Source organism: Callorhinchus milii, unplaced genomic scaffold, assembly GCF_018977255.1.
Source record: "Callorhinchus milii isolate IMCB2004 unplaced genomic scaffold, IMCB_Cmil_1.0 Scaffold17, whole genome shotgun sequence".
NCBI lineage: Eukaryota > Metazoa > Chordata > Chondrichthyes > Chimaeriformes > Callorhinchidae > Callorhinchus > Callorhinchus milii.
In genome coordinates, this window is record NW_024704758.1 from 3,195,822 (window position 1) to 3,339,059 (window position 143,238).

The 143,238-nt window shown below is 46.3% G+C and overlaps 5 protein-coding genes across 8 annotated transcripts in view; 1 reads left to right on the forward strand and 4 right to left on the reverse strand.

Annotated features, from left to right (window-relative positions):
- Positions 1–2,191: 2,191 nt before the first annotated feature.
- Positions 2,192–25,202, reverse strand: LOC103190173 (hexokinase-1-like). 2 transcript variants are annotated; one of them, XM_042341658.1, is made up of 18 exons: positions 25,065–25,202; positions 24,530–24,629; positions 22,896–23,058; positions 22,246–22,391; positions 21,233–21,352; positions 20,834–20,929; positions 20,434–20,533; positions 18,610–18,793; positions 16,894–17,049; positions 15,289–15,522; positions 14,106–14,410; positions 12,567–12,712; positions 11,861–11,977; positions 7,882–8,131; positions 6,549–6,732; positions 4,300–4,455; positions 3,902–4,135; positions 2,192–2,845 (listed from the first exon to the last, which is right to left on the reverse strand). In XM_042341658.1, exons 2-18 carry the CDS (start codon positions 24,566–24,568, stop codon positions 2,707–2,709), a joined length of 2,769 nt encoding a protein of 922 aa, XP_042197592.1. In that variant the 5' UTR covers positions 24,569–24,629; positions 25,065–25,202; the 3' UTR covers positions 2,192–2,706. The 2 variants fall into 2 exon arrangements, with proteins under 2 accessions (XP_042197592.1, XP_042197593.1); XM_042341659.1 differs by lacking the exon at positions 16,894–17,049.
- A 2,360-nt stretch (positions 25,203–27,562) lies between these two features.
- Positions 27,563–56,061, forward strand: LOC103190178 (hexokinase-2-like). 2 transcript variants are annotated; one of them, XM_042341656.1, is made up of 18 exons: positions 27,563–27,705; positions 28,539–28,645; positions 29,791–29,962; positions 30,228–30,373; positions 32,262–32,381; positions 32,769–32,864; positions 34,152–34,251; positions 34,832–35,015; positions 36,278–36,433; positions 36,867–37,100; positions 39,427–39,731; positions 42,344–42,492; positions 44,909–45,025; positions 47,942–48,191; positions 50,443–50,626; positions 51,511–51,666; positions 52,913–53,146; positions 54,892–56,061. In XM_042341656.1, the coding sequence occupies exons 2-18, from the start codon at positions 28,619–28,621 to the stop codon at positions 55,028–55,030; spliced, it is 2,769 nt and encodes a 922-aa protein (XP_042197590.1). In that variant the 5' UTR covers positions 27,563–27,705; positions 28,539–28,618; the 3' UTR covers positions 55,031–56,061. The 2 variants fall into 2 exon arrangements, with proteins under 2 accessions (XP_042197590.1, XP_042197591.1); XM_042341657.1 differs by having other exon boundaries at positions 27,565–27,627.
- Positions 56,062–61,220: 5,159 nt separating this feature from the next.
- LOC103190172 (hexokinase-2-like) lies at positions 61,221–94,823 on the reverse strand. The gene is made up of 18 exons (XM_042341660.1): positions 94,684–94,823; positions 91,935–92,041; positions 90,619–90,775; positions 90,220–90,365; positions 88,954–89,073; positions 88,472–88,567; positions 87,085–87,184; positions 86,313–86,496; positions 84,089–84,244; positions 82,242–82,475; positions 78,467–78,771; positions 74,034–74,182; positions 71,377–71,493; positions 69,451–69,691; positions 66,937–67,120; positions 65,073–65,228; positions 63,636–63,869; positions 61,221–61,742 (listed from the first exon to the last, which is right to left on the reverse strand). The coding sequence occupies exons 2-18, from the start codon at positions 91,959–91,961 to the stop codon at positions 61,604–61,606; spliced, it is 2,745 nt and encodes a 914-aa protein (XP_042197594.1). The 5' UTR covers positions 91,962–92,041; positions 94,684–94,823; the 3' UTR covers positions 61,221–61,603.
- A 2,964-nt stretch (positions 94,824–97,787) lies between these two features.
- LOC103190177 (hexokinase-2-like) lies at positions 97,788–125,414 on the reverse strand. 2 transcript variants are annotated; one of them, XM_007910872.2, is made up of 16 exons: positions 125,273–125,414; positions 124,885–125,030; positions 123,735–123,854; positions 123,303–123,398; positions 121,910–122,009; positions 121,112–121,295; positions 119,243–119,398; positions 118,567–118,800; positions 116,756–117,060; positions 113,347–113,495; positions 111,064–111,180; positions 109,316–109,556; positions 105,858–106,041; positions 104,337–104,492; positions 100,741–100,974; positions 97,788–97,977 (listed from the first exon to the last, which is right to left on the reverse strand). In XM_007910872.2, exons 1-16 carry the CDS (start codon positions 125,358–125,360, stop codon positions 97,839–97,841), a joined length of 2,649 nt encoding a protein of 882 aa, XP_007909063.2. In that variant the 5' UTR covers positions 125,361–125,414; the 3' UTR covers positions 97,788–97,838. The 2 variants fall into 2 exon arrangements, with proteins under 2 accessions (XP_007909063.2, XP_042197595.1); XM_042341661.1 differs by having other exon boundaries at positions 105,858–106,044.
- A 13,194-nt stretch (positions 125,415–138,608) lies between these two features.
- LOC103191378 (immunoglobulin superfamily member 22) overlaps positions 138,609–143,238 on the reverse strand; it is a 22,785-nt gene continuing 18,155 nt past the window's right edge. Inside the window, exons 22-28 of the mRNA XM_042341559.1 lie at positions 143,022–143,140; positions 142,506–142,665; positions 141,666–141,807; positions 141,328–141,399; positions 140,843–140,931; positions 139,921–140,069; positions 138,609–139,040 (exon numbers count right to left, since the gene is read on the reverse strand). Of these exons, the coding sequence (XP_042197493.1) occupies positions 138,679–139,040; positions 139,921–140,069; positions 140,843–140,931; positions 141,328–141,399; positions 141,666–141,807; positions 142,506–142,665; positions 143,022–143,140 (1,093 nt within the window). The 3' untranslated portion in view covers positions 138,609–138,678. The remainder of the gene's footprint in view (positions 139,041–139,920; positions 140,070–140,842; positions 140,932–141,327; positions 141,400–141,665; positions 141,808–142,505; positions 142,666–143,021; positions 143,141–143,238) is intronic.

The following is a 143,238-nucleotide window of genomic DNA, read 5'->3' on the forward strand; positions in this document are numbered from 1 at the left end:
TTATTATACTGTAAAGTGTAGTGACTGCATTTTATTGGCAAGACGCGGCAGCCAATTGCGCACAACAGTGTCCCACAAACAGTCGTAAATTGAGTGACTAAATTATTATTATTTTTGGAGGGATTATTACCCCCAGAAAGCGATTCACCAATTGACTAACAAGCGGGTTACTGCTTACTGCTAGGTAAACAGGTGTTCACTTTACAGTATACACTTTCAATACACTTTATTGTGAAGTGACTTGAGACGTCCTATTGACGTGATAAAGAGCTAACTGTATATCAAATGTGAGGATTATTATCACTTGGTCCAATTTTTTCCTGTCAGTGTTTGCTGCTTCTCTGGAACTAATACCCTGCTCTTTCCCCATCCTTCTAATACCCTCTCTCTGAAGGCACTCATCCAATTCTTTTAAGTGTCCCCAATATACCTTCTCCAAACAATTGGGAGAAGTATTTCAAAACTTCTCCTTCTGCTCTCAGTCCTTTCACTTCCAACAACAGCACAGAATAGCACAGGTCCTGTGGCTTAATGGTTAGACCACTCGCCTCGCAAGAGAGACCTGGGTTTGATTCCCGGCAGTGCGAAACCTTAGGCAAGTTTCCTTGCTCCACATGCCTGATAATAATCTCTCAGAAAATAAAAATAATAATTTGGTCACCCAATCCACAACTGATATGCGACACTGCTGTGCACAATTGGCTGCTGCGTTTTGCTCACAAATATACAGTCAAATCACGTTACAGTATATTCTGTGAAGCGCTTTAAGACGTCTAGAAGATGTGAAAAGCACTATATCAAATGCAAGGATTATTATTATTATTATTGTTATTATTTTTTACAAGAATTCCAAGAGACACGCTCAAGCAGTCTCAGTCTCAAACAGTTGCATCCCAACTCACCACCACGTGGCCAGCTTCCACCACCACAACAACAACAACATTTGTAAAGCGCCTTTCACGTCGGGAGGACGTCCCAAGGTGCTGGACAGTCAGTGTTTTGGACCCGAGCTGGGAGTCGGGATTGGGAAGGGTGAAGGCCAGCGGGGGAAGCAAGGTGAAACTGTTCCAGACTGGTGATGGGTCTTGAAGGAGGCAAAGGAGGGGGTGAGGCGGTGGGACTGCAGGATGAATTGACTGTATAAGTGAAGTGAATTGACTGTATAAATCCCAGATTAGTCCCGATGCAAGTGAGATCACAGAAATTCAAGTAAAGCACAAAGATTCCGGCCGTGTTTGATAGTAACTGAACTACTTTTATTTGCAACATTAATTCATAAACAACAGCAAATTTAAACTCGTAACACATCCGAGAACCACGGCTAACATCTAAACATGACATTAGTGTTATGCCAAGGCTATATAAATATAAGACCATTTTGTTTTAAGATTGAAGGTGATGCAGAATTGTTGAAGATTCTTAAATTAAGTTTTAAACTGGAATCCAGTTTTCTGTAGCTCTTAAAAAGAAACCATCTTCCATATTAAGACTGAAGTTTAAGACTTTTCTGCAGTGTTGAATGCACAGGAGGAACATAAAGCACAGGAATACATTATTATTTTCCTTACTCCACACGCCTGTTTAGCTAGCAGTAAGTAGGAACTCAGTTATTAGTTGATTGGCAGATCACTTTCCTGGGGCAATAATCCCTTAAAAAAAAGTAATTTAAAAAAAAATCTGGTCACTCAATCCACGATTGTTTGTGAGACACTATTGTGCAAAATTTGCTACCGTGTTCCACTCACAAAATATAGTCAATTCCCTTTACAGTATATTCTGTAAAGCGTTTTGAGACATCTCAAAGACGTAAAAAGTGCTGTATAATAATAATAATCCTTGCATTTGATATAACACCTTATCACTTGTTTGGGACATTTCAAAGCACTTCACAGATTATACTGCAAAGTGAATTGACTACATTTTGTGGGTGAAACACGGCAACCAATTGCACACAGCAGTGTACCCAAACAGTCGTGGATTGAGTGACCAATTTATTATACATTTTTTGAAGGAATTATTATCCCTGGAAAAGTGATCCACCTATTGATTAACAACCAGGTTCCTATTGCTAGATAAACAGACATGTGGAGTAAGGAAACTTGCCCAATTTGCCCAACTTGCCCAGGGTTTCACCCTGCCGGGAATCGAACCCAGGTCCTCTCACTTGCGAGACGAGTACTCTAACTACGGGCTATAGGACTTCACACTGTCAAATGCAAGGATTATTATTATTATCTTCAGGGAGCAAATGTCTTGCTAAATAATCATTCATATTTGATGCGGTGCTATTTTGTAATATTTAGAAGTGTTTCATAGGGAATTGCTGTCAAATGTAGTTACTGTGTATCTGGAAGCAAATGTGCCAGCCATTTTATGCACAGCAATGTCCCAAACCGAGAAGAAATTCCCTTCTGCCTACGTCTGAGTAACAAATATCCAGAGAGCATATTTTGTAGGTCATTTATTTCGGAGGAGCCTATGACCAGGGAGCACATTTCAAGGAGCTCATCCATAAATCCATGAGGTCTAGACAGTCGTTTGTCCGTCTGGTCTCACATGAGGAAACAGTAAGGGTAGATTAACACCTCTTGTTGCAATCATCTTCTGCAGAGTCACTGAAGCTGACACCAATTATTCACAGTATTAGCCTGATTTTGCACTACAAATTCCTGCAGTGCCAATTTCAACTCAGACACATTCGGACTGTTATCCTAGCTCTCGTTGTTGCCACATAACTGCTGCAACAAGAGCTGCACCCAAGCATGATCCGTTTTCTATCATCGTGAATTTAACCACACACTTTGGGGCAAGTGTCTTCACTGTTTCCTCCACAACTCTGGAAAAACTGTGATGAGAAGCAGAATGAGATAAATGGCAGCATGACAATGATTTTCAAATTCCAGAAGAGTTACATTTAAGAGTCAAAAGTTTTTGTTATAAAAATAAATATGTTACTTCTCCAACCAGGAAGGAAATCATAAGTTAACCTGCTGTTGGGGAATGAAGTGGAGCAAGTTGGAGCTGAAACTTAGTGGGATTTGGGTAATGGTGACCACAATATGGCTAGATTCACTGTGAACATGTAGAAGGAAAATAGTATTACAAATATTATTATATGGAAGGAAAAGTTGAAGATCCAGGCAATTTGACTGGAAAAAAAAGATTATGGTGAGCTAAAAATAGGATTCCCGATTAACTAGATTTGATTGTGACATTTAAGAAAGAATTGACAAGCACAGGCAGAGGAAGAGTATAATAATAATAATAATAATCCTTGTATTTGATATAGCGCTTTTCACGTCGGGAGGACGTCCCAAAGCGCTTCACAGAACACACTGTAAAGTGAATTGACTGTATATTTGTGGGCGAACGCTGCAGCCAATTGCGCACAGCAATGTCCCACAAACAGTCGTAGATTGAAAATGATCAATTTATTATTGTTTTGGTTTTGGAGGGATTATTATTAGGCTCTGTGTGGAGTAAGGAAACTTGCCCAAGGTTTCGCCCTCTGCCTGGAATTGAACTCAGGTCTCTCGCTTGCAAAGCGAGTGCTCTAACCACTGAGCTACAGGACAGCAATTAGAGGATATGGAAAAGAGCAAGGAATAAGAATGGTTGGCTTCTTGAAGGAGCAAACTCTGACATGGAAAAATGGGCAGTATAGTCTCCTACTATGTGGTATGTTTTAACAATGAAAGGAAATACACATACACATGAGAATTAAAACCATTTCCAGAATTTTTGAGAAGTTACTTACTGTGGGTCCACATTGTACAAAGAGCCAGTCACTGCAACAGTGATTGTCAGATGGTCCAGTCCTAACCCTAACCCTGGTTTCAGTCCCCGAAAATAACTAAAGGTAGCGACATCCCAAGTGGGAATTAAACTTATAGCTGCTTACTGTGGGTGTAACTTGTACAAAGTGCCATCCACTCCGACAGTGATTTTTAGTTCTTCCAGTCCTCGGTTTTCTCTTATTTTCTCCACGACATTAGCAATGCCAACGCCACAGAGATTAGCTGCTCGTTTAGACGTGGTCAGACACACCTCCTTCACAATCATGCTGTCATCACACGTGCTTTCCAATCCAAGGTTTTGAAGGATTGAACGTATTTGCAACAGTCCGATGTCATCTCTGTTAATACAGAGAAGAGCAGACATCAGACAACAATTTTCATTTATATAGAGTCTTTCATGTTAGGAAAATGTTTCAAAGCAATTTATACAAACTGAATGGGGAATGTGAGCTGGGAGGGAGACTGGGGAGCGCGACCTGGGTGTGATCAATGATTTAGTCACCTTTCAAGCTGTGCGAGAATGACTTCGTTAAATATGTTTTCTGTATTTAGCTGTTCTGAGATTTTGCCATGGAAGAGGATTCCTTTTTCAGTCAAATCGATGAGAATAGTCCGGGTAATTTCACCCAGGTACATAGAACTGATCAGCTTTTCATACCTGTGGAGAGGACAGAGCGGTCAGATACAGCAGCCTCGCTAACAAGCTACTTTGCCAGTGTAGTGCAGTTTTCTGTTCGTGTTCAGAGGTGCACAAAAGGGTTAACAACAAGAAAATTATATTTATAGATCGCCTTTCACTTCGGGAGGATGTCCCAAGGCGCTGGACAGTCAGGGGTCAGGGCCGAGCATGGGGGAGGGGTGGTGTAGGGGTGAGGGAAGGCAGAGAGGTTGGAGGGAGACCAAAGGCATGATCGAAGAGGAAGGTCTTGAGACCAGCCTTGAAGGAGGCAAGAAAGGAAGCGAGGTGAAGGGACTGTGGGATGGAGTTCCAGAGTGTCGGGACAGAGAGGCTGAAAGCCCGGCCACCGATTGTAGGGCGGGTCGGGCGGGAGACATGGAGCAGGCCGGAGCCCGCTGAACGGAGGAAGGGGGCAGGTTGGTAGGGAGTCAACAGGTCAGAGAGGTAGGAGGGGGCAAGGCCATGGATGGCCTTGAAAGTGAGGACGAGGATCTTGAATTCAATCCTCTGAGAGATGGGGAGTCAGAGTGGGGCGAGGGTGGGAGTGATGGGGACCCGGAGCCTGGCGTGTGAGAGTATACAAGCTGCAGAGTTTTGGATGATCCGCAGCTTGTGAAGGGAAGAGTTGGGAAGGCCAATGAGGAGGGAATTTCCATAATTGAGCCTTGAAATTAAATTACTAAATAGAAGTGTTGAGGACTGAGAATGTGATTTGGGAGGAGATTTTAATTGTTTCTTAAACAAAAGGGTGAGTGGATGTGACTGGGAGGATGTTAGAAGAATTGGTGGAGGATGCAAGGTTAGTGGAGTGAGGGAAGAGGAAAGGGAGGAAGGATGTCAAATTTACATGGACGAATAAAGACATCAGCAGAACCTCAAGGATCATTTTGTTGTTTGTAGAAAGTGTTCTGCTCACTGTTCTTCCTTGCTCCACCATTCAGAAGGTACAATCATCCCAAACTCCACCATATGCATCCTCACTTGCACCTCACATCTATCACCCCCTCCTTGCCAGTCTTCACTGTGTTCCTGTTTCCGGTGGATTCATTTCAAGGAAACGGCAGGTAAATTGGACCGAAGGGATTGCTCTCAAAAGAGTCACAAAATTTCTAAGGTTCTCTTTAAGGACTTGGAACTCATGTAGTCTAAACTCCAATACCTAATATTCATACTCCAAAACCAGCACTGTATTGTCAAAAGTGCCGTTCTTCAGATGAAACATTAAACCAAGATCCTGTCTGCTTGTTCAGGTGGACATTAAGATCCCACGGCACAATTTGAAAAGAGAAGGGAGTTTCTCCTGGTATGCTGGCCAACAATCCCCCAGATAAAACTGGTCATTCATTTAATGTGGGACATTGCTGTGTGCGAATTGGATGTTGCGTTCATCTGCAAAATACACACTGTCACTGTACTTCCTGTGAAGCCTTTAGACTTCTCAACAACATGATAAGATGCTGTATCAAGTGCAAGGATTATTTTATTTAACTCCTACCTCTTTGAACAAGTCTATGTCACCCTCACCTATTTAGCATCCAACCCTGTCCTTTTAAAACACTCTGAAACATTACTTTACATGAAGGATGCTAAATAAATGCAAGCTGATGTTATTCTTGCAGAGTGGAAGCAAATGAGATGTAATAATGGACCCACTGCAGACATGATCCTGAATGTTTGCCGCAAGATGGGAAGATATTCACAATATTTAGTATCTACACCCTCTGTTTTTACTCATCTAACCATTTTACTTGATCATTCTCTTAATATACACAATCAATTCACTTTACAGTCTATTCTGTGAAGCACTTTGAGACATCTAGAAGACGTGAAAGCACTATATGAAATACAAGGATTATTATATTTAGTTAACTGTGATAGAACCAAAGAGGGAAGAATCAAATGATCACTTGCATGATTTCCCTCAGGAAAGAACCTCGTGAAGTGACAGGAGCAGAGAATCCAGTAGCGTGTGATGTTACCCAATTAAGACAAAGCATGTCTTTTCTCAATATAAGAAGCACCTTACAGATTGGAACTTTAATCAGGGAGCAGGTTGGGGCAGAATTTCTTACGTTTGTTGTCCTGGGTTCTGAGAATAATTATCCAGTTGTTTGTCATATGATGTGACAATGTCTTCCAGACAACCATTGTCCCCAAATGCTCCCCACTCCGTATTGATGCACATTCGTCCTTCATCGCCAAGCACCATCTCAATGTTCCTCATCTCCTCCATGTAACATGCGTTGGTGCCGGTTCCTGCAGACACAGTGTGAGATTGTCATACAGTAAGCAGTCATAGCCTTGAGACATGAGAGAGAGAGAGAAACTCTAGAATCAGTAATTGTGTGACTGAAGCTGATACATGGAATTGGGTGAAATGTTTGAAACAAGATGAGGCCAGTTCATCTCATGTCAACGCTGAAAAAAAATAGCTAAGCATCTGGAGAAAAATCTTTCTCGGGAACAGTCAGTACAGATTCCTGAATAGAATTGGTCAAACGACCAATCTTTTTTTTAAGTAATAAAAGAGCATAATATAATAATAATCCTTGTATTTTATATAACACCTTATCACATCTTCGAGACATCTCAAAGTGTAGATGAGGATACATTAGAATATACAGAGACAGGCTATTTGACCCAACTGTCCGGTGTTTATGCTTCACATGAGCCTCCTCCTACCCAGGATAATGCAATGCAGGATAACAGAATAATGCAGTGATTATTGTTTCAGATTGTCTTTGATAAGGTTCCATGTAAGAGATCAATATCAAAGTGTAAAGAGTGCTGGTAGAACAAATTAGATAGTGTTCTGTTAGGAAATAATAACTTGGTATAGTTTGAGACACGACATGTCATGCGACTGCCAGTTTGGTGGAAGGAGAAGTGGATGAACCTTGGTCTTCTTGAACCTAGCAAATTCTTATGTTCTTATGTCTTCTCGCTTGTGAGGCGAGTGCTCTAATCAATACACTACAGGTCTCTTACATAAGTCATATATGATACAGCTTATGCAAGTTTGTGGGACATTGCTGTGCGCAATTGGCTGCCGCATTTTGCCCACAAAATATACATCAATTCACTTTACAGTAAATTCTGTGAAGCGCTTTGAGATGTCTCGAAGAAGTGATAAGGAGCTGTATCAAATACAAGGATTATTGTTTGTAGATCTCTTTTGGTTTGATTTACTGACTATTTATCACTCAAGAATGAGGCCTAAATTGTGAAATTAATAAAGTGGGTTTGATGCGCAAATTACAATAATTAAAAAATGACTCATTGCAATTGTAGAAATCCGGCAAAGTGTAAAAATTGTCTAGTGGAAAAAAGGCCACGATTGAAGATCCCTCAGTATTACCCATCAGTAGCTCTTCAAATTAATAATCTGTGCAATGGGGTACTCACCCACAACAAGGCCAATTTCACACTTTGGGTCTTTAAAAGCACCAGCCATCATTGTTCCAACCGTGTCATTTACAAAAGCAACAATTTCCAAATCAATATCCTGGGAAAATGTAGGAGGTAGTTTGTGTGTTGCTTTCAGTTTACGAGTAAGTTCTTTTTTGCGAGAAATGGCCTCTCGCAACAGAAGCACCACATTCTTCCCTTCACAGCCTGTTATCTTCAGTCCCTTGGTCCATTTTATGAGAAAGCCCTGCACAGCAGAACAACAATAACTGAAAAACTGATCAAAATCTCTTACGGAGAGACCCAAGTGAAGGGCCAATGCCCACCGTACAGGTTAGCTCCAGGAAGATCAATGGTTTGAATGGGCTACTCTTTCCAAGCAACTTCTATGATTAAGTAATGACCAGGTGATACTTAAGCTTGGCCTTTAAATACCCATTGATTTTAGGAGGAAAAGGAGATTCCGAGGGGGAATAAATTCCTTAGTTCTGTGAAAGAATTAATTATTGTAAGGGTGTAATGAATCTTTATTGAAACCGCGTATTGACAGAGGGAGGTGGAAGAATTCACAGGACAATGAATTGCGAGGAACAAGACAGAAAAGATCACAGCTGCATAGAACAACATTTCCCAAATGCGGACATTGTGGTCAAATCACCCGCAGAATTTTGTGTGGCCAAAGAAGCATTTCCCAGTTTGGGGGAGGGAGGATGAGTGTATATGTCGCACAGTGCCCGGCAGTTGGGCTCAGTGCTGCTGAAGGCTGGACGACAGTTCACAGGGAGCGCCGCAGGGCATGTGTGTGCACCCTCTCCCCGAGCACCACTGGCTGAAGAAGGGATAAAAAAACGTGGCGACTCAATCCATGATTGTTTGTGGGACACTGCTGTGTGCAATTGGCTGCCGCATTTCGTTAACAAACTATATAGTCAATTCACTTTACAGTATATTCTGTGAAGCGCTTTAAGATGTCTCAACAAAATGCTAAGGCCCTACATCAAATGCAAGGATTATAAATATTATTTAATAGTTTGAGATCCACGGGTCGAGATCAGGATCAACAAAACAGATCACAAGAGAAAGAGAGATGGTTGGAGGTGAGAGAAAGATCACCCAACAGAATATCTTTTTGTTGCATTCTGCCCAAGATTGTGAGAAGGAATAGTGAGGCCAAGAATATTACTGGATGGAGAATGATTACGAGGGAGCCATCAAATGCAAGAGGTGTGGCTTTACTCAAGAGGCATTAAACAATGGTACATCTTCAAAGAAATTGACAAAAGCAAGATTTTCTTTGACAAATGAAAAATCATTAAGGCGAGTGTGGGTCAGAAATTCAGGCTGGCACTGGAAGAAAAAAGCAAGATTACGTCTTCATTCTTCAAATGTGATAACATATTCACACACCAAAGGATTAGGTCTACCTGGATTCACAAAATGTTGGGGATTTTACAGTCAGAAAAAAAGCCCTTAAGCATTTCTAGTTCGCTATGTCACACCCATGAATACCACCATCAGCCTGGCACAGTTGGCAGCACTATTGCCTCTGAGTCAGAAGTTTGTGGATTCAAGCCCAATGACCAGACTTGGAACCAATGCAATGCTGGGGTGTACCTCTTTGTTGGATATGCTATGCTTCAGATGAGACATTAAACCGACGTTCCGTCTGCCTGTTCAGGTGGATGTTAAAGATCCAATGGCACAAATATAAAGAGAAGGGAGTTTCTCCCAGGGTCCTGGCCAACAATCTCCCAGGTAAAATCAGTCACGCACTCTGTGGGTATTTGTGGGATACTGCTGTGCACAAATTGGCTGTTGCATACACCCATAAAATATACAGTCACACCGCTTTACAGTGTATCCTGTGAAGCGCTTTGGGACATCTCAATGACATGAGCTATACCAAATGCAACAATTATTATCATGCTATAAAAAGAATTTTTCTGCACAAAAGTAGCCAATTGGCCCATCGTGCCTTTGCCACAAGATGTATCATTTCTGGCATCCTCACTTAATTTTGACCAATTATAAATAATAATTTGTAAGATTGTGCCCAAAGGCTGAGAGAAAGGAGAAAGCGTGTGTGGGAGTTCATTATATTCAAAGAAAGAAGACCTTATTGGTAAGTAAAGAGAGATCACCTACTTTGAAGGGTCTTCCTCATTCTTTGAATGTAGGCATCATCCACACACTGCTGTGTTAAACCTTAGAATAAGGAAAAATCAAAAAGGGGTGTCGCTAATCAGTTTGTTTTTGACAAATAAAAACAAAACTGAACAAGGAAATACCACTAAGGACCTGAGGGATGGCAGGGCAAGATTTTTGGTCAGCTGGCTGTCTGACACATGCAGAAACCCATCACCATGCTTAAGAGTCTCTAAAGCAAGCTGAGATGTCCATGCATTCCACCTAAACATGGAAATCCCAGAATAGATTGTTGGAATGGAGTCCGCACTCTTTCCCTGGAGGGACGCATCCTGCTTACCTAATTCCCCAAAGTATTATGTGCAGGTTGGCAAGAGCCAAGGCTTGGAACTCCAGAGTGTGGGGTAACTGCTGGACTGCATAGCTTGTCATTGATATCGCTGTTCGGAAGCTTTCCCAGTATTTGTCCAGCTAGGACCCACCTACCCATTAGGGCTTTGGTTTACAGGGTTAACAAGAGCTGAGTGGGATGACTCCCTCCCCCCAGTGACTGGTCTACCCTTCCAGGTCTTGCTGATGAACCAGGAGTGCCCTGGAATACTGCAGACCCGTTTGGCTCAAGAACTGGACTACCAAGCAGGCAGGCTCGATTCCAACATTCTATTGCCAGGCATGTCACCTTGGACCAGTTCAGCTTCAAGAAGATCTCCCCCTCCACCCCACAGTCACTAATTTGTTGTTTGACATCCGACAAGCACAGGTTTGAGCCCTCACTAGGTGGATGGCAGGTTCAAGGAACTTCCTAGTGGGCAACACATCTCAGCATAAAATGCGTAAGAGTATTGCCACCCTCTGCCTGTCCCAGCTCAGGCACACATTCCTTCCCATTAAGCGATGGTTCCACCAATAGAAGGTGCAGAATTTAAGCAGCAGCTTCTGCCTCAATCAAGTGTGAAGGTCCCCGGCATTCAAATGACAAAGTGGTCCATTTTTCTCTTTTTTCCTTATTCAACAACCTCCTGCGTAGCATACATTAGAAGAATTAGTAGAAGAGAATCTGAAAGTGGCAAAATATCTGCTTTTCCACCTCTGCATCTTCCTTCTCTCCTGTGGTGAACAAACTTTGGTTAAAGTTTTGTTTTCTAGGCACCACTCTGACCCTCCTACACTATCCCAAGTGATTACAATGTGAAAAATGAGGAACTAGGGATTGATCAGGAAATATATCGATCTACAAATTGAATGCGGACATACGTGGCAATGTAAATCAAACCTAGTTCCAATAATCATCAGTGCAACTGGGACTGTCAATAAAACTATTCAAAAATGGTTTGACAAATTACCTGGGGAACAAAATATCAACTTCCTGCAAAAAGTAGCTATTTTAGGAAGCTCAAATAAATTAAGAAATGTAATATCCATTCATATGTAACATGGCGGTGTTATTGGTCTGGCTGACCATCACTGAAAACCACTTAGAATCTCTCTCTACACAGTGATTTAAACCGTAATAACAATAATAATAATCATTTGGAAGAGCGCCTTATTATGTCAGAAGGACGTGTCAAAGTACTTCACAGCAATTACTCTAAGATGGAGTGACTGTGTATTTGTAGGCAAATGCGCCAGCACAATTGTGTCTATCACTCTCACTCCAGCAGCACTTCTGGATACAACTCTCACACCAGTGTTATATCAACTCTCACTCCAACACCCCGCATTTTACTATTCTATCTCGAGCTTACCCTCTCATTATCCTCACATTGCTTGACATGATTCATTACTTCACCTATAAAGTACCATTCTATATAACGCATATGTCCAACCTCACCTCATCCAGTTTGGTCTGTTTACAGGGGAAGGAGAATGTGAATCCCAGCGGCAGAGTTCCCTCAATTTTATTCTTTCGCAGAAAGTCAGCGATGCACTCCACAACATGATCAAAAAGCTGGGAATAACAAATCATAGAATCTTACAGTACAGAAGGAGGCCATTCAGCCCATTGTGGCTGTGTCGGCTCTTTGAAAGAGCTACCAATTAGTTCCACTTCCCCGCTCTTACTCCATAACCCTGTAAATAGTTCCTTTGTAAGTACATATCTAATTCCCTCTTGAAAGCTATTATCAAATCTGCTTTCACCACTCTTTCAGGCAGTGCATTCCGGATAAAATCCAGGATTCAGTCATGGCTTCCAGTTTCATCATGACGGCCTCATGTTTTGTTTGTTTTAAACTTTGGTTCAGCTTTACAATTGTTAAGTCACATTTAAAAAACGGAAAATAACCGAGATAAATTAGCAATAGAGTGTTTGGCATTGCCATGGAGTTGGGTGGTGTTAAAACATTAAACGGAAGGAATGGGACATGCAAAGAGGGACCTCCAAACCTAAAATAGCCCTGAGCCCTCATCAAAGTTAATCCGGCTCTGGTCACAACATATCATAAACTGAAATAATTTCTGAGTCCAGAGCTCCAATGCTGTTTTGACTAGTCAGGTTTATACACAGGAGTTGAACTCTATCGGTTTATTTTCAATACCTGCACTCCAGTGCTCTCGAGCACATCGGTGGGAATGTTGTAGGACTGAGATATGGTGTCAGCTTCTCGTTCGTCTGGATTGGAAATCTTTATCAGTAAGAAGCGAATAAAATCTCCAATTTCCAGTGCCAGGAAGTTGCCCTGCTCTGAAAATGAATGTGCAAATAAGAAAACTCACTACGCAGCTCATGTTTTTACTCTCTGCCATTTGCCCAAGCGCTTTTGTTCCATTGTATAAATCCGTTGTGTTGTACCGAGATTCAACAGAAAAACCCCACTTTGTTCTGTTCCTAAGTTCACATGAAAGCTGTCGAGCTCACTCCGTCCACGGAGCACATAAATTCTACTTTTTTCACCTGTGGAATAAATGTCCTGCAAAAATCTAGAGCCAAAGAGTAAATTGAACAAAACTCCAGAATAGCCATGTAGTTTTGTTGGGAGTTTGAGATATCCCATCTCACTTGAGGCTTGAACCTTTGAACCTGTTTTGTTTAGGTCTTCCCTGTGTTCATTGTGTGGCCTCAGAGTTCTCATGTCAACATCGCCTGAGCCTCTGCTGTTTAAAAATCTGGATCATGTCCCATCAAGTTTCTTCTCCTTAATGCAAAATCCAACTCTGTGTGCCTCTGTTTAAAACTACAAATGTGGAGTCCCATAGCATGGTGCTGGCTGGCCTCACAAGCGAGAGGACGCAGGTTTGATTCCCGGGCAGGGCAAAACCTTAGGCAAGTTTTCTTACTCCGCAAGCTTCTGTTTACCTAGCAGTAAGTAGCAACCTGGTTGTCAGTCGATTGGTGGATTGCTTTCCGGGGGTAATCATGACTTCATTCACACACTTCCACATTAACTTCCATGTGGATGACATCCAACTCTATCTCTCTACCTCCACCTTTGACTGCAAGACCACTGCTGACCTGTCGGATTATTTGTAAGACTTCCTGAATGAGAGCTAACTTTCTTCAATTGAATGTCAACAAGACTGAGCGCTCTTGACTGGCTCCCACCATGCCCTCCTATACGCATTCGTAGATACACTCTATACCTCACTTAGCCAATATGGATCCTTTGTGTCTTGTTTCACCCTCAACTGTCCTTCAAACCCCACATCCATGCCATGAACCTGTTCTGCCCTCCCTCAGCTCTGCCACTGACTCTCACCTCAGGCTGCCGAGACCTTCATCCATACATTCATCACATCCATGCTCGATTACGTTAACTGCCTGCTTCTCGGTCTTCCAAACTCTTCCCTCCACAAGCTGTTTTCCCTCTCTGCCTCCCTGCAGCTTGTGGTCCTCTTCCACACCAGACTATATGAACCCATAAACCCAACCCTCATCTTCACTGCCCTCCACCCCTCCTGATCCCAACCCCCAGCTCGGGTGCATATCCTTGACTATCCGCGCTTTGGGACGTCCTTCCAATGTGAAAGACACTATACAAATGTAATTTATTGTGAGTAATAGTATTAACATCCATTCAATTTTTCACAAGTGTAAAGGAATTGCAGAATTTAGGAAAGAAAGTTCCACAATATCTCACCTGAACCGTTAGGTAAATGGTTTACAAATGTTGGCAACATAGCAATCGAGCTCTTATCGTGGGTTTCTGCCTTTAGACCCATTTCCATCTCCTTCCTTATCCTTTGCTTCAGATTGGTGAGCTTCTCATGGGTTAGTTTGAATGGATTGAGGATCTTGTTGATCTCATAACGCTGGGCAGCAAGTCGGGTGGCCACAGCTGTAAGCAATGCCGCACCTTTACTACTACCATCGTCAGAGAGAAGAAACTTGAATTCAACATCTGGAGTCAGCAATTTAATAGCAGCATTCAGGATTTTTTGGAACCTAACACAAAAACAGGGACAAATGGTTTAGGCTTTAAACATTTAGTTACAGACATACAGATCATTTCATAGTAGTAAGTCCAAGCTCAGATGTAAAACAAGAAACTAGAGGGTTATTTTCTCCTCTCATGCCAACTTATGATTTGACTCCATTTTAAGTTCTCTGAAATGCTACCCCACATGAAGGATGCAATATTCATGCAAATGTTCTTATTTTCCTTCTATTAATGGTGCTAGTTGTCTCCAGGAATTAATGAAAGGCATTCCAGAATCATGAATTAATCACAAAGTACACTTCTGATTCTCTCTGTACAGAGTGCTTACACTCATTTAACACAACTGCAAATCAATGTTGAAGGTGAAAACATGAATAACGGGAGGGGAATGTATCATATGGAATGATCACAAGAGAGATTCAGATGAAAAAGGTTCTTTCACTCATTCGATCTTATCCTTCTAGAATACCCATTCTATTCATCTTTTTATTGCATGTAATTCAGGAAAAGAAGGGTGTCAAGGATGACGCCTTGGGGTATGCCTCAGGTGACTGTGCAGAAAAAACTGCTTGCGGAGATGAAGTGATGGCAGTTGGTTAAGTAGGATTCGAACCAGGTGAGTGTGGTCCCACTGCGGTGGATGAGGGAGGAGAGGCGTTGGATGAAGATGGCAAGTCTCTCCCGAGACTGCCACAGACCATTGATCTGAAATACGTGAAAGCTTTTCCACCATCTTCCTATCCACCATCTTCCTATCCACATCTTGGCACACACATCACTGAGTGATGTTCCACTAGTTGGAGGTGTGAGGCTTGAGAAGCAGCTGCATATCTACATGTTTCGAAATACCTGCTGTGCGACAAAATCTCTCAACGTCACTTACTTGGGATGTTCTCTGTAAACAGTTCCACCCACCCCGATGCTGATCTTGAGACGAGAAAGATTCCTGTTTTTTTTTATCCTGGTCAAGATTGCAGCAAGACCAGCAGCGCAGATGTTAGTAGTGCGATTGAATACAGCACGGCAGATCTGCTGGACATTGGTACAATCCAACTCACTAGGATCCTGCACAAAATCCTTCAGGATGTTCTTTACTTTATCAAGTCCACTTTTTTCACTAGAATATAAGACAGAAAACTGAATAAATTAAAGGTACGGGAAAAGACAGGAAGGTTTCCAGGCATGCACAGATGTGAGAAGGCGGGTGTGCAGACGTGAGCAGCGATTGCAACGATGTGAGCAATCAGTGCTTCAGGAACCAGGAGGTTTATAGAAGAGGAGCATGACCGGCTGGCGTAAGCACTTGCGAGAGCTGATTCGAGGCCAGTGGGCAAGAGGTAAATAGGATCGGTGGGGGTGGCGGCAGTGAGCGAGTTGTTCCAATGCAGCTTGTAGCTGCTCTCTTTACACGAGATCAACGTGTTGTGGCAGGAGTGAGGCCAGCAGACACCGGAATGAGGTCTCAAGGAGCGAGGCCAGTGAGGACCGGGTACTGTTGGGTGAGCAGGAGTTGCAGCCAACAGTTTGATGTAGGCATTGGAGATCCATTTTCAAAATCTCCCGCCTGAACCAAGGCCAAGACTACGTGGCGTCATTTCCGTGTACCAATCCTGGGTTCAATTCCCAGCAGGGTGAAACGTTGGGTAAGTTTCCTTACTCCACACGCCTCTGTTTACCTAGCAGTAAGTAGGAACCCGGTTGTTAGTTGATTGGTGGATCGATTTTCTAAGGGTGAAAAAAAATTGGTCACTCAATCCACAACTGTTTGTGGGACACTATTGTGTGCAATTGGCTGCCACATTTCACCCAAAAATATAGTCAATTCACTTTACATTCTGTGAAGCATTTTGAGATGTGATAAGGCGCTATATCAAATGCAAGGATTATTATTGTATATATAAGAGAGTAACTGAAAAACAAAAGCAAGCATTCAATTATACATCTCACAACTATATGGCGAACTAAAGAGCTGCTAAATATGGAAATAATAAAAATAGGAATTAATAAGAGGCATGTAAATAAACAAATACTAAATAAAATTGATTAAATAATGAGTACTTCAACTTCTGGAAATATGGCAGGGCAGTTGAGCTACAAGTTGCAGCTTTCAATCTACTCCACCCCTTCCACCAGCTCTTCTACCCTCCATGCAGATGATCTCTGCTACGAATTAGAAAGCTCCCTCTCTCCCTTAATTCCTTTTAAATGTTGTAATTGATTCCACTTGAACACCGAGGACTGACTATCAGATTTTCCTGCCTCACTGATCCCCATGTTCCTCGCATATAGTTATTGTGTGAGGGAAATGCAGATGAAAATTCAAATCCTGCCAATATCAGCCTGCACTACATCACTTGAGAACACAATTTAAATTGCATTATTCCTGAAGGCTATCTGTCACATAAAATATCAGTCACAATGGATGCATCTACAATGCAAATATAAATTTCTATCTGTTTTAATGCAGCCACTGTGCTGAGAAATTTACCTTTCAATTTCAGAAACCAACTCGCTTTCAAATTTCCATCTGGTCACCAGTACTGGCTTTGCCTTTCCACTGAAAAGAACATTCTCATTCAACAGTTTCACCAGAATGAGGCGGACAATCTCACCCAAGTACATATGACTTATCATCTTCTCAAATCTGTGTCAATGAGATCAAAATAAAAGTATAACCATAACCAACAGAATTGAGTGTAAATCAACATCACACAGTTAGGCGCAAAGTGTTGATGTGCAGTAACAGTCGACAGTGCAGTATCAGCCTGGTAGCAGTCTTACCTCTGAATCAGAAAGTTGTGACTTCAAGCTCCATATTGGGACTTGAAACTTGCAGTCTAAGATAACACTCCATTGCAGAGCTTGGAATGTGCTACATAGTTGGAGATGCCATTCTTTGGATCAGATTTTAAATCGAGGCTCCGTCAGCCTGTTTGTGGGTTAAAGATCCCATGGTACTATTCGAAAAGCGAAGTGAGTTTCTCCCTGTGACCCGTTCAACAATCCCTCAAATAAAATCGGTCATTCACTTGGTCATGGCTGTTTACGGGACATTGCTGTGCACAAATTAGCTGTTGTGCTCGCCAACAAAACAGTCACTACACTTTACAGTATCCTGTGAACTGCTTTAGGATGTCTTCCTGACATGAAAGTCGCTAATATGAAATGTAAAGATTATTTTTATCAATGATATGTTGGTTTGAATGCATGTTGCATAGAAATTCCAGTTTCCACCTGATCTTCACACCTTCACTTCTGTTTTCTTACAGTAGTGAGTGCACTTGGCCTGTGCAAAAGAATGCAAAACGATTGCACTCTTCCAAAGTGTCGTCACTCTGACCAGTACAGAAAACACAACTCAGCACATTAAGTGACACACTCCCGGGGGATTTCTACCCTGTCTGTCTCGCCTTCCTACCATGCCGGGTGGTCACCCACTGAACTCTCCTCCTGAACTCTCTGTGGCTGCGGGGTGACCACCTTCTGAAACGTGTGATCCATAAAGACTTCATCTTCCCGTATGCACTGCAGTGACACCAGCCTCTCCTCCAGCTCAGAAACCCTGAGCTTCAGCTCCAGCAGCCGGAGGCACTTTCTGCACATGTGGCTATCCAGGGCACACAAAGCATCCTGGAGTTTCCACATGTAGCACAATGTGCATGCAACAGGTCTCAGCTGTTCTGCCATATTCCCTTTTCTTTAATATTAGCACCTCCTTCCCCTCTGCACCTAATTCCCACTCTCACCAAATTCCTTCACTAAGTCTTACTCTGTTCCCACATCACTCCGTTCACAGCTTACTCCGTTGGATTTGCTGTTCAACTGATGCTCTTGCAAGTCTCCCCTTTATATACGCCTCAGACAGAGCTAGTTTCAACTGGTCAGCTAACAATTAGCAACTGCCACCTGACTTGTTATTTCACACTTATTGTTCCTGACCTCCAATGTGGATCAAGCTCTTGGCTGGTTCCACTCCCTTTTCGGAAGGTTTTCCATCTAGTCTGTAATGTCCCATATCCTGGGACCTGGGATTCTATATGAGACTCACAGGCACCAATACAAGGTGAAACAATTACCTGGCGATATATATTGAGTAATCCCATTTGCCCTGCTGTGTGACTGGACTCGCACTGACCAAACCCTATCCTGATGATAACCAGAAATACGTAGTTAAATTGGGTGTCTGGAGACAGTGATCACTCACATCTGAGTTCCAGGTGCTAGAGATAAACTGTCCAGCTCCAAGTCAAACTCTGTCCGGATGTCATTCAAAGAGCCATCCGATCCGAACCCCCCCCACTCAACATTCACGCACATCCGTCCTTCGTCGCCTTCAATGAGTTCGACATTCCGCATCTCCTCCATGTAACAAGCACTTGTACCTGGCCCTGGAATTGAAGACACAAAAAATTTGAGGAACAATGTTGGGAAGGCAATGGGCAATTCTGCATGTACAGGAAAGCTTAGAGAAGAAGTCTCTCCCTGAAGAATCCACCCCACTTATTCAGTGCAGGCAAGTGAGAGCTGAAATTTGGTTGTATTGGGGTAACTGCTGGAGTTTACCCAGATAAAACCACACAAGTTGCCATTGCAAGTGCTGTCTGGTAAAACTTGGATGCATGGTTACCAAGAGCTGAGTGGGAAGAATCCTTTATCTCAGTGTCTGCCCTTCTAAATCTTGTTGACGAGCCAGGGTGGCTGGTGTGTCATCAGAGGTGCACTAGAATACTGTGAACCCACTTGGTTCCGGAATTGGACTAACTGAGACCGCCACAGAGGGTTGCCTTTATTTTGACTTCCGTCGCCAAGAACATCACCTTGGACTCAGCTCAATTCCGACGACGCGCCACATTGAGACGTCCTTCTAACGTGTAAGGTGCTATACAAATGTAATTTTGTTGTTGTTGTTATAGAACCTTTCATAGAATCATTGAAATTTACAGCACAGAAGGAGACCATTTGGCCCATTAAGTCTGCACTGGTTCTCAGAGCAAGCTGCAATTGCAATCCCATTGCCCTGCCATACCCCTCAAGCCTCTACCCTTCACATACTCGTCTACATTGCTCTTGAAACCCACAATGCGATGGGTGAAGAAGTGTATCAAGTGTCAATCTAGCCCAACTGGTAGCAATCCCACCTCTAGATCAGAAGGTTGTGGGTTAAATCAGGTCTCTGAACTTACAGTCTAGGCTAAAGTACCAATGGTTATTCACTTCTTCACAATTTGTGGGGACATAAACTGTCTGGCGCCTTTCCATACAAATACAGTCACTATGCTTAATGCACGTGATAAGCATGATACCCTCCTTCAACATCAAAAAACAAAATTACATTTGTAAAGCACCTTTCACTTTGTCCCAAGGTGCTGATATTGGCCTTCAGTACTGATATTCAACATGGTCAGCCTTCCAAGGCAGAACCAAGAGAACCAGGATCAGAAGCAGCTTCACTGTGCACTCAGGAAGCAGTGGAGAACATTCTTATAGAAACAACAACAACAACAAAACCTTGGTCACAGAAAGAAAGATAAACCAAAAATTATACCTTTAAAGATGTTCTACCAAATTTTAGAACAAGGAAGGTTATTCAGCCGATCAGTCTGTGCTGGTTCTTCAAAAGAGCAATTAATAATATAATAATAATAATCCTTACATTTGATATAACGCCTTATCACATCATTGAGACCACTCAAAGCGCTTCACAGAATATACTGTAAAGTGAACTAACTGTATATTATGTGGGCAAAATGGGGCAGCCAATTGCGCACAGCAGTGTTATACAAACAGATGTGGATTGAGTAACCAAATAATTATTAATCATTTGTACCTCAACTACAATTAGCTGGCCTTGCCCCATATCCCTTAATATACTTACACCTCAATCACCTCAGTCTTGAAAATTTGAACAGATCCAGCATCCACAGCCTTTTAGGGGAGGGAGTTCCAGATTTCCACTACACTTCGGATGAAAAACTGCTTCCTGATATCACAGCTTAGCTCTAATTTTAAAATTAATTCAGTGTCTCACCCACAATGAATCCAATCTCACAGTTCGGATCTTCATAGCCACAGCTAATCATAGTTCCGACAGTGTCATTGAGTACAGCCACTGCACCAATTTCGTAATCCTGTCACAGAGAAACAGAACCTTGGTCACAGAATCAGCTCATATCAGCAATATAAATGGCAAGCTGTGCAGTTTTAGCTGGTTCGACCCCAATGCACAGATACCCAAACCATGGCTCTTACAAACCTGCATTTAATACATTCCAGAATTAAGTAAGCAGGATGAGACCCTCCAGGGAAAGAGTATCATTCCATTCCAGCAATCTATCTCTGGGATCTCCATGTGTAGGTGGGATACATGGAAATCTCAGCTTGGTTTGGATACACAAAGGCAGGATTACACACAGCTCTCAGTCTCTTACCCCTCTACGTCGAATGGCATCTTGCAGGAATTGAACAACATCTTTGCCTTCAACTCCACTGACATGGAAATCTTTTGTCCAGTTGATCAGAATCCCCTGCAAATACAATTGAATCCACAGCAGCAAATCATGGTTCATTTCCACCCAGACAAGTCTCAATAGAGCAGAAGAGCAGCTCCCATGTTACAAGAGAACAACCCCAGCCTGACAGACTTCAGAGAGCCGTCCCACCCAGACAGGCCTACAGTAAAGAGATGGGCACTCAGTATTTACAAGATGAAACTACCCTCAACTACACAGCATCACCATAGGGATTTCAGTCTTAGAGGATGGAGAATATTTTACATATCATCTGTGCATGTGATTCAGCTAACTGAATTCATATTGAAGGCTGCTGACCTCATCAATTCTTGTCTGTCTGCAGGGAAAGGAGAAGATAAATCCCAGTGACAGGATCTGGTGCTTGATATTTTGATTGTCCATGAATATGGCGAGACAGTCAGCGATGTAGTCAAAGAACTATAATTGAAAATGGACATTGGGGTTAATAACCAACAACAATAAATTACATTTATATAGCGCCTTTCATGTTAAGCGGACTTTCCAAGGTGCTGGTCAATCAAGGGTTTGTACCCGAGCTAGGGGTTGGATACAAAGGGGACCCGAGGAGGTAATGTCAACGCGAGGGCAGAGAAGCAGGAGTTCAGATGAAATTAGGGCAGAAGAAAGGGGAGACGGAGATGGGGGGGGTGTGGGGGTTGGGGTCAGAAAGAGATGGAGGTGTGTTGGGTGGGAGACAGTGGGATGGAGGAGTTAAGGGAGATAATCCACAACCCCACAGCCCGAATCCTCTTATACACCAGGGCTCCATCCTTGACCCCCTCCTTTTCCTCATCTACATGCTCCCTCTTGGCAGTGTCATCCACAGACATGGGGTCAACCTCCACATGCATGCAGATGATACACAAATCTACGTCTCCTTCACCAGCTGCGACTTCAGGTCCACCGATGTTCTATCAGCTTCTCTGGCACACATCAGGGCCAGGAGGAGCGCAAACTTCTTGCATCTAATGCCAACAAGACGGAAGCCTAACTAGAAAAGCACCTGAGCATTACAATAAATGTTTAAGAGATATGGGGAGAGAGCTAGGATTAATAAAAAGAAGTCATCTGAGGTATTGAGAACTGGAACATAGGGACAGGAGTTCAGCTGTCGAGAAGGCATGTGTTAGAGAACAATTTTCTCCATGGGCAGAAAAGACGGATGGTTTGAGATTGACATGGTTAATGTAAGTTATTACTTGTGAAGCACTTTAAGATGTTTCAATGTGATAAATTCTTCCTTTACTTAATCCTCATATTATCTGTCTCAGAAACTTCCATTTGTGTAACTGGAATAGAAATGCTCATACCTCTTCTCCTGAGCTGTGCAGCATTTTCTTTGGTAGTGTAAATGCCTCCTCCTTCAAAAGTAGTTCCTTTTTGCTGGCATTCACGCTCACCCACAATGTACGGAAATTGACTCCAGACAATTGAATTACCAGGAAGTCTCCTTTTTCTGTCAGGAGATCAAGAAAACATGTCTCTGATTGAAGAGATCTACAGACACAATTAGCAATTTGGCAATAAAAGGTGAAACTGATTCTGTAAAAACAAGACAGGGGGCAGGGAACAGCCTAAGCCTGGGGAAAGATGGTGGAGAAGAGTTTGACTCCATAGAGCACCTATGGATAAAGCATAACCTTGCGAGACAGGGGTGGGGCGAGGGAAGAGCACAACCCAACAGGATAGGGGAAAGAGCAAGGGAGAGCAGCAGTCAGTAAAGGTGATGAACCTCATGGGACAAAGGTATAGAAGAGCTTGACACCATGAGACAAGGAAGGAAGAGCCTGATGGATGGGGGAAAATTTGGGGGAAGAGCCTAACCTTGAGCAATGGGAGAAGGGCCCCATCTTTGTGGGTTCAGCATCCCTGAGTGACACTGGGGTTAGATACACAGGGTCAGTGTCACTGAGCAACACAGGTGTTAGTACCACACCCACATGATAATCACATCACTGACCAGTGCCATCAGGTTTCGCCTTGACGAAGGCTGGCAGCATCTTTAGGGTAGCGTCATTGTGTGTTTCCTTTCTTAGTCCCTTCTCCATCTCCAACAGCAACCGCCTGGAGATATCCCGTAGCTTCTCTTTGGAAATATTGAAGCTGTTGAGGCAGTCCTGTGTCTAAAAGAGAATCGTCCAGAGTCAGTAACAACTGTATGTTTGTTTTAGTTTCGCCGATTGACACGTGCAAAAAAATCACCAAAGTGCTCAAAATTAGCCAAAGAAGGCTGAGCAATTCATGCATTTCACCCTACACATGGAAATTCCTGTGTATTGGGATAGAATGCATACTGTCTCCCTGGAGTGACACATCCTGTTTACCTAATTCCGGAGAGTATTAGGTACAAACTGGTTATAGCCAATAGTTGGGAACCCCAGAGTATGCGTTAGGTACTGATGGACCTCAACCACATAAACTAGCATTGATATCTCTGTTTGGCAAGCTTTCCGGTTGCTTGTCCCACTAGGAACACCTTACTAGTTATGGTTTTGGTTAACAGGAGCTGAGTGTGACGAATTCCTGCCACAAGTCTGCTTATGAGCCAGGCTGGATGGGCTGTCATCGGCAATGCCCTGGTGTACTGCAGACCCACCTGGTTCAGAAACGAGATAAACAAGTCCGCCACAAAAGATTGACTCTATCCTGACATTTTGTTGTCAAGCATCATGTTATCTTAGAGCCAGTTCAGCTTCAAGAGTACCCTCCGAGGATTGTCACTACTTTGTGATTTGACATCTGACAAGCATAGAGTTGAGCCCACAATATGTTGATAGCAGGTAACAAGAACTATCCTGTTGAGCAGCACAGCTCAGCATTAATATGTGTGAGAGCATTTGCCACCATCTCCTGCCCACAACTTCAACACACATTCCTACGTCAGGATTTGTTCCAGCAGTTGCAGGTGTGGTGCTTGAGAAGCATCTTCTTACCTCTCTGCAAAACAATCATGGTGGATGCTCATGATATATGAACCCATGTTCACAAACTGAGACTCCAGGTTGTCTTCCAGCAGGCTTTACCTTTCCAGCAAAAATTGGTGTTTCGCCAAACTCTCTTTCTCTCTCTCCCTCTCTGAATTACTCTCTCTCTATCACAACCCCCCCAACCTCCCTCCACTCCCCCCAACCACACTCTCTCTCTCCCCTCCGTCTTTGAATCACTCCCCCTTTCTTTCTCTCTCCCCTACCTCTCCCCCATCTCCATCTCTCAATCACCCTCTCTCTCTCTTAATCAGCCGTGCGACTCACTATGTTGCAGCGGCAGGAGCCCATGGTTGGGAACCCCAGCATATGCTTTGGGTTCTGTTGGACGTCAACCACGTTGGGGCTGGGAATGTGGCTGTCAGGAGACCCGCGCTCGGCTTCGACTCCTCTGGAAGGGACGACCTGACAAGACTGCAGCAGTGGCTGGTGTTTCCACTCCCGCAGCTCAACACGCCGAGGTCTGTCAGGAAGCCTCTCCTGAGCGCTCGGAGGGGGAGGCAAGCGGGTCTCCCCTGCCACCCGCTTGGCTTCCCCTGGACCTTGTGCTGTAAACCCTGTGGCCGTAACACTATGCAGCGTGAGTTACTGTGGGAATAGGTGAGCTCACGGTAGAAACATTTCCCTTCAGATTTGAGCTGGAACTCATGATCCTTGGACCGCGCTCTTCAAACGAACCACAAATTGAGGCCAAAGAATCCGCTCGTGGCCTGAATTAAAGGAAACGACACGTCAGCCACACAGGAAAGGTCAAACCTAAGAGACGTACGCGGGGGAGTGGGGGGGGGGGGGGAGGGGGAGTGTGGGGGGAAGGGGGGGAGGGAGTGTGGGGGGGGAGGGGGAGGGAGGGAGAGTGGGGGGAGTGGGCGGGGGGGTGGAGGGGGGCGTGGGGGAGCGGGGAGGAGTGGGGGGATTGGGGGGAGGGGGGGGTGGGGGGGAGTGGGTGGGGAGGGCGGGGGGGGGAGGGGGAGCATTTGGGGACGTTTCACCCCCGAATGTACAGTCACTACACTTTACAGTCTATTCCGTGAAGCGCTTTGAGACGGCGCAACGACGCGATACAGCGCTCTATCAAATGCGAGGAATACTATTATTATTATTGTTATTGTTATTGTTATTGTTATTATTATTATTATTATTATCACCTGACGCTCTCTCTGGAGAACTTTCTGGAAACAAACCGCCGCGCGTTCCGGGGTTCGAAACGCAACAATGACGGCTCACGTTTGACCAAAGATCCGCCGCCCACAGACAAGAGGGTCCCTCTGTGCCCCCCCACTGCCAGCCCCGCCCCCCCACTGCCAGCCCCGCCCCCCCACTGCCAGCCCCGCCCCCCACACTGACAGCCCCGCCCCACACTGCCAGCCCCGCCCCCACACTGCCAGCCCCGCCCCCACACTGCCAGCCCCGCCCCCACACTGCCAGCCCCGCCCCCACACTGCCAGCCCCGCCCCCACACTGCCAGCCCCGCCCCCACACTGCCAGCCCCGCCCCACACTGCCAGCCCCGCCCCCACACTGCCAGCCCCGCCCCCACACTGCCAGCCCCGCCCCACACTGCCAGCCCCGCCCCCAACTGCCAGCCCCGCCCCCACACTGCCAGCCCCGCCCCCACACTGCCAGCCCCGCCCCCACACTGCCAGCCCCGCCCCCCACTGCCAGCCCCGCCCCCCCACTGCCAGCCCCGCCCCCACACTGAGAGCCCCGCCCCCCACACTGCCAGCCCCGCCCCCACACTGCCAGCCCCGCCCCCCACACTGCCAGCCCCGCCCCCACACTGCCAGCCCCGCCCCCACACTGCCAGCCCCGCCCCCGCACTGCCAGCCCCGCCCCCCACACTGCCAGCCCCGTCCCCCACACTGCCAGCCCCGCCCCCACACTGCCAGCCCCGCCCCCACACTGCCAGCCCCGCCCCCCACACTGCCAGCCCCGCCCCCACACTGCCAGCCCCGCCCCCACACTGCTTTCCCACTGCTCGTCTAGCTAGGACTACCCTGCCTGTTACGGCTTTGGTTTGCAGGGTTAACAGGAGCTGAGTGGAAGGATAAGCTGTGCTGTACCCTGGAATACACATCAGCAGTGCCCTGGAATACTGCGGACCCTCCTGGCTCAGGAGCCGGACTATCAAGACCGCAACAGAGGGTGGACTCAATCTCTACATTCTGTGGCCAAACATGTCACCTTGGAGCCAGTTCAGCTCCAGAGTAACCTCCTGACCGAGGTGCCGCGCTTGTTTGCGCAAACTACTTTGAGTGCCTATGTAAAGGCGAGTCGTTGTTGCTACTTTTTAAATTGGCTGTTGTGGAATCGCACGGAGATAAAGAAATTAAAGAAATGTAGTGTGTGCAATGTCACTGCCCGAACTCTTTAACCATAGCTGACAAAAACGATCCTCTTGGGAGACAGTGCGCTCAGAGCTCTGGAACCGTTTGGTGATGTAAATTCAGTGACCCGCTCGTGATGTAAATATTATCTGGAAACTCCATGTAAGGGCTGCGATCGAGCTGCAGCTCAGGAGTCTGAAATCAGGAACCTTCTCTGGGGAAACGGAGAGCTGATAGGAAACCATATTTGGTCAATTCTCAACTGCCCCGAACACGTGAAAGTTTCCAACAATGATTGAACGTTCTCAGCTGCAGCAATAGGCCGACACTGGCACCTAGCGCCGGTGCAGCAAACAGCAAGGAAGGTCTGCTCTGGCACTCAGCACTCGCACTGCCTCGGGCTGCCTCAGTCGATAAGTTTAATGCTGTATTTCATAACTTGGGAGGAAATAAATCGGTGGCAGTCAGTACTGAGGCAATCAAAATGGAGGATGGGGTCCTCCGAGCAAAGGAACGGAGAGAGGGGGGACAGTCAATTCAGAGTGAAGGTCGGGGCAAAAGGAGAGGGATCTGCTGGAGAGAAGGACGGTCAGGGGCAAGTTGGAGAAGAAGGGTAGAGGGGAGGGAAGAGAGTGTCAGGAGGAGAGAATCAGATCCTGATCTGCCCCTCACTGCCTTCCTGCCGAGTCGCACATTGGGGTCTCTGTCGCCCCCTCCTCCCAACAGAAAAATCCAGGAGCCCCTCCCCAGGGGGCGAGGAGTGGGCGGGGTTGGCAGTGTAAGGACAAGCACTGGCATTGTAGGGGTGGGGCTGTCATTGTCAGGGTGGGGCAGGCGCTGTAGGGTGGGGCTGGCAGTGTAAGGGCAAGGCTGGCAGTGTAGGGGCAGGATTAGCAGGACAGGGGAAGGGCTGTCAGCATAGGGCGGGGCTGGCTGTTAGGGGCAGGATTGACAGTGTAAGGGCGGGGCTGGCAGTGTGGGGGCGGGGCTGGCAGTGTGGGGGCGGGGCTGGCAGTGTGGGGGCGGGGCTGGCAGTGGGGGGGCGGAGCTGGCAGTGTGGGGGCGGGGCTGGCAGTGTGGGGCGGGGCTGGCACTGTGGGGCGGGGCTGTCAGTAGGGGGCGGGGCTGGCAGTGTGGGGCGGGGCTGTCAGTGTGGGGGCGGGGCTGGCAGTGTGGGGGCGGGGCTGGCAGTGTGGGGGCGGGGCTGGCAGTGTGGGGGGCGGGGCTGTCCAGTGGGGGGCGGGGCTGGCAGTGTGGGGCGGGGCTGTCAGTGTGGGGGGCGGGGCTGGCAGTGGGGGGGCGGGGCTGGCAGTGGGGGGCGGGGCTGGCAGTGGGGGGGCACAGAGGGACCCTCTTGTCTGTGTGCGGCGGATCTTTGGTCAAACGTGAGCCGTCATTGTTGCGTTCGAACCCCGGAACGCGCGGCGGTTTGTTTCCAGAAAGTTCTCCAGAGAGAGCGTCAGGTGAGGGTCTCGGCCGCACGGCCCGAGCTCCACGGGCGTCGCTTCTCTCCCCCGGAGGCGCGCGATGGCGGAGGTGGACAAATGCGGTCTCGGGGGCAGGGACCGAACGTGGGGAAGACCCTGTGGGTCACTTCCCGGCCGGAATACTCCAGTGGCCTCCTGACCGGTCTCCTCGGCTCCACCGCACACGAAGTCCAACCGACTCGAGACCCCGCAGCCCGGACGCTCACCCCCACGACACTCCGTCCCCCGTCACACCAGTCCTCGCCGACCCCACCGCCTCCCGACCCCCCAACGGATCCACCTCGAGACCCTCTCACTCCTTCCCAAGTCCCCTCGTGCCCCTAATTAGACCCAATATACCTTACCTTTGACTCATCTTTTATTCTTTTGACTCCCCTGCGCAGAGGTGTCTGACCGGTATTCAGTGCGGAGATCCGGTTTGTGAGTGCATAGGTGATCACCCACTCACTCTCCTTCTGAACCCTCTGTGACTATGCAGTGACCACCTCCTGAAATGTTCAATCCATGAACTTTTCCGCCTCCCGTACGCTAAGTAGTGACACCACGAGCTCAAGCAGCCGGAGGCACTTTCTACATTGTGCATAGAGCTGTCCGGCCAAATTCCCACACATTTTATGTTATTTTAATATAAATGTTATATATTTTATAACTGTGCACCTCTTTCTCCCTCTGCACCGAATTCCCGCTCTCACCAAATTCCTTAACGGTATTCTCACTCTGTTCCACCTTACTCAATTCCCTCCTCACACTACTGGGCTTTCTGCTCTCTGTTTTTCTGTGTTACTAATGTGTGCTTTCCTTTAATTAAGGCCAAGAATATACTCTCTGCATATTGTCCTCAATTTGTGGAGCTTGTGAAGCGTGTGGTTGAAGGAGAATACATTTCAACATGAGTTTGAAGGGGAATTTTTCTTTGGTGAGCTCACCCATTAACATACAGCATAGAAACAAACCATCCAGGCCTTCAAATCTTTTTGTTTGCTTGCCACCTGATGTAATCCTTGGTATATGCCTGGGGATGGTAGCTCTCTTGCCTTTGAATCAGAAGGTTGTGAGTTCAAGCCCCACGTGTGGACTTGGGATCACATAGTCTGAGCTGAGACTCCAGTTTGGTGCTGGGGATGTCAAAGGTCCTGTCCTTTGGATGAAATGTTAAACCGAGGTCCCATCTGCCTGTTCAGATGGATGTTAAATAGCCCATAGAACTATTTGAAAAGAGCAGGGAGTTTCTTTCTTCTGGAACCATAGCTGTTTGTGAGGCATTGCTGTGTGCAAATTGGTTGCTGCATTCACCTACAAAATACACAGTTACTGCACTTTACAGTAAATCCTGGGAAGTGCTTTGAGAGGTCTTACCGATATAAATGTAGCAATATCAAATGTTATTATTATTAGAAAACAAAAGAACAGAAGTAGCTGGGAACACACAGCAGCTCAGGTTATTATTATAATATTCCTTTTTCTTATATTTTCTCTCCCCACATCAGTATTTACCTGTACCTCCCATTATGCTGCAGGTTCATAATTCCATTATTGCAAACATCAATACATCGCAAATAAATACAAGTACTCATTCTCATCCATATGAAACCTACCACCTGCTGCGTTGACCTCCTTCCCACACAGCTGCTGCCCCTTGCTCTACCGACAGACAAGTCAACCTGTTCTTTTCTGTGGGACTGTCCTGATCCCTCAAAACTGCTATCATCAATTCACTCCTTAAAAAACCCAACTTGATCTTTCAAATTTGATAAATTGCTCACATCTCATCTCAAACCTACCCTTCATCATGCTCACACTCCCCCCGATTTGAGCGTCTACAATCTGTCTCTGCCAGCCCACAGCCCCAACACCTGTCTGTCCACAGCCCCGAGGCAGTGCTTGTCAAAATCACAAATGACATCCTCTCTCTCTATGACCAGAGCTCTCTCTGCCTGCTTGTTTCCTGGCTCAGAGATTCCCTTAGTCTCCATCATTGTGCTATGGGTATGGGGTTGTTTGGGGAGGAGGATTCTCTGGTTAGAATGTGCACCTGTTACTGACTGAAACCCTTTCCTCCAGGTCCATTCGATTCAGCAATACCTTAAACCCTTCCATCTTTCCAAGGAGAAGCTCTTGGATATCTCCAGGCGATTGCTGCGGGAGATGAAGAAGGGACTAAGAAAGGAAACTCACAATGACTCTACCCTACTAATGCAGCCAACCTTCGTCAGGACGAGGCCAGATGGCACTGGTCAGTGTTTCTGTTTTAACATGTGGTGGGCGTGATACTATCACCTGACCCTGTGTAACTAACCCTGTGTGACACTGACCCCGTGTGACTAACCCCAGCATCACTCAGTGACACTCTGCTTGTCAACGTTTCCTGTTGGATCAAAATCTCCTGTCCCATTTTTCTGTGGCTGCTTTTGTCTCATCCTATCTGTTATTGAATTGCTTATTATGTCTGGGGAACTCTTCGATCAGAGTTGTGGTTTTCTGCTCTGTGTTTCTGACAGAAAAGGGAGTCTTCCTAGGGCTCCATCTGATTGAAGTGAATTTCAATATCTTATGGATAAAATTGAATGCCAATGAAAAAGAACTCGTTTTGAAGAAGGAGACGTTTACATTCCCAAAGGAACTCCTACATGGCTCAGGAGAACAGGTATGGCTGTTTAGTGTAGGAAAATTACACAGACGAGCACTTCTGAAAGAACCAGCAGAAAGTTTTTTTTTATCATGTTGAAACTACAAAAGACAACCCACAAATGGTGTGTTGCCTCCCTGGTGCCAGGGGAGAGGATGTCACAGAATGGATGCAGAACATTCTGCAGGGATGGGGAATAGCCAGAAGCTGTGGTCCATGTTGAAACCAATGATAGGAAGGAAAAGTTTCAGAATCTAGGGAGGAGATGAAAGAGCAGAACGTTTAAAGATGTTGACAAAATCTGGGATAAAATAAATTTTCACTTGGAAAAACATGACTTAAAGGACAGCCCACACTGATTTGTTAAAGGCAAATTATTTCTAACTAACAACAATAACAAGAACATTTGTACGGTGCCCTTCACATCAGGAGGACGTCCCAAGGCGCTAGACAATTAGTGTTTCGGACCTGAGCTGGGGAGTGGAGGGCAGGGGTGGAAGGAGGGTGATCAAAGGCCTGGTCGAAGAGTAGGGTCTTGAAGTTGGCAAGGGAGGGGGCGAGACGGAGGGATTGCGGGATGGAGTTCCAGAAGGTGGCTGAAGCTGCACCCGCCAATGGTGGGGTGGGTGAGGCGGGGAACGTGAAGCAGGCTGGAGCCCGCTGAGTGAAAGGAGCGGGCAGATTGGTAGGGCCTCAGGAGGTCGCAGAGGTGGGGGGGAGCAAGGCCATGGAGGACTTTGAAGGTGAGGACCAGGATCTTGAATTGTATCCTCTGTTTGATGGGAAGCCAGTGGAGTCGGGCAAAGATGGGAGTGATACGGTCGCAGAGCCTGGTGCAGGAGAGGACACGGGCTGCAGATTTCTGGATGACCTGCAGCCTATGGAGGGAGAAGTTGGGGAGGTAGACAAGCAATGAGTTTACATAGTCAAGCCTGGATGTTATGAATGCGTGTATGAGGGTTTCGGTGGCCTGCGGTGTGAGGCAGAGGCAGATCCTGGTGATGTTGCGGAGGTGGGGGAAGGCAGAGCGGGTCATGGCATGGATATGGGGTAGAAAGGATAGTTGAGGGTCAAACAGGACACCAAGGTTCTGGACTGGCTTAGTAAGGTGGAGTGTGCATCCTTGGATGGTGATGCTGAGGTGTCGACGTGCTGACAGGAGCTAATGAATTAACTTGAGTGCTTCAATGAAGTTGCAGAGAGGGTTGATGAACTAGTGCAATTGATGTTGTCTGTATGGACTTTCAAAATAACAACAAATTCCATTTGTATAGTGCCTTCCAAGTCGGGGGACATCCCAAGGCACTAGACAGTCAGGGATTTGGAACCGAGCAGGGGGTTGGGATCAGCAGAGGTGGAGGGTAAGGATGGTGGCCGAAGGCACAATCGAAGAGGAGGGTCTTGAGACGTGCCTTGAAGGAATAAAGGGTGGGAGCGAGATGCAGGGACTGTGGGATGGAGTTAGAAAGGGTGGGGTTAGAGAGGCTGAAGTAATACACATTCTGAATAAAATCCAGGATTCGGCCATGCACTCCCGTGGTTTCCAGTTTCATCATGACGGCCTCATGAGGCGATTGCGAGGTGAACGTGCTAACCACTACACTACAGGACTCAAAATGTAGATATCCAACACGCATTGCACCTCAACTCAGCCTTTCCAGTTGGTTTTGGTTTGGGATTTCCCCTCGTTCAGTTATGCTTCCAGTTGAGAAAGAATGATCAGCATGGCACCCTTACATGTGGTCACCTTTAGATAGATGGCCAGAACACATATCACATGATTGAGCTTGATTGATACCACCTCCCCCCGCGCCCCCATGTTCTAGCGCTTTATTGGCATTGTGTAACACTATGTGAAGAATCCTCAACAAGGCAGGTCATCATTCTTGTTCATTTCTGCTTGCAGTACTTTGACTACATCGCTGAATGTCTCGGCAATTTCCTGGAGAAATATGAAATGGAAAGTAAGATCATTCCACTGGGCTTCACTCTTCCCTTTCCCTTCAGACAGACGAGACTTGATGAGGTCAGAAGCTATCAATATGAACTCAATTAGCTGTGAATCACGTGGACAGAATATATTCTGCAATATTCTCCAATATTCTGAAATGCCTATGGAGATGCTGTGTAGTTGAGAGTAGTTTCATCATGTAAATACTGAGTGCCATCTTCTTACTGTAGACCTGTCTTGAGGGGCTGCTCTCTGATGTCTGTCTGGACGGGGCTGCTTTCTGGTGCTGTCTGGTGGGGGCTGCTTTCTAATGTGTGTCTGGGAGGGGCTGGTCTCTGATGTCTGTATGGGTGGGGTTATTCTTTTGAAACATGGGAGCTGCTCTCCCGAGACTTGTTTGAATGGAAATGAACCATGATTTTCTGTTGTGTCATAAACCAATGGATTAAATCGTATTTTCAGGGAATTCTGATCAGCTGGGTCAAAGATTTCAAAGTCAATGGAGTTGAAGGCAAGGACGTTGTTCAACTCCTGCAAGACGCCATTCAACGTAGAGGGGTAAGAAACAGAGCTGCGTGTGATCTGTGTGAAATTTCTCAACTGGGACTTCAGTCACCTCACATCTACTCTTTCCTATCTCCTGCCACGGTCAGTTTTCTACTCTGAAATTGTAAAGCACTTTGAACTTAATAATAATTATAAGCCTTGCATTTCATATAAGTGCCTTATCACGACTCTGAGATGTCTCAAAGCACTTCACAGAATATACTGTAAAGTGAATTGACTGTGTGTTTTGTGGGCGAAACGTGGCAGCCAATTGCATACAGTTGTGGATTGAGTGACTAAATTATTAATTTAAAAAAACTTTTTGAAGGATTGTTACATCCAGAAAAAAGTGGCTCGCTATTCAACTAAAAACCAAGTTACTACTTACTGCTAGGAAAACAGGAGTGTGGAGTAAGGAAACTTGCCCATGGTTTCGCCCTGCCCGGGAATTAAACCCAGATCCTTTCGCTTGCGAGGCGAGTGCTATAACCAATACGCTACATAACTCCACATTTTTCCTGCTTGAAAATGCATTAGTGCCATCTTAGTGATGTGAACAGGGTGGAAACCAGACTAGAAGGGCTTGAGAAGGGAGGGTGAGAAAAGGTGTGAACAAAGTTAGATGGCAGCAACACATTCCAACACTTTAGAAAGGAAGTGTAGGTTTGAGATGGACAGGTAGTTAATGAAATTTGGCAGATCAAGGGTGGGGTTTAGAGGAGAGGTGTGATGACAGCAGTTATCAGGGGGAGCAGGATGGTGCCGAGGGAAGGGGAGATGAGCGGCAGTTGGGAGGTCAGCAGCTGGGTGTGGATGTGGAAGGGGTGGAGGGAGCTGGTCGGTTTCATCTGGAGGATTTTGAAAGATGATGAAGAAAGGTGTGTAGAAAGTGAGCAGTGGCTGGAAGTGTATATAGGGGTTCCAAAGGACATGTGGGAAGGGATGGATGATGGGAGGGAGCAAGAGAAAGAGGCTAAGTGATGCTGTCTATTTTTATTGTGAAGAAGTCCATGACCTGTTAGAATTTGGAATTTGAAGTGAGGATGTAAATGTTTGAGAGCTGCACTGTGGAGATGATGTGTGAAGGAAAACAGGAGCTCGGGTTTGTTTTTTGGCCTCCAGTATAGCATGATATTGACTTTTTTGAGGGAGAGGTGGTAAAAAAGGATAGCTGCATTCCTTCCTGGATTATCCACACTCCAGTTGAAGTTTGTGTAGATGCTGCCAGAGCACACAGGCAATGTATGAGGAGTAAAGAGGAGCTGATTCTGTGACCAAGGTCCTGTTTCTCTGTGACAGGATTACGAAATTGGTCCAGTGGCTGTGCTCAATGACACTGTCGGAGCTATGATGAGCTGTTGCTATGAAGATTCGAACTGTGAGATTGCACTCATTTTGGGTAAGACACTGAACTCTGGGACTCATCAAATGCTGAAGAGAGGGAACAGTTGGTGTCATCCATCATCCAGAGCTGCTTGAAACTGGGAAGCCTTACTTGGCTGGTACATACCCGTCTCTTGTAGTTGCTTCTGTTACATGTGCCATCACATAGTGTATTAAGAAACTGTCCCTCACTCATACGTACAGTGGCAAGGACTGGGTCTTTCTCATCTGGCATCTTCAATAGATGGTTAAATGCTAAATGGTTAAACATGTCATAGCACGGATGTGGGGTTTAAATGATAGTTGAGCATCGAACGAGACACCAAGGTTCCGTACTGACTTATTAAGGTGTAGAGTGCATCCATAAATGCAGATATTGTCAGCGCCTGAGGTGAGGAGGCGATGATTGGAACCAACATTCAATTGGAGAAAGTTTTGTCCAGTTCCTGCTCCAGGGGCACATCATTGCTGCATTTGCTATTTGCGTCCTTGAGAGAGGTGCTGAGTATCTACTTCTCAAAGGCTTTCTGTACATGCAGAATTGCCCAGCTTTTTCCCAACATTGTTCCTCAAATTATTTGTGTCTTCAATTACAGGGACAGGCACAAACGCTTGTTACATGGAGGAGGTGCGTAATATCGAGCTCGTTGAAGGGGATGAAGGACAGATGTGCATGAATATGGAGTGGGGGTCGTTCGGATCAGATGGCTCTCTGAATGATATCCAGACAGAGTTTGACCTGGAGCTGGACAGATTATCCCTGTCACCTGGAGCTCAGATGTGAGTGATCACTGTCACCAGACAGCCAATTTAATTGTGCATTCCTGATTAACATCAGGAGAGCACAACATTCTTGGAGATTTTTTTTTGCCATTAATGTTTTGTGGTGAAAAATTGTATCATATTCACAAACAAAAGTCCATTGCTCCTGCTACTTCACAAGATCACAAAAACCCCTAACAAAGACCCCCCCACTTACTTCCCTTCAGACAATTCTGAATCCACTTCCACCCCTTGCTCGTGATATCCAGTGATCACAGAAGGAGTCTCTCATGTGGTACTTTGTCGAACATCTTTTGGAAATCTATATATGTACTACATCATACTAAATTGGCTGCCACATTCGCCCACAAATCAGTCTCTACTCCACTGGTTTGGGTACTCTTAAGCATGGTGATGGGTATCCTACATGTGTCAGATATCTGGTTGACCCCAAACAAAACAAGCTAGACTTCTCTGGAACTCTATTTCTTCATCTATATTGAACAACCTTGATGTTAGAAACATTCACTAACACTGGGGCCATAACCATTGTTGTTTGGAGAGCTTACTACTGTACTGCTCACAATCACCACATAGACATCCAGCTTCATTGTAAGCTAGTATACCATGGATAATCGTATAATTAGTAAGATTGACTACTTGGCATAGAGCAGGCAGCAAGGATCACAGCTTTTCATTTGCATCTCTTTCCATCAGTTCTATTGAATCTATGAAATGTCAAGATAAATACAACCCTTTCTCCATACATGGACTGTTGTGGTCTTGAAATAAATTGGTTAGTTTGGAGTGACTTTTGTTCAGAATGTGCAGAATTTCTTAATGGGCATTTTATCACCGAAAATTTCCATGAATCAATGGGCCTGTAGTTTGTTTGGCCCATAGATGGACTATTTTGCGCAGTATTCCTAGAGACCAGCACTGCAACTGAATTACATGGAAGCATGGAGATTGTTACAGCATGGAATGAGGACACTCGGCCTAACTGGTCCTTGTAGTTCCACATTAGCCTCACCCCTCCTCATCCATTCTTTATCCATCTATTCCCTTCTCCATCATGTGTGCAACAAGTATAATTTGTCTAAACCAGTTCCAATTATGAGTCTGTAAACTTGCACTGAGATTTGTTCACTTTTTAGAACAAATTGAATTGACGGAGTATTTCTACACATCTACTGTAAAAGTACTCCGCAAATTAGATTCTTGATGCTTGGAATAATGTGATGTGCTTCTGCCCTTTTATTTTGCTCTCGTTGACACAGATTTGAGAAGATGGTGAGTGGCCTGTACTTGGGTGAGCTTGTCCGCCTCATTCTGGTGAAACTGTTGAATGAGAATGTTCTTTTCAATCAAAAGGCAACACCACACCTGATGACCAGATGGAATTTTGAAACTAAGTTTGTTTATGAACTTGAAAGGTAAATTTCTCAGCACAGGCACTGCTTTAAAACTCATGGAAATTTATATTTGCATCAGCCTTTGTGACTGCTATTTTATGTGACAGATGATCTTCAGGAATGAAAAATAATCTCCTCTTGATAACAAAACACTCCCTTAACTAATCACTACCACTATCAATATCCCGGCTACTTCCCATTGCAGAATGTTAATAAGGTCCTCCACTTTATTTGTCGCTCCACTTAACAGATAACTACTCCAGTCACATTCTAGAAATTCATACAATGTAAAATTGATTGGATAACTAGCCAAACTCTGTATAACGATGTTAATGTCAAATGTTGTGTCAGACCTGCTCCTGGAAAGTTGGTATTGATGTGCAGTGTGGGTGTCAGTTCCCTGAGGAAACTTGTCCTTGTCTTTATTTATTCTATTCGCTGTCTTATATTCTAGTGAAAGAACTGGAATTGATAAAGTAAGGCACATCCTGAAGGAGTTTGTACAGGATCCCAGCGAGGAGGACTGTTTGGCTGTGCAGCACATCTGTCACATAGTCTCCCTACGCTCTGTCACCTTGTACGCTGCCAGTCTCACAGCAATCTTAACCAAGATAAAAAATAACAGAAAGCTGAGTCGCTTCAAGGTCGCAGTTGGTGTGGATGGAAACATCTACAAACATAGTCTCAAGTAAGTGACGTTGAGATTTCCTCACACAGTAGGAGTTTCTCCCAATGCCCTGGCCAACAGTCCCTCAGACAACACTGATTGTTCATGGCTGTCCGACACAGTAAAACCCTATGAAGCACTTTGAGACATCTCCTGACGTAAAAGATGTTACAACACAAGGATTATTCACAAAATTGGTCGAGATCAATGGTTTGAAAACTGCATCACTGTCTGAAGGTTTCAGTTTACTCACTCTCTCACTCACCCTCTCACTCTCTCAATCAATCTTTCGCTCTTTCAATGAATCACTCACTCACGCACTCTCTCAATCACTGTCTCACTCATCGTCTCATTCACTCATAAACACGGACACACGCGCAAGTGAGACAGACATACTCACTCTCAATTGCTCACTCAATCACACCCTCACTCACAGACACAGATGGACACACACTGACTCACATACTCATTCGCACGCACTCACTCAATCACCCATACGCACAAGTGAGAGGACCTGGGTTTGATTCCCGGGGCAGGAAAAACCTTAGGCAAGTTTCCTTACTCCACACACACTTTTGTTTACCTAGCAGCATCTAGAAAGCCGCTTGTTGAAAACAAAAACAGATTTCGCTGGGAACACTCAGCAGGTCAGGCAGCGTCTATGGAGAAAGGAAAGTGAGTCGGCGTTTCGGGTCCATGACCCTTCATCAAAACTGGTGAATGTTGGGAGGGAGAGGCCTTTAAGGGCTAACAGAGAGGGGGGAGGCAGGGCAAGGAAGACAAAGGAGAAAATGGGGTAGAGGACAGGGGATGATGGGTTAAAGAAGTGTTAATGATGCAGAACAAAGGGGGGATTGCAACAAAGCAGGAGAATAGAGGTGTTAATACTGCAGAACAAAAGGGGAAAAAGAACTTGGAACAAAACAGGCAGATCAGGGAGAGAAAAGGTGTGTCTGGGACCAAGATGTGGTAATGGTCACATAAGAGGGGGAGGGGAAGGTGAGCTGTTATGGTCTGAAATTGTTGAAATCAATATTGAGACCAGAGGGCTGTAAGGTCCCTAGCAGATAAATGAGGTGCTGTTCCTCAAGCTTGTGCTGTGGCTCATTGGAACAGTGTAGTGGACCATGGATGGAGAGGTCAGAGTGCGAGTGGGAGGGAGAGTTGAAGTGGCAAGAAACCAGAAGCTCAGGGTTGTGCTTGCGGATAGAATGGAGGCATTCGGCAAATCGGTCACCCAATCTGCGTTTCGTCTCCCCATTGTAGAGGAGACCACAGAGAGATCGCTATATATGCTGCTTGACCTGCTGAGTGTTCCCAGCGACTTCTGTTTTTATATTCAGATTTCCAGCATCTGCAGTATTTTGTGTTCCCGCTTGTCAGTTGATTGGCGGATTGCTTTTCGGGGGTAAGAATTGCTTCAAAATAATAATAATGTGGTCACTCAATCCACGACTGTTTGTGGGACACTGCTATGTGGAATTGGCTGCCACATTTCGCCCATATAACACACAGTCATTACACTTTATGGTATATCCTGTGAAGTGGTTTGAGACGTCTCATTGACGTGATAAGACTATATCAAATGCAAGGATTATTATTATAAGTTGCCTTTTATACTTCTTGCTCTATTGAATGGTACTACAGTTTAAATGGGTAGAAAATCCTATAATCAGAAAATGAAAAGGACCTGGAGGTCCTGATCGATAATAAATTGAAGCTATTCCAACTGTCCTTGGTAGCAGTGAGTATGGTAAACCAGATGCTGGGTTGTATTAAAAGGACAATATTGAGCTAAAGTAGTGGGGTAATCCTGCCACTTTATAAATCACTGGTGCAACCGCACTTGGAATATTGTGTGCAGTTCTGGTCACCGCAATATAAAAAGGACATTGCAGCGATTGAGAGGATACAGAGGAGGGCAACCAAAATGATAGAGCGGTTGGAGGAACTGAACTACGAGGAGTGATTAGGTAAACTGGGCATGTTCACACTGGAGAAGAGAAGGTTGAGGGGCGATATGATTACGGTTTTTAAGATTTTGAAGGGACAAGATAATGTATACCATTCAAAGAAATGAGGAAGACCTAAAGATAGGTATCTATCTGGCCCCTTCACACTATTTCCCTATGTTCAATTCCTCATATCTTATTTCTCCTTCACCTTTTGTTGTGATAATGGTCTCACGTAATTCATGCTGAGTTGTGCTACTCACCAAGAAACTCACAAGGGAATTCCTAATAGCTCTTGTTGGGTTTCTATCCCGAAAAACACAGACTCACTTTCTATCAAACAATCCTATGTCCAGCAATATATTCAGCTGTTTTGTCCCTTGTTTCTGTATCAGGTTTCAAATTACACTGAATGCTGCCATTAAATTGCTGTCTCCAAATGTTGAGGTCAATTTTCTTCTCTCTGACGATGGTGGTGGTAAAGGTGCAGCAATGCTTATAGCTGCGGACACCCGTTTCTCTGCCCAGCGTCTTGAGATCAACAAGATCCTCTATCAATTCAAACTAAGCCAAGAGCAGCTCAACGATATGAAGCAAAGGATGAGGAAGGAGATGGAAATGGGTCTAAAGGCAAAGACCCATGATATGAGCTCAATTGCTATGTTGCCATCATTCATACGCACTTTACCTGATGGCTCAGGTGAGCTCCTTTCAGATATTTTCTTTGCTGAAGTTTTCAAATCCTTTACAACTGTGGAAGGAAACCTTAAATGGGATAGAAAAAGTAAACTCAGAACAATACATTTGGGTGCACCAAGACAATAGAACAAAAGGACAAAGGTTTTGGGATGTAATGGGCAATTTCAGACAAACACCAATTTGTTCTATGGCTGAGCACAGACTCACTTCTATGAAATGATCCATAGAAGAAATGATTCATCTGTTTTTTGTACCTTGTTTTTGTGTTTATCTGTGATGGGAATACAGTAGAGTGGGTGTTGTGGAAGAATGCTATTAGATGGGCCAATTAATCTTGTGACAGCATCAATCTACACAGTTGCACACTTCACCTCACGAAGCAGTGTGGAATCTCGATGATTTGTTCTATTCTCAACTGCCCTTTGAAACCGGACATCCATACTCTGACCCATTCAGCCTTTTCCAACCTCCACAACATTGCCAGCCTCCCCCACTACCTCTAACCTTGGGCCCCCAAGACACTTGTCCATGTTTTCATCATGAACCTTATCAAATGCCTTCTGAGAGTCCTTATAGATGACATCCATAGACACTCTTATTCACCATGTTAGTGACCTCCACAGAAATTCTATCCGATTTGTCAGACATAATCTACCCTTCACAAATCCTGTGGAGTTCTGTACCCTAGTGGTTAGAGCACTTGCTCCGCAAGTGAAAGGACCTGGGTTTGATTCCCAGTCAGGGCGATACATTGTGCAAGTTTCCTTAGTCCACGCTCTTCTGTTTACCTAGCAGTAAGTAGGAACCTGATTGTTGCACAATTGGTGGATCGCTTTTCAGGGGGTAATAATTGCTTCAAAAAATAATTATAATAATAATTTGGTCACTCGATCCACGCCTGTTTGTGGGACACAACTATGCGCAATTGGGAATACCTTCGCCTCTGAATTAGAAGGTTATGGGTTCAAGACCCACTCAAGCAGAGAGCGCAGCAGAGCGAGGACATACCTGAGTGAGGACGGACCAGGGAATTCTGTGCAGGAATTTGGTGAGAGTGGGAATTCGGTACAGAGGGGGAAAGAGATGCATCATTGTAAAATATATGGTATTTATGTTAAAATAATATAAAACATGTCTGGGAATATGGCAGGGCAGCTGAGACCAGTTGGATGCACAATGTGTGATAAATCAGAACTTCCAGGATGCTTTGTGTGCTCTGGACAGACACGAGTGTAGGAAGTGCCTCCAGCTGCTCGAGCTTGAGCTCAGGGTTTCTGAGCTGGAAGAGAGGCTGGTGTCACTATACAGCATACGGGAGGCTGAAGAGTTAATGGATCGAACATTTCAGGAAGTGGTCACCCCATAGCCACAGAGGGTTCAGGAGAGTAAGTGGGTGACCACCTGGCATTCTAGGCAGAGGGGATGGGTAGTACAGAAATCGCCTGAGATTGTGGCACTCACAAAACCGGTTCTCTGTACTGAATACCGGTCAGGGTGATGACACCTGGGGAGAGGAGTCAAAAATAAATGGATGCACAGGAGCACACAGGGAAGAGTGTCAATGCAGTTGTCATTGGAAACACAACAGTGAAAGAAGTAGACAGGTATTTCTGCAACCAATGACATGACTCTTGCATGGTAAGTTGCCTCCAGGAGGAGAGTAGGACCTCAAGGTGGTGACTGCCGGATTACTCCCAGTACCTAGTGCAAGTGAATATCAAAACAGCAGGATCATGCATAGCTAGATAAATGGTACAGAAAGGAGGGCTTCAGGTTGCTGGAACATTGGGACGAGTTCTGGGGCAGGTGGGACCTGTACAAGGTGGATGGGTGACAGCTGAACAGCGCTGGGACCAATGTTCTCACAGGGAGGTTAACTAGTGCTGTGTGGATAGGTTTAAACTAATTTCAAGGGGGAAGGGAATCATGATGTAGCGTCAGAGAAGAGAAACAAGTTACAGAGAGGACTGGGAGAAACGAATAGCAATGCAATATGGAGTAATCCAGAAAAGGATAGATTAGATGGTGGAGAAATGCAAAGCTGACTCAGTTGGTCTTGGAGCGCATGCGTGTAAATGCACGGAGTGTGACAAATAAGGTTGGTGAGCTGCAGGCTCAAGTTGCCACATGGGGTTATGATGTAGTGGCAATAGCGGAGACCTGGCTCAAACAACGGCAGGAATGGGAGCTGGATATTCCTGTCTACAATGTATTCAGGAGGGATAGGGAAAGAAAATATGGAGGGAGGAATGGAAATATTGATTAAAGACATGGTTACGGCCCTGGAAAGGGACGAGGTGTTGGAGGGTCCAAAAACAGAATCTATTTGGTTAGAGTTAAGCAGCAGAAAAGGAGCTGTTACTCTGTTTGGTGTATGCTATAGGCCATCAAATAGTGGGAAGGAGATAGACGAGCAAATCTGCAAGCAGATTTCCAAAAGATGCAAAATTGATTAAAGACACAGTTACATTCCTGTACACAATTGGGCTGCCTCATTCGTCCACAAATGTACAGTAAATCTTGTGAAGCATTTTGGGGCGTCCTCCTGACGTCAAAGGAGCTACACCAAAAGCAATGTTTTCTTTTATTATTATTTCCACACTGATTTTGCAGAGCAAGGCACCTTCCTGGCACTACATCTGGAAGATTTTGATGTACGTATTCTACAGATGCATATTCCCAGTGACGATGAGGAAGAAATAGAAATGGTGACTACGACCTACAGTATTCCTCAGGATATGATTCAAGCCACTGGAGTACAGGTACTGACAGGCTAACAAGTTCATTTAGGTCCTTACACCACAAAATACATGCATAGTAACTGCTTACAGTTAGCCAATGCCATTCTTGTAAAATAAATATCTTAAAGTGAGTTTTAGAACAAGGTCAATTAGAAATGAAATAATCCATTAAGTATCCAAGTAACGCGTGTTGACAAAAAATATTGTAGAAACAGCAACGGTTGGGTGGCCATTTAATTTGCAACAAGAAGGAATTAAAGCCAGGATTCTTTAAAATATACAGAGGATTATTAGGACTTGGAATGATCTATATAGAATACACTATATATATAGAATATATAGATACACTCAGCAGGTTAGGCAGTATCTATGGAGAAAGGAAAGTGAGTTAACATTTCAGGTCGATGATCTTTTGTCAGTTCTGATGCTTGCCGGGTACTTGTCCAGCTAGCACCACCATACTCATGCGGGCTTTGGTTTGCAGGGTTAACAGGAGCTGAGTGGGATAATTCTCTGCCATCAGTGATTGGTCTGCCCTTCCAAGTCCTGATGAATTAGGCCGGCTGTGCTGTCATCAGCAGTGCCCTGGAATACTGGGGATATGCCTGGCTCAGGAACCGGACTACCAAGTCAGCCACAAAGGGTTGGTTCGATTCCAACCTTCCGTTGCCAATCATGTCATCCTGGAGCCAGTTCACCTCCCACCCCACCCAAGGAGGAGAGTCACCAGTTGGTCTTTAGACATCTGAAAAGCAGGGGGTTGACCCCTCACCAGGTGGATGTTAGGAACCAGGAACTTCCTGCGAGCTTCCTGGTGGGCAACATAACTCAGCATGAAATAATAATAATAATAATCCTTGTCGTGTTTTATCACATTTTCGAGATGTCTCAAAGTGCTTCACAGAATATACTGTAAATGAATTAGCTTATATTTTGTGGGTGAAACGTGGCAGCCAATTGCGCACAGCAGAGTTCCATGAACGTGGACTTAAGTGACCAAATTATTATTTTTTTTGAAGGAATCATTATCCCTGGAAAAGCGATCCGCCAATCCACTGACAACTGGGTTTCTACTTACTGTTGGGTAAACAGAGGTGTCTGGAGTAAGGAAACTTGCCCAACATTTCGCCCTGCCAGAATTTGAACCCAGGTCTCTTGCTTGCGAGACGAGTGCTCTAACCACTGAGCTACAGCTACAGGACTCCATAATGTGTGAGAGCTACCACGGAATTCCTAGTTTGGTTTGGAAACTCTTTAGCACGCTGATGGTTTTCTGTGTGTATCGAACACCAGCTGACCACCCAAAAAAAATTGTCCAATAAAAGAGTTTCTATAAACAAAGTGATTTCTGTGCCGTATGGTACAACAAATGCCAGAGGATCTTTAACATTCTCCTGAACAGGCAGACAAGACCTCTGTCTAACATCTCATTTGAATTATTGAACCTCCAGAGATAGATTGTAGTGTAACCTATGGATGGGTTAGAATTTACCAAAGGGGAAGAGATCTAAGGGCATTACTTGACTCATCTCGATGTGAGGCAGCAATAAACAAGGCAAACAGGATGCTGAATCAGTTCATATCCTCTGGCTGTACAGTGCTCTGCACAAGTCTTACTGAGAATACAGCATCCACTTCCGGTCAACAACAACAACAAAATTAAATTTGTAAAGTGCCTTTCACGTCGGGAGGATGTCCCAAGGCCCACTGGACAATCAGTGTTTCAGACCCGAGCTGGGGGTCGGGATTGGGGAGGGTAGAGTCTGGGGGGGATGGAGGGTGGTTGAAGAGGTGGGTCTTTCAGATGGGTATTGAAGGAGACGGATGGACTGCGGGATGGAGTTTCAGAGGGTGGGGGCAGAGTGGCAGAAGACCACTGCAACATGAAGAGGCCCTAGAGGCTGTGCAGGGATAACAGTGAGGATCATCCTCAGTGTTAGAGGAATGAGCTGTGAGTAACAACTAGTCAAGCTGCCGATCTTCAGTCTTGAGTGAAAACTATTCAGTGATACAGGTGTATAATATTTTGAATGGGATTGAAAAAGTAAAACCAGATCATTCCTGTCAGATATGCTCAGACAGTATCTCATCTGGGTTCAATTCCAGGCAGGGCGAAACCTTGGGCAAGTTTCCTTACTCCACACGCCTAATAATCCTCAAAAAAAAACAATAATAAATTGGTCATTTTCAATCCATGACTGTTTGTGGGACACTGCTGTGCGCAGTTAGCTGCCGCGTTTCGCCCACAAATATACAGTCAATTCACTTAACAGCATATTCTGTGAAGCGCTTTGAGACTTCTAGAAGAGGCCGAATGGCCTCTTTCTATGCTCTTATGCTCTTGGATTCAATGACAGAATATTATTCATAGCTGTTCACGCTTCATTCATTTATCTGTAATAACAATCTTCTTTGTACACTGATTTATTATTCCCAGCTCTTTGATCATGTTGTGGATTGCATCGATGACTTTCTGCAAAAGAATAATATTAAGGGATCTCTGCCGGTGGGATTCACGTTCTGTTTCCCCTGTAAACAGACCAAACTGGACGAGGTGAGGCTGGATATGTGTATTATTTACAGATGAAGTGATGAATTATATAATGAGAGGATAAGCTGTAGTGAGAGTGATAGCACATGGGTTCGGCGGATTCTGTCATATCTGGACTTATCACCAACAGCTCAGATATCTCCGGTCTATTCATCATGGACGAGGCCTGCTCAGACCATTTCCTCGTCTCCCTTTCCTCTCGTGTGCCTCTCCCCTCCATCGAGCCTTCACAATTGCCCTCTTATATTTAGACCTCCTGTTTTTCTGGCCTTCCACTCACAGAAACCCTGATGCAGCCATCAAGCTGCTCCATGATTGCCTCACCTCCACCTTCAACTCCCTTGTCCCCCTGAAATCTAGGTCCGTCTTCAAACCCAACCATTCCCCCTGGTACAATAGCCATCTCTGCTCCCTAAAATCATTAACCCGGTTTTTCGAGCACAGGTGGCAGAAAACCAGCCTCACAGTTCATCTCCAGCTGTGGCTCGAGCATCTTCACACCTACTTTGCTCCCTCTTGCAAGCAAAAACTGTGTACTGGATATAAATAAAAATAACTCCAAAATCCTATTCTCCACCATCCACCACCTCTTCCATGTGCCCCCTCAAGCACCCTCAATCATTACATCAAACGCCAAGTGTGAAGAGGTCATGGTCTCCCTTATGTCTAAAATAGAAAACATCCACCTGGCAGCCGTGGTCTCAACAGTCCCCCACACCCCATTCTGTCTCCTTCACCAGCCCCTCAGCACCCCCAGCCCCCACCACGGCCCCCATCCTACCCTCCTTTGCCCCCATCTCTCCTTGCTCTCATCCTCCATCATCCTGATCAAACCCACTGCCTGCTGACTCAACCCCCTTCCTACCCAACTGCTGATTACCCAGCTCCCCATCCTCTGCCCACTGCTGGCAGACACCATTAATCAGTCCCACTCCCACTCAAAACCGCCATCATCACCCCCACTCCTTAAAAAAAACTACCCTCAGCCCCTTCAATCTCTGGCACTACCACCCTATCTCAAATCTACCTTTCCTGGCCAAAGCTTTGGAATATGTTGTTGCTAACCAACTTCACGCACACCTCTCCCTCCATTCCCTACTCAAACCCCTCTAGTCCGGTTTCCCCCCTGACCACAGTACAGAGACTGTGCTTGTGAAAGTCACAAAGAGTGTCCTCTCTATCTGTGACCAGGGCTCCCTCTGTCTCCTCATCCTCCTGTTCCTCTCCCTCCCCAGTCGATCACGCCATCTTCCTCCACCGTCTCTCCTCCATCATGTACCTCAGTTGGACCGCACTCGCTGGGTTCGAGTCCTACCTTACAAACCGCCAGCACTATATTTCTGCAAATGTTTTTTCTTCTTGCCCCCGCCCGGTCACCTGCAGGGTATCCCAAGGCTCCATCCTTGGCTCCCTTTTCTTCCTTATCTATATGTTCCCTCTCGATGATGTCATCTGCGGACACAGGGTTAACTTCTACATGTCTAGAAGACGTGAAAAGCACTATATCAAATGCAAGGATTATTATTATATGTATGCGGATGACACTCAACTCTACATCTCCTCTTCCAGCTGCGGCCCCCAGTCCTCTGATGTTCCGTCAGCTTGTTTGACAGACATTAAGGCCTGGATGAGCGCAAATTTCTTGCAGTTAAACATCAACAAGACGGAAGCCATACTTCTTGACTCCCGTCGACGTCTTCTGTCCAGTAGTTCCAATCTCCTGAACCTTCCCGATCTGTTCTTAAAACTCTTTGAACCCGCGCCCATCTTAAGCGTCAGGTTCGATCGACAGTTATTCTTCTCCCCCCACATCCGGTCCCTGACCAGGAACGCATTCCTCCGCCTCCACCACATTGCCGGTCTCCGACAATACCTTACTCCACAAGCAGCCAAACCTTTGTCCACGGCTTTGTCACCTCTCGGCTGGACGGTCTCTCCTTCACTATTCACAAAATGCAATTCATCCAAAACTCCGCCTCCCGCATTCTCACCCTTGCCAAACTTCACTGGCTCCCTGTCACAGAGCAAATTGACTTCAAGATCCTCACTCTGGTGTTTAAATACCTTCATGCCATGGCACCACGCTATCTCTCCAACCTCTCTCTCCTCACAGCACAGCCCGCTGCCTCCGCTCTACTGGCTCCGACTCCTCCTGGTCCCTTGAATCCTCCACTCCACCATCGATGGCCGTGCCTTCACCCACTACTATGGAACTCTCTCCCTTAATCCTTTCACTTTGCCCCCTCTTTCCCAATTTTCAGGTTGCACTTGAAGACTCTTTCTTCGACCATGACTTTGGTCACTTTCCTGGCTTGGCATCGGGCTCCACTATTGTTAAACGCTCCGCGATGCCACCCAGCATGGAGTGCGCTATATAAATGCAAGCTATTGTTGTTAGAGGCAAATGTTGTTTTAAGTAAGTTGTAGTCCATTGAGTTAGAGAAAGCAGCACACAAGTCCATCAGTTTCTGTTATTACTATTTTTTACCCAGAGAGTTGTTATGGTCTGAAATGCACTGCCTGAAAGGGTAGTGGAAACAGATATGATAATAGCTTTCGAAAGGGAATTTGATAGGTACTTAAAAAGGAAAAGTGTGCAGGGCTATGGGCGTAAGATCGGGGGAGTGGGACAAGTTGATAGCTCTTTCAAGGAGCTTGTACAGGTATGATGGGGCGAATGGCTTCCTGTGGTGTAAAATTCAAAGTTCCTATGATAATCATGGTTACAGTCAACCCTCCCCTTTTCGCCCAGCTAGGCGCCATGCTCATTGATCGTTCTGAGACACTACCCTGAGTGAAAGGCGCTGTGAATGTAAGTTGTTGTTGTTAAGCGTGGTGCTGGGTTTCTGCATGTGTCAGACACCCATCTTACCAATAAAAAGATTTTGATTAGTTTAATTATTGTTCTCTGCTATGTAGGGTTTTCTCATAAAATGGACCAAGGGATTCAAGATGACAGGCTGTGAAGGGAAGAATGTGGTGGCTCTACTGCAAGAAGCCATTGCCCGCAAAAATCATTATTTTCGTCAAATGCATCAAATTAAAAACGAGCCTGATAAGTTACCCAGGACCATTGAAGTGCGAATTGTTGCTCTCATAAATGACACAGTTGGAACAATGATAACTTGTGCTTATGAAAACCCAAAGTGTGAAGTTGGTGTCATTATGGGTAAACACTCTTTTAAACAAGTCATTAATCGCAGATTATAAAAATAATAACCTGGCATTTGACATAGCACCATTCAAGTTGGGAGAACGTCTCAAAGCGCTTCACAGGGTACACTATAAACTAGTTGTAGGCAAATGACAGAAGAATTTTAATCTTAAACCCCTCCTTCAGGTCTTCCTCATTTAAATTGCTTCACATTTTTGCAGATATACTTTATAGCTATTGCTAGAATTGACTTCTGGAAAATTTCCTGTCAAATGACCCACTAGAAACTGTCCTCCTTGGGGCGCGGTACACAAGTGGGGTCTCCTTGGAGATGAACTTGCTCCAAGGTGATGTGTTTAATAATGGAATTTGGTATTCCAGTTCCTGAGCCAGACGGGACCGCACTACTCTAGGGCACTGCCGATGACAGCCCAGCCTGGCTCATCGACAGGACTTAGAAGGGCTGGCCACTGGGGACAGGGATTCTTCTGACTCAGCTCCTGTTAACCCTGGAAGGCAAAGCCCTAATGAGTAGGGTGGTCCTAGCTGGACAAGCAATGGGCAAGCTTGATGGCCAATGCTGTCCCTAAGCCTTGGCTTGTGCCAACCTGCACCTAAAACACTCTGGAATTAGGTTCAATAGAAAATACGAAATAACATTTGTATAGCGCCTTTCACGTCAGGAGCATAGTTCCCTCCAGGAAAAGAGTGCACATTCCATTCCGATAAATATCTTGGAAATTTACATGTATATGTGAAATGCATGGTGCTCAGTTTGATTTAATTACTCTTAATCATCTTGATGGGTGTGTCAGGCACTTGACTGACCAAACCAAATGCATAAGAGACCCGGTGTGGAATGTGGAATTTGAAGGACAGTTGAAAGTTGACCAAGGATCCAGGCTAGCTCCATGAGGTGTAGAGTGAAACCATGTTGATTTATGCTGTCAGCACCTGAGGTGAGAAAGCACTGGTGGCAACCAAGCAAGAGGGCTTCGGTCTTGTTGATATTCAACTGGAGAAAGTTGGCTCTCACCCAGGACTTAACAGACAGTCCATCAGGTCAGCAGTGGTCCTGGAATCAAGGGTGGAGGCAGAGAAATACAGTTGGGTCATTCACATACATGTGGAAGCTAACTGCATGTCTGCAGATGCCATTGCTGAGCGGGAGTAGATCGATATTGAGCGGATTGAGGATAGAGCTCTGAGGAATGCTGCACATAACGGTGCAGGAAGAAAGAGGAGAAGCTGTTGGAGGAGACAAAATGTAGACAATAGGATAGGTAAAACCAGGAAAGGCCAGATAGGGTTGCACCTGTCTTACCAAATATATACACATGTTTTGCACAAAGTTTAGCAAAAGCTAGGTCTTGGAGACACCAGGTAGTGCTTTGGGTCCTCGTTGGACCAGATGTTGGAAGCTTGCCAGACAATGCTCACAATGGCAAGCTATGGAGTTAACATAACATCTGGAGTCTATCCTAAAACCCTATAACTTGCCACTAAGAGCGCTTCCCGTGTCTTGTCCAATGAGGACCATCCTACCCATTAGTGCTTGGTTTGGAGAGTTAACAGGAGCTCAAAGGGAAGAATCCCTGTTCCCAAATGACAGGTCGGCCCTCTAAGTCCTGCTAATGAGCCAGACTGCTGGGCTGTCAGTACCAGTTCCCTGGAGTACTGTGGACCGGCCTGGCTACCAGTGCCTTGAGACATCCTCCTGAGATGAAAGGCACTATATCAATGCAATTTGTTGTTGACTGAGGTACCGGAATGCAGGCTACTACAGAGGATGGGCATATTTCCAATGTTCTTTGGTCAAGCACATCATGGAGTTGGCTGTTTTTCTACCAAAAGGACATAACCTGATGACCAAACCTTGGAAAGTTTTGTAGTGGGTTTGCTAGAGCCAAGGTCAGACTATTACCTAGTGTACTGCTGGAGTTTAACCAGCTAAAGCCGCACAGCTAGCCATTGTAAACTTTGGTTTCAAGGTTAAGAGGAGCAGAATTAGAAGAGTCACAGCCTCAGAACTAACACAGCTTCAATCTCAAACAAAAGCAAATTCCAGAGTTTTCTCTCTCATTTCAAAGCTCTGTTGTGAGTTTCAAAATGGAAGAAGAGGCTTGAAGGATATGAGGCTAGAGTAGGGCAGTGGAACTGAATGAACAGCTAGTTCTGGGAGCCACTGAACACTTGATGGAAATGGCCTTTTTCTGCTCTGTAAATTTCTATGATTCTGTATGACAATCTCACACTGTGTCTGCAGGAACCAACACCAACGCATGTTACATGGAGGAGATGAGGAACATTGAGATGGTGCCTGGTGACGAAGGACAAATGTGCATCAATATGGAGTGGGGAGCGTTTGGGGACAACGGTTGTCTGGAAGACTTTGTCACATCAACTGACAAACAATTGGATAGATATTCTCAGAACCCAGGACAACAAACGTAAGAAATTCTGCCAAAACTTTCTCCCTGATTAAAGTCTCAATCCATAAGGTGCTTGTTGTAATGAGAGATAACATGCTTTGTCTTAAATGGGCAACTTCATCCACTACTGGATGCTCTGCTTCTGTCACTTGTATATTGGAGAGAGCTGCAACTGATGGTCCAAGAGATTGCTGGCTTGAATCCCACACTATGCTGCCTCTGCTGGTCTCAGCTGGGGCTCCATGGGAGAGGTTAAACTGACCACTGCTTTCCAAGGTTAAGGAAAGTCAGAGTTTCTGCTGGTCAAGCATTCCTGAACCTATGTCATGGCTGTTGTCATGGCTGTTTCTCGATGTGAATGACGCTACACAATTGTAATCGTGTTCTTGTTGTGGGACATTGCTGTGTGCAAATTGGCTGCTGCATTTGCCTACAACAGTTTGCATTTATATAGCTCCCTTCACGTGGAGTCACATCTTGAAGCTTCTTAAATGAATCAAATGGTGATTAAAAGACACAAAAGTGTGAAAGGAGCATGAAATCCATGGATGATCACTATAGTGGCAATAATTCCAGGTCTGGCTCAAGACCAGCAGCTCAAAGCTTCTGGGCTTGACTTTCAGTTACCAATGTGGCAAAAGTCTGAAGTGTGGTTCCAGGCAGTGATGTCTGACTCCTGTCTGACCAGCCAGTTGGTGTGTATGTCAGACATCCCACCCCTTCCAGACAGGTGTCTATGGCAAGATGGGACCTGGCTGGGGTTTAAACCATATCTCACACTCTGGATGAGATACCACAGTTCTAACTGTGTGTTGTGGGTCATCAGTCTCTGGAACACCAAAAACTGGCAAAGTAGCTTGTTTGTGAGGCTGCTGTATCTGACTGCTCTGTCCTCTCCACAGGTATGAAAAGATGATCAGTGTTATATACCTGGGTGAAATTATCCGAAATATTCTCATTGAATTGACTGAAAAAGGAATCCTCTTTCATGGCAAGGTCTCTGAAAGGCTGAATACAGAATACATATTTACCGTAGATGTCCTCTCACAGGTTGAAAGGTGACTAAATCATTGACTTTTGTGTTTCACAAAAATTACCCTTAAAATATTAAAATCACTGAGTCCATTCTGCTGTCAGTTCCTCCACTAGAGATAATTGTGAGACAGACTTAATCGAGGTCCCATCTGCCTGTTCAGGTGGATGTTAAAGATCCCATGTCACTGTTCAAAATGAGAGAAGAGAGTTTCTCTCTCCCAATGTCCTGGCCAGTCATCTCCCAAATAAAATTAGTCATCCACCTCATGACCGTTGTGGGACAATGCTGTGCACAAAATGGCTGCTCCGTTTGTGTAGAAAAAGTTACAATTTACAGTATATCCCTTGAAGGGCTTTGAGACATCCTCCCAACATGAAAGGCTACAGAGTGGCAGGAGACCTTTACAGGACAGTTAGCCTGTGACATGCCGGCTACCTTGATTTTCTTGAGTTCCATTGTCGTGTACCAGGCGTATTCACACCAGCTGCTTAATTCTCATACAAGAGGCCTTGGCAAATGGCCAAGCCTGCTGTGAAGCTGCCTTTGTTACCAGGGTGCTTAGCGACAGATAAGTGTAGGCCAGAGCCCTCCATGCCTGCAGCAGCTTCCCATGTTTGCACGAATCCACCTCAATGCTTATAATAATAATAATAATAATAATAATAATTGCGAATGATCCGGAGGAAGTCTACAACAATTTGTATCTTCCAATCAATTCCCTCGATTTCTTCCCTTGGGTCGTGCAGAACCAAGATTCCGCACTTTGGGGTACCTTCCATCATGTCCCACTAGTTGTCCCAGTGTTAAACATGGCGAGTGCAGTGCGGAAGGCCCACAGGTGAGTAAAACAATATCATCCACAAACAAGTGCCACATTCCTCATGAGAACATTAACCAGCTTGCTCCTTCCTGATCAAACCACGAGCCTCCAATAGGTGCGATACACGTGTAGTGACAACCGGAAGCACCTCTTTTAGAGCCATTGAAACCAGTGAGATCCCTCACTGTAGTTATTGGTTTCACTCGGTTTCACCCTTCTTGTGGGTAGAAACTACTATTGCATTTTGGAACATTGACAGAGTGTGTGACTCAAAGAGAATCCTGTTGACCAGCGCCAAGAGGGCAGTTCCAAGCCGAGTTGCAGGGTCCTGAGCTGGCAAACTTATCATGTTGTGCCTTTTACTAGAGAGTTCCTGGACTGCAGTCAGTAAGTGAGGATGTATTTCAGTGGTCCATCTGCCTGATGTCTGCTCTTCTCTGTCTATCAGTGATAACCTCGGGCTGTTTCAAGTCCGTTCGATCCTTCAAGACCTGGAATTGGAAAGTACATGTGATGACAGCATCATTGTGAAGGAGGTGTGTAAGACCATCATTAACAGAGCGGGCCATCTCTGCGGAGTTGGAATTGCTGCTATAACGGAGAAAATAAGAGAAAACCGAGGACTAGAGGATCTGACAATCACCGCTAGTGTGACTGGTAACACATACATGTTAAGTGCACGGTAAGTATTACAATGGCAAAGTTGGACGCATATTGAACACAGTTTCAACTTCCTCTTGTACTGATTCATATCTGGGCTTTGGAACAGACAAAAACAGGAAAAGGAGGAGGCTATTCAGCCCTTCGAGACTGTTCCACCAATTTATTAGATCTTGTCAGATTTTTTAATCTCAAAGATCTTTCTTTCTTTAGCACTGACTATCTCTACTACCAACTCCCTGTCCATCCCTGCTTTTCAATATCCCTTTGGATAATGACATAAAATGAAAGTTTCACTTCAATTATCCGAAGATAGACAGGAGAAAAATAATGTCAGTGAACAAACAAAGGATGCTGTTCTATAATGTGTCCAGGACTGGTTTCTAGATCAGAATGTCTCCAATCCAGCTACGCAGGAGGCAGTGCTTGATCTACTTCTAGGAAATCAGGTGTGGAACATTCAACGAACAGCACATTCCTTTAAGATTTGAAATACAAACAGATGACAAAGATAATGTAAAGATAACGTACTAGACTGGAAAAAAAAACACATTTCAAGCAGACAGAACAATAGAAATCAAGCTACAGAAGAAGGCCATTCTGCCAACCTTGTATTAGAGTGTCTGCCTAATTATGATCTTAAAGACAGCCTGGCTCAGTTGATAGCACTCTTGTTGCTGAGTCAGAAACTTATGGGTTTAAGCCCCAAATCAAGGATCTTGACCTTACAGATCAAGTTTGCACTCCAATGCAGTACTGGGGGAGCACTGCATTATTGGGGTTGCTGTCCTTCAGATGAGACATTAAACTGAGGTCCTGTTTGCTTGTTCAGAATCAAAATACACAGTAACTTCACTTTACTGCATATCCTGTGAAGAGCTTTAGACATTTTGACAATGTATCAAATGTTTGTTAATTCTAGTGTTAAGTCCCAACATGAAACCTGAATTCGCAGCTTTCCAATTCAGATATGAGAGAAAGCTAATTGAGCCAAGTTGACACTTGATTGCAACTGTATACCTTTCGGGAGCAGGCCTGGCTCCTTAGCACCAAGGGAACAGTGCTGTGTAAAACGGGTTAGCATCTATACATTGGCGGGGTTAGACAACTAGCAGGCGAGACGGGTGCAGGTGAAGTACAGGTGACTCTAGGCACAGTTGAAGAGAAGGAATTTAAGATTAAAAGAGGACGAGGAGCAAGGATTGAGGCACGGATTTCCACAGGTCAGGGGGCAGATGTGCTGAAAGCTTGGTCACTGATGACAGTGAGGAGGGAGGGATCAGGGGATACAAAGCAAGTCTGTGTTGGCTGAGCGAGGGAACAGGCAAAGGAGTGGGGTACGAACAGGTCAGAGAGGTCAGGAGGTGCTGGGGCATGCAGGGATTTGTATGTGTGAGACAGGTAATATTGCAGAGGTGGAGGAAAACAGTCTGGTCAGGGACTGGGTGCGCGGTATGAAGGAAAGCTGAGGATCAAACTGGACGCTGAGTTTCATCAGTATTAAGGGGAGTTGGAGAGAGGCTGGGAAGGTTGAAGGAGGTCAGAGCTGGTGGTTGATGGGAGTCAAAGAATGGTTTCTGTCTTGTCCACATTGAGCAATAAAGTCAGGTCAGGGTCAGTGTAGAGCAGTGAGGGGTTCCCCATGGGAGGCCGCAAATGAGAGTAACCAGAAATGTGAAGTTTGACTTTGACTCTTAAATGTGACTCAGATCTGGAGGTCGATGCTCACTGTTGTGCTATCATTTACCTCATTCTGTTTCTCATCAGTTTTGCCAAGGTCGTGGATGATACAGTGAACATGTTGGCCCCAAACTGTGAAGTTAGCCTCCAGTTTTCAGACGATGGATCAGGCAAGGGTGCGGCTTTTATTGCAGCAGTGGTGTCACGTGAACAAGTGTTGACATAGAGAAAACCTGTCATGAAAAAACAAACTAGGAATATTGGCTGTCAGTCTTAGGGAATGCCTAGAAACTCTCTGAGGATCATTGAAAGAAGAGGTATCATCTACCTCATATTGTTCCTTCCTGTGGACCAGGCAGCAAAAGTGTCCAGACCTAAATGTACACTCATTGTGTGTTACATTCCTGGAATTATGCTGTCAGATTTGGGCTCTTGTGACATCTGCTCATTGAACATGTTCTCACTCAATGAGAATACAGTATATGGAATTTGTGCTTGCTGAGTGTACACTCATTAGACAATGTTCCTGAAGCTCCCAGGTTCAGTCAGACCATTTGTTCCCTGGATATGCGCTCCCGAAACTGAATCACAAGATTGCCCTGATATGTGGCAACACGCGTGGCCCATAAATACATACATTTTCTACATGTTGTTTTGTGAAACATGCTCCCTAGATTTCTGCTCCAGAGATGTATAAAGCCACTGGAGATACGTTTTCCATATATATGTTCTCTACACATGTGCTCCCAAACATGTACTCCCCTTTCATGTGCTCCCTGAACATGTGCTCCCAGACTTGAGCTCTGTGTTGATGTGCTCCTCAGACATGAGCTCCCAGAAAATCCAAATCTTGGATATTTGTTCCAACAACATTCTTCTGGGATGAGCATACTCTACACATTCCCTGGATGCTTCATGAACAAATGCTCCGTAGGCAACTCCAGCTTTGCATCACTCCTCTCTGTCTCCACATTTGCTTAATGTTTCTAGTCTTGTCTCTCTTCCCTTCCTCCTGCTCCAAACAACATTCCAAAAACACACACACATACACACACACAGAGTAGCTGTGCCAGAAACACACCCATTGTGAAAGTGTGTCTGAGTGTGCTCACAATATTTAGAAACCTGTTTAAAGATCAGAAGTTGTTTGACGAAACTTTTTGTTTGCTGTTAGTTGTGGTTCTGGGATTGGTTGTAAGTTTCAATTTGCTGTTGTGTTTGTGAATTAATATTGGAAAATAAAAGTAGTTCAATTACCACCCAAAATAGCTACAATGTTAATGTTTTACTTTGATTTCTCAATTTACTCAATGAAATGCAGTGGAGACACAATATATTCGAAAAAGTTATAAAAATAATCATTGCATTTATTAGGATGTCTCAAAGTGCTTCACATGATTTAATGTAAAGTGAATTAACTTATTGGGTGTTTCCTCATTTAATCCATGTCCTCATTCGAGATGTCTTGGCAAGTAAACATGCTCACTGTGAAGCAGGCTCTGCCTTCAACAACAAAAACAAATTACGTTTGTATAGCCCCTTTCACGTCGGGAGGACGTCCCAAGGCGTTGGATAATCAGGGATTTTGGACCCAAGCAGGGAGTTGGGATCAGGAGGGGTGGAGGGCCAAGGTGCAGTCGAAGAAGAGGGTCTCAAGATGTGCCTTGAAGGAGACAAAGTCAAAGGGACTGTGGGATGGAGTTCCAAAAGGTGGGGGCAGAGAGTGTTTTGAAGCTGTGGGCAGGAGATGGGGGAAAATGCTCTCACAAATGTTCTGAGCTGTGCTGCTCAACAGGATAGTTCTTGTTACCTGCTATCAACATATTGTGGGCTCAACGCTATGCTTGTCAGATGTCAAATCACAAAGTAGTGACAATCCTCGGAGGGTACTCTTGAAGCTGAACTGGCTCTAAGATAACATGCTTGGCAACAAAATGTCAGGAATGAATCAATTTTTTGGGCTAGTTTTGTTTATCTCGTTTCTGAACCAGGTGGGTCTGCAGTACACCAGGGCATTGCTGATCCAGCCTGGCTCATAAGCAGACTTGTGGCAGGAATTCTTCACACTCAGCTCCTGTTAACCCTGAAAACCAAAGCCATAATGGGTAGGGTGAACTAGTGGGACAAGCAGTGGAAAAGCTTGCCACACAGCGATAACAATGCCTAGTTTTATGTGGTTGAAGTCCAGCATTACCCAAAGCACACTCTGGGATTCCCAACCATTAGTTCTTGCCAGTTTGTACCTAATATCTCCGGAATTAGGTGACACAGGATGTGTCACTTCAGGGAGACAGTATGCATTCTTTCCCAATACACAGGAATTTCCATGTGCAGGGTGGAATGCACGAAGTGCTCAGTCTTCTTTGGCTAATTTTAAGCACCGTGGTGGTATTTTGCATGTGTTTTTTCCCCTACCATCCTGCTTGCTCCCGCCAATCACAGGGCTACGGCCTGCTTCACATCCGCCGCTTCACTCGCCCCACTATTGGCAGGTGGGCCTTCTGCCACTCTGCCCTCACCTTCTGGAAATCCATCCCGCAGTCCCTCCACCTCTTCCCCTCACTTGCCTCCTTCAAGACCCATCTCAAGACCCTCCTCTTCAACCTTGCTTTCGAACTCCCTGCTTCCCCCCACCCCTGTTCTCCACTCTCCCTGATCCCGACCCCCAACTCGGGACTGAAACTCTGTTCGTCCAGCACCTTGGGACGTCCTCCTGACATGAAAGGCACTATACAAATGTAATTTTGTTGTTGTTGTTATCAACCGGCCAAACCAAAAAAAAACATACATTTGTTACTGACTCTGGACACTTCACCTTTAGACACAGGACTGCCTCAACAGCTTCAATATTTCCAAAGAGAAGCTCCGGGATATCTCCAGGCGGTTGCTGAGGGAGATGGAGAAGGGACTAAGAAAGGAAACACACAAAGTTCTGTACTTCAAGCACTCGATCATTGTTGGCAGCTACTGTTCCTCCAGGTTCCTCCAGCTCGGGTCAGAAATGCTGTGCACTGTCCAGCGCCTTGGGACGTCTTCCCGACATGAAAAGCACTATACAAATGTAATCTTGTTGTTGTTGTCCTATGATAGTCCATTTGATAGAAAACTCCATTCCTTCTCCATCCAGACATCATTGAAAGACCCAACAGAAAGAATATTAGCAGCTCCATGATCCTTTCTTGTTGTCCTGTAATATCAAGCATAACATCTGATTACTTAGCGGTTATGTTTCCAGCATGAGGTACACTTTTGAGTTGGTTTATGATGCCACCTTGTAATGTTTTTCTTTACTGTTTATCCTGGGTATGAATCAAGTACATCACAGCACTAGCTTTGTCCACGACCGAGAATTGTCCTTTCCACTTTGGTACAAAGACGTACTTCTTGTTTGTATAATCCAATTACTGAGTCATCAATTTGATATTCGTATGGTTGCACCTTTTTGTCAAAATATTTATTTGATTTTTAGATTTTCCAATTTCTTTAGCCCAAAATTTATTTGTTTCTTGTATAGCCTCCACCATTTTTGCTAACCATACTTTCCCCACAGTTCCATGAAGAATAAATGTAGTTAATGAGGCAGGCACAACAAATGTCCAGTGTTTTCATCAATCTCCCCGTCATAGCCTGGTATGGAGAGATTTTAGTTGTGTTGCGTGGCACTGATCTGATTGCCATTAGACACATTGGGAACATGGTTGACCATTTTGTAGGATTTTCTGAACAAAATTTTTTTTAACATTATTTTTAATGTTCGATTACTTCTTTCCACTATTTCAGAAGATTGTGGGTGATGAGATACATGCCATTTTTGTGTTATTCTCATTATTTTCCATAATTCTGTGAAGATGTTGCAGTAAAATGAGATCGTCGATCACTGTCCATCGGATAGGAAGTCCCCACCTTGACGTTACGTTGCAAAGTAGAATACAAGCGGCCGTGATGGCAGTACAATTCCTGCAGGGGAAGCTTCCATCCTTTTTGGAAGCAATCAATGATAACTAGTACATATATGTAACCTGGACTACTTGCAGGGAGGGGTCCAATTAAGTCAATCTGAATATTGGTCCAAGGACCTTCTGGAGGAAGGGCAGATTGTAAATAAGCCCAATTAGTATGCAAAGAGGGGTTAGTTTGCAAACAAGGTAATCATGATTGATATAACTGAGTAATATCTGTGTGAAGGGAAGGCCATCAAAGTTTTAATATCTTATTAATTGTGGTAGGGATGAAATAATGACCACCAACTAGGTGGGAATGAAAAAGAGAAAAAAATTCATTGGCGAGTTCTGGATTAACACAAATACCGGAAATAATGGATCTGATCATTGGAACATTAACAGAGAAACTTCATGGAATGATAAAAATGTCATGTGTGCCCAAGATGAAGGTCAGACTAATGGACAGTGATTAATATACCGTTCAGAGACAATCTTGTATTGAGACCAATTTTGAAATGAACTAATGCAAATAGGAATAGGTGGAGAGACAACCATTATGGGAATAGGAATTGGAGGAGTCCATAAAAGGGAATGCATGGCCATCTCTTTGGCCTTTTGATCAGCAAAAGAATTAAACGTGGAATGTGGAGTACCTTTTGAATGTGTTTTAACTTTACCAATAAAACAAGGTGGAGTTTATGTTTTAAAGGGCACCATAAATGATGAATAAGGTTGGAATAAACAAATTGGTACCCTTCCGTAGTACAGAACTTATTCTGAAAATAAAGTGGTAACATTAAAACAGTATTAACCATATACTTGCTATCGGACCAAATATTAACATGTGAATGCAAAGTTAACTGAATGGCTAAAAATAATGCAACTAATTCGGAATATTGGGATGAATGAGTAGTAACTTTTTGCGATACAGTAGTATCTGGGAGACATATGGCAAATCCTATATGGGGAGAACCATTAAAGTGAAATGAGGAACCATCAATGTAAACATTAGTGGCTTCAGATAATTCATGAGGGCTGATAACAGGAGAATTGAATTGTATGGCCCTCCTGATCAGCTTCCATCAGCGCCTCCACACCTCAGGCAGTGTGAGCTTCATCATCCATGGATGCACACTCCACCTCATTGAGCCAGTCTGGAACCTTAGCTTCTTGTTTGACCATCAATTGTCTTTTCTACTCACATCCATGCCATGACCCGTTCTGCCTTCCTCCACCTCAGCAACATCGCCTGGCTCCAACAATGCCTCTACCCTCAGGCCACCAAAACCTTCATCCAATTATTTATTACATCTAGCTCCACTACACCAACTCACTGTTTGTCAGCCTTCCCAACTCTTCCCTCCACAAGTTGCAGATCATCTAAAACTCTGCAGCTCGTGTCCTCTCTCACACCAGGCCTTGTGACCCTATCACCTTCACTCTTGCCCGGCTCCACTCTCTCCCCATCCCCCACAGGATAGAGTTCAAAATCCTCCTCTTCACCTTCGAAATGCTCCCCGGCCTTGCTCCTTCCTACCTTTGTGACCCGCTAATGCCGTATCAAGCTATCCGTTTCCTCCACTCACCAGGCTCCAGTCTGCTCCACATCCCCGAACCGGTCCAGCCTGCCCAACCATCGCCAGTAAGGTCTTCAGCCTCTGTGCCCCAACCCTTTGGAACTCCATCCCACAATCCCTCCCTGCTCTCTACCCTTCCCGATCCCACCCTGCTTGGGTCCAAAACAAATATATTCTGTTTCCACTGCATTCCATTAAAGTAAATTGAGAAATCCAAGTAAAACATTAACGTTGTAGTCATTTTTGTGGAATTGAAGTACTTTTATTTTCCAAAATGAATTCACAAATACAACAGCAAATTGAAACTTACAACCAATCCCAGAACCACACTAACAACAAACAAACTTTGGTAAAACAGCTTCTGATTTTTGAACAGGTTTCTAAATATTGTGAGCACACTCAGACACACTTTCACTAAAGGTATGTTTCTGGTACCGTTACTCTGTGTATGTGTAATGCTGCTCGAAGTAGGAAGAAGCGAAGAGACTCAAGACGAGAAATATAAAGTGAATATGGAGACAGAGAGGAGTGATACAAGGTTGTAGTAGTGCTGGTATATGCCTACGGAGCATTTGTTCATGAAGCATCCAGGGAATGTGCAGAGTATGCATATCCCAGAAACATGTTGCTGAAACAAGTATCCAAGATTTGGATTTTCTGGGAGCTCATGTCTGAGGAGCACATCAACACAGAGCTCAAGTCTGGGAGCACGTGTTCAGGGACCACATGAATGGGGAATACAAGTTTGGGAGCACATGTGTAGAGAACATATATATGGAAAACATATCTCCAGTTATGCATCTCCAGAGAACATATATATGGAAAACATATCTCCAGTTATGCATCTCCAGAGCCCTTAAATACATACAATGTCTGTATTTAAGGGCCATGTGTTGCCACATATCAGGGCAATCTTGTGATTCAGTTTCGGGAGCGCATATCCAGGGAACAAATGGTCTGACTGAACCTGGGAGCTTCAGGAACATTGTCTAATGAGTGTACACTCAGCAAGCACAAATTCCATGAACTGTATTCTCATTGAGTGAGAACATTTTCAATGAGCAGATGTCACAAGAGCCCAAATCTGACAGCATAATCCCAGGAATGTAACACACAGTGAGTGTACATTTAGGTCTGGACACTTTTGCTGCCTGGTCCACAGGAAGGAACAATGTGAGGTAGATGATACTTCTTGCTGCAATGATCCGCAGAGCATTTCTGGGAATTCCCTGAGGCTGACAGCAAATATTTCACAGTTTGGTTTTCCATGACAGGTTTCCTCTATGTCAACACTTGTTCACGTGACACCACTGCTGCAATAAAAGCCGCACCCTTGCCTGATCCATCGTCTGAAAACTGGAGGCTAACCGCACACTTTGGGGCCATCATCTTCACTGTATCATCCACGACCTTGGCAAAACTGATGAGAAGCAGAATGAGATAAATGGCAGCACAACAGTGAGCATCGACCTCCAGATCTGAGTCACATTTAAGAGTCAAAGTTAAGCTTCACTTTTCTGGTTACTCCCACTTGCGGCCTCCCATGGGGAACCCCTCACTGCTCTACACTAAATCTGACCTGACTTTATTGCTCAATGTTAGCAAGACGGAAACCATCCTCTTTGACTCCCATCAACCTCCAGCTCTGACCTCCTTCAACCTCCCCAGTCTCTCTCCAACTCCCGTAATCACTTAGGAGCCGCGGGGTCCCATTTGATCCTCAGCTTTCCTTCATACCCCACACCCAGTCCCTGACCAGACTGTTTTCCTCCACCTCAGCCACATCACCTGTCTCTGACACTATCTTCCACCCAACTTGTGCATGGCATCATCATCTACCGCCTCGTTTTTCAAACACTCTCCTCGCCAGTCTACTCGGTTCCACCATCCATGAGGTCCAGCTTATCCAAATCACCACCGTCAGCATCCTCACGTAACTCAACACACCATCACCCTGAGCCCCACCAGGCCATCTCCGTGTTCCCATCTCTGAAAGGATTGATTCAATGATCCTCTCCCTAATATTGCAAATCCCTTCATGCCTCAGCACCTCCTGATCCCTCTGGCCTGCTCATACCCCACTCCTTTGCCTTCCCCTCAGCTTGCCTTGTATCCCGATATCTCCCTCCACACTATCATCAGTGGCCAAGCTTTCAGCCCCTCTCATCCTAACCTCTGCAACTCCTTGCCTCAATCCTTGCTCCTCATCCTCTCTTTATTCCTTTTCTTCAATTGTGTCTACAGTCACCTAAGCTTCACCTGCACCTCTCTCCCTTGCTAGTTTCTAACCCTGTCAATGTCAACGTGAAAAGCGCTATATCAAATGCAAGGATTATTATTATTATTATTATTATAGACGCTAACCCATTTTACACAGTGTTGTTCTCTTGCTGCTGAGGAGCCAGGTCTGCTCTCAAAAGCTATACAGGTGGAATCAAGTATCAGCTTGGTTCAATTAGTAGCTCTCTCTCATATCTGAATTGGAAAGTTGTGAATTTGGTTTCATGTTTGGATTTAACAATAGAATTAACAAACATTTGATAGAATGCATTATCACATTGTCTAAAGTGCTTCACAGGATATACCGTAAAGTGTGTATATCTCATTTGAAGCACAGCATCTCCAATAATGCACTGCACTGGAGTGCAAATCTCAATTTGGGGCTTAAACTCATAATTTACTGGCTCAGCACTAAGAGTTCTACCAACTGAGCCAGGCTGTCTTTAAGCTCATAGTTAGGCAGACACTCTAATACAAGACTGGCAGAATGGCCTTTTTCTCTATCTTGATTTATATTGTTCTGTCTGTCTGCTTGAAATGTGTACTGTTTCCAGTCTAGTACGTTATCTTTACATTATCTTCTTATTCTGTTTGTACTTCAAATCTTGTATGAAAGTCGCGGTTCGTTAAATGTTCTCTACCTGATTTCCTAGAAATAGATCAAGCACTGCCTCCTGCATAGCTGTACTGGAGACACTCTGATCTACAAACCAGTCCTGGACACATTATAGAACAGCCTCCTTTGTTTGGTCACTGGCATTATTTTTATCCCATCTATCTTTAGATAATTCATTATGTAAACGGATGTTGAAAAGCAAGGATGGACAGAGAGTTGGTAGTAGAGGTATTCAGTGCTAAAGAAAGAACGATCTTTAAGATTAAAAGAATTACCAGATCTAATAAATTGATGGAACAGTCTCGATGGGCTGAATAGCCTCCTGTTTTCATCGTTCCAAAGCCCAGATATGAATCAGTACAAGAGGAATTAAAATTGTATTCAAACTGTGTCCAACTTTACCATTGTAATACTTACCGTGCGCTTAAGCTGTATACGTTACCAGTCACTCCAGCAGTAATTGTTAGATCCTCTAGTCCTCGGTTTTCTCTTATTTTCTCTGTTATAGCAGCAATCCCAACTCCGCAGAGATGGCCCGCTCTGTTAATGATGGTCTTACACACCTCCTTCACAATGATGCTGTCGTCACACGTGCTTTCCAATCCCAGGTTTTGAAGGATCGAACGGACTTGCAAAAGCCCGAGGTTATCACTGATAGACAGAGAAGAGCAGACATCAGGCAGATGGACCACTGAAATACATCCTCACTTACTGACTGCAGTCCAGGAACTCTCTAGTAAAAGGCACAACATGATAAACTTGGCAGCTCAGGATCCCCCCATCTTGCCTTGGAACTTCTGATCAACAGGATTCTCTTTGAGACACGCACTCTATCAGTGTTCCAGAATACAATAGTAGTTTCTATCCACAAAAAGGGTGAAACCGAGTGAAACCAATAACTACAGTGAGGGATCTCACTGGCTTCAATGGCTCTAAAAGAGGTTGTCACTATACATGGATCGCATGCATTGGAGGCTTGTGGTTTGATCAGGAAGGAGTAGGCTGGCTAATGTTCTCTTGAGGAATGTGTGGGACAGGTTGTGACTCTGTATGAGATTGCAGAATGCCATAAGACTAAGGGGAAACCCAGTTAGCTTGCGTTCATCAAATTTCACATGGCATTCAACCTAGTGCCTCATGAGGCCATCGTGATGAAACTGGAAACCATGGAAGTACATGGCCGAATCCGGGATTTTATCCTGAATGTGTTCTCCATCTCCAAGATTCATGTAATTCGAAGACAGTGGAGTCACTGAGCCCATCCCTTTGGAATGGGGGTAAGGCAAGGATGTCCTTTGTCACTGACCTATCACTTATCTCCCTGGAGGCACATTTAGTTTCACAGTGGGACTGACTATCGGCCAAGGCCACTCGCATGAGAACTAAGCAGCTGGTGCTGAGTACGCCTGGTACATGGCATTGAACCTCGAAACACCAAGTAGGTAGGCATGTCACAGGCTGTCCTCCAAAGGTCTCCCGCCAATCTGTAACCTTTCATGTCGAGAGGATGTCTCAAATCACTTCAAGGGATATACTGTAAATTATAGTGAATGTGTCTTTTCTAGGCAAATGCAGCAGCCATTTTGTGCACAGCATTGTCCCACAACGGTCATGAGGTGAATGACTAATTTTATTTGGGAGATGACTGGCCAGGATACTGGGAGAGAGAAACTCCCTTCTCTCGTTTTGAACAGTGACATGGGATCTTTAACATCCACCTGAACAGGCAGACGGGACCCCGGTTAAGTTTGTTTCATAGTTATCTCCAGTGGCTGAACTGGCACCAGAATGGCTCAATGGTTTGAATATTTTCAGAGTAATTTTTGTGAAACATGCAGTCAATGATTTAGTCACCTTTCAATCTTTGAAAGGACATCTAAGGTGAGCATGTCTTCTGTATTCAGCCTTTCAGAGACCTTGCCATGGAAGAGGATTCCTTTTTCAGTCAATGCGATGAGAATACTTCGGATAATTTCACCCAGGTACATACCACTGATCATCTTTTCATACCTGTGGAGAGGACAGAGCAGTCAGATACAGTAGCCTTACAAACAAGCTACTTTTAGTTTAGTGCAGTTTCCTGATCCAGAGACCAATGACCCACAACACAGGGTTAGAACTACAGTATCACGTCCAGAGTGTGAGATATGGTTAAACACCAGCCAGGTCCTGATTCAGGGTTGCCAAAGATCCCTGTCTAGAGGGGGAGGGATGTCAAGGAAGCTTTGAGCTGCTGGTCTTGAGCCAGACCTGGAATTATTGCCACTATAGTGATCATCCATGCATTTCATATAGCTCCTTTCACACTGTTTTATGTCTTTTAATCACCATTTGATTCATTTAAGAAGCTTCAAGATGTGACTCCAAGTGAAGGAAGCTATATAAATGCAATTTGTTGTAGGCAAATACAGCAGCCAATTTGCACACAGCAATGTCCCACAAACAACAACAACAAAATCACACTTGTTTAGCGCCTTTCAAGTCAGTAGGACATCCAAGCCCCTGGACAATCAGTGTTTTGTACCTGAGCTGGGTGTTGGGATTGGGGAGGCTAGAGAGTAGGGGTGGAAGGAGGGGGACTGAAGGCACGATTAAAGAGTCTTTAGTGCAAGGAGGATCTTGAGACGAGGAGGTAGTGGAGGGGGCAACAAAGGTAGGGGGAGTAAGGCCATAGAGGGCTTTGAAGGTGAGGACCAGGACCTTGAATTGTATCTTCTCTGTGATGGGAAGCCAGTGGAGTCAGGCAAGGATGCGGGTGATAGGGTTGCAGAGCTTGGTGCGGAAGAGGACACGGGCTGCAGAGTTCTGGATGATCTGCAGTCTATGGAGGGAGGAGTCAGGGAGGCTGACAAGCAGGGAGTTTGCGCAGTTGAGCTTGAATGTTATGAATGTGTGTATGAGGATCTCGACAACCTGCAGTGTGAGACATTGGTGGAGCCGGACGATGTTGCGGAGGTGGGGAAAGGCAGAGCAAGACACGGCATCGATGTACAGTAGAAAGGATAGTTGGCTCAGTAGGGTGGAGTGTGCATCCATGGATGTTGCTGCTGTCAGTGCCTGAGGTGTGGCAATACTGACAGGAGCCAATCAGGAGGGCCTCAGTCTTGTTGGATGTTCAGCTGCCGAAAGTTAGCTCTCGTCCAGGACTTAATGTCTGATAGACATTCTGTCAGGACAGCAGTGGTCCTGGAGTCAAGAGTGGAGGCAGAGAGATAGAGTTGGGTGTCATCTGCATACATGTGGAAATTGAACCACTGTCTGCGGATGAAGTCACTGAGAGGGAGCATACAGATATTGTAAAGGAGGAGACCAAGGATAGCGTTGAAGTAAGTCCCGGAGCTCTTGAACCAGCAGAAAGAGCAGAAACTCTTGACTCTCCTTCAGTCTGGAAAGCAGTGGTCAGTTTAAGCTCTCCCATGGAGCCCCAGCTGAAACCAGCAGAGGCAGCATAGAGTGGGAATCACGTCAGCAAGCTCTTGATCTATAAGCTGCAGCTCTCTCCAATATATCTTCAGGAATGTCCTTTTCTCTTCCTGAACAGAATCAAATGATCACTTGCATGATTTCCTTTAGGAAGGAACCTTACGAAGTGACAGGAGCAGAGAATCCAGTAGTGTGTGAAGTTGCCCAATTAAGACAAAGCCTGTCTTCTCTCATTATAACAAGCACCTTACAGATTGAGTTTAATCGGGGAGGAGATTTGGGCAGAATGTCTTACGTTTGTTGTCCTGGGTTCTGAGAATAACTATCCAATTGTTTGTCAATCGATGTGTTCATGTCTTCCAGACAACCGTTGTCCCCAAATGCTCCCCACTCCATATTGATGCACATTCGTCCTTCGTTACCAGGCACTATCTCAATGTTCCTCATCTCCTCCATGTAACATGCGTTAGTGCCAGTTCCTGCAGACACAGTGTGAGATTGTCATACAGTAAGAAGAATCATAGAAATTTACATAGCAGAAAAAGGCCATTTGGTCCATCAAGTGTGCAGTGGCTCCCAGAACTAGCTGTTCATTCAGTCACACTGCTCTACTCTAACCCAATACCCTTCAAGCCTCTACTTCCCTTTTGAAACTCACAACAGAGCCTTGAAATGTGAAGGCAAACTCTAGAATCAGTTTTTGTGTGAGATTGAAGCTGTGTTACTCCTGAGGCTGCGACTCTTCCAACTCGGCTCCTGTTAACCTTGTAAATCAAAACAAGAATGGGTAGGGCGGTCCTAGCTGGCAGTAGAAAAGATATTTGCCAGTGTTAGAAGATAAGCATAGTCCACATGGGGTTGAGCTGGCTCTGAGGTGATGTGCTTGACAAAACAACATTGGAAATATGCCCATCCTCTTCTGTTGTAGAGGACCTCAGCCTATTCCGGTACCTCAGCCAACAACAACAAATTGCATTTATATAATGCCTTTCATGCTCTATATAAATGCATAGGGAGGTCATGCCAAAGTGGCCAGGCAGGTCCACAGTACTTCAGGGAACTGCTGATGATAGACGAGCCAGCCTGGCTCATCAGCAGGACTTAGAGGGCACACCTGTCATTGGGAACAGGGATTCTTCCCATTCAGCTCCTGTTAACCCTTCAAACCAGGCACTGATAGGTAGGATGGTCCTCATTGGCTAAGACACAAGAAGCTTGCCGTATAACACTCTTAATGACAAGCTATAGGTTTTAGGATAGAATCCAGATGTTATGGAGTCTAACTGACTAAAGCCCCACAGCTTGCCTTTGGGAACATTGTCTAGCAAGCTTCCTATATCTGGTCCAACGAGGAACCCAAAGCACAATCTGGGGTCTCCAAGACCAAGCTTTTGCCAAACTATGCGCAAAACTTTGGTATGCATTTGGTAAGCCAGAAGCAACCCTATCTGTCCTTTCCTAGTTTTACTTACCTATCCTATTGTCTCCATTTTGTCTCCTCCAACAGCTTCTCCTCTTTCCTCCTGCAATGTCACGTGTGGCGTTCCTCAGGGCTCTATCCTCAGTCCTCTCCTCTTTATATATCTACATGCTCCCACTCAGCGTTGGTATCCACAGACATGCAGTTATCTTCCGCATGTATGTGGATGACCAAACTGTATTACTCTGCTTCCACCCTTGATTCCAGGACCACTGCTGACCTGATGGACTGTCTGTCAGATATCAAGTCCTGGATGAGAGCTAACTTTCTCCAGTTGAATGTCGATAAGACAGAGGCCCTCCTGCTTGGCTGCCACCAGCAATTTCTCACCTTAGGCGCTGGCAGCATAAATCTACATGGCTGCACTTTACACCTCAAGGATCCAGCACGCATCCTTGGTATCTTGTTCAACTTTCAACTGTCCTTCAAATTCCACATCCCGCATCGGGTCTCTTATGCATTTGTATTTGGTCATTCGGGCATGTAACACACGTGGAAACCCATCAAGATGTTTAAGAGTAACCAAACTGAGCACCATGCATTTCACCTATACAAGGAAATTCTCAAGATATTTATTGGAATGGAATGTGCACTTTCTCCCTGGAGGGAACCGTCCTTCCAAAGTGAAAGGTGCAAAACAAATGTTACAAATATTTCGTATTTTGTATTGTACCTAATTCCAGAGTTTTAGGTGCAGGTTGGCACGAGCCAAGGCTTAAGGACAGCATTGGCCATCAAGCTTGCCCGCTGCTTGTCCAGCTTGGACTACACTAATCATTAGGGCTTTGGCTTCCAGAGTTTACAGGAGCTGAGTGGGAAGAATCCCTGGTCCAGTGGCCTGCCCTTCTAAGTCCTGTCAATGAGCCAGGCAGGGCTGTGCTGTCATTGGCAGTGCCCTAGAGTACTGGGGTCCCATCTGGCTCAGGAACTGGAATACCGAGACTGCTGTAGAGGACTGGCTCAATTCTGACATTTCATTACTAAACACATCACATTGGAGCAAGTTCATCTCCAAGGAGACTCCATTTATCTACTGCGCCCCAAAGAGGACAGTCGCCAGTGGGTCATTTGACAGGGAATTTTCCAGAAGTCAATTCTAGCAATAGCTATAAAATATATCTTTAAAAATGTGAAGCAATTTAAATGAGGAAGAAAGACCTGAAGGAGGGGATTAAGATTAAAATCCTTCTGTCATTTGCCTACAACTAGATTATAGTGTACCCTGTGAAGCGCTTTGAGACGTCCTCCCAACTTGAATGATGCTATGTCAAATGCCAGGTTATTATTTTTATACTCTGCTATTAATGACCTGTTTAAAAAAGTGTTTACCAATAATGACACCAATTTCACACTTTGGGTTTTCATAAGCACAAGCTATCATTGTTCCAACCGTGTCATTTATGAGAGCAACAATTCGCACTTCAATGGTCCTGGATAACTCCTTTTTAATTTCATTAATTTGATGAAAATAATGATTTTTGCGAACAATGGCCTCTTGCAGTAGAGCCACCACATTCTTCCCTTCACAGCCTGTCGTCTTGAATCCCTTGGTCCATTTTATGAGAAAACCCTACATAGCAGAGAACAATAATTATACTGATCAAACTCTTTGTTTTGGTGAGTTGGGTGTCTGACACATGCAGAAACCCAGCACCATGCTTAACAACAACAACTTACATACATACAGCGCTTTTCACTCAGTGTAGCGTCTCAGACCAATCAATGAGCATGGCGCCAGGCCAGGGAAAAGGGGAGGGTTGACTGTACCACAGTTATCATAGAATCATAGAATTTTACAGCACAGAAGGAGGGCATTTGACCCACCGTGCCTGTACTGGGTCCTTGGCAGAGCTACCAACTAGTCCCATTCCCCTGCTCTTTCCCCATAGTCCTCCACATTCTTCCTCTGTGGGTATCTATCCAATTCCATATCTTAAGAACTCTCTGTAAAAAAAATTCTCCATGTCTCCCCTCTGGTTCTTTTGCTAGTTATCTTATCTGGTTCATGAGGAAAGTCTTCAGGTGTAATGTGAAAATGGGCAAAGAGAAAACAAGGCAGAGGGATTGAAGCAGGGAGTTCCAGAGGATCGGGGCGTAGTGGGTGAAAAAGATCTAGGAAGGGACTATTATTTAAATGGAATGAAAATAATATGTACGGAAACCAATAGGACCTGGGAATTCTGATTGGTAATAAATTGCAACAACGCTCAGTGGCAGTGAGTAAAACAAACCAGATGCTGGGTTGCATTAAAAGGGCAATCTTGAGCCGAAATAGTGGGGCAATCCTGCCAATTTATAAATCATTGGTGTCCCGAACTTGGAATACTGTGTGCAGTTCTGGTCGCTGCAGTACAGAAAGGGTATTGCAGCAACTGAGAGAATCTTGAAGAGGGGACCAGAATGCACTGAAGCAAATACGATCATACATAGTGAAGGATCTGATGGACGGGTATATAAAGGAAACACCAAACGCCACAAGCCGAAACCTATGAGGCCATAAGTATGGCAGCCAACACCAGAGGAGGAACAGTACTGAACCAGACAGGAAGACCAGCCAGGCTCATCGAGCAAAAACAAATCTAAACGCATTCACTGAATAACATAACTGGTTAATTTTGAAAAAGTGGGGGGAATGGTAAATTATAAAAGAGAGAAAAAAAAGAAAGAGGCAAAGAGATTGTACTCTTGTAAACAGACATAAGCAGGACACCAAAGGGTCCTGGGATATTTAGTATAAAGGCTTCTAAACAAGGAGGAAATTATTGATGTCAGGTGGAAACTGATGGACTTGTGTGCTGCTTTCTCTGATTCAAAACTACAACTTACTTAAAACAACACTTGCCTCTAACAATGACAACTTGCATTTATAAAGCGCCCTCCATGCCGAGTGACATCCCAAAGCGCTTAATAATGGTGGAGCCCGACGCCGAGCTAGGGAGAGGAGGAAGGTGACCACAGGCATGGTCAAAGCGGAAGTTCTTTCAGGCGCAACCTGAAAATGGGTAAAGAGGGGATAAGGTAAAGGGATTGAGGGAGGGAGTTCCAAAGCTTCAGGGCGTAGTGGCTGAAGGCACACCCATCGATGGTGGAGCGGAGTAAGTAACTCAACTACAACTTACTTAAAGCAACACTTGCCTCTACCTCCACATATGACAGAATGCGCCAAACCCATGTGCTATCACTCTCACTCCAGCTTATCCTTTCATTATATAATTCATCATTTCATCTGTAAATAATACACATATCCAGCCTCACCTCGTCCAGTTTGGTCTGTTTACAGGGGAAACAGAACGTGAATCCCACCGGCAGAGATCCCTTAATGTTATTCTTTTGCAGAAAGTCATCGATGCAATCCACAACATGATCAAAGAGCTGGGAATAATAAATCAATGTACAAAGAAGATTGTTATTACAGATAAATGAATGAAGTGTGAACAGCTATGAGTAATATTCTGTCATTGAATCCAAGAGCATAAGAGCACAGAAAGAGCCCATTCGGCTCATCACATCTGTGCTGGTATGTTTTTCCACAGCAGCCACTTTATCTCCTCATCTTTTTTAATATTACTCATCATGAAGCCCATGGCACATCTGACCTCATCCCTCTAGAACACCCAACCTATCATCTTCCCATCACATATCAAGCTATCTTTTAAATGAGTTCAGTTTACTCGCCTCAATCACCCTCCATGTTCCAGTTGTTGATCATCCTCTGGATAAAGAAAAACTGTCCTGAAATTGCCCTTTACAGCTCTAAACCTGGGTCTTCTTGATCTACTATCTGAGCATATCTGACAATAATGATTTGGGTTTACTTTTTCAATCCCATTCAAAATATTATACACCTCTATCACTGAGTCGTCGTCGCTCAAGACTGAAGATTGGCAGCTTGTCTAGTTGTTACTCACAGCTCATTCCTCTAATGCTGGGGATCATCCTCACTCTCCCCTGCACTGCCTCGAGGACCTCTTTATGTTGTGGTGACCAGAAGTCGATGCTGTATTCTCAGTAAGACTTGTGCAGAGCACTGTACAGCCAGAGGATATGAATTGATTCAGCATCCCGTTTGCCTTGTTTATTGCTGCCTCACATCGAGATGAGTCAAGTAATGCCCTTAGATCTCTTCCCCTTTGGTAACTTCTATCCCATCCATTGGTTACACTACAATCTATTGCTGGAGGTGCAATAATTCAAATGAGATGTTAAACAGAGCTCTTGTCTGCCTGTTCAGGAGAACGTTAAAGATTCTCTGGCATTTGTTGTAACATACGGCGCAGAAATCACTTTGTTCATAGAAACTCTTTTTCGGAGCAATTTTTTGGGGGGTGTCATCTGGTTGTTCGACATATGCTGAACCATTCACTGTTTCCAAACTAAACTGAGAATTGCATGCATCCCACCTACACAATGAAATTGCAGAGATATTTATTGGAATGAAATGAGCACTTTCTCCCTGTAAGGACACTTCCTGCTTACCGAATTCCAGAAAGTATAAGCGCGAAAGCTTGGGGACCCCAGAGAGTGCACTGGGGTACTAGTGAAGTCTAACCAGCTAAAACTACATAGCTTATCATTTATAGCACTGTCTGAAAGCATCAGAGCTGACGAAAGGTCATCGACCTGAAATGTTACAATAACAACAACTTGCACTTATATAGCTCACTCTACTCAGGAGAGCGCTTAACAGTGGCAGAGCCTGACTCCAAGCCGGGGGGAGGTGGCCGTAAGCAAGGTTGAAGAGGAAAGTTTTCAGACAGGACTTGAAAGAGAGGAGAGAGAGGGAGCAAGGCGGAGGGATTGAGGGAGAGTGTTCCAGAGTTTTGGGGCGTAGTGGCTGATAGCGCGACCTCCAATGGTGGGGCGGAGGGTGCGAGGGACGAGCAGGAGGCCGGTGCCAGTCAAGCCGGGTGGTGGATTGGGGAGTGAGGAGGTTGGAGAGGTAGGAAGATGCCAGGGAGTGAATGAATTTGAACACGAGTGTGAGGATCTTGAAGTCGATCCGTCTGGTGATGGGGAGCCAGTGGAGACTGGCCAGAACTGGTGAGATGTGGGTACGGAGTTTAGTCCAGGTCAGTATGCGGGCGGCAGAGTTTTGGGTGAGCTGCATTTTTTGAAAGGTGGAGCAGGGGAGACCGGCAAGGAGTGCATTGGAGTAATCCAGGCGGGAGGTGACAAACGTATGCATGAGGGTTTTGTCTGCATTTGGGGTAAGGTATGAGTGGGCAATGTGGCGATGGTGGAAGAAGGCGGTCCTGGTCAAGGGCCGAATGTAGGAGAAGAACGACAGCTGGGGGTCGTACGGGATGGCTGGGCTGTGCACTGGTTCAGTGAGTCTGAGGAAGAGCCCAGGGAGGTTGAGGAGTGTAGAGATTAACTCACTTTCCTCTCTCCATAGATACTGCCTAACCTGCTGACTGTATCCAGCAACTTCTGTTATTATTTTATGACCAATTTTATTACAGGTCACCAGAAAGCGATGTTGTCTTTCAAGAAACACCTTGTTGCTGGGAAGGGAGGGCAGTAATGTGGGGATTCTGGAAGGATAAGAACAAACAGACTAAAGGGCCTTCCTTATCTGGACCTCTCCTATGATCTTGTAGCTAATATGGATTATGACTCAACTACCAGATCATTCCAAGTCCTAATAATCCTCTGTGTATTTTGAAGAATCTGCCTTTAATTCCTTCTTGTTGCAAATTAAGTTGCCACCCAACCGTTGCTGTTTGTACAATATCTTTTGTCACCACGTGTTACTTGGGTATTTAATGGAGTACTTCATTTCTAATTAATTTTGTTCTGCAACGCACTTTAAGATATTTATTTTATACGAAAGGCATTGGCTAACTGTAAGCTGTTATTGTGTATGTATTTTGTGGTGTGAGAACCTAAATGAATAGTTAGACTGTTGGTACCTCTACTCCTGTGGCGTGAAACATTTCCTGAGGAATGCTGTAGGCCGTAGTCACCACTTCTATTTCTTCCTCATCATTACTGGGAATATGCATCAGTAAAATACGTACATTAAAATTGTCCAGATTCAGCGCCATGAAGTTGCCTTGCTCTGCAAATCAGTGTGGAAATAATAATAAAAGAAAACATTGTATTTGGTATAGCACTTTTCACGTTGGGAGGATGTCCCAAAAATGCTTTATAAGATTTACTGTACATTTGTGGGCGAATGTGGCCAATTGTACATAGCCATTACCAAATTTATTTGGGGATCGTTGTGTCGTGCCAATGGAATCGTTAATGGGCACATGAACAGGCAAACAAGACCTTGGTTTACTGTCTTATCTGAAGGATGAGCTCATATAAATTCAGATTATTTGAGTTCAATATCCCAATGTGGTCTTGAACCCACAACCTTCTGACTCAGAAGCAGAAGTGCTCCCAATTGCGTACAGCAGTGTCCTACAAACAGTCAAGGATTGAGTGACCAAATAGTTATTATAATTATTTTTTGAAGGGATTATGAGCCCCTGAAAACTGATCCACCAATTGACTAACAAAAACAACAACAAACAAACAATAAATTACACTTGTATCGCATCCTTCATTTCGGAAAGACATCTCAGGGCACTGGACAATCAGGGCTTTTGGATCCGAGTTGGGATTCGGGGTCAGAAGGGAAGGAGGGCAGGGGCGGTGGGGTGGGAGCGTGGCCGAAGGCACGATCGAAGGGGAAGGTCTTCAGACGAGATTTGAAGGAGGCAAGAGAGGGGGTGAGGTAGAGGGCTTGTGGGACAGAGTTCCAGAGTGTGGGGACAGAGATGCTGAATTCCCAACCGCCAATGGTGGGGAGGGAAGTGCGGGGGACCTGAAGCAGGTTGGTGTCTGCCAAGCGAAGGGAGCAGACAGGCTGATATGGGGTTATGAGATTGGAGAGGTAGGGGGGAACAAGACCGTGGAGGGACTTGAAGGTAAGAACGATGGTTTTGTACTCGATTTTCTGAGGAATGGGGAATCAGTGAAGCCGGCAAGAATGAGGATGATAGGTTCCTAGAGCCTGGTGTGGCAGAACTCCTGCACAGTTCTGAATAATCTGCAGCTTGTAGAGGGAAGAGGTGGGAAGTCCAGTGAGCAGGCAGTTGGCATAGTCAAGCAGGAGCATAATGAAAGCGTGGATCAGGGTCTCGGAAGTGGCGGAGGCAGAAATGTTGTGAAGGTGTGGAAAGGCGGAACGGGTCACAGCATAAATTTGTGGTTTGAAGGATAGCTGATGGTCGAAAAGGACACCAAGGTTTCAGATTGGTTTAGTGAGGTGAAAAATGCAGTCATGAATGGTGATAGTGTCAACGGCTGAGATGAGGAGGCACGGCCAGGAGCCAAGCAGGAGGACCTTTGTCTTGCCAACACTGAGCTGGAGGAAGTTGCCTCTCATCCAGGACTTCATGTCAGACAGACAATTAGCCAGGACATCAACTTTCCTGGAGTCGAGGATGGAGGCGGCGAGATAGGGTTGGGTGTCATGCACGTAAATGTAGAAAATGACCCCATGCCTATAGTTGAAGAGGAGAGGTCCAAGGACAGAGCCCTGAGGAACGCCACACGTGACAGTGCAGGGGTGGAAAGGTAGGATTGGAACCAGGCAAGAACAGAACCATTGAGCTAGAGGTAAGAGGAAAGGCGGTGGAGAAGAATAGAGTGGTCTATAGTATCGAAAGTGGCTGAGACGTCGAGAAGGACGAAGAGACAGAGACAGCCTTGGTCACAGGTGGACAGAACATCATTTGTGACATGGACCAGGGCTATTTCTGTGCTGTGAGCAGCATGAAACCCAGATTGGAGGGGTTCATGGAGGGAATGCTGGGAGAGGAAAGAGCAAAGCTGGGAAGTGACAACTTGTTCCATGACCTTTGATAGAAAAGGAAGGTTTCAAATGAGGCAGTCGTTGGAGAGCAGAGAAGATTTTTTGAGGGTAAGATGATGACTGCTGTCTTTAGGGAGATGGGTTCGGTGCCAGTGGACAGGGAGAGGTTAATGAGGTTTGTTAGTAGGGAGGCAAGGAGGTGGAGCAGGGAGGTGAGGAGAGGGGTAGAGATGTGGTCAAGGGAACAAGTATTGGGTTTCATATGGAAAATGATGGAGGTGAGCGAAGGGGGGAAGACAGGGTCAAAAACGTGGAGGGAGGGATGGTGGGGGGCTGGAAGGGGAGTAGGAGGTGGGGACGAGGGGCTAGGGTTAATTTGGATTTACGCCAGGTGCATTCGGCAGAGCGCATTGGAGATTTGAGGGAGCAGAGGTGGCTGGTGTACCAGAACAATTTGTGCAAGTAGGAGGTAGTGCGGAAGATAATGGGGGCAGACGCATTGAGGATGGCCAAGAGGGAGTTGTTTAGAAGGGTGAGCAAGGTGGGGCATTGCAGGAGGACGGTCAGAGGAGTAAGAGTTCAGATGCCTCCAGGGTAGCGGAGAAGGCATTGAGTGGGATTTTTCTCCAGGAGCGATAGTAAATACATGTGGGGTGGGCAGCAGGGAGGGGGATGGAGGAGTTAAGGGAGATGGAATAGTAATCTGAAATGTCTTTGTCAGTGATATCAGTGATCAGAGGCAATAAGGTCCCGGGTGATCACCAGGTCTCGTGGTTGGCCATGGATGTGAGTGGTGGAGTTGATGTGGAGGGAGAGGGTGTGAGAGGAGAGGAGGGAGGAGAAGTCAGCAGATGTGGAGCAAGAAGAGGTGAAGTGGAGGTTAAAGTCACCCAAGATCATGAAGCATTCAGGACAGACACAGAGGAAAGACTGGCAGGTGAAGGTGTCAGACAGGAAAGTGGAGGAGGGTTTGGGGGGACGAAAGATGAGGAGGATTTTTAAGAAGATTGGAGGGATGGTAGAGAGTAAGGTGCTTGAATGAGAAGGATCCAGAGGAGGAAGAGGATAAACCCAGTGAAGACTTGGAGATGAGGGCCACACCACTGCTACGGCAGTTTGGTCGCGGGGCACAATGGAAAGTATAGCCAGGTGGCGTAACCTCAGTAAGGGGGAAGTTGTCGCCTGGAGTGATCCAGGTTTCAGTGAGAGCAAGGATGTCGATTATTTTGTCTACAATGAGTTTGTTGATGGTGAGGGTTTACTAGATAGGGAGCGGACATTTTGAAAAGGCGATGCGGAGTGGACAAACAGCAGAGGAGTTTGCAGGATGCGGCAGCGGGAGCGAGGGGAGAAAGTTTGGCAGTAAGGGTGGGAACGTGAATGAAAGAGGAGAGGTTCACTCCCAGGGGCTGTGACCGATGGGGCTTACGGTGAAAATGGAGGATGAGACAGTCAGGGTGGCTGCGGTCGAACAGCCAACGATGTGAGCCGTGATGAGCCCAGCAGAGGATTCCAAGGCTGGAACAAAGGGAAGTTGTGGGTGGGTCCAGGAGGGAATGGAGGCGGGGAGGATTGTAGGAGAGGAGGAACAACCGGGTTCCTACTTAATGCTGGGTAAGCAGTACCTAGGTTCTGCCATGTAAACAAGTAAACAAGAGGTGAGTGGAGTAAGGAAATCTGCCCAGTGTTTCGCCATGCCCGGGAATAGAACGCAGGTCCTTTCACATGCAAGGTAAGTGCTCTAACCACTAAGCTACAGGGCGCCGCAGGATTTGTGATGGGTAAGTTAGGTCTGACATATCTAATTGAATTTTTGTGGAGGTCGCAACCATGGTAGATAAGAGAGTGTCTATGGCTGTTGTCTATAAGGACTCTCAGAAGGCATTTGATAAGGTTAATGATGAAAGCATGGATAAGTATCTCGGTGGCCCAAGGTTAGAGCTAATGGGGGAGGCAGGTAAAGCCATGTTGCGGAGGTCATGGAAGGCTGAATGGGTCAGAGAATGGATGTGGGGGTTCATAGGGCAGTTGAGAATCAAACATGTCACTGAGATTCCACACTGGCTCCATGAGGTGAAGTGTGCAAACGTGCAGATTGATGCTGTTACAAGATTAATCCCTTTGGCCCATCCAATACCATCCCTCCAGCTCACCCATTCTACTGTTTTCCCATCACAGCATTAGCTGCTTTTCAAAGGATTTTCAGTGTCCTGGCCTCAAACTCTGTCTTAGCAACCTGTTCCAATCATTAATTAATTTCTGGGTAAAGAAACAAGAGATAAAACACAGAAACAAGGTACAAAAAAGAGATGAATGTATTTCTGGATAATTTCATACAACTGAGTCTGTGCTCAGGCATAGAACAATCTACTGTTTGCCTGAAATTGTCCTTTACAACCCAAAACCTTTGTCCTCTTGTTCTACTGTCTTGGTGCACCCAAAGATATTGTACTTTTTCATCCTATTTAATGTTTCCTTCCATAACTGTAAAGTATTTGCAGACTTCAGCAAAGAAAATATCTGAAAGGAGCTCACCTGAGCCATCAGGTAAAGAACGTACGAATGATGGCAACATAGCAATCGAGCTCATATCATGGGTCTCTGCCTTCAGACCCATTTCCATCTCCTTCCTCATCCTTTGCTTCATATCAATGAGCTGCTCTTGGCTTAGTTTGAATCGATAGAGGATCTTGTTGATCTCAAGACGTTGGGCAGCCAGTCGGGTGGCCGCAGCTGTAAGCAACGCTGCACCTTTACTACCACCATCGTCAGAGAGAAGAAACGTGACTTCAACATCTGGAGACAGCAATTTAATGGCAGTATTCAGTGCAATTTGAAACCTGATACAGAAACAAGGGACAAAACAGTTGAATGTATTGCTTGACATATGGATCATTTGATAGAAAGGAGTTCTTTGTTTCAGGATAGAAACCCAACAAGCAATTTGATAGGAATTCCCTTGTGAGTTTCCTGGTGAGTAGCACAACTCAGCATCAATTAAGTTAGACCTTTACCACAACGAAAGGTGTGAAGGAGAAATAAGATATGGGGAATTGAACAAAGGGAAATAGTATGAAGGGGCCAGATAGATACCTATCTTTAGGTCTTCCTCATTTCTTTGAATGGTATACATTATCTAGTCCCTTCAGAATTTTAAATCATATCGCCCCTCAACCTTCTCCAGTGTGAACATGCCCAGTTTACCATTTAGCAGTTTATTAACCATCTATCATTTTGGTTGCCCTCCTCTGTATCCCCTCAATCGCTGCAATATTTTTTTTTATTGTGGTGACCAGAACAGCACACAGTATTCCAAGTGCGGTTGATTTATAAAGTGGCAGAATTACCCCACTGTTTCGGGTCAATATTGCCCTTTTAATACAACCCACATCTGGTTTGCCTTACTCACTGCTACCAAGGACTGTTGCGATAGCTTCAATTCATTGTTAATCCGGACCCTCAGGTCCTTTTCATTTTCTGTACAGATTATTGTCTTCCCATTTAAACTGTAGTACCATTCAGTAGAGCGAGAATTATAAAGGGGAATTTATAATAATAAAAATCCTTGCATTTGCATAACTTATCCCACCATCGAGACGTCTCAAAGGGCTGTGAGTCAGTGTGTGTCCGTCTGTGAGTGAGTGTGTGATTGAGTGAGTGATTGAGAGTGCGTGAGTGTGTCACTTGCGCATGTCTGTCCGTGTTTGTGAGTGAGGGAGAGGGAAAGAATGAGTAAGACAGTGAGTGACTGATTGAGAGAGTGAGTGAGTGAGTGAGTGAGTGAGTGATTGATTGATTGATTGATTGAATGAGTGAGAGGGTGAGTGTATGAGTGAGAGAGTGAGTAAACTGAAACTGAAACTCTCAGACAGAAGGGTACAGTTATCAAACCACTGATCTAGACCAATTTTGTGAATAATCCTTGTAGTGTAGCAACTTTTACGTCAGGAGATGTCTCAAAGCCCCACAGGGTTTTGCTGTATCGTGACTGTACATTTATAGATGAAAATGCACTCAATCTGCATACATCAATGTTCGACAAACATTATCCATGTTATCTAAGGGACTGTTGGCCAGGACATCGAGAATCATAAAGTCATAAAGCACAGAAGGAGACTTCCCATTGCTTGTTAGCTGTTTTACCTGACAGTCTTTCTTTCCAGTCCATCTTGGCTTAGTCCCTTTTTAACTCACTGAAATCAGCACTCTTCCAGTTGAGTATCTTCACCTTTCATTGTTCCTTGTCCCTTTGCATAAGTACTCTAAACCTAATGACGTTATGATCATTGTTGTCCAGATGCTTTCCTACTGAAACTTGCTTCACTTGCCCTATTTCATTCCCCAGAGCTAGATCCAGCACTGCTTCCTTCCTCATTGGGCTTGAAACATACTGATCCAGAAAGTTATCCGGCACACATTTCAGGAATCCTTCCCCCTCCTTGCCCTTTACACTGTTATTTTGCCAGTCTATGTTAGGATAATTGAAGTCCCCTATTATCTCTACTCTATTCATTTTGCATCTTTCTGAAATCTGCTTGCAGATTTGTTCATCTATCTCCTTCCCACTATTTGGTGGTCTATAGTATACACCGAACAGAGTAACAGGTTGATTGTGCTCCGTAAGTCTAACCAAATAGATTCTGTTTTTGGACCCTCTAGCACATCATCCCTTTCCAGGGCCATAACTGTCTCTTTAATCAATATTGCCACCCCCCTCCTTTTTTTCCTTCCCTAACCTTCCTGAATGCATTCTAGTCAGGAATATTCAGCTCCCATTCTTACCCTTGTTTGAGCCAGGTCACCGTTATTACCACTGCATCATAACCCATGTGGCAACTTGAGCCTGCAGCTCATCAATCTTATTTATCACACTCCGTGCATTTACGCACATGCACTCCAAGACCGACTGAGTCGGCTCTGCAATTCTCCCCCATTTAATTCATCTTTTCTCTAGACTACTCCTTATTACATTGTTATCCATCTCTCCCAGCCCTCTATGTAACTTGTTTGTCCTCTCTAATGCTACATCCTGATTCCCTTCGCCCCTCAAAATTACTTTAAACCCTTCCCCATAGCACCAGTTAACCTCCCTGCGACGACATAGGTCCCAGCTCTGTTCAGGGGCAACTCACCCACCTAGTACAGGTCCCACCTGCCCCAGAATTGTTCCCAATGAACCAGGAACCTGAAACCCTCCTTTCTGCACCATTTCTCCAGCCGTGCATTCATGTGCTTGATCCTGCTTTTTGATACTCACTTGCACGAGGCACTGGGTGTAATTCAGAAATCACTACCATTGAGGTCCTACTCTTTAGCTTTTTCTCTAGTTTCTGATACTCTCCCTGTAGGATCTCAGCTCTTTTTTTCCCTTCGTCATGGATCACAACATGGACCACAACTTCTGGAAGTTACCCTTCACCCTGTAGAAAGTTTTGCACCAGTTCCATGATGTCTTCAACCCTGGCACCAGGGAGGCAACATACCATGCGGGAGTCGCATCTTTGGTTGCAGAAACACCTGTCTGCTCCTTTCACCATTGTGTCCCTAATGACAATTGCATTGACACTCTCCCCTGTGTCTCCCTGTGCATCCATTTGCTTTTGACTCCCCTCCGCAGAGGTGTCATCACCCTGACCAGTATTCAATACAGAGTACCGGTTTGTGAGTGCCACACTCTCAGGGGATTTCTGCACTGCCCATCCCCTCTGCCTACCATGCCGAGCGATCACCACTCACTCTCCTTCTGAACCCTCTATGGCTTTGGGGTGACAAACTCCTGAAACATTTGATCCATGAACTCTTCAGCCTCCAGTATGCGGTGACACCAGCCTCTCCTCAAGCTCAGAAACTCTGAACTCAAGCTCGAGAGCTGGAGGCACTTCCTACACATCTGTTTGTCCAGGACACACGAAGCATCCTGGAGTTCCCACATGGCACACATTGTGCATGCAACCGGTCTCAGCTGCCCTGCCATATTCCCAGACATGTTTTATATTATTTTAATATAACTATTGTATATTTTATAATTATGCACCTCCTTCCCCCTCTGCAAGAGCCTATCATTAACTGCTAATTTACTTGTTTGCCTGCTTACATATAAGGTTGCCTCTACCTCAAGAAAGATTTTCCACACTTCTGCTAAATGAAAGATTTCTCTTGCTCTACGGTATCTCTCTTGCTGAAGAATTCCCACTCTCACAAAATTCCTTAACAGAATTCTCACTCTGTTCCACCTCACTCAATTCCCTCCTCACGCTGCTGCTTTGCTCAAAACTCCTGCTAAGTGAGGAAATCTCTCAACGTCACTCACCTGAGATGACGTTTGTAGAAGATTCCGTCCACACCAACCGTGACCTTGAAGCGACTCAGCCTTCTGTTTTTTTTCATCTTGGCTAAGATTGCTGTGAGACTTGCAGCGTACAAGCTGATAGAGCGTAGGGAGACTATGTGACAGATCTGCTGCACAGCCAAACAGTCCTCCTCGCTGGGATCCTGTACGAACTCCTTCAGGATGCTCCTTATTTTATCAATTCCAGTTCTTTCACTAGAATATGAGACAAAGAATGGAATAAAATAAAGACAAGGACAAGTTTCCTCAGGGAACTGACACCCACACTGCACAACAATACCAACTTTCCAGGAGCAGGTCTGACACAACACCTGACATTCAATATCATTATACAGACAGTTTGGCTAGTTGTCCAATCACTTTTATGTTGATCCTTCATTTACATTGATTCAGGTAACTGAATTTTAGAAATTCATTTACATGGATTTCTAGAATGTGATGGGAGTAGTTACGTGTTAAGCGGGGCGACAAATAACGTCCCTTATTAACAGAGCGACAAATAATGTCCCTTATTAACATTCTGCAATGGAAACACCAACAAAAAAATTACATTTGTATAGCGCCTTTCATGTTGGGAGGACATTCCAAGGAGCTGGACTCATCCATCTCACCCGCCCACCAATGCTGGGGTGGGTGAGATGGAGGACATGAAGCAGGCCATAGCCCACTTAGTAGAGGGTTGGTAGGGGGTTAGGAAGTAACAGAGGTGGGGGCGGGGGGGGGGTAGCAAGGTCATGGAGGGCTTTGAAAGTGAGGACCAGGATCTTGAACTGTATCTTCAAGGATGGGAGAGATAGGGTCACGGAGCCTGGTGCAGGAGAGGACACAGGCTGCAGATTTCTGGATGATCTGCAACTTGGAGGGAGAAGTTGGGGAGGCCAACAAACAGGGCATTAGCATAGTTGAGCTAGATGTTATGAATGTGTGATGCATGCGGTGAGACAGTAGTGTAGCCAGGCGATGTTTCGGAGGTGGGGGAAGCAGAATGGGTCATGGCATGGATATGGGGTAGAAATGACAGTTGGGGGTTGCCAAGATGCGAAGGCTTTGGACTGGCTCGGTGCGGTGGGGTGTGCATCCTTGGATGGTGCTGCTGTCAGTGCCTGAGGTGTGGAGGCGCTGACGGACGGAAGCCAATCAGGAGGGCCTCAGTCTCATCGATGTTTAGTTGTAGAAATGGGAATGGGAAGTAGCTGGGATATTGATAATGTTAGTGACAAGTTAAGGTAGTGTCTTGTTATCAGGAGGTGACTTTATATCATTCCTGAAGATTATCTGTCACATAAAATAGCAACAACAACAACAAAATTACATTTGTATAGCGCCTTTCACATCGGGAGGACTTTGCAAGGTGCTGTACAGTCAGAGTTTAGGATCCAAGCTGGGGGTTGGGATTGTGGAGGGTGAAGGACAAGGGGGAAAGCAGGGTGATCGAAAGCATGGTCGAAGTGGCAGAAGGCCTGCCCGCCAATGGTGGGTCAGGCCCGGCGGGGGACATAAAGCAGGCCGGATCCCACTGAATGGAGGGAGCGGGCAGGATGGTAGGGGGATAGAAAGTAGTAGAGGTAGAGGAGAGCAAGACCATAGAGGGCTTTGAAGGTGAGGAGCAGCATCTCTGTGTGATGGGAAACCAGCGGAGTCGGGTGAGGATGGAGGTAATAGGGTCACGGAGCCTGGTGCGGGAGAGGACATGGGCTGCAGAGATCTGCAGCCTATGGAGGAAGGAGTTGGGGAGGAGCAATTACAAAGGCTGATGCAAATATAAATTTCCATCAGTTTTAAAGCAGCCGCTGCGCTGAGAAATTTACCTTTCAAGTTCATAAACAAACTTGCTTTCAAAATTCCATCTGGTCATCAGGTTTGGTGTTGCCTTTTGATTGAAAAGAACATTCTCATTCAACAGTTTCACCAGAATGAGGCGGACAAGCTCACCCAAGTACAGGTCACTCACCATCTTCTCAAATCTGTGTCAACGAGAGCAAAATAAAAGGGCAGAAGCACATCACATTATTCCAAGCATCAAGAATCTAATTTGTGGAGTACTTTTACAGTAGATGTGTAGAAATGCTCCGTCAATTCAATTTGTTCTAAAAAGTGAACAAATCTCAGTGCAAGTTTACAGACTCATAATTGGAACTGGTTTAGACAAATTATACTTGTTGCACACATGATGGAGAAGGGAATAGATGGATAAAGTGTGGATGAGGAGGGGTGAGGCTAATCTGGAACTACAAGAACCAGTTAGTTCGAGTGTTCTAATTCCATGCTGTAACATTCTCTGTAATTCCATGTAATTCAGTTACAGTGCTGGTCACTGGGAATACTATGTAAAATAGACCAACTATGGACCAAACAAACTCCAGGCCCATTGCACCTTTTTGACACCTATCATTCCAATGAACACTCATCTTCTTGGTCTAAGAGATGACTGTTTAATTAGCTTATTCACATTTCAAGTGATAATCCTCCTGTCACAACAGAGATTGATTTTGAGCACATCTAGAAGCAGGGGCTTGAAATAATCATGGTTGTTCATTTAGTTGATGAGTTGTTTCTCTCCAAATCTAGCTGATATCAAATGTACAAAGAAATTGCAATTTTGAAACTGCTTTTTAAGTCAACGACAACCACAACAAAATTACATTTGTATAGCTTCTTTCACATCGGGAGGACAGGGGGGAAGCAGGGAGATCGAAAGCACGGTTGAAGAGGAGGGTCTTGAGGTGGGTCTTGAAGGTGGCGAGGGAGGGGGCGAGACAGAGGGACTGCGGGATGGAGTTCCAGTGGATGGGTGCAGACTGGTGGAAGGCCCGCCCACCGATAGTGGGGCAAGGTGGGGGACGTGAAGCAGGCTGGAGCCAGCTGAGCGGAGGGAGTGAACAGGGTGGTAAGGGGTTAGGAGGTCGGAGAGGTAGGGGGCAGCAAGACCATGCAGGGCTTTGAAGGTGAGGTCTAGGATCTTGAACTGCATCCTTTGTGTGATTGGACGCCAGTGGAGCTGGGCAAGAATGGGGGTGATAGGGTCGCAGAGCCTAGTGCGGAAGAGAACACGGGCTGCAGAGTTCTGGATGATCTGCAGCCTGTGGAGGGAGGAGTTGGGGAGGCCGACAAGCAGTGAGCTTGCATAGTCGAGCCTCGATGCAATGAAGGCATGTATGAGGGTTTCGGCGGCCTGCGGTGTGAGACAGTGTCGGAGCCAGGCAACGTTGAGGAGGTGGGGGAAGATAGAGCGGATTATGGCGCAGATGTGGGGCAGAAAGGATAGTTGCGGGTCAAACAAGACCCCAAGATTCCGGACTGGCTTAGCAAGGTGGAGTGTGCAACCATGGATGGTAATGCCGTCAGTGCCTGAGGTGAGGATGCTGATGGGAGCCAACAGGAGAGCCTCGGTTTTGTTGATGTTCAACTGAAGAAAGTTAACGCTCATCCAGAACTTGATGTCTGACAGACATTCTATCAGGACAGCAGTGGTACTGGAGTCAAGGGTGGAGGTAGAGAGGTAGAGTTCGGTGTCATCCGCATACATGTGGAAGTTGACCCCATGTCTGCGGATGATGAGGTGGGTGGGAGGGTTACGTAGGATGGAGAGCTACATCATCCAGGCCAAACTCATGACCTGTGTGAGCAGTAGGAGCAAAGGACTTTTGTTTGTGACTATGATACTGTGACACTCTGCCCCCAATCACTGGAATTCCATCCCCCAGTCACTCCGCCTCACCCCCTCCTTAGCCTCCTTCAAGTCTCACCTCAAGACCCTACTCTTCGACCATGTCATCGGCCACCCCCTTCCCCTCCCCTCTCTTCTCCCCCCCTGACCCAGCTGGGGTCTATAATGCTGTACTCTGTCCAGCACCTTGGGATGTCCACCCGACATGAAAGGCGCAATACAAATGCAATCTTCTTGTTGTTGTTGATATAATTTTTCACCACAAAAGATTGATGTAAAAAAAGTCTTTCCAAGAACGCTGTGGTCTCCTGTAGGTAACCAAAAAATACAGATAAATTGGCTGTCTAGTGACAGTGATCACTCACGGATGAGATCCAGGTGACAGGGATAATCTGTCCAACTCCAGGTCAAACTCTGTCCGGATGTCATTCAGAGAGCCATCCGAGCCAAACGCCGCCCACTCCATGTTCACACACATCCGTCCTTCATCGCCTTCAACGAGCTCAATGTTCTGCATCTCCTCCATGTAACAAGCGTTTGTGCCTGTCCCTGGAATTCAAGACAAAAATAATTTGAGGAACAATGTTGGGAAGACGATGGGCAATTCTGCATTTACAGAAAGCCTTTGAGAAGTAGATATTCAGCACCTCTCTCAAGGACACAAATAGCACGGGGTTTCTGCAGCAATGATGCTCCAGTTGAATGTTGACAAGAACGAGGCCCTCTTGCTTGGTTCCAATCAACGGCACATCACCTCAGGCGCTGATAGCATCACCATTCATGGATGCACTCTACATCTCAATGAGCTAATACGGAACCTTGGTGTCTTGTTCGAAGCTCAACTAACCCTTAAACCCCACACCCGTGCCATAACCTGTTTAACCATTTAGCATTTAATCATCTATAGAATGGAAAATGCCAGATGAGAAAGAAGACCCAGTCCCTGCCTCTGTATGTATGAGCAAGGAACAGTCACTTAATGCACCATGTGATGGCACGTGTAACAGAAGCAGCTACAAGATATTGGTATGTACCAGCCAAGCAAGGCCTCCCAATTTCAAGCAGCTCTGAATGACGGATGACACCAACTGTTCCCTCTCCTCAGCATTTGATGAGTCCCGGAGTTCAGTGTCTTACCCAGAATGAGTCCAATCTCACAGTTCGGATCTTCGTAGCCACAGCTCATCATAGCTCCGACAGTGTCATTGAGCACAGCCACTGGACCAATTTCGTAATCCTGTCACAGAGAAACAGGACCTTGGTCACAGAATCAGTTCCTCTTTACTCCTCATACATTGCCTGTGTGCTCTGGCAGCATCTACACAAACTTCAACTGGAGTGTGGATAATCCAGGAAGGAATGCAGCTATCCTTTTTTACCACCTCTCCCTCAAAAAAGTCAATATCATGCTATACTGGAGGCCAAAAAACAAACCCGAGCTCCTGTTTTCCTTCACACATCATCTCCACAGTGCAGCTCTCAAACATTTACATCCTCACTTCAAATTCCAAATTCTAACAGGTCATGGACTTCTTCACAATAAAAATAGACAGCATCACTTAGCCTCTTTCTCTTGCTCCCTCCCATCATCCATCCCTTCCCACATGTCCTTTGGAACCCCTATATACACTTCCAGCCACTGCTCACTTTCTACACACCTTTCTTCATCATCTTTCAAAATCCTCCAGATGAAACCGACCAGCTCCCTCCACCCCTTCCACATCCACACCCAGCTGCTGACCTCCCAACTGCCGCTCATCTCCCCTTCCCTCGGCACCATCCTGCTCCCCCTCATAACTGCTGTCATCACACCTCTCCTCTAAACCCCCACCCTTGATCTGCCAAATTTCATTAACTACCTGTCCATCTCAAACCTACACTTCCTTTCTAAAGTGTTGGAATGTGTTGCTGCCATCTAACTTTGTTCACACCTTTTCTCACCCTCCCTTCTCAAGCCCTTCTAGTCTGGTTTCCACCCTGTTCACATCACTAAGATGGCACTAATGCATTTTCAAGCAGGAAAAATGTGGAGTTATGTAGCGTATTGGTTATAGCACTCGCCTCGCAAGCGAAAGGATCTGGGTTTAATTCCCGGGCAGGGCGAAACCATGGGCAAGTTTCCTTACTCCACACTCCTGTTTTCCTAGCAGTAAGTAGTAACTTGGTTTTTAGTTGAATAGCGAGCCACTTTTTTCTGGATGTAACAATCCTTCAAAAAGTTTTTTTAATTAATAATTTAGTCACTCAATCCACAACTGTATGCAATTGGCTGCCACGTTTCGCCCACAAAACACACAGTCAATTCACTTTACAATATATTCTGTGAAGTGCTTTGAGATATCTCAAAGTCGTGATAAGGCACTTATATGAAATGCAAGGCTTATAATTATTATTAAGTTCAAAGTGCTTTACAATTTCAGAGTAGAAAACTGACCGTGGCAGGAGATAGGAGAGAGTAGATGTGAGGTGACTGAAGTCCCAGTTGAAAAATTTCACACAGATCACACGCAGCTCTGTTTCTTACCCCTCTACGTTGAATGGCGTCTTGCAGGAGTTGAACAACGTCCTTGCCTTCAACTCCATTGACTTTGAAATCTTTGACCCAGCTGATCAGAATTCCCTGAAAATACGATTTAATCCATTGGTTTATGACACAACAGAAAATCATGGTTCATTTCCATTCAAACAAGTCTCGGGAGAGCAGCTCCCATGTTTCAAAAGAATAACCCCACCCATACAGACATCAGAGACCAGCCCCTCCCAGACACACATTAGAAAGCAGCCCCCACCAGACAGCACCAGAAAGCAGCCCCGTCCAGACAGACATCAGAGAGCAGCCCCTCAAGACAGGTCTACAGTAAGAAGATGGCACTCAGTATTTACATGATGAAACTACTCTCAACTACACAGCATCTCCATAGGATTTCAGAATATTGGAGAATATTGCAGAATATATTCTGTCCACGTGATTCACAGCTAATTGAGTTCATATTGATAGCTTCTGACCTCATCAAGTCTCGTCTGTCTGAAGGGAAAGGGAAGAGTGAAGCCCAGTGGAATGATCTTACTTTCCATTTCATATTTCTCCAGGAAATTGCCGAGACATTCAGCGATGTAGTCAAAGTACTGCAAGCAGAAATGAACAAGAATGATGACCTGCCTTGTTGAGGATTCTTCACATAGTGTTACACAATGCCAATAAAGCGCTAGAACATGGGGGGCGCGGGGGGGAGGTGGTATCAATCAAGCTCAATCATGTGATATGTGTTCTGGCCATCTATCTAAAGGTGACCACATGTAAGGGTGCCATGCTGATCATTCTTTCTCAACTGGAAACATAACTGAACGAGGGGAAATCCTAAACCAAAACCAACTGGAAAGGCTGAGTTGAGGTGCAAAGTGTGTTGGACATCTACATTTTGAGTCCTGTAGTATAGTGGTTAGCACGTTCACCTCGCAATCGCCTCATGAGGCCGTCATGATGAAACTGGAAACCACGGGAGTGCATGGCTGACTCCTGGATTTTATTCAGAATGTGTATTACTTCAGCCTCTCTAACCCCACCCTTTCTAATTCCATCCCACAGTCCCTTTACCTCGCTCCCACCCTTGCCTCCTTCAAAGCACATCTCAAGACCCTGCTCCTTGACTGCACCTCCCCCACCCTCCTACCTCTACCCTCCCTGCCCTCCACCCCTCCTGATCCCAAACCTCTGCTTAGGTCCATATCCCTGACTGTCTAGCGCCTTGGGTCATCCTCCTGACGTGAAACACGCTATACAAATGGAATTTGTTGTTTTGAAAGTCCATCAATTGCACTACTTTCATCAACCCTCATCGTGATTTCTCAAGTTAGTTAGACATGATTGACCTTCAGTAAATCAGTATTGGCTGTTCTTTATTAATCCATGTTTTAACCCATGAAAATTAACTTTGTCCTGGATTTTGTTACCATCTTTGAGGTTCTGCTCTTTCATCTCTCTGGCTTCTGAAACTTTTCCTTCCTGTCTTTGGTTCCAAAATGGACCATGGCTTCTGGCTGTTCCCCTTTACCTGCAGAATATTCTGCACCGTTCTGAGACATCCTCTCCCCTGGCACCAGGCAGCAACACACCATTTGTTGGTTGTTTTTTGTAGTTTTGATGTGATAAAAACTTTCTGCTGTTTTGTTCAGAAATGCTCAGCTGTGTAATTAGTCACACTAAACAACAACAAAATTACATTTGTATAGCAGCTTTCACTTCAGGAGGACGTCTCAACAGCCAGCTGATACCTGTTCTCCTGAGCCATGTAGGAGTTCCTTTGGGAATGTAAACAGCTCCTTCTTCAAAACAAGTTCTTTGTTACTGGCATTCAATTTCGTCCATAAGAGGTGGAAATCCGTTCCAATCAGATGGAGCCCTAGGAAGACTCCATTTTCTGTCAGAAACATAAAGCAGGAAACCATAACTCTGATCGAGGAGATCCTCAAACATAATAAGCAATTCAATAGCGGACAGGATGAGACAAAAACAGTCACGGGAAAATGGGAGAGGAGATTTTGATCCAACAGGACACGGGGACAAACGGAGTGTCACTGAGTGATGCTGGGGTTAATTACACAGGGTCAGTGTCACTGAGCGACACAGGTGTTAGTATCACGCCCACCACATGCTAACAAATAAGCACTGACCAGTGCCATCAGGCCTCGTCCTGACGAAGGTTGGCTGCATCTGCAGGGTAGAGTCATTGTGAGTTTCCTTTCTTAGTCCCTTCTCCATCTCCAACAGCAACCGCCTGGAGATATCCAAGAGCTTCTCCTTGGAAAGATGGAAGGGTCTAAGGTATTGCTGAATCAAATGGACCCGGAGGAAAGGGTTTCAGTCAGTAACAAGTGCACATTCTATCCAGAGAACATCCCCCCTCCCCAAACAACCCCAAAGCCATAGTAAAATGATGGAGTCCAAGGGAATCTCTGAGCCAGGAAACAAGCAGGCAGAGAGAGCTCTGGTCATAGAGAGGATGTCATTTGTGATTTTGACAAGCACTGCCTCGGGGCTGTGGACAGACAGGTGTTGGGGCTGTGGGCTGGCAGAGCCAGATTGTAGACGCTCAAATCGGGGGGAGTGTGAGCATGATGAAGGGTAGGTTTGAGATGAGAGGTGAACAATTTATCAAATTTGAAGGATCAAGTTGGGTTTTTTGAGGAGTGAATTGATGATAGCAGTTTTGAGGGATCAGGACAGTCCCACAGAAAAGAACAGGTTGACTTGTCTGTCGGTAGAGCAAGGGGCAGCAGCTGTGTGGGAAGGAGGTCAACGCAGCAGGTGGTAGGTTTCATATGGATGAGAATGAGTACTTGTATTTATTTGCGATGTATTGATGTTTGCAATAATGGAATTATGAACCTGCAGCATAATGGGAGGTACAGGTAAATACTGATGTGGAGAGAGAAAATATAAGAAAAGGGAATATTATAATAATAACCTGAGCTGCTGTGTGTTCCCAGCTACTTCTGTTCTTTTGTTTTCTAATAATAATAACATTTGATATTGCTACATTTATATCGGTAAGACCTCTCAAAGCACTTCCCAGGATTTACTGTAAAGTGCAGTAACTGTGTATTTTGTAGGTGAATGCAGCAACCAATTTGCACACAGCAATGCCTCACAAACAGCTATGGTTCCAGAAGAAAGAAACTCCCTGCTCTTTTCGAATGGTTCTATGGGCTATTTAACATCCATCTGAACAGGCAGATGGGACCTCGGTTTAACATTTCATCCAAAGGACAGGACCTTTGACATCCCCAGCACCAAACTGGAGTCTCAGCTCAGACTATGTGATCCCAAGTCCACACGTGGGGCTTGAACTCACAACCTTCTGATTCAAAGGCAAGAGAGCTACCATCCCCAGGCATATACCAAGGATTACATCAGGTGGCAAGCAAACAAAAAGACTTGAAGGCCTGGATGGTTTGTTTCTATGCTGTATGTTAATGGGTGAGCTCACCAAAGAAAAATTCCCCTTCAAACTCATGTTGAAATGTATTCTCCTTCAACCATACGCTTCACAAGCTCCACAAATTGAGGACAATATGCAGAGAATATATTCTTGGCCTTAATTAAAGGAAAGCACACATTAGTAACACAGAAAAACAGAGAGCAGAAAGCCCAGTAGTGTGAGGAGGGAATTGAGTAAGGTGGAACAGAGTGAGAATACTGTTAAGGAATTTGGTGAGAGTGGGAATTCGGTGCAGAGGGAGTAAGAGGTGCACAGTTATAAAATATATAATATTTATATTAAAATAACATAAAATGTGTGGGAATTTGGCAGGCCAGCTCTATGCACAATGTAGAAAGTGCCTCCGGCTGCTTGAGCTCGCTGGTGTCACTACTTAGCGTTTGGGAGGCTGAAAAGTTCATGGATTGAACATTTCAGGAGGTGGTCACTGCATAGTCACAGAGAGTTCAGAAGGAGAGTGAGTGGGTGATCACCTGGCATGGTAGGCAGAGGGGATGGGCAGTGCAGAAATCCCGAGACTGTGGCACTTACAAACTGGATCTCTGCACTGAATTCCGGTCAGACACCTCTGCACAGGGGAGTCAAAAGAATAAAAGATGAGTCAAAGGTAAGGTATATTGGGTCTAATTAGGGACCAAAGAGGAAATGTTCTTGTGGAGGCAGAGGGCATGGCTGACATACTGAATGAAACTTGGCTTTTGTCTTCACAAAAGAAGAGGATACAGCCAATGCCACAGTATTGGAGGAGGGGGTAGAGAAATTGGATAAGATAAGAATAAACCGAGAGGAGGTATTAAAAAGTTTGTCGGTGCTCAAGGTAGATAAGTCACCCTGTCCGGGATGCATCCAAGGATACTGAAGGAACTAAGGGTGGAAATAACGGAGGCTCTGGCCACAATCTTTCAATCCTCCTTGGACATGGGGTAGTGCCAGAGGACTGGAGGGTTGCAACTGTTACTCCCCTGTTCAAAAAGGGGCAGGACCATAAACCCTGTCAGCCTATTGTCAGTAATGGGGAAACTTTTAGAGACTATAATCTGGGCAAAATAAATTTTTACTTAGAAAATTATGGGTTAATAAAGGACAGCCAACATGGATTTCTTAAAGACAAATCAAGTCTAACAAACCTGGTAGAGTTTTTTGATGAAGTAACGGAGAGAGTGGATGAAGATAGTGCAGTTGATGTAGTTTATATGAATTTTCAAAAGGCGTTTGATAAGATGCCACATAGGAGATTTGTAAGCAAAATAGAAGCCCACGGTATTAAAGGGACAGTGGCAGCGGATACAGAACTGGCTGGGAGACAGAAAGGAGAGAGTATGAGGTGAATAGTTGTTTTTGTGATTGGAGGGAAGTGTTCAGTAGTGTCCCCCAGGAGTCGGTATTGGGACCACTGCTGTTTTTGATCTATATAAATGACCTGGACTTAGGGATAGGGAGTACAATTTCCAAGTTTGCAGATGATACTAAGCTTGGAAAAGCAGTAAACAGTGGGGAGGATAGTAGCAGACTGCAAACTGACATAGACAGACTGGTAACGTGGGCAGACACGTGGCAGATAAAGTTTAATGTGGAGAAATCCAAAGTGATGCATTTTGTGAGGAAGAATGAGGAGAGGCAATATAAGCTGATGGTACAATCTTAAAGGGGGTGAAGGAACAGAGAGACCTGGGGGTTCATATAAGTAAATCTTTGAAGGTGGCGGGACAGGTAGATAAAGCTGTTTTAAAAAAAAACATGTGGGATAATAGGCTTTATAAAGAGGGGCATAGAATACAAAAGTCAGGAAGTTATGATGAACCTTTATAAAACACTCAGCGAGAGATCTGTGTTCAGTTCTGGGCACTGCACTTTAGGAAGGATGTTAAGGCATTGGAGAGGGTGCAAAGGAGGTTTCCCAGGAATGGTACCAGGAATGAGGGACTTCAGTTATCCGGAGAGACTCGAGAAGCCGGGATTATTCTCCTTGAAGCAGAGAAGCGAAAGAGGAGACTTAATAGAAGTTTTCAAAATTATGAGGGGATTTGATAGGATGAACGCCGGATGAACTATTCCCACTGGCGGGCGGGTCGGTGACCCGAGGGCCCCGATTTAAAACAGTTGTTTGAAGAAACAGGGGGGAGGTGAGGAGAATTTTTTTCACAGCGAGTTGTGGGGATCTGGAACGCATTGCCTCGAAAGGCGGCGGAAGCCGATTCGATTGCAACTATTAAGAGAGAAGTGGATAGATATTCGGGGAGGACGAGTGTGCGGGGGCTGTGGGGAGAGCGCGGGGGAGTGGGGTCGAATCGGACAGCTCTTTTCGAAGAGCCGGCACAGACACCATGGGCCGAATGGCCTCCTTCTGGGTGAGCGGGTCAGGAGGGGCCCGGGGGGGGGGGAGGGGGGGGGGGGGGGCACGAGGGGACTTGGGAAGGAGTGAGAGGGTCTCGAGGTGGATCCGTTGGGGGGTCGGGAGGCGGTGGGGTCGGCGAGGACTGGTGTGACGGGGGACGGAGTGTCGTGGGGGTGAGCGTCCGGGCTGCGGGTCTCGAGTCGGTTGGACTTCGTGTGCGGTGGAGCCGAGGAGACCGGTCAGGAGGCCACTGGAGTATTCCGGCCGGGAAGTGACCCACAGGGTCTTCCCCACGTTCGGTCCCTGCCCCCGAGACCGCATTTGTCCACCTCCGCCATCGCGCGCCTCCGGGGGAGAGAAGCGACGCCCGTGGAGCTCGGGCCGTGCGGCCGAGACCCTCACCTGACGCTCTCTCTGGAGAACTTTCTGGAAACAAACCGCCGCGCGTTCCGGGGTTCGAACGCAACAATGACGGCTCACGTTTGACCAAAGATCCGCCGCACACAGACAAGAGGGTCCCTCTGTGCCCCCCCACTGCCAGCCCCGCCCCCACACTGCCAGCCCCGCCCCCCACACTGCCAGCCCCGCCCCCCACACTGCCAGCCCCGCCCCCACACTGCCAGCCCCGCCCCCACACTGCCAGCCCCGCCCCCACACTGCCAGCCCCGCCCCCACACTGCCAGCCCCGCCCCCCACACTGCCAGCCCCGCCCCCACACTGCCAGCCCCGCCCCCCACTGCCAGCCCCGCCCCCACACTGCCAGCCCCGCCCCCACACTGCCAGCCCCGCCCCCACACTGCCAGCCCCGCCCACACACTGCCAGCCCCGCCCCCCACTGCCAGCCCCGCCCCCACACTGCCAGCCCCGCCCCCACACTGCCAGCCCCGCCCCCCACTGCCAGCCCCGCCCCCCACTGCCAGCCCCGCCCCCCACTGCCAGCCCCGCCCTCACACTGCCAGCCCCGCCCCTACACTGCCAGCCCCGCCCCCACACTGCCAGCCCCGCCCCACACTGCCAGCCCCGCCCCCCACACTGCCAGCCCCGCCCCCCACACTGCCAGCCCCGCCCCCACACTGCCAGCCCCGCCCCCACACTGCCAGCCCCGCCCCCACACGGACAGCCCCGCCCCCACACGGACAGCCCCGCCCCCACACTGACAGCCCCGCCCCCACACTGACAGCCCCGCCCCACACTGCCAGCCCCGCCCCCACACTGCCAGCCCTGCCCCCACACTGCCAGCCCCGCCCCCACACTGCCAGCCCTGCCCCCACACTGCCAGCCCCGCCCCCACACTGCCAGCCCCGCCCCCACACTGCCAGCCCCGCCCCCACACTGACAGCCCTGCCCCCACACTGCCAGCCCCGCCCCCACACTGACAGCCCCGCCCCCACACTGACAGCCCTGCCCCCACACTGCCAGCCCTGCCCCCACACTGCCAGCCCCGCCCCCACACTGCCAGCCCTGCCCCCACACTGACAGCCCTGCCCCCACACTGCCAGCCCTGCCCCCACACTGACAGCCCCGCCCCCATGTGCATGTACTCTCCCACAACAGACTCTGTGACCTTATCACCATCACCCTCGCCTCGATCCAATGGCTCCCCATTCCCCAGAGGATAGAGTTCACAATACTCGTCCTCGCCTTCCGAGGCTCTTCACTGCCTTGCCCCTCCCTACCTCTGCGAACTGCTGATCCCATATCAATCTGTCTGTTCCAACCACTCAGGAGGCTTTGGTTGCTCCACGTCCCCGCCCGACACATCCCATCATCAGCAGTCGAATCTTCAGCCTCTCTGCCCCCGCCCTTTGGAAATCCATCCCAGTCCCTTCGCCTTGCTCCCTCCCTTGCCTCCTTCAAGACATTGTCAAGACCCTCCTCTTTGACCATGCCTTCAGTCACCCTCCTGTCCATACCTTCTCTGACCTCCAGCCCTCCTGATCCCGACACCCTCCTCGGTTCCAAATCCTGGACTGTCCAGCACCTTGGGATGTCTTCCAAAATTGAAAGGCACTTTACAAATGTAATTTGTTGTTGTTGTTGGAGGTGGAACCTGTGTCACAGTGGGCACATCTATTTGCCAAGGCCTCTCGCATGAGCGCCTGGGTTAAGCAACTGGTGTTCAGTAGTCAATGACAATGATAAACCATGTGAAAGTTTACCCCATGTCTGCGGATGACACTGCTGAGAGGGAACATGTAATGATTATTATTATAACATTTTTGAATACATTCTGTCTCCACTGCATTCCATTGAGTAAATTGAGAAATCCAAGTAAAACATTAATGTTGTAGCCTTTTTGGTGGTAATTGAATAATAATAATAATCCTTGAATTTGATATAGTGACTTTCCATGTCGTCCAGACATCTCAAAGTGCTTCACAGAATATATCTTCAAGTGTAGTGACTGTGTATTTTGTGGGCGAAATTTTTTTAAAAAAATTTGAGTACTTTTATTTTCCAACATTAATTTACAAACAAAACAGCAAATTGAAACTTACAACCAATCCCAGAACCACAACTAACAGCAAACAAACTTACGTCAAACAGCTTCTGATCTTTAAACAGGTTTCTACATATTGTAAGCACACTCAGACACACTTTCACAATGGTTGTGTCTCTGGCACAGCTACTCTGTGCCTGTGAATAATGCTACTCAGAGCAGGAGGAAGGGAAGAGAGACATGACTAGAAACATAAAGCGAATATGGAGACAGAGAGGAGTGACACAAGGTTGTAGTAGTGCTGGTATATGCCTACGGAGCATTTGTTCATGAAGCATCCAGGGAATGTGCAGAGTATGCACATCCCAGAAACATGTTGCTGAAGCAAGTATCCAAGATTTGGATTTTCTTGGAGCTCATGTCTGAGGAGCACATCAACACAGAGCTCAAGTCTGGGAGCACGTGTTCAGGGACCACATGAATGGGGAGTACAAGTTTGGAAGCACACGTCTAGAGAACATACATATGGAAAACATCTCCAGTGATTTTAAAGCGCCCAGCGCCTGGGGATGTCCTCCCCATGTGAAAGGGGCTCTATAAATGTAATTTTGTTGTTGTTATACATCTCCAGAGCAGAAATCTGAGGAGCATGTTTCACAAACCAGGTGTAGCAAATTATACGGATCCCTGATGTGTGGCAACGCATAGTCTGGAAATGCATGTATTTACGGGCCATGTGTTGCTACATATCAGGGCAATCTTGTGATTCAGTTTCGGGAGCGCATATCCAGGGAACAAATGGTCTGACTGAACCTGGGAGCTTCAGGAACATTGTCTCATGAGTGTACACTCAGCAAGCACAAATGCTGTATTCTCATTGAGTGAGAACATGTTCAATGAGCAGATGTCACAAGAGCCCAAATCTTATCGCATAATTCCAGGAATATAACACACAGTGAGTGTACATTTAGGTCTGGACACTTTGCTGCCTGGTCCACAGGAATGAATAGTATGAGGTAGATGATATCTCTTGTTGCAGTGATCTGCAGAGAGTTTCTGGGCATTCCCTGAGGCTGACAGCAAACATTCACAGTCTGGTTTTCCACGACAGGTTCCTCTATGTTAACACTTGTTCACGTGACACCACTGCTGCAATAAAAGCCGCACCCTTGCCTGACCCATCGTCTGAAAACTGGAGGCTAACTGCACACTTTGGGGCCAACATCTTCACTGTATCCTCCACGACCTTGGCAAAACTGACGAGAAGCAGAATGAGATAAATGGCAGCACAACAGTGAGCATCGACCTCCAGATCTGAGTCACATTTAAGAATCAAAGTCAAACTCCACATTTCTGGTGGTATCCAGGTGTGTGGAGTCCGGTAGCTCAGTGGTTAGAGCACTCGCTTTGCAAGCGAGAGACCTGAGTTCAATTCCAGGCAGAGGGCCAAACCTTGGGCAAGTTTCCTTACTCCACACAGAGCCTAATAATAATCCCTCCAAAACCCAAAACAATAATAAATTGGTCATTTTCAATCTACGACTGTTTGTGGGACATTGCTGTGCGCAATTGGCTGCCGCGTTCGCCCACAAATATACAGTCAATTCACTTTACAGTGTGTTCTGTGAAGCGCTTTGGGACGTCCTCCTGACATGAAAAGCGCTATATCAAATGCAAAGATTATTATTATATTACTCTGCTATGACCTCCCTTGGTGAACCCCTCACCTCTCAACACTGACCCTGACCTGACCTGACTGCTCAATGTGGACAAGACAGAAACTATCCTCTTTGGCTCCCATCAACCAACAGCTTTGATCTCCTTCAACCTCCCCAGTCTCTCTCCAACTCCCCTTAACACTGAGCAACCTCGGCATCCAGTTTGATCCTCAGCTTTCCTTCATACCCCACACCCAGTCCCTGACCAGACCGTTTTCCTCCACCTCTGCAATATTACTTGTCTCTGACATTATTTTTTGCACAAAACTATGTTGAAACCCTCGTCCATGATTTCATAAGCTCCCGCCTCAATTCCTCAAACACTCTCCTCACCGGTCTCTCCGGTTCAACCACCCACAAGGTCCAGCTTATCCAAAACGCCACCCGTTGGCGTCCTCACCAAACTCCATACACCATCACCCCAGTCCCCACGAGGCCAGGCTCCACTGTTCCCATCTCCGAAATAATTGATTTAATAATCCTCTGCCTCACATACAAATCCCTGCATGCCCCAGCACCTCCTGACCTCTCTGACCTATTCATACCCCACTCCTTTGCCTGTTCCTTAGGCAGCAGATCATCCAGAACTTTGCAACCTCTTTACCTCTCCCGCACCAGCTCCATGACCCTATTACTCCCCATCCTCGCCTGACTTGACTGGTTTCCCATCACACAGAGGATACAGTTCAAGATCCTGGTCCTCACCTTCAAATGGTCTTGCTCTCCTCTACCTCTGTGACCTCCTAACCCCCTACCATCCTGCTCGCTCTCTCCGCTCACCAGGCTCTGGCCTGCTTCACGTTCCCCGCCTTGCTCACCCCACTATTGGCAGGCGGGCCTTCCACTACTCTGCCCCCACTGGAATTCTATCCTGCCTTGCTCCCTCCCTTGCCTCCTTCAAGATCCATCTCAAGACCTTCCTCTTCAACCGTGCTTTTGATCTCCCTGCAGCCCCCCGCCCTACCTGATACCGAACCCCAGCTTGGGTCCGAAACTCTTGTCTGTCCAGCACCTTGGGACATCCTCCCGACCTGAAAGGCGCTATACAAATGTAATTTTATTGTTGTTGCCTTGTGTCACCTAATCCCTCCACACTGTCATCAGTGGCCAAGCTTTTAGGCACTCTGCCCCAGACCTCTGGAACTCCTTGCCTCAATCCTTCCTCCTCATCCTCTATCTTTAAATTCCTTCTCTTCAACTGTGCCTTCAGTCAGCTCTGCTTCCCATGCACCCACTGAAAGGCGCTGTGTAAATCCAAATTGGTTTTACACTATACTGATCCCGACCTGTGGAACTCTCACCCTGATAGGTGGGCAGTGACATGTGGTGTTCCATTGGTGCTGAGGAACCAGCTCAGCTCCCAAAAGCTGTAGAGATGAATCTTACATAAAGAAAATAACAAGTGTCAACTTAGCTCAATTAGTCGCTCTCTCTCATATCTGAATTGGAAAGTTGTGAATTCAGGTTTCACGTTGGGACTTAGAATTAACAATAGAATTAACAAACATTTGATATAGTGCCTTATCACATTGTCAAAATATTTAAAGCGATTCACAGGATATGCTGTAAGGACAAATTACTGTGACTTTTACACCTGAACAAGCAATCAGAACCTGTTTGAAGTTTCATCTGGAGGACAGCATCTCCAATAATGCAGTGCTCCTCTAGCACTGCATTGGAGTGCAAATCCCAATTTGTGGCTAAAACCCATAACTTACTGACTCAGCACTAAGAGTGCTGCCAACTGAGCCAGGTTGTCTTTAAGCTCATAGTTCGGCAGACACTCTAATACAAGATTGGCAGAATGGCCTTCTTCTGTACCTTGATTTCTATTGTTCTGTCTGCTTGAAATGTGTATTGTCAGAAATTCGCGGTTCGTTAAATGTTCTCTACCTGATTTCCTAGAAATAGATCAAGCACTGCCTCCTGCATAGCTGTACTGGAGACACTCTGATCTACAAACCAGTCCTGGACACATTATAGAACATGTTTGGTCACTTTGTTTGGTCACTGGCATTATTTTTATCCCATCTATCTTTAGATAATTCATTATGTAAACGGATGTTGAAAAGCAAGGATGGACAGAGAGTTGGTAGTAGAGGTATTCAGTGTTAAAGAAAGAACGATCTTTAAGATTAAAAGATTTACCAGATCTAATAAATTGGTGGAACAGTCTCGATGGGCTGAATAGCCTCCTGTTTTTCCTGTTTTCATCTGTTCCAAAGCCCAGATATGAATCAGTACAAGAGGAAATTAAAATTGTATTCAAACTGTGTCCAACTTTACCATTGTAATACTTACTGTGCGCTTAAGCTGTACACGTCACCAGTCACTCCAGCAGTAATTGTTAGATCCTCTAGTCCTCGGTTTTCTCTTATTTTCTCCGTTATAGCAGCAATCCCAACTCCGCAGAGATGGCCCGCTCTGTTAATGATGGTCTTACACACCTCCTTCACAATTATGCTGTCATCACATGTACTTTCCAATCCCAGGTTTTGAAGGATCGAACGGACTTGCAACAGCCCGAGGTTATCACTGATAGACAGAGAAAAGCAGACATTAGGCAGATGGACCACTGAAATACATCCTCACTTACTGACTGCAGTCCAGGAACTCTCTAGTAAAAGGCACAACATGATAAACTTGGCAGCTCAGGAACGCCCCATCTTGCCTTGGAACTGCCCTCCTGGTGCTGATCAACAGGATTCTGTTTGAGACACGCACTCTACCAGTGTTCCAGAATGCAATAGTAGTTTCTAACCGCAAAAAGGGTGAAATCGAGTGAAACCAATAACTACAGTGAGGGATCTCACTGGTTTCAATGGCCCTAAAAGAGGTGCTTCCGGTGGTCACTATACATATATCGCACGCATTGGAGGCTCGTGGTTTGATCAGGAAGGAGTAGGCTGGCTAATGTTCTCATGAGGAATGTGTGGGACAGGTTGTGGCTCTGTATGAGATCGCAGAATGCCATAAGACTAAGGGGAAACCCACTTACCTTTGCGTTCCTTGATTTTCACACCTGGTTCACTTCCTCTGCTTTGGCCTGCTTCACACCTTCCGCCAGTCTGCATCCACCCTCTGGAACTCCATCCTGCAGTCCCTCCATATTGCCCCCTTCCTCACCACCTTCAAGACCTACCTCAAGACCCTCCTCTTCGACCGTGCTTTTGATCACCCTGCTTCCCCCCCCCGCCCTCCCCCACCCCGACCCTTGGCTCCGGTCCGTAACTCTGTCTGTCCAGCGCTTTGGGATGTCCACCCGATGTGAAAGGCTAAACAAATGTAATTTTGTTGTTGTTGTTGTTCACACGACTTTCAACCTAGTGCCTCATGAGGTCGTCGTGATGAAACTGGAAACTATGAAAGTACATGGCCGAATCCAAGATTTTATCCTGAATGTGTTCTCCAGCTTCAAGATCCATGTAATTCCAAGACAGTGGAGTCACTGAGCCCATCCCTTTGGAATGGGGGTAAGGCAAGGATGCCCTTTGTCACTGACCTATCACTTATCTCCCTGGAGGCACATTTAGTTTCACAGCGGGACTGACTATCTGCCAAGGCTACTCGCATGAGAATTAAGCAGCTGGTGCTGAGTACGCCTGGTACATGGCATTGAAACTCGAAACACCAAGTAGGCAGGCATGTCACAGGCTGTCCTCCAAAGGTCTCCCGCCAATCTGTAACCTTTCATGTCGAGAGGATGTCTCAAATCACTTCAAGGGATATTCTGTAAATTATAGTGAATGTGTCTTTTCTAGGCAAATGCAGCAGCCATTTTGTGCACAGCATTGTCCCACAACGGTCATGAAGTGAATGACTAATTTTATTTGGGAGATGACTGACCAGGACACTGGGAGAGAGAAACTCCCTTCTCTCGTTTTGAACAGTGACATGCGATCGTTAACATCCACCTGAACAGGCAGACGGGACCTCGGTTAAGTTTGTCTCACAGTCTCATGTGGAGTCCTGTAGCTCAGTGGTTAGAGCACTCGCCTTGCAAGCGAGATACCTGGATTCAATTCTAGACAGGACAAAACGTTGGGCAAGTTTCCTTACTCCACACGCCTAATAATAATCCCTCCAAAACAAAACAATAATAAATTGGTCATTTTCAATCCACGACTGTTTGTGGGACACTGCTGTGCGCAATTGACTGCCGCGTTTCGCCCACAAATATAGAGTCAATTCACTTTACAGTATAATATGTGAAGCACTTTGAGATGTCTAGAAGATATGAAAAGCGCTATATCAAATGCAAGGATTATTATTATTATTATTATCTCCAGTGGAGGAACTAGCACCAGAACGGCCCAGTGATTTGAATATTTTTGGAGTAATTTTTGTGAAACATGCAGTCAATGATTTAGTCCACCTCCTTGCCCCTCTACTCAATGACATCATAAACCTCTCCCTGTCCTCTGGTACTGTTCCCACCCCAGTAAAAAACGCCATCATCACTATCCTTAAAATACCCTCCCTGAACCCTTCTCTACTCCCAAACTACCGCCCAATCTCCAACCTCCCTTTCCTCTCCAAGGTCCTGGAACAAGTTGTTTCTTCTCGGCTTTGCTCCTTCCTCTCCCACCACTCCCTTCTCTAATCTCTCCAATTATGTTTCCGTGCTGCCCACAGCACAGAAACAGCCCTCGTCAAAGTGGCAAATGATATTCTGTCCATCTGCGACGAGGACTCCCTCTGCCTCCTCAGCCTCCTTGAACTGCTGTCTTCGACACTGTTGACCACTCTATCCTCATCCACTGCCTCTCCTTTCACCCAACCTTCATGGCTCTGTCCTTGACTGGATCAGATCATCCCTTTCACATCAACTCCACTTCATCTCCACAGCTTCTGCTCCAGCCACCGCACTGTCTCATGTGGCGTACCTCAGGGCTCTGTCCTTGGTCCTCTTCAATACCTATATGCTCCCTCTTGGTGACATTATTCGCAGACATGGGATCAACTTCCACATGTATGCGGATGACACCCAACTTTACCTCTATGCCTCCACACTTGACTCCAGGACCACTGCTGTCCTGACAGAATGTCTGTCGGACATCAAGTCCTGGATGAGAGTTAACTTTCTTCATTTGAACATCAACAAGACCGAGGCTCTCCTGTTGGCTCCCATCAGCGCCTCCTTGCTGACAGCATCACCATCCATAGTAGCACACTCCACCTTGCTAAGCCAGTCCAGAACCTTGACGTCTTCTTTGACCCTCAACAAACCTTTCTAACCCACATCTGCACCATGACCCACTCCGCCTTCCCCCACCCCCGCAACATCGCCTGGCTCCGCCACTATTTCACACTGCAGGCCGCCGAAACCCTTATACATGCTTTCACTACATTGACGCTCGACTATGCAAACTCATTGTCGGCCTCCCCAACTCCTCCCTCCGTAGGCTGCAAATCATCCAGAACAACTCCTGCACTAGGCTCTGCGACGCTATCACCCCCATTCTCACCGAACTCCACTTGCTTCCAATCACACAGAGGATACAGTTCAAGATCCTGGTCCTCAGCTTGAAAGCTCTCCATAGTCTTGCTCCCCCTACCTCTGCGACCTCCTAACCCTCTACCATCCGCTTCACTCCCTCCGCTCACCGGGCTCCAGCCTGTTTCACATCCCCCGCCTCGCTCACCCCACTATTGGTGGGCAGGCCTTCTGCCACTCTGCCACATCCCGCATTCCCTCTGCCTCACCCACGACCTTGCCACCTTCAAAACCAATCGCAAGAACTTCTTCGATTTCCCTGCATCCGCCCTGCCCTCCAACCTTCGCGACCCCGACCTCCAGCTTGGGACCAAACCTCTGTCTGTCCAGCGCCTTGGGACATCCTTCCAATGTGAAACGTACTATACAAATGTCATTTTGTTGTTGTTGTTGTAGTCACCTTTCAACCTTTGAAAGGACATCTAAGGTAAATATGTCTTGTGTATTCAGCCTTTTAGAGACCTTGCCATGGAAGAGGATTCCTTTTTCAGTCAATGCAATGAGAATATTTCGGATAATTTCACCCAGGTACAAACCACTGATCATCTTTTCATACCTGTGGAGAGGACAGAGCAGTCAGATACACCAGCCTCACAAACAAGCTACTTTGCCAGTTTAGGGCAGTTTCTTTTTGGTGTTCCAGAGACTAATGACCCACAACACATGGTTAGAACTGCGGTATCTCATCCAGAGTGTGAGATATGGTTTAAACACCAGCCAGGTCCCATCTTGCCAGACACCTGTCTGGAAGGGGTGGGATGTCTGACATACACAATCCAACCCCGGGTTTACAAATAATAATCAATAATAAACAATAATCTTAGCAGAGGTCAACATGGCACATAGAAACTTGGGGGAGTAAACAATAAAATATAAAACAAGATGCTTTTTATTCTATGGTTATTCTTTGTACTCCAACTGGGTGGTCAGACAGGAGTCAGACATCACTGCCTGGAACCACACTTCAGGCTTTCGCCACGTTGGTAACTGAAAGTCAAGCCCAGAAGCTTCAAGCTGCGGTCTTGAGACAGACCTGGAATTATTGCCACTATAGTGATCATCCATGCATTTCATATAGCTCCTTTCACACTGTTTTATGTCTTTTAATCACCATTTGATTCATTTAAGAAATTTCAAGATGTGACCCAACATGAAGTGAGCTATATAAATGTAAATTGTTTCAGGCAAATGCAGCAGCCAATTTGCACACAACAATGTCCCACAAACAGCCATGACGTAAATCCCGGAACGCTTTACCAGCAGAAACTCTTTCCTTAACCCTGGGAAAGCAGTTTAACCTCTCCCATGGAGCCCCAGCTGAGACCAGTGAGGAATTCAAGCCAGCAATCTCTTGGACCATAAGCTGCAGCTCTCTCCAATATACCATCAGAAATGTCCTTTTCTCTTCCTGAACAGAATCAAGTGATCACTTGCATGATTATTTTTAGGAAAGAACCTTTTTGAAGTGACAGGAGCAGAGAATCCAGTAGTGTGTGAAGTTACTTGATTGAGACAAAGCCTGTCTTCTTTCATTATAACAAGCACCTCACAATTGAGTTTAATCAGTTTAATGTGGAGTCCTGTAGCTCAGTGGTTAGAGCACTCGCTTTGCAAGTGAGAGACCTGAGTTCAATTCCAGGCAGAGGGCGAAACCTTGGGCAAGTTTCCTTACTCCACACAGAGCCTAATAATAATCCCTCCAAAAACAATAATAAATTGGTCATTTTCAATCCACGACTGTTTGTGGGACATTGCTGTGCGCAATTGGCTGCCGCGTTCGCCCACAAATATACAGTCACTTCACTTTACAGTGTGTTCTGTGAAGCGCTTTGGGACATCCTCCCGACGTGAAAAGCGCTATATCAAATGCAAGGATTATTATTATTATAATCAGGGAGCAGGTTTGAGCAGAATTTCTTACGTTTGTTTTCTTGGGTTCTGAGAATAACTATCCAATTGTTTGTCAGTTGATGTGACAAAGTCTTCCAGACAACCATTGTCCCCAAACGCTCCCCACTCCATATTGATGCACATTTGTCCTTCGTCACCAGGCACCATCTCAATGTTCCTCATCTCCTCCATGTAACATGCGTTAGTGCCAGTTCCTGCTGACACAGTGTGAGATTGTCATACAGTAAGAAGAATCATAGAAATTTACAGAGCAGAAAAAGACCATTTGGTCTATTCAGTGTACAGTGGCTCCCAGAACTAGCTGTTCATTCAGTCACACTGCCCTACTCTACCCAAATACCCTTCATGCCTCTACTTCCCTTTGGAGTCCTGTAGCTCAGTGGTTAGAGCACTCGCTTTGCAAGCAAGAGACCTGAGTTCAATTCCAGGCAGGGCGAAACCTTGGGCAAGTTTCCTTACTCCACACGCCTAATAATAATCCCTCCAAAACCAAAAAACAATAATAAATTGGTCATTTTCAATCTATGACTGTCTGTGGGACATTGCTGTGCGCAATTGGCTGCCGCGTTCGCCCACAAATATACAGTCAACTCACTTTACAGTATATTCTGTGAAGCGCTTTGGGACGTCCTCCCGACGTGAAAAGCGCTATATCAAATGCAAGGATTATTATTATTATTATTATTATTATTTTGAAACTCACAACAGAGCCTTGAAATGTGACAAACTCTAGAATCAGTTTTTGTGTGAGATTGAAGCTGTGTTAGGTCTGAGGCTGCGACTCTTCCAACTCGGCTCCTGTTAACCTTGAAAACCAAAACACGAATGGGTAGGGCGGTCCTAGCTGACAGTGGGAAGGATATTTGCAATGGCAAGCTGTGCGATTTTAGCTGGTTAAACTCTAGCAGTACACTAAGTAATATTCTGACCTTGCCTCTTGCAAACCCATTCCAAAACTCTACAACAAGATTATATTTGTATAGCGCCTTTCATGTCAGGAGGACGTCCCAAGGCACTGGACAGATAGAGTTACGGACCCGAGCTGGACATCGGGGTGGGGGAGGGTGGAGGGCAGGGGGAGATGTAGGCAGATCGAAAGCACAGACGGAGAGGGTCTTGAGGTGGGTCTTGTAGGTGGCGAGGAAGAGGGCGAGGCGGACGGACTGCAGGATGGAGTTCCAGATTGTGGCTGCAGTGGCGGAAGGTCCGCCCACCAATAGTGGGGCAAGGCAGGGGATGTGAAGCAGGCCGGAGCCCACTGAGCTGAGGGAGTGAACAGGGTGATAGGGGGTTAGGAGGTCGGAGAGGTAGGGGGCAGCAAGACCATGGAGGGCTTTGAAGGTGAGGACCAGGAACTTGAACTGTATCCTCTGTGTGATGGGAAGCCAGTGGAGTTGGGCAGGGATGGGGGTTATAGAGTCGTGAAGCCTAGAGCGGGAGAGGATACGGGCTGCAGAGTTCTGGATGATCTGTAGCCTGTGGAGGGAGAAGTTGGGGAGGCCGACAAGCAGTGAGTTTACATAGTCGAGCCTCGATCTAATTAAGGCATGTATGGTTAGCAGGGTTTGGTTAGCAGGTTAGGTCCTTTTAGAGAAAAATAAATGACTCCATTCCAGACAAATGTAATTTTTGATACATATTTGGATCTCTCAGCAGTTTGGTTTGGGGCTGCTAATTGACATTTTTCGACCGGTTTATTAGATCTAGGTAGATCCTTTAATCCTTTAATAGGTGACTGACTAGTCATCCTCCGGGGGGGGAGGAGGGGGGGTAGGTAAGCGTAGTCCACTTGGGGTTGAGCTGGCTCTGAGGTGATGTGCTTCACAAAAGAATATTGGAAATATGCCCATCCTCTGTAGTAGTCTATTCCGGTAGGCTGGTCCCATTGGACAAGACACAGGAAGCTTGCCAGGCATTGCTTGTAATGTCAAGCTATAGGATTTTAGGATTGACTCCAGATGTTATGGAGTCTAACCAATTAAAACCCCACAGCTTGCCATTGGGAGCATTGTCTGGCAAGCTTCCTACGCTTGGTCCAACAAGGACCCCAAAGCACAATCTGGGGTCTCCAAGACCAAACTGTGTGCAAAAGTTGTGTATGCATTTGGTAAGCCAAGTGTGATGCTTTCTGTCCTTTCCTGGTTTTACTCTTACCTATCCTATTGTCTCCATTGTGTCTCCTCTTTCAGCCTCAACAGCTTCTCCTCTTTCTACTTGTACCATTACATGTGGCGTTCCTCAGAGCTCTATCCTCAGTCCTCTCCTCTTTAATATCTACATGCTACTGCTCAGCAATGGTATCCAGAGACATGCGGTTAGCTTCCAGATGTATGTGGATGACCGAAATGGATCTCTCTGCCTCCACCCTCGACTCCAGGCCTTCTGCTGACTTGATGAATTGTCTGTCAGACATCAAGTCCTGGATGAGAGCCAACTTTTTCCAGCTGAATATCGACAAAACTGAGGCCCTGCTTGGTTGCCACCAGCGCTTTCTCATCTCAGGCAGCATAAATCTACTCTATACCTCATGGAGTCATCGCAGATCCTTGGTGTTTTGTTCAACCTTCAACTGTTCTTCAAATTCCACATTCCACACCGGGTCCCTTATGCATTTTGTTTTGGTCAGTCGGGTGTCTGACACACATGGAAACCGATCACCATGATAAAGAGTATCCAAAACAAACTGAGCACCATGCATTTCACCTATACATGGAAATTCCCAAGATATTTATTGGAATGGAATATGCACTCTCTCCCTGGAGTGAACAGGCCTCCCAAAATGAAAAGTGCCATACAAATGTTATAAGTATTTTGTATTTTGTATTGTACCTAATTCCAGAGCTTTAGGTGCAGGTTGGCACAAGCCAAGACTTAGGAACAGCATTGGCCATCAAACTTGCCCACTGCTTGTCCAGCCAGGACCATCCTTCTCATTAGGGCTTTGCCTTCCAGGGTAAACAGGAGTTGAGTCAGAAGAATCCCTGCTCCCAGTGGCCTGCCCTTCTAAGTCCTGTCGATGAGCCAGGCCGGGCTGTGCTATCATCGGCAGTCCCATCTGTCTCAGGAACTGGAATACTGAGAATGCTGTAGAGGGCTGGCTTGATTCTGACATTCCATTACTAAACACATCACCTTGGAGCAAGTTCATCTCCAATGAGACCCCACTTATCTACCGCGCCCCAAGGAGGATAGTCTCTAGTGGGTCATTTGACAGGGAATTTTCCAGAAGTCAGTTCTGGCAATAGCTACAAAGAATATCTGTAAAAATGTGAAGCAATTTAAATGAGAAAGAAAAACCTGAAGCGGAGGGTTAAGATTAAAATCCTTCTGTCATTTGCCTACAACTAGTTCATAGTCTATCCTATGAAGTGCTTTGAGATGTCCTCCCAACTTGAATAGTGCTATATCAAATGCCAGATTATTATCTTTATACTCTGCAATTAATGACTTATTTAAAAGAGTGTTTACCAATAATGACACCAACTTCACACTTTGGGTTTTCATAAGCACAAGCTATCATTGTTCCAACCGTGTCATTTATGAGAGCAACAATTCGCACTTCAATGGTGCTGGATAACGTATCAGACTTCTTTTCATTTCTATGCATTTTTTGATTTTTGCGAGCAATGGCCTTTCGCAGTAGATCCACCACATCCTTCCCTTCACAGCCTGTTGTCTTGAATCCCTTGGTCCATTTTATGAGAAAACCCTACATAGCAGAGAACAATAAATAAACTCATCAAACTCTTTTTATTGGTAAGTTGGGTGTCTGACACATGCAGAAGCCCAGCACAGTGCTTAACAACAACTTACATTCATACAAGCGCCTTTCACTCTGGCGAGCATCTCAGAGCGACCAATGAGCATAGCACCAAGCTGAGGGAAAATGGGAGGGTTGACTGTAACCTTGGTCATCATAGAATCATTGAATTTTACAGCATAGAAGGAGACCATTTGGCCCATCATGCCTGTACCATATCCTTGAAAGAGTTACCAATTTGTCCTACTACATGAGTGATTAGTGGAACAGGCTCCCTAGGGAGACGGTTGAAGCAGGAAGTGTTGATTCTTTCAAACACAGATTAGATAGTTTTCTTTTAGGAAATAACATTATAGAATATGGTACATAGGTAGTTTGAGACATATGTGCATGCGACCACCAGGAAGGTGGAAAGCGAACTAAATGGACCTTGGTCTTTTTTCACCTAGCATTTCTTATGTTCTTATGTTATCCTATCCGGTTCATGAGGAAAGTCTTCAGGTGTAATCTGAAAATGGCTAAACAGGAAACAAGGCAGAAGGATTGAAGCAGGAAATTCCAGAGGATCAGGGTGTAGTGGGTGAAGGTACATGGGGACAAATAACCCAGGAAGGGACTATTATTTAAATGGAATGAAAATAATATGTACGGAAAACGAAAAGGACCTGGGGATCCTGATTGGTAATAAATTGAAGCAACAGTGCTCGGTAGCAGTGAGTAAGGCAAACCAGATGCTGGGTTGTATTAAAAGGCAATATTGAGCTAAATAGTGGAGTAAACCTGCCACTGGTTAAATCATTGGTGCGAGTAAACTTGGAATACTGTGTGCAGTTCTGGTCGCCGCAGTACAGAAAGGGTATTGCAGCAACTGAGAGAATATAGAAGAGGGCAACCAGAATGCACTGAAGCAAATAGGATCATACAGAGTGAAGAATCTGATGGATGGGTATATAAAGGAAACACAAAACACCATACGCAGAAACTTATGAGGCCATAAGTACGGCAACCAACACCAGAGGAGGAACAATACCGAACCAGATAAGAAGACCAGCCAGGCTCATCGAGCAAAAATAAATCTGAACTCATTCACTGAACAATATCACTGCCTAATTTTGAAAAAAGGGGGGTGGGGGAAAGTTAGATTATAAAAGGGAGAAAAAATGAAAGAGTCAAAGATATTGTATTCTTGCAAACAGACATAAGCAGGACACAAAAGCGTCCTGTAAAATTTAGTATAAAGGCTTCTAAATAAGTAGGAAATGATTGATATCAGGTGGAAACTGATGGACTTGTGTGCTACTTTCTCTAATTCAATAGACTACAACTTACTTAAAACAACACTTGCCTCCAACTCCACATATGACAGACTCCATGTGCTATCACTCTCACTCCAGCTTATCCTCTCATTATATAATTCATCACTTCATCTGTAAATAACACACATATCCAGCCTCACCTCGTCCAGTTTGGTCTGTTTACAGGGGAAAGAGAACGCGAATCCCACCGGCAGAGATCCCATAATATTATTCTTTTGCAGAAAGTCATTGATGCAATCCACAACATGATCAAAGAGCTGGGAATAATAAATCAATGTACAAAGAAGATTGTTATTACAGATAAATGAATGAAGTGTGAACAGCTATGAGTAATATTCTGTCATTGAATCCAAGAGCATAAGAGCACAGAAAGAGGCTGTGTTTGTTTTTCCACAGCAGCCACCTTATCTCCTCATTTTTTTGATATTTCTCATCATGAGGCCCATGGCACGTCTGACCTCATCCCTCTAGAACACCCAACCTACCATCTTCCCATCACATATCAAGCTGTCTTTTAAATGAGTTCTAGTTTACTCGCCTCAATCACCCTTCATGTTCCAGTTATTGATCACCCTCTGGATAAAGAAAAACTGTCCTGAAATTGCACTTTACAGCTCTAAACCTGGGTCCACCCAATCCAAGTGGTTGCTGTATTCTCAGTGAGGTCTGTGCAGAGCAATGTACAGCCAGAGAATATAAACTGCTTCAGCATCCTGTTTGCCTTGTTTATTGCTGCCTCATATCAGGATGAGTCAAGTAATGCCCTTAGATCTCTTTTAGCTTCCCCCTTGGCAAATTCTTTCGCATCCATAGGTTACGCTACAATCTATTCTGGAGGTGCAATAATTCAAATGAGATGTTAGACAGAGGTCTTGTCTGCCTGTTCAGGAGAATGTTAAAGATCCTCTGGCATTTGTTGTAACAAACAGCGCAGAAATCACTTTGTTTATAGAAACTCTTTTTTGGGGCAATTTGTTTTGGTGGGGTGGGCTCAGCTGGGTGTTCGACACATGAGGAAACCCATCACTGTGCTGAAAAGTTTCCAAACCAAACTGAGAATTCCATGGTAGCAATGCTCTCACGCATTGTGGAGTCCTGTAGCTCAGTTAGAGCACTCGTTCGCAAGCAAGAGACCTGGGTTCTATTCCCAGCAGGGCAAAAAATTGGTCAAGTTTCCTTACTCCACGCACCTCTGTTTACCTAGCAATAAATAGGAGCCCAGTTGTCAGTCGATTGACGGATTGCTTTTCCGACAGTAATAATTCCTTCAAAAAAATGTATAATAATAAATTGGACACTCAATCCACGACTGTTTGTGGGACACTGCTGTGCGCAATTAACTGCCTCATTTTGTCCACAAAATATAGTTAATTCACTTTACAGTATATTCTGTGAAGCACTTTGAGATGTCTCTAAGATGTGATAAAGCACTATATCAAATGCAACAATTATTATTTTTATTATTTCATGCTGAGTTGTGTTGCCCACGAGGAAGCTCGCAGGGAGTTCCTGGTACCTTCCATCCACCTGTAGTCCAGTTCCTGAGCCAGGTGTGTCCCCAGTATTCCAGGGCACTGCTGACGACAGCACAGCCAGCCTAGTTCAGCAGAACTTTCGCCTCATTTTGTCCACAAAATATACTGTCAATTCACTTTACAGTATATTCTGTGAAGCGCTTTGAGACGTCTAGAAGATGTGAAAAGTGCTATATCAAATGCAAGGATTATTATTATTTTATTATAACTTGGAAGGGTAGACCAGTCATTGATGGCGGAAAATTATCGCACTCAACTCCTGTTAACCCTGCAAGCCAAATCCCTCATAGGTAGGGTGCCGCTAGCAGGACAGGCACTGGGAAACATCAGAATTGACGAAAGGTCATTGGCCTGAAATGTTAATTCACTTACTTCTCTCCATAGATGCTGGTCTGACCTGCTGAGTCTACCATTATTATTTTATGCCCAATTTTATTACCAGATTATCAGAAAGGGATGTTGTGTTTTTCAAGAAACAGCTTGATGCTGGGGAGGGAGGACAGTAAGTTGGGGATTCTGGAAGGATGAGAACAAACGGACTAAAGGGCCTTCCTTATCTGAACCTCTCCTATGATCTTGTAGCTAATATGGATTATGACTCAACTACCATTCTGTATAGAACATTCTAAGCCCTAATAATCCTCCGTATATTTTCAAGAATCCTGGCTTTAATTCCTTCTTGTTGCAAATTAAATTGCTGTTTGTGCAATATTTTTTGCCGCCACGCGTTACTTTGATATTTAATGTATTACTTCTTTTTGTAATTAATCTTGTTCAGCAACACACTTTAAGATCTTTATTTTATAGTAAAGGCATTGGCTAACTGTAAGCTGTTATTGATGTATTTTGTGGTGTGAGGACCTAAATGAACTGTTAGCCTGTTGGTACCTGTACTCCTGTGGCGTGAAACATTTCCTGAGGAAGGCTGTAGTTTGTATTCACCACTTCTATTTCATTCTCATCCTGACTGGGAATATGCATCAGTAGAATACGTACATTGAGATCTCCCAGATGCAGTGCCAGGAAGTTGCCTTGCTCTGCAAATCAGTGTGGAAATAATAATAAAAGAAACATTGCATTTGTTATAGCACCTTTGACTTCGGGAGGACGTCCCAAAATGCTTTAAAAGATTTACTGTACATTTGTGGGCGAATGAGGCATATTGTGTATAGCCATTAACAAATTCATTTGGGGATCATTGGCCAAGACACCACTTTTGAGTTGTGCCAATGGGATCTTTAATGGGCACATGAACAGGCAAACAAGACCTTGGCTTAATGTCTCATCTGAAGGATGAGTTCATATAAATTCAGATTATTTGAGTTCAATATCCCAGTGTGGGTCTTGAACCCACAACCTTCTGACTCAGAGGCGAAAGTGCTCCCAATTGCGTACAGCAGTGTCCCACAACCATTCGTGGATGGAGTGACCAAATTGTTATTAGAATTATTTTTGAATTGATTATTACCCCCTGAAAAGCGATTAGCCATTCGACAACAACAACAACAACAACAACAAGATTCCATTTATAAAGCGCCTTTCACGTCAGGAGGACGTCCCAAGGCGCTGCACAGTTGGGTCATGACCCGAGCAGGGGGGAAATGGTGAGGGGAGGGAAGGGAGGGAGCGAGGAGGGGGGAATGGTCAGGGTGAGGGAGGGAAGGGAGGGAGCGAGGAGGGGGAAGAGAGTCGAGAGGGGAGCTGAAGGCTCGGTCAAAGAGAAAGGTTTTGAGACCGGCCTTGAAGAGGAGAGGGAGGAAGCGGCGAAGGCACTGGGGGATGGAGTTCCAGAGCCTCGGGGCTGAGAGGCTGAAGGCCCGACCACCAATGGTAGGGCGATTGGGGCGAGGGACGTGAAGCAGACCGGAGCCGGAGGAACAGAGGGTACGGGCAGGTAGGTAGGGGGATAGCAGGTTGGAGAGGTAGGAGGGAGCGAGGCCGTGGATGGCCTTATAGGTGAGGATGAGGATCTTGAAATCAATCCTCTGGGGGATGGGGAGCCAGTGGAGGCGAGCGAGGGTGGGAGTGATGTGATCGCGAAGCCTGGTGCGGGACAGTACACGAGCTGCAGAGTTCTGAATGACCTGCAGCTTGTGGAGGGAGGTGCCGGGAAGGCCGGCGAGGAGAGAGTTCCCATAGTCCAGCCTTGAGGTGACAAAGGCGTGGACCAGGGTTTCAGCCGCGTGAGGGGTGAGGTAGTGCCGTAGTCTGGCGATGTTCCGGAGGTGATGGAAGGCAGTGCCAGTTGTGGTGCGGATGTGAGGGAGAAAGGACAGCTCAGGGTCGAACAAAACGCCGAGGTTCCTGACTGGCTTTGAGAGGTGGAGAGTGCAGCCTTGGATGCTGATGGTGTCGGCGCCTGAGGTGCGGAGGCGCTGACGTGAGCCAATCAGGAGGGCCTCGGTTTTTCGCACGTTGAGCTGAAGAAAGTTGTCTCTCGTCCAGGACTCGATATCGGACAGGCAGCCTGTCAGGTTGCCTGGTTGACAACAACCAGGTTCCTACTTACTGCTGGGTAAACAGGGGCGTGTGGAGTAAGGAAACTTGCCCAATGTTTCGCCATGCATGGGAATGAAGCCCAGGTCCTCTCACTTGCGAGGTGAATGCTCTAACCACTAACATAACATGTAGGAGCACGAATAGGCCATTCGGCCCTTCGAGCCTGCACTGCCATTCAATCATGGCTGATCATCTAATCTAACTCCAGCTAATAATCTAACCCTGCCTTATCCCCATATCCCTTAATCCCTTAAAAAATCTATCTATCTCAGTCTTGAATATGTTCAAGGACTGAGCGTCAACAGCCCTTTGGGGTAGTGAGTTCCATACATTCACCATCCTTTGAGTGAAGAAGTTCTTCCTCAACTCAGTGCGAAAGGGCTGGCCTCTGATTTTAAGGTTGTGACCCCTGGTTTTAGTTTCTCCAACCAGGGGAAACAATCTCCCACTATCTACTCTATCATGCTCTTTGATGATCTTATAGGTTTCTATAAGATCACCTCTAATTCTTCTATATTCTCGAGGATTTAGGCCCAAATTGGTCAGCCTATCCTCGTAACTCATCCCCTTCATCCCTGGTACTAACCTACTAAGCAATTGGACCCCACAGTATTTGTGAAGCGTAGGTCAGGTCTGACAAATCTAATTGAATTTACAAGGAGGTCACTAACATGGTGGATAAGAGATTGTCTATGGATGTCGTCTATATTGCAGTCTCAGAAGGCATTTGATAAGGTTCATGATGAAAGCATGGATAGGTGTCTTAGTGGCCCACAGTTAGAGGTAATGGGGAACACAGGCAATGTTGCAAGAGGTCAGGGAAGGCTGATTTGGCCAGAGTATGGATGTGGGGTTTCAAAGAGCAGTTGAGAATCGAACAAGTCACCGATATTCTGCACTGGCTCCGTGAGGTGAATTTTGCAACCATGTAGACTGATGAAGAAGGCCCTTTAGCCCATCCAATAGCATCCCTCCAGAACACCCACTGTACTGTATTCCCATCACAGCATCAGCTGCTTTTCAAAGGATTTCCAATGTCCTGGCCTCAACTATCGTCTTGGCAACCTGTTCCAATCATTAATTCATTTCTGGGTAAAAAAACAAGGGATAAACATAGGAACATAGGAACAGGAGTAGCCCATTCAGCCCTTCGAGCCTGTTCCCATATTTAATTAGATCATGGCTATACCTCAACTAACCCTTTTAAAATGCAGAAATAAGGCACAAAAAAACAGTTGAATGTATTTCTGGATATATGGATCATTTCATAGAAGTGAGTCTGTGCTCAAACATAGAACAGTCTGGTGTTTGTCCGAAATTGCCCTTTACAACCCAAAACCTTTGTCCTCTTATTTTATTGTCTTGGTGCACCTGGAGATATTGTTCTGGGTTTACTTTTTCTATCCTATTTGAGGTTTCCTTCCACAGTTGTAAAGGATTTGCAGACTTCTGGAGTCCTATAGCTCAGTGGTTGGAGTAATCTCTTTACAAGGGAGAGATCTGGGTTCGATTCCCAGCAGGGTGAAACCTTGGGCAAGTTTCCTTATTCCATACCCCTGATAATAATCCCTCAAGAAAATAAAACACTAATAAATTGGTCACTTCAAACCACGACTGTTTGCGGGACACTGCGGTGCGCAATTGGCTGCCGCATTTCACCCTCAAATATAAAGTCAATTCACTTTACAGTATATTCTGTGAAGCGCTTTTGAGACGTCTGGAAGATGTGAAAAGCACTATATCAAATGCAAGGATTATTATTATTATTTAGCAAAGAAAATATCTGAAAGGAGCTCACCTGAGCCATTAGGTAAAGTGCGTATGAATGATGGCAACATAGCAATCGAGCTCATATCATGGGTCTCTGCCTTCAGACCCATTTCCATCTCCTTCCTCATCCTTTGCTTCATATCGTTGAGCTGCTCTTGGCTTAGTTTGAATCGATAGAGGATCTTGTTGATCTCAAGACGTTGGGCAGCCAGTCGGGTGGCCGCAGCTGTAAGCAATGCTGCACCTTTACCACCACCATCGTCAGAGAGAAGAAACGTGACTTCAACATCTGGAGACAGCAATTTAATGGCAGTATTCAGTGCAATTTGAAACCTGATACAGAAACAAGGGACAAAACAGTTGAATGTATTGCTAGACATATGGATCATTTGATAGAAGGGAGTCTGTATTTCGGGATAGAAACCCAACAAGCAATTTGATAGGAATTCCCTTGTGAGTTTCCTGGTGAGTAGTACAACTCAGCATCAATTAAGTGAGACCATTACCACAACAAAAGGTGAAGGAGAAATAAGATATGGGGAATTGAACAGAGGGAAATAGTGTGAAGGGGCCAGAGGTCTTCCTCATTTCTTTGAATGGTATACATTATCTTGTCCCTTCAAAATCTTAAAAAACATAATCATATCGCCCCTCAACCTTCTCTTCTCCAGTGTGAACATGCCCAGTTTACCTAATCACTCCTCGTAGTTCAGTTCCTCCAACCCCTCTATCATTTTGGTTGCCCTCCTCTGTATCCTCTCAATCGCTACAATATCCCTTTTATATTGCGGTGACCAGAACTGCACACAATATTCCAAGTGCAGTTGCACCAGTGATTTATAAAGTGGCAGGATTACCCCACTACTTTAGCTCAATATTGTCCTTTTAATACAACCCAGCATCTGGTTCGCCTTACTCACTGTTACCAAGGACAATTGGAATAGCTTCAATTTATTGTCAATCAGGACCACCAGGTCCTTTTCATTTTCTGTGTACATTATTTTCTTCCCATTTAAACTGTAGTACCATTCAATAGAGCAAGAATTATAAAGGGGAACTTATAATAATAATAATCCTTGCATTTGTTATAGTATAGCAGTGTCCCACAAACAGTCATGGATTCAGTGACCACATTATTATTAATATTTTGAAGCGATTATTACCCCCAAAAAAGCGATCCACCAATCGAGTATCAAGCGGATTTCTACTCACTGCTAGGTAAACAGAAATGTGTGTGTGGAGTAAGGAAGTTTGCCAAAGTTTTCACCCTTCCAGAGAATTGAACCCAGGTCTTCTCGCGGATGCGTGTGTGTGAGTGTGTAAATGAGTGTGTGAGTGAGAGAGTGTGTGTGTGCATGTGTGGGTGAGTGTGTCCATCTGCATCTGTGATTGAATGTGTGTGTGAGTGAGTGAGTGAGTGTCTCGCTTGTGCGTCTGTGTTTGTGAGAGGGTGAGTGAGACATTCAGTGAGATTGATTGATTGATTGATTGATTGATTGATTGAGTGACTGAGCGATTAATTGAGAGAGTGAGATTAATTGAGAGTGAGAGATTAATTGAGGGAGTGAGAGATTGATTTAAAGAGTGAGAGGGTGAGTGTGTGAGTGAGAAAACTGAAACCTTCAGACAGAGGAGTACAGTTTCAAACCACTGATCTAGGCCAATTTTGTGAATAATCCTTGTATTATAGCAACTTTTACGTCAGGAGATGTCTCAAAGCGCTTCACAGGGTTTTACTGTGTCGGACAGCCATGAATGACCAGTGTTATATGATTGACTATTGGCCAGGGCATTGGGAGAAACTCCTGCTCTGTGAGGAAATCTCTCAACGTCACTTACCTGAGATGATGTTTGTATACGTTTCCGTCCACACCAACTGAGACCTTGAAGTGAGTCAGCTTTCTGTTATTTTTTATCTTGGCTAAGATTGCTGTGAGACTGGCAGCGTACAAGCTGACAGAGCGTAGGGAGACTATGTGACAGATGTGCTGCACAGCCAAACAGTCCTCCTCGCTGGGATCCAGTACAAACTCTTTCAGTATGCGCCTTACTTTATCAATTTCAGTTCTTTCACTAGAATATAAGACAGCGAATAGAATAAATAAAGACAAGGACAAGTTTCCTCAGGGAACTGATACCCACACTGCACATCAGTACCAACTTTCAAGGAGCAGGTCTGACACAACATTTGACATTAACATCATTATACAGACAGTTTGGCTAGTTTTCCAATCAATTTTACATTGTATGTTTTTACATGAACTTCTAGAATGTGACTGGAGTAGTTATGTGTTAAGTGGAGCGACAAATAAAGTGGAGAACCTTATTAACATTCTGCAATGGGAAGTAGTCGGGATATTGATAGTGATAGTGACTAGTTAAGGGAGTAACTTGGTATGAGGAGGTGATTGTTTTTCATTCCTGAAGATCATCTGTCACATAAAATGGGGGTCACGAAGGCTCTCCATAAATTTCCATGAGTTTTAAAGCAGCCTCTCTGCGCTGAGAAATTTACCTTTCAAGTTCATAAACAAACTCGCTTTCAAAATTCCATCTGGTCATCAGGTGTGGTGTTGCCTTTTGATTGAATAGAACATTCTCATTCAACAGTTTCACCAGAATGAGGCGGACAAGCTCACCTAAGTACAGCTCACTCACCATCTTCTCAAATCTGTGTCAACGAGAGCAAAATAAAAAGGAAAAATCACATCACATTATTCCACGCATCAAGAATCTAATTTGCGGAGTACTTTTACAGTAGATGTGTAGAAATACTCCGTCAATTCAATTTGTTCTAAAAAGTGAACAAATCTCAGAGCAAGTTTACAGACTCATAATTGGAACTGGTCCAGGCTGCACCTGGAATACTGAGACCAGCTCTAGTCATTGTAAGGAGTTGCCCAGGCCCCAGTGTTAGAGGAATGAGCTGTGAGCATGTCACAAGCTGTTGTGTAAAAATCCTCTCAAGCTTGGGCTCTTCAATCTTGAGAGAGAAGACGATTCAGAGGGGACCTCAAAGAGGATATTAAACTTTAAATGGGATTGATACAGTAAACCTAGATCAATACTTCAGGGAGTGCCACAAGGATCAGTGCTTGGGCCTCAGCTATTTACAATTTACATCAATGATCCAGACGAGGACATTGAATGTAACGTATCTAAATTTGCAGATGACACTAAACTAGGTGGGAGAGTAAGCTCTGAGGATGATGCAAAAAGATTGCAACGGGATATAGATAGGCGAGGGGAGTGGGCGAGTAGGTGGCAGATGGAATTTAATGTGGGGAAGTGTGAAATTATTCACCTAGGTAGAAAAAATAGAAAAACAGATTATTTTCTAGAGGGGGAGAGATTAGATAGTGTTAGTGTTCAGAGGGATTTGGGGGTCCTTGTACACCAGTCTCAAAAAGTTAGTTTGCAGGTGCAGCAGCAACTAAGAAGGCGAACGGCATGTTAGCGTTCATTGCAAAAGGTTTAGAGTACAAGAGTAGGGAAGTCTTGCTGCAACTGTATAGGGCCTTGGTGAGACCGCACCTAGAGTATTGTGTGCAGTTTTGGTCTCCTTATTTAAAAAAGGACATACTTGCCCTAGAGGGGGTGCAGCGTAGATTCACTCGGTTAGTTCCTGGGATGAGGGGACTGACCTATGAGGATAGGCTGAATAAACTAGGGCTATATTCTCTAGAGTACAGAAGAATTAGGGGAGATCTTATTGAAACATATAAGATTCTTAAAGGGCTGGATAAAGTAGACACTGAGGGTCTGTTTCCCCTGGTAGGAGAATCTATAACCAGGGGTCACAGTCTTAAAATTAAGGGTCAGCCTTTTAGAACAGAGTTGAGGAACATTTCTTCACTCAGAGGGTAATAAATTTATGGAATTCACTACCCCAGAAGGCTGTAGATGCTCACTCAGTCCTTGAACATCTTCAAGGCTGAGACTGATAGATTTTTTAAAAATAGAGGGATAAGGGAATATGGGGATAGGGCGGGTAATTAATGTTAGGTCTGAAGATCAACCATGATCTTAACGAATGGCGGGGCACAGGCTCGAGGGGCCGAACGGCCTACTCCTGCTCCTAATTCTTATGTTCTTATGTATCATTACAGTAGAACAAGAGGACACAAGTTTAGAGGTATAAAGGACAATTTCAAACAGACACCAGGAAGTTTTTCTTTACACAGAAGGTAATCAACGGCAGGAACAAGTTACCCGGTAAGGTGCAAAGGCCAGCGCATTGGACCCATATAAACAGCAGCTTGATGCAGTGATGGGGGTGGGGAAACAGTATGGTGGAGAGCTACTTCATCCAGACCAATTTTGTTGTGCTCTCCTGAAGATAACCAGAAATACACAGTTAAATTGGTTGACAGTGATCACTCACGGATGAGATCCAGGTGACAGGGATAATCTGTCCAACTCCAGGTCAAACTCTGTCCGGATGTCATTCAGAGAGCCATCCGAGCCAAACGCCGCCCACTCCATGTTCACGCACATCTGTCCTTCATCACCTTCAACGAGCTCAATGTTCTGCATCTCCTCCATGTAACAAGCATTTGTGCCTATCCCTGGAATTCAAGACAAAAATAATTTGAGGAACAATGTTGGGAAGACAATGGTCAATTCTGCATGTACAGAACGGCTTTGAGAAGTAGATACTCAGCACCTCTCTCAAGGACATGAATAGCACGGGGTTTCTGCAGGAATGATGTTCCCCTGAAACAGGAACTGGACAAAATTTTCTCCAGTTGAATGTTGACAAGAACGAGGCCCTCTTGCTTGGTTCCAATCAACGGCACATCACCTCAGGTGCTGATAGCATCACCATTCATGGATGCACTCTACACCTCAATGAGCCAGTACTGAACCTTGGTGCCTTGTTCAAAGCTCAACTATCCCTTAAACCCCACATCCGTGCCATAACCTGTTTAACCATTTAGCATTTAATCATCTATAGAAGATGCCAGATGAGAAAGAAGACCCAGTCCCTGCCTCTGTATGTATGAGCGAGGAACAGTCACTTAATGCACCATGTGATGGCACGTGTAACAGAAGCAGCTACAAGATATTGGTATGTACCAGCCAAGCAAGGCCTCCCAATTTCAAGCAGCTCTGAAAAATGGATGACACCAACTGTTCCCTCTCTTCAGCATTTGATGAGTCCCAGAGTTCAGTGTCTTACCCAGAATGAGTCCAATCTCACAGTGTGGATCTTCGTAGCCACAGCTCATCATAGCTCCGACAGTGTCATTGAGCACAGCCACTGGACCAATTTTGTAAACCTGTCACAGAGAAACAGAACCTTGGTCACAGAATCAGCTCCTCTTTACTCCTCATACATTGCCCGTGTGCTCCGACTGCATCTGCACAAACTTCAACTGGAGTGTGGATAATCCAGGAAGGAATGCAGCTATCCTTTTTTACCATCTCTCCCTCAAAAAAGCCAATATTATGATATACTGCAGGCCAAAAAGCAAACCCGAGCTCCTGTTTTCCTCCACACATCACCTCCACATTGTCACCCTCAAGCATTTACATCCGCACCTCAAATCCCAAATGCGAAGAGGTCATGGACTTCTTCACATTGAAAATAGACAGCATCACTTGGCCTATGTCTCTTCCTTCCTTCCGTCATCCACCCCTTCCCCCATGTCCTCTGGAACCCCTATATACACTTCCAGCCACTGCTCCCTTGCTACACTCCTTTCTTCATCATCTTTCAAAATCCTCCAGATGAAACCGACCAGCTCCCTCCACCCCTTCCACATCCACACCCAGCTGCTGACCTTCCAACTGCCTCTCCTCTCCCCTTCCCTCGGCACCATCCTGCTCCCCCTCATAACTGCTGTCATCACCCTTCTCCTCTAAACCCCTACTCTTGATCTGTCAAATTTCGCTAACTACCGGCTCATCTCAAACAAAACTTCCTTTCTAAAGTGCTGGAATGCATTGCTGCCATCCAACTTTGTTCACACCTTTTCTCACCCTCCCTTCTCAAGCCCTTTTAGCCTGGTTTCCACCCTGTTCACATCACTGAGATGGCAATAATTCATTTTCAAGCAGGAAAAATGTAGAGTTCTGTGGCGTATTGATTAGAGCACTCGCCTCGCAAGCAAGACGATCTGGGTTTGATTCCTAGGCAGGGCGAAACCTTAGGCAAGTTTCCTTACTTCACACACCTCTTTTTCCTAGCAGTAAGTAGGAACCCGGTTATTAGTTGATTAGCAAGTCTCTTTTCTGGGGGTAATAATCCCTTCAAAAAGTGTTCTTCTGAATAATAATTTAGTCACTCAATCCACGACTGTTTGTGCGCAATTAGCTGCTGCATTACACCCACAAAACACACAGTCAATTCCCTTTACAGTATATTCTGTGAAGTGCTTTGAGACATTTCGATGACGTGATAAGGCGCTATATGAAATGCAAGGATTATTATAATTATTCAATTCAAAGTGTTTTACAATTTCAGAGTGGAAAAACGAGCGTGGCAGGAGATAGAAGAGAGTAGGTGTAAGGTGACTGAAATTCCAATTGAGAAATTTCACATAAATTACACACAGCTCTCAGTCTCTTACCCCTCTACGTTGAATGGCATCTTGCAGGAGTTGCACAACATCCTTGCCTTCAACTCCCCTGACATGGAAATCTTTGACCCAGCTGATCAGAATCCCCTGAAAATACAATTGAATCTATTAATTTATGACACAACAGCAAATCATGGTTCACTTCCATTCAAATAAGTCTCGGGAGAGCAGGAGAGCAGTTAAAAACAACAACCCCACCCAGACAGACATCAGAGAGCAGCCCCTCCCAGACCAGCATCAGAGACCAGTACCTCCCATACAGGGCTACAGTAAGGAGATGGGCACTCAGTATTTACATGGTGAAATTACTCTCAACTACACAGCATCTCCATAGGGATTTCAGTCTAAGGATGGAGAATATTGCAGAATATATTCTGTCCACGTGATTCACAGCTAATTCAGTTCATATTGATAGCTTCTGACCTCATCAAGTCTCGTCTGTCTGAAGGGATAGGGAAGAGTGAAGCCCAGTGGAATGATTTTAGTTTCCATTTCATATTTCTCCAGGAAATTGCCGAGACATTCAGCGATGTAGTCAAAGTACTGCAAGCAGAAATGAACAAGAATGATGACCTGCCTTTTGAGGATTCTTCACATGGTGTTACACAATGCCAATAAAGCGCTAGAACATGGGGAGCACAGGGGGGAGGTGGTATCAATCAATCTCAATCATGTGATATGTGTTCTGGCCATCTATCTAAAGGTGGCCACATGTAAGGGTGCCATGCTGATCATTCTTTCTCAACTGGAAACATAACTGAACGAGGGGAAATCCTAAACCAAAACCAACTGGAAAGGCTGAGTTGGGGTGCAGTGTGTGTTGGACATCTACATTTGGAAACCCGCAGCATAGTGGTTGGCGCGCTCGCCTCGCAAGTGCCTCATGAAACTGGAAGCCATGGGAGTACATGGACGAATCCTGGATTTTATCTGGAATGTGTATTCCTTCAGCCTCTCTGCCCCCAATCTTTGGCACTCCAGCCCAGTCCCTTCGCCTCGCTCCCTCCCTTGCCTCCTTCAAAGCACATCTCAAGACCCTCTTCTTTGACTGCGCCTTCGGCCTCCCTCCTACCTATGCCCTCCCTGCCCTCCAACCCTCTTGATCCCAACCCCCTGCTCGGGTCCAAATCCCTGACTTTTCAGTGCCTTGGGACGTCTTTGTTGTTTGAAAGTCCATACACACAACATCAACTGCACTACCTTCATGAATCCTCTCCATGACTTCATTGAAACACTCAATCAAGTTAGTTAGACACAACTTGCCTTTAGCAAATCGGTGTTAGCTGTCCTTTATTAACCTATGTTTTTTCCAAGTGGAAATGAATTTTGGCCCAGTTTTTGTCACCACCTTTGAGGTTCTGCTGCTTTAGTCTCTTCCCTAGCTTCTGAACCTTTTTCTTCCTATGTCATAGGTTCCAACATGGCCCATGGCTTCTGACTGTTCCCCTTCCCCTGCAGAATGTTCTGCACCCATTCTGTGACATCTTCTCCCTTGGCACCAGGGAGCAACACACCATTTGTAGGTTGTCTTTTGTAGTTTCAATTGGTTACACTGAACAGCCAGCGCTGATACCTGTTCTCCTGAGCCACGTAGGACTTTCTTTGGGAATTTAAACAATTCCTTCTTCAAAATAAGTTCTTTTTTTTTGGCATTCAATTTCGCCCATAAGATTCTGAAATCCGCTCCAATCAGATGGAGCCCTAGGAAGACTCCATCTTCTGTCAGAAACATAAAGCAGGAAACCACAACTCTGATCGAAGAGTTCCCCAGACACAATAAGCAATTCAATAGCGGACAGGATGAGACAAAAACAGCCACGGGAAAATGGGAGAGGAGGAGATTTTGATCCAACAAGCGGAGTGTCACTGAGTGATGCTGGGGTTAATTACACAGGGTCAGTATCACGAGCGACACAAGTGTTAGTATCACGCCCGCCACATGCTAACACACAAGCACTGACCAGTGCCATCAGGCCTCGTCCTGACGAAGGTTGGCTGCATCTGCAGGGTAGAGTCATTGTGAGTTTCCTTTCTTAGTCCCTTCTCCATCTCCAACAGCAACTGCCTGGAGATATCCCGGAGCTTCTCCTTGGAAAGATGGAATGGTTTAAGGTACTGCTGAATCGAATGGACCTGGTGGAAAGGGTTTCAGTCAGAAATAGGTGCACATTCTAACCAAATATCCCCCTCCCCAACCAACCCCATAGTCACAGCACAATGATGGAGTCCAAGGGAATCCCTGAACCAGGAAGACAAGCAGGCAGAGAGAGCTCTGATCAGACAGAGAGGACGTCATTTGTGACTTTGACAAGCCCTGTCTCAGGCCTGTGGACAGCAGTTTTGAGAGGGACCAGGACAGTCCTGTAGAAAGGAACCAGGTTGACTTGTCTGTCAACAAGGGTTACAGCAAGGGGCAGCAGCTGTGTGGGGAGGCAGTCAACACAGCAGGTGGTAGGTTTCATATGGGCGATGATGATTGTCTCCGTATAGTTCCAATATACAAATAAGTACAACAACAAAATTACATTTGGAAAGTGTCTTTCACGTCGGGAGGACGTCACAAGGTGCTGGATGGCATGGTTGAAAACGAGGGTCTTGAGTCATACCTTGATATAGCTGCATTCACATTGGTAAGACCTCTCAAAGCACTTCCCAGGACTTACTGTAAAGTGTAGTAACTATGTATTTTGTAGATGAACGCAGCAACCAATTTGCACATAGCAATCAGCTATAAAATGAATGACTAATTTTATTTGGGGGGTTGTTGTCCAGGACAAAACGGGAGAGAAACTCCCTTTCTCTTTTCAAAGAGTACCCTGGGATCTTTAATATCCACCTGAACAGGCAGATGGGACCTCGGTTTAACACCTCACCTGAAGGACCGGCCCTTCCACATCCCCAGCACTAAAACTGGAGCTTGAACTCACAACTTTCTGAATCAAAGGCGAGAGAGCTACCGCTGCCCAAACGGGATCACATCAGGCGGCGAGCAAACAAAAAAGACTTGGACTTTACGGAGTCCTGTAGCTCAGTGGTTAGAGCACTCGCTTTGCAAGTGAGAGACCTGAGTTCAATTCCAGGCAGAGGGCGAAACCTTGGGCGAGTTTCCTTACTCCACACAGAGCCTAATAATAATCCCTCCAAAACCAAAAACAATAATAAATTGGTCATTTTCAATCTACGACTGTTTGTGGGACATTGCTGTGCGCAATTGGCTGTCGCGTTCGCCCACAAATATACAGTCACTTCACTTTACAGTGTGTTCTGTGAAGCGCTTCGGGACGTCCTCCCGACGTGAAAAGCGCTATATCAAATGCAAGGATTATTATTAATTATTATTATTGGAAGACTTAAACGGGTGAAGCTCACCAACGAGGAATTCCCCCTCAGACTCATGTTGGAACGTATCCTCCTTCGACCACGCGCTCCTCAGCAGCCCCACAAACTGAAGGGCGGCGGACGGAGAACCCGCTCTTGGCCTTAATTAAAGGAGAGCGCACGTCAGGTGAGGCGGAACAGGCGAACCGCCCGGAAAGAAAAGAAAAAAGAAAAAAAAACACACCGTAAAGTGACAACGCGGCGGGCGGAGGTTTCCACCCGTTCTCAGCCCTGTTCACAAACAACGACGACAACAAACAAACAAACAAACAAACCGCGTCGGCGCAGCACATCGGGAGGACATCGCAAGAGGGCGGAGGGCGGAGGGGTCTTCGCGCCGGAGCCGCCGGGGGTTTCGGGTCAAGAGCGGTGGAGGGCGCGTGGGAGGACGAGCCCCGACGTCCAATGGCGGAGCGGGAGGCACGGGGGACACGGAGCCGGACGGGTGACAGCGCCGACGCCGTACACCGCTGACTGTGTGACTGCGTTTCGAATAAAATTAAATAGAAATAAAGCAAAGTGACGACGACGACGACGACAACTTGCATTTACTTCGCACTCTTCACGCTGGGGGTGGGGGGGGGGGGGGTGGGGCAGGGGGGGGGGTCAGCGTCTCGGAGCGCTTCGCAGTGGTCCGGAGTCTGAACAACAAGCCCGGAGGGGGGGGGGGCGGGGGGGGGGAGGGGGGGGGGGCGGGGGGGGAGGGGGGGGGGGGGAACTTTCTGGAAACAAACCGCCGCGCGTTCCGGGGTTCGAACGCAACAATGACGGCTCACGTTTGACCAATGATCCGCCGCCCACAGACAAGAGGGTCCTCTGTGCCCCCCACTGACAGCCCGCCCCCACTGCCAGCCCCGCCCCCCACTGACAGCCCCGCCCGCCACTGAGCCCCGCCCCCACACTGCCAGCCCCGCCCCCCTGCCAGCCCCGCCCCCCACACTGCCAGCCCCGCCCCACACTGCCAGCCCCGCCCCCCACTGTCAGCCCCGCCCCCCCCACACTGCCAGCCCCGCCCCCCACTGCCAGCCCCGCCCCCCACTGCCAGCCCCGCCCCCCCACACTGCCAGCCCCGCCCCCACACTGCCAGCCCCGCCCCCCACACTGCCAGCCCCGCCCCCACACTGCCAGCCCCGCCCCCACACTGCCAGCCCCGCCTGCCAACCACACTGCCAGCCCCGCCCCCACACCACCAGCCCCGCCTCTACACTACCAGCCCCGCCCCCACACTGCCTGCCCCGCCCCTACATTGCCAGCCCCACCCCTACACTGCCAGCCCTACACCCACGCTGCCAGCCCTGCCCCTACACTGCCAGCTCCGCCCCTACTCTGCCAGCCCCACTCTTACACTGTCAATCCTGCCCCTAACAGCCAGCCCCGCCCCTACACAGCCAACCCCGCCCTATGCTGACAGCCCTTCCCCTGTCCTGCTAATCCTGCCCCTACACTGCCAGCCTTGCCCTTACACTGCCAGCCCCACCCTACAGCGCCTGCCCCACCCTGACAATGACAGCCCCACCCCTACAATGCCAGTGCCTGTCCTTACACTGCCAACCCCGCCCACTCCTCGCCCCCTGGGGAGGGGCTCCTTAATGTGCCCTGGATTTTTCTGTTGGGAGGAGGGGGCGACAGAGACCCCAATGTGCGACTCGGCAGGAAGGCAATGAGGGGCAGATCAGGATCTGATTCTCTCCTCCTGACACTCTCTTCCCTCCCCTCTACCCTTCTTCTCCAACTTGCCCCTGACCGTCCTTCTCTCCAGCAGATCCCTCTCCTTTTGCCCCGACCTTCACTCTGAATTGACTGTCCCCCCTCTCTCCGTTCCTTTGCTCGGAGGACCCCATCCTCCATTTTGATTGCCTCAGTACTGACTGCCACCGATTTATTTCCTCCCAAGTTATGAAATACAGCATTAAACTTATCGACTGAGGCAGCCCGAGGCAGTGCGAGTGCTGAGTGCCAGAGCAGACCTTCCTTGCTGTTTGCTGCACCGGCGCTAGGTGCCAGTGTCGGCCTATTGCTGCAGCTGAGAACGTTCAATCATTGTTGGAAACTTTCACGTGTTCGGGGCAGTTGAGAATTGACCAAATATGGTTTCCTATCAGCTCTCCGTTTCCCCAGAGAAGGTTCCTGATTTCAGACTCCTGAGCTGCAGCTCGATCGCAGCCCTTACATGGAGTTTCCAGATAATATTTACATCACGAGCGGGTCACTGAATTTACATCACCAAACGGTTCCAGAGCTCTGAGCGCACTGTCTCCCAAGAGGATCGTTTTTGTCAGCTATGGTTAAAGAGTTCGGGCAGTGACATTGCACACACTACATTTCTTTAATTTCTTTATCTCCGTGCGATTCCACAACAGCCAATTTAAAAAGTAGCAACAACGACTCGCCTTTACATAGGCACTCAAAGTAGTTTGCGCAAACAAGAGCGGCACCTCGGTCAGGAGGTTACTCTGGAGCTGAACTGGCTCCAAGGTGACATGTTTGGCCACAGAATGTAGAGATTGAGTCCACCCTCTGTTGCGGTCTTGATAGTCCGGCTCCTGAGCCAGGAGGGTCCGCAGTATTCCAGGGCACTGCTGATGTGTATTCCAGGGTACAGCACAGCTTATCCTTCCACTCAGCTCCTGTTAACCCTGCAAACCAAAGCCGTGACAGGCAGGGTAGTCCTAGCTAGACGAGCAGTGGGAAAGCTTGCCAGCCAGCCATACCAATGGCAACCTACGCAGTTTTAGCTGGTTATGCAGTAGCACTAACCCAGCTCAACACTGTGGTTCCCCAAACCTTGGCTCTTGCCAGCCTGCACTTAATAATATCTGGAATTAAGTAAACAGATACGTCCCTCTGGGGAGAGTGCACATTCCATTCCAGTACACAGGCATTTCCTTGTGCTGGTGGCATACATAGGAAAGCTCAGCTTGGTTTGAATACTCTTAAGCATGATGATAGGTTTCCACATGTCAGACACCTGGCTGACCAAGAAAAGACCCAGGGGTGGGACGGGCACATCTGGGAGGAGAGGCAGGGCTAGGGGATAGGGAGGGGTACCTCACAAGCAAGAGGAGCCGGGTTCGATTCCCAGGCGTGGCGAAACCTTAGGCAAGTTTCCTTACTCCACACACCTCTGTTTACCTAGTGGAAACCCGGTTGTTAGTTGATTGGTGGATCACTTTCCGGGGGTAATGGGTTCTGCCAGTGTTGTTAGCAAGTCATTCCATGGCACAGGTTACACTGCTCGCTATCTCTCTGGGCACTCAGAGTTTCACATTGTGTGAATAGCCACCTTCGGATACGCAGCCCTAGTTATTTCCCAGTGTGTCTTGTTTAATTGTAGCCGGTCCATAGGGGAGGAAACCCTGGAGGGATCAGGGATTCCAGGGAGTGAATGTGAGGAGAAAGGGGTGCACTGGAGAGCAATGTAAGGAGAGCTACCAACTAGTCCCACTCCCCCGCTCTTACTCCATAGCCATGCAAATTTTTCCTTTTTAAGTCTTTTTTAAGAAGAATAAAAGGTGGAGATGTCAGAGAAGAATTTGGGGGAGGAATAAGGGAAAGATTGACAGATGGTAGTGAGTAAAGTGCTCGAAGGAAGGGATAGGTCAATTGAAGACATGGCGGTGAGAACCACTGTATAAGCTCAGTGTAGCTGCTGCATGTACTATAAGATCAGTGAAGCTGCTGACTGTACTGAGAGCAAAGATCCATGTTGAAACTTTATCTGGAAAGTTTATTTTTAATAAACAAATAGTTTCCTTTTCTTAGTGAATTTCATGCTCAACAACTTGAGACGTCAGTGCTAGAAATTCATCCTTTCCACATTTTCATCACGTCAAGAGCTGGGGTGCCAGATCACATCCTGCAACATACACCCCAATCAATCACATCCCCAGTCAATCACATCCCCAGTCAATCACATCCCCAGTCAATCACATCCCCAATCAACCATTTTCAATCAGTGGCAGCTTGGGGCTGAGTGGGAGTGGCCGGGGTATGCGTCGGAGTGGCCGGGATGTGAGTGGAAGGCGGCCAGGGTGTGAGTGGGAGCGGCTAGGGTGGGAATGGCCGGCGTGCGAATGGGAGTTGCTGGGATATGAGTGGGAGTGACCATAGTGTGAGTTGCAGTGACCGGGGTGTGAGTGTCCAGAGTGGCAGTGGGAGTGACCAGGATGCGAGTGGGAGTGGCTGGGATGGGAGTGAGAGTGACCCGGGTGTGAGTGGGAGCAGCCGGGGTGGGAGTGGGAGCGGCCGGGGTGTGAGTGGGGAGTGGAGTGGAGGGTGGGAGTGGGAGTGGCCGGGGTGGGAGTGGGAAGGGTGGGAGTGGGAGTGGCCGGGGTGGGAGTGGGAAGGGTGTGAGTGGGAGTGGCCGGGGTGGGAGTGGGAAGGGTGGGAGTGGGAGTGGCCGGGGTGTGAGTGGGAGTGACAAAAGGCTGTGAATGTTGGATCCATTCAAATTTTCAAGACTGAGGTGCGTATATATTTAAGTAAGGGTATCAAAGGATATCGTATCATATACATACCATATATATATATATGTATATACTTGTATGATATCTGAGCAGGAGTGACCTGACACCTCAGTGTCAATCTACTGGCTTTTACCTGCTATCAGTGTTTTAAATATTAATAAAACAAATGTATAAGAATACAAAGTGACACGTGAAATACATAGGAATGTTCCAATCACATCCATTTGTGACTTTTGTACAGTTAATCTTTGTGCAACTCAGTGCCAGGCTTATAAAAAAACATCTCATATATTATATGTTTGCATAAAGGATAAAAGTGACCGTGATAGAATTGAGTGACCTGTAGGTCCATACAGAGGGACCCAGCCTGTATCCCTGCTGCACATCCCAACTCAGGGGAATAGTTTAAATATCCCTGAGACAGGGTTTGATCCCAGGATAGTGAACGAGCACCTGTAAAATGTGTTGGATGCGGGGGCAATGGGATTCTCTCCCCATCCCCCCACCCACCCACCCCTCTCTCTCTCTCACTCTCTCAGGGATCTCTCTCACTCTCAGGGATCTCTCTCACTCTCAGGGATCTCTCTCTCTCTTGACTCTCAGAGGAGCTGGGGTGAGCGAGGGCAGGAATGGAAGGCGACAATAGGCAGGGGGTGATTGATGGGCTGGGAGTGGGGGATGGAGGCTATTTGGAGAGCTTGGTGATCAGAGCTCCATTCTCATCCTTCAGCCTCTCGTTCTTCGCTCTCAGGCTGCTTGAGACCTACATCAGAAAATCATTTGATTAGAAAAAGACGGTGAGGCCGGGCAGTCAACAACATTCAATGGACAACAATAACACCACTAACAACAACAAAGCGCACTTATATGGTGCCTTTCTCATTGGGAGGATGTCCCAAGGCACTGGACAGGCAAGGGTTTGCACCCAATCTGGGGTTGGGATTGGGAGAGTGGGATCAAAGGGGAGCTTGCTGATCAGAGACACCCTCAGCCCCACCTTCAGCAACACTCCCGCCCTCACCCCCCACACTGACCTCTGGGACTGGGTTCTGTCCGCCTGTTGTCCTCCGTTTCCCGTGAGCACGTCTTCGATCTCGACTGTTATAACTTTTCATTGTCGTCTCATCAGATTCTTTCTCCTCATCCCTGGATCTCACTGTCTCTGTCAACACACGTGTCCATCATTCACCCAGCAACGCCCCAACTCCACCTTAGCCCGACCACCATGACGATCCCTGGCCTTGGCCACAACCCCAAATCACAATCCCTGACATCATAAAGACCACAGAACCCCACTCGGAATCTGACCCTTGTAAATAGTTGGGATCATAGCACAAGAATCATTAGTTTTGATCATGTAGTGAATACATGAATTAAGCAGAATGAATTAAAGAAATAAACACTGCCATGTGGCATGCATCACACACACACACACAGTCCTAGTAAGGAGACATCGAGCTAGAAAGGAGTACACTGGAATGTGACCCAAGGACAGAGAAGATAGCTGGATCGGGAGAATGGATGGCGAGACCAACTGTGTGGGCAGGAATACAAAATTAGCAATTAAAACTGAGGAAAAGCTTGAGATCAGCAGGTCGCATGCACAGAGTCAGAAAGAAGCACAATTAATTATTGAAACTTGAAGGACATGGAGTCAGGCGGTCTGGTCGGGCTAGACAAGGTGAAATAGGAGGCGCATTGTTCTTTTGCAGAAGGTACCACCAGTTGGTATAAGGGAAAGCAACTTAAAGATAGGAAAAGAATGCGGGGCAAAACAGCAGGGTTTTAGAACTGACAATTAGAGAAAGAAGTAATGAAATGAAAGAAGATAGAACGCAGATGGCTGGCGAGAAAGGCTATACAAAATGGTAGCCCAAACTTAAAAGTATTCGAGCATCTGAGGAGAGGAAGGGGACGAACCTCTACGCAGAGGAAGAAGAGTGCCTTTGAGGGAAAGAGGACAAGTCCAGCTCTCGCCGGAGGTGGACCACCAAGAGACATTTGCAGCTAGAAGCAAGCTGGAGATATTTCAAGTCAGCAGCACACCAGAGGCAGTGTTTAACTTTTCGTGCCAGCCTTAGAACTTCGTCATGACTTCCTGCCTGCTTGGTAATATCTCTCCTACTTACTAAAACACCCACCCAACACACATACAAAACAGTTAGAGATTATTCAGGCACATTTCGTATATCACATCATGTTTTTTATATATGTTTAGAATTTTAGTATTGAGTGTATCCTGTTCCTGTTAAGTGGAGTCCTGTAGCTCAGTGGTTAGAGCACTCGCTTTGCAAGTGAGAGAACTGAGTTCAATTCCAGGCAGAGGGCGAAACCTTGGGCAAGTTTCCTTACTCCACACAGAGCCTAATAATATTCCCTCCAAAACCAAAAACAATAATAAATTGCTCATTTTCAATCTACACTGTTTGTGGGACATTGCTGTGTGCAATTGGCTGCCGCGTTCGCCCACAAATATACAGTCAATCCACTTTACAGTGTGTTCTGTGAAGCGCTTTGGGACATCCTCCCGACGTGAAAAGCGCTATATCAAATGCAAGGATTATTATTATTATTATTATAAGATAGTGCTTTAGTAGTCATTTAAGCCCGAAGAGTAATGATAATGCGTCTGGTGTAATATGATGCTTATGCTTGTGTGGATTTATAATTGCTAATAAAACATTTTAATGATATCCTTGGTGTGGTTTCTGACAAACGCTTGAACCCAGTTTTACACCTGCCCCCCAGAAAAATACCAACTTTAATGGTCATTCCTAATGCTCCATCTGTGAGGACACAGTGCTCACGCCTCACACAGGCAGCAAGAAGGGACAAGACAGGGAAGGAGGCGGCGGGGGAGCCAGGAGAGACTGGAGGTAAGACTGGGCAGAAATGGGGCCAAAACAGGGGCAGAGAATCAAAGATAGTAAAAATAATAATCCTTGCATTTTATATATCGTCTTATCACATTGAGATGACTCAAAGCGCTTCACAGAATACATTGTACATTGTGTATTTTGTGGGTGAAACGTGGCAGCAAATTGCACCCAGCAGTTTCCCACAAATAATCGTGGATTGAGTGAACACATCATTTTTTTGAGGAATTATTGCCACCGGAAAGTGATCTGTCAATCGACTAACAATCAGGTTCCTACTTACTGCTAGGTACACAGAAGCTTGTGGAGTGGAGTTTGGTGAGGGCACAGGTGTTTTAGATGAGCTGGATCTTGTGGCTGGTGGAATCGGGGAGACCCGCGAGAAGAGTGTTTGAGAAATCGAGGCGAGAGGTGACAAAGGCGTGGACCAACAAAGGTTTCAGTGGCATTTGGGGTGAGTTAAGATTCGGAGACAGGCGATATGGTGGAGGAAAGAGGGATCATGGTAAGGGACTGGATGTGGGGGATGGAAGGACAAATGAGGATCGAAACAGATACCGAGGTTACTGAGAGGCTGAGGAGGTTGAGGAGGTCAGAGCCAGAGGTGAGGAGAGTTTGGTGGGAGCCAAAGGGGGACGGCTTCTGACTTGGCCATTCAGCTGCAGGAAGTTGCATTGTAGGTCTGGATGTCTGACAAACAGGACATCAGTGACCCTGGGGTCATGACGAGAGGAGGAAGCGCAGATTTGAGTGTGATCTGCAAGACATATGGATACTAACCTGTATCTGCGAGGTTCCATGACATTGGATAAGAAGCGCAGGTTGGAGGATGGGCCAGTAGTGAGTTTGGATCTATGGTATCTGCCCTTTCCCCACAGCCACTGTAGTTTGCTCCTTTTTAAGGTATTTATCTGGTTCCCCTTTGAATACCAATATGGATTCTGCCTCAACCGTTGCTCCTGGCAGGGCAGTCCATATCCTAACCACTCTGCAAGAAAAAATTCTCCTAACCTCCTCATTAGCTCATTTACTCATTATTTTTAATTGTTTTTTGACAATTTTGCCCACCTGCCTTCCCTCTGCTGTTCCATTCCTTTTAATTTTTGAACACCCAACATATACTTGCACTCTTAAGTGCTGAGGCTTGTGAAGGGAGCTATGTAAATGCAAGTTGTTGTAGTTTTTCTTATTCTTCCTCCCAAAATGCATTATAATAATAATCCTTGCATTTGAATATAGCGCTTTTCACGTCGGGAGGACGTCCCAAAGCGCTTCACAGAACACACTTTAAAGTGAATTGACTGTATATTTGTGGGCGAACGCGGCAGCCAATTGCGCACAACAATGTCCCACAAACAGTCGTAGATTGAAAATGACCAATTTATTATTGTTTTTGGTTTTGGAGGGATTATTATTAGGCTCTGTGTGGAGTAAGGAAACTTGCCCAAGGTTTTGCCCTGCCTGGAATTGAACTTCATATTTGACTGCATTAAATTTCATTTGCCGTTTCTCTGCCCAATCAGCTGATTTGTCTATATCCCCCCTCCCACCCAATGTGACTACCCTCCTTGGGGAGAGAGTTAAGTGGGGTCTCCTTAGAACTGAACTGGCTCCAAAGTGACAGTCTTTGGTTAACAGCTCTATCAACCTGTTCTGCCACCTTCAAAGACCTGCGTATGTGAACCCCCAGCTCTCTGCTCCTGAACTGCCTTTAAGATTGTACCATTTAGCGTATATTGCTACTCCTCAATTCTCCTCCCAAAATGCATCACCTAGAAGAAAGCCATTCGACCATGGTGTCTGCACCGGCTCAACGAAAGCAATCCTCCCATTTCCGCGCCTTTTCCCCACAATGCCCAGAGCACTGTCAGGAGATCACATTGAGGAGATCACAGCGAGGAGATGTCCAGGACACAGTGAGGTACCTTTGTTGTCCGGTTGCTGGAAATAGTCTCGGCAGGAGTTGGGCAGGACATTGCTTCGAGGCCTGGGATCAGCGGTGGCTGAGTTCAGGCCCAGCCGATCTGAACTGTGCTGATTGGCCAGACATGATCGCCAGTTCCTCTCCTGCTTTGGGAAGAAACAAAGAGTTAACTGCTGACCTAGCCGAGAGGCTCATAGGTCTCGCTTCTCTGAGGATCAGTGTCTGGGCTTGTCTCAGGGTCAGTGTCTGGGTTGGGGTCAGTGTCTGGGCGGAGGGTTAGGCTGTGAAATGTCGCTCTTACCTCGCCCTCTTTGCTGCGAGCTTGTCTGTACTTGAAAGTATCTTTAGAATTGAGCTCCTTCTCCCTCTCTTTTTCTTTAGTTTTTTCCTTCTCGCTCTCCAGTTCCACAGCTTTCTTCTCCGAGTGAATGCCCACAATTTTTTCAGCTTCCTTCAGATCAGTCAGTGTGACTCCCTGTGGGCAGAGCAACGCTCAGAATAATGCGCACAAACCATTCCTCACCTGACTCAAACCAGGCGAGGAGAACGGAGCGGAGTGATGGGGGGAGAATGACAGGAGGCAGAGTGACAGGGGCAGAGTGACAGGAGAGTGACGGGGGGAGTGTGACGGGGGCAGAGTCACGGGGGCAGAGTCATGGGGGCAGAGTCACGGGGGCAGAGTCACGGGGGGAGTGTGACGTGCAGTTGCTGACCTGAGTAGATCGTCGGGACTGGCGTGCGTGTCGTGACCGTGCCTTACGTTGTGCTTCAGATTCCTCGTCTCGCACAGGGATCAGGTACGATCTGTCCGGAAATAAGAGAGATTCCAGGATAGTACCTGTGGCCACACACACACTCATTCACATACACAGTGTATTCTGTAAAGCGCTTTGAGACACCTCAACGACCTGATAAAGTCCTATATCAAAAGCAAGGATTGTTTATTATTCTAATATCTTCCGGGGTCTGTCACCCCAAGCCTCATCAACTATCTGGTGGTCATCTGCCTTCAGCGTAGTGGGAATACCTATACAATACGGCTTGTGATGTGCTAGCCACCTTGATGTTCTCGAGGTCCAAATCCAATGCCGCATACTAGGCTTACTCAGCACCAGCTGCTTAATCTAGGTCCTCATGTGAGGGGCCTTGGCAAATCCACGTGCCCACTGTGAAGCCATTTCTGCCTCCAGGGTGCTCAGCGACAGGTCAGTGTAGGCTAGAGCCCTCCATCCCTGTAGCCACTTGTTTGCCACAAATCCACCTCACTGCTTGATCCTGAACTTTGCAAATGGGTCACAGGAAGCCTCTCCATTGCATTTGCCCCAGGAGCTCAGATCTATAAAGTTGGATGTTTGCCCGCAAGTCTTGCTGTCCTTGAAGAGAGAAGGGCTTCGCCAGAGTGCCCTTCGCCCCTTCTCAGAGCAATCACACACACTCACACACACAGCGAATGATGCTGATACCTGCGTCGCTCTCGGAGCTCGGTGGCTGCTGGTATGACATCACTTGTTTTCTCAGGTTGGTTGCGACTCACGGGGCTGAGGAAAGCAATGTTACTGGTCATTTGGGGAGGTGCAATTTTTGGGGGAATAGGCAGCACATACACAGCCACACACACACACACAGACATACACACACACAGTGAGTGGTGCTGATACCTGACTCTCACTCAGACACACGAGCAGCTGAACTCCATACCTTAACTTCTCACCCTCACCAACAGTGAAGGGCCTCTGCGTGAGGGCCACACCCTTTTCCTGGTCCTGGAAAGAAACCAGCAGCAGAGCCCAAGTCAGTGACAGCATTGGTTAGAGCTTCCTCTACATTGTCCGTCCACACTCCTTCGCTGGGTCAAAAGGACTTGGGAGGGTCAGACTGGGGGCAGAGGCTCAGCAATGCAAAGCCCAAAAGGCAACGTGGTCCTTGTGGAGTAGCAGCGGGAAGCTTGCCAAACAACGCTCTGTATAGCATGCTACAACAACATCTTTCATTTGTATATTGCCCTTCACCCTGTCTTGGACCACTTGTGGATTTTGCTGGTTAAATTGCACCAATTACATCAGCACACATTCCAGACACAGGGAAATTCCCATGTGTAGATGACATATACTGTGTATGTAACACTCTCAGTCTGGTTTTGATATCATTAAGCACAGATGGACACCCTGTAAAACACAGGCCGGGAGTGTTATGGTGAGCAGTGTGTGTACTCAAGTCACCGCACCATATCCCTAGCGCAGCACAGCCTGGGCACAGCACAGCCCTTGAGGAACCCCCACCGGCTCCTCTTGTCTAACCTCGAGCGTGTGCTACAGGGACCTGCTCCTCCTCCTGGCCGGTGACAATGTCTGTTGACAATGATGACCTCACATAGAAACAACAGAGCTTGGTGTTTTTCTGTGTCACTTACCATCGAACTGGTTGTGCCAGTGGTTGTGCCAGTCGTGCCTGTGCCCATCCTGCCTGTGCCAAGGCTGGTGATGCCTGTTCTGCCTGTGCCAGGGTCAGTGATGGCAGTGTTGGTGATCCCCATCCTACCAGTCCCAGGATTGGCGATGCCCATTCTGCCAGTGCTAGGGTTGGTGATGCCAATTCTGCCTGTGCCAAGGTTAGTGATGCCTGTTCTGCCCGTGCCAGGGTCGGTAATGCCAGGATTGGTGATGCCCATCCTACCGGTGCTAGAGTCAGTGATGCCAGGGTTGGTGATGCCTATCCTACCCGTGTTAGGGTTGGTGATGCCAGGGTTGGTGATGCTGATTCTGCCAGTGCCAGGGTTGGTGATGCCATTTTGTCGGTGCTAGGGTTGGTGATGCCCATTTTGCCAGTGCTAGGGTTGGTGATGCCCATTCTGCCAGTGCTAGGGTTGGTGATGCCCATTCTGCCGGTGCTAGGGTTGGTGATGCCCATCTTGGCGATGCCAAGGTTGGTGATGCCAGTGCCAGTGTTGGTGTTGCCAGGGTTGTGATGCCAGGGTTGGTGATGCCGATGCCAGGGTTGGTGTTGCCAGGGTTGGTGATGCCGTTGCCAGGGTTGATTGAGCTGCCTGAGTTATGACCTTTCCTGGCTTGGTGAGACTTGGCCTTTTCTGTCAACCCCAAAAAGAGAGAAAAGTCAGGGATGTGTTTTCCCCTCCAACCCCCACTCAGGCTAGTCAGCACTGCCATACGGGGCGTCCAAATATAAACTGTCTCCTGTTCTTCAATGAGTAGAGAAATGAAAATGAAAATAAGACTTGAAAGAGAAGCATACAATAAATATAAAGAAATTAATACAAAAAGGAAATCAGGCAGCATATAGAAAACATAGAAGGGAAGCAAAAAAGGAGATCTGACAGGCCAAAAGGGTATATGAGAAACATAAGACAAAATACTAAAGGATTTTGTAAACACATAAAAAGCCAAAGAATAGTTGAAGAGAAGGAAGAACCAATTAGAAATGAAAAGGGAAATCTGGTCATTGAAAATGAAGGTCTATACATGGAAATCTAAGGAATAGATTGTTGGAATGGAATGCGCACTCTCTCCCTCGAGGGATGTTTACTGTTTTTTGATGTGGGTGGGAAATAGATTTTGAGATTTAAGCAGGGTTATCGGTGCATCAATGTACTCAAGCGTAAATAGGGATTTAGCCTTAAATCAGAGGCTTTCACTTAGATATAGAAACTCTGCTGAGCTGATCAATGGTGAGCATGGTGGGGGGAGGGTGTCGATGGACATTGTTTGCTTTCAGCCTTCACTAAAATATCATACGTGCAGAGGGTAATTACTGGCTGGCAGGTTGCCAGGGGAGATGGAAAAGGGAGGACAGTGGACTGTTTCAAAAAGCAGCTCGATGCAATAATGGGGGAACAGGAGGGCATGTGTTCAAGGAAGAATGAGATCTAATGGGCCTTCTTCATCCACACCAATCTTGTGAGATGTGTGCCTCTGGCCTCCCCACTGCTGAGTGTCTGACCCCTGACATACCCGTCTCTGCTCCAGGCCCGATGTGGGACGGCTTGTGATAGGAACTTTGCCGCTTCTCTCTGCTCCTTGTCTCCTCATGTTCAAGAGGAGGCAGAGGCACGGGCTCCAGGGGCCTGCGCTCCTTGTCCTGGATCCAGACCTTTTCCTTGCTGCTCAAGCGGGAAATAGAAGTCCTGATGGGAAGGCATGAAGCGCTGGTTGGCAGTTAGTGTGATGCATGCAAATCAGGTAGTGTCCATCTCAATGTTAAGACATCATGTGGGAAGGACAGCACTCCCAGCACCCCATCACACCCAGCACCCCATCACACCCAGCACCCCATCACACCCAGCACCCCATCACACCCAGCACCCCATCACACCCAGCACCCCATCACACCCAGCACCCCATCACAAACGAAGACACCAAGTAACCACTTGCCCCGCCTACCAATTACACCCATGTAAGAAGTATACATTCATAAATGGGATCAGACACTGGGTTATTGGCTCCACTCGCTGCTGAGCTGATCAACGGTGAGCATGGTGGGGGTGGGGGGGATCTATGGACATTGTTTGCTTTCAGCCACACACCCTCCACTTCACCGCATGCTCTCCCCTTCACTACCCTCACACCAGCTCCCCCCACCCCGAATCAGGCACTCATAACGGGGGGCTGGGACGGGTGTGTGCACCCAACGTACAGTCTTGCTTCAGCCAAAACGTAGGCCAGCGCCAGTACCACAGTCTGAGTGGGTGCTGTGGCAGGGAGTGGAGGGTGGGAGCACAGTGTGTCAGAGTCTCCTTGTTCTTGATCAGAAGTCAGTGAGCAGCCAGTGAGCACAGCACCCATTCAGCGCGCATGCTCATTCCATGCTACAGGTAAATAAGTGCACGCTGCCAGCCCCCTGCCCCACTGGCCCCCTGCCCCCAGGCCCCCTGACCTCCGAGCTCTGCGTTGCGGTGGCTGGAAAGGGTTTGAGTCGATCAGCGATCCCCGGACATCAGCTTTTTGTTCCTTCTCCATCTTCAGCTGTTCAACACAAGCAAACATGTCATAACATGTCATACCTCAGCAGTCAGTCGATTGGCGCATCGCTTTCCGTGAATGATGATAATAATAATTTGGTCACTCAATCCGCGACTGTTTGTGGGACGCTGCTGTGCGCAATTGGCTGCCGTGTTTCGCGAACAAAATATGCATTCAATTCACTTTACAGTATTTCCTGTGAAGCGCTTTGAGACGTCTCAACGACATTGATAAGGAGTTATATGAAATGCAAGGATTATTATTATAACATCACCCTTGCAACAGACCACCCCCCCCAACCCACTCATCCCCCCCTCACACCCTCCCCAGCTCACTCCCTCGCTTACACACACCCGCGCATCACACCTCCTTGCACACACACCTCCGCCTTGTACTCACTCTCTGTTGTTGCTGTATCTCCTCCAGTATTTCCAAAAGGTTTTCTTCGGCAACATCGAACGGAGTCTGACCCTAACACACACAACAGATGTCACTTCCCCCGTCACTGCCCCGGCACTCTCCCCCCACCCCCGACACTCTCCCCCCACCCCCAGCACTCTCCCCCACCCAGCACTTCCCCACCACCCGGCACTCCCCCCACCCCAGCACTCTCCCGCCCGGACCACCCCCACCATCACTCTCACCCCCGTCACTCCCCCGCCCCATCACGCTCCCCCTCCCATGGCACTATCCCCCCACATCACTCACTCCCCTGGCACTTCTCTCCCGGCAATCACCATGGTGCTGGTTGCTGACAGGCTCACGCTATCAGCCACTAAGCGGCAAGCCTCGGCCTGGCCCCAGTGTGAGGCTGCGTGGAGTGGAGTCCAGCCATCAGCGTCCACAGAATGAACATCACAGCCAGCCTGCAGCAACAGCCTGGAGAGAAGGGGGGAGAGAGACAGGAATAAGAATAGGAGAGGATCACAAAATCACAAGATTGATCTTTGGCCCATTTGATCTCATCCTTCCCACACACACCCATCACTGCATTAATGAGTCTAATGCCTCCTCTCGTCTCTCCCCAATTCTCTCTCTTCCCTTCTCTCGCCCCTCCGCATTCCTACCATCTTTCCTGCGACTACCATTCCAGTCGTTGATTGCTCTCTTCCTGGTGTCTGTCCTGAAATTGCCCTTTACAGCTCTACCTCTTGTTCTACTACTTTGGTGCATCCTAAAGTAATGATGTGGGTTTACTGTTTCAATCCCATTTAAAATCCCATGCCCTGTATGAGGTCCTCTCTAAGTTGTCTTCTCTCAAGACTGAAGAGCCTGAGCTTGTCTAATTGTTGCTTACAGCTCATTCCTCTAATACAGGGATCAGCCTCGTTGCTCTCCTGGGCAGCCCCTAATGTCTGTCTGCAGCTTCAAGGTATGGCCTGACCAGAGCACTGGACAGCCAGAGGGGTGGCGGGGGTGGTGGGGGGGGGAGGGAGAAACAGCGAGGGGCAGGGGTAAGCGTCTGGGGGAGGGCCTGGGCAGGGGAGGGACTGGCCCAGGTGAAGGGACCTGGGAGTAGGGGAGGGGCCAGGCTGGGAGGAGGAGCGAGGGGAGTGGGCTGGAGTAGGGGAACTCACTTGATGACCCCCAGGTAGCCCTTGGCGGCCGCCACGTGCAGGGCGCTGGCCCCTGATACCGGGTGACGGACGTCGCGGACGGTCCCTGAGTTCAGCCACTGCCGGGCATCCACAGTCATCAGCACCTCCTCAGCGCCACGGGCACTCGACACATCCACCCCTGAAACACACGTGACCTCCATCACACACACCATAACACACATGACACAGGCCATAATATCCGTGACACACGCCATAACTCACTTGACCTCTGTCACACACTCCATAACACACGTGACCCCCAGGATACACACCATAACCCACGTAACCCCCGTGACACACGCCAGAACATACGTGACCCCCGTGACACATGCCATAACACATGTGACCCCTGTGACACATGCCATGACACACGTGGCCCACATGACATATGCCATGACACACGTGACTTCCTTGACACACACTGTGACAAACGTGACCCCCGTGACACATGTGATCCCCGTGACACATGCCATGACACATATCACCCCCATGTACCCTGCTGGTTGATGGCCGCCTGTAGGAGCCGTGTGACCCCATCCTCCGACGCGAGGTCCAGAGGGAGTTCGCCCTCACTGTTCACTGCAGACACGTCTGCTCCTTCCTTGACCAGATACCTGAGCAATAGCAGGCTGGTCAGTCCCAGATTCACACCTCCCTGCACCCACCGCATAGCCTGTCATGGCACTGCACAGGTCAGCACAGTCTGGCACAG

What these genes read in the sequence shown, in the direction of transcription:
- LOC103190173 (XM_042341658.1), bottom strand. Translation starts at nt 24,568, where the DNA reads ATGAGTTCCAGCTCAAATCTGAAGGGAAATGTTTCTACC. An exon ending in CTAGCACCTGGAACTCAGAT is followed by an intron (nt 17,050 to 18,609) that starts GTGAGTGATCAC and finishes TCATTGACACAG; the next exon opens with ATTTGAGAAGATGATAAGTC. An exon ending in ATTCTCGCACAGCTTGAAAG is followed by an intron (nt 4,136 to 4,299) that starts GTGACTAAATCA and finishes CTGTATTAACAG; the next exon opens with AGATGACATCGGACTGTTGC.
- LOC103190178 (XM_042341656.1), top strand. Translation starts at nt 28,619, where the DNA reads ATGAGTTTGAAGGGGAATTTTTCTTTG. An exon ending in GACAGACGAGACTTGATGAG is followed by an intron (nt 32,382 to 32,768) that starts GTCAGAAGCTAT and finishes TCGTATTTTCAG; the next exon opens with GGAATTCTGATCAGCTGGGT. An exon ending in CTGTCACCTGGAGCTCAGAT is followed by an intron (nt 35,016 to 36,277) that starts GTGAGTGATCAC and finishes TCGTTGACACAG; the next exon opens with ATTTGAGAAGATGGTGAGTG.
- LOC103190172 (XM_042341660.1), bottom strand. Translation starts at nt 91,961, where the DNA reads ATGAGTTTGAAGGGGAATTTTTCTTTG. An exon ending in GACGAGGCCTGATGGCACTG is followed by an intron (nt 90,366 to 90,618) that starts GTCAGTGCTTAT and finishes TGTTTCTGACAG; the next exon opens with AAAATGGAGTCTTCCTAGGG. An exon ending in GACAGACGAGACTTGATGAG is followed by an intron (nt 88,568 to 88,953) that starts GTCAGAAGCTAT and finishes TCGTATTTTCAG; the next exon opens with GGAATTCTGATCAGCTGGGT.
- LOC103190177 (XM_042341661.1), bottom strand. Translation starts at nt 125,360, where the DNA reads ATGGAGAAGGGACTAAGAAAGGAAACTCACAATGACTCTACCCTGCAG. An exon ending in GTATACAAACATCATCTCAG is followed by an intron (nt 117,061 to 118,566) that starts GTAAGTGACGTT and finishes TTTCTGTATCAG; the next exon opens with GTTTCAAATTGCACTGAATA. An exon ending in TTCACGCCACAGGAGTACAG is followed by an intron (nt 111,181 to 113,346) that starts GTACCAACAGGC and finishes TATTATTCCCAG; the next exon opens with CTCTTTGATCATGTTGTGGA.